Raw genomic sequence first — 144,179 nt, forward strand, 5'->3', positions numbered from 1 at the left:
CTGCCTAGACAGATGTAAGTATTATCCCCTCTATTTAAGCTACATGCTGACTATAGAGTCACCTTAGTAGGATTTCTGCATTCAGATTTTTGTGAGTAAAAGCTTGTTTGCACCAGTTTTTAAACATCTTATTTTATCTTGCTAACATTAAGAGCCAGAAGATGTAGTTTGTAGCCATGGAACAGAGAGTGGTTAACTAGTTTGAATTGAATCAGATCTGTACTTTTGAGTTAATTACTAGTAATTAACATAATATACATAAAAATGTTTGTCTTATCTTGCGAGAGCCAGGATTTTAAGTTAGAATTATATTTTTCATAAATTTATGTATTCATTGTACTTAACATTCCATTTATTAGCTAATTTTTATTATAGTAGTTTAAAAGACTATTATTTTAAAATAGCTTCTCTTTTAATTAAAACTATTTCACTTAGTTTTTGCAAAGATTGTAAGTGAACTTTTTTGCCTCTTGTAAAATTGTTACTCTTCTCTTTTTATTTTTAACTAAAAATGTATTGAGGTATAGCTGATATACAATATTGTTTCAATATTATGTTTATGTTGAACATAAAATTACTAGTCTTCTTGTTACACTTTTATAGACTAAATAACTGAAGTATTTAATTTTCTTTAAAAGTTTTAATTTCTAATGGAAAAGTACCTTATTTAATGTTCTCTTCTGGATTCTCTCATTCTGATTTATTATGGGAATTGACCTTTATATTCAATGAGTCACTGATAACCTGGTGAAGGTGGAGGAAGGAACCCATCTGGACTGAGATGAGGGAAGAATATGAAAAAGAGATGGTACCTGTAGATGATATTTCCATAAATTTTTCTGGAAAGCTGATAATTTCATATGCTCTTAAGCTTAGAATTTCATATGCTCATGGCAGAGGTTTGGTAGAGAAGGAGTTCCAAGAACAATTTAACTCAACAACAAAGGAGCCATTATCTATGTAAGGCATGTTGGATGCTCCATTCTTCAAAAGTACTAAATCTCAAATCTTAAGTGCTTGGCATGTAGACAATTCAGTGCGCAGATCACGATGAAATGGGGAAGATGGTAAGTTTACAAACACAGGAGGCACAGTACCAGGTGCCACTGTAGGAAAGAAAATGTAAGAAAAAGGAACGATGAATCACCTCTACTTGGATTAAGTAGGAAGGGCTTCATGGAGAAGGCATTTGAGGAAGTTACCGTTTGGGGGTCTGTAAGTTATGTCAAGTCTTCATAAGGAGGCCTGATTATGTCTCACAGTGATGTTTTCATGTGTGTGCATGCTTGTCTCCTACATTGGACAGGATATAGAGGGTGCTTGGGACAGAGCAATCAGTCAATATTTAGTCACTATGGCTGGGTGGCCACTAGTGGTAAAGAACCTGCCTGCCAATGGAGGAGATATAAGAGACACAGGTTCGATCCTTGTCGGGAAGATCCCCTGGAGAAGGAAACGGGAACCCACTCCAATATCCTTGCCTGGAAAATCCCATGGACAGTGTAGCCTGGCAGGCTACAGTCCATGGGGTCGCAAAGAGTTGGACACGACTGAAGTGACTTAGCACACACGCATGATAAATACGATAGTAAATGCTGTCTGGATGAGTGAGTAACGAGTGAATGCATGTATACATTAATAAGTGGCAGTGAGCTCCTCAAGGGTGGTGGGCCTTGAACCTCGGTCTCGCTGCGGGTACCCTTGTGCAATCCTGCCAATTTGCCAGGCGCTCTAATTTCTAGGAGCAGTCTCCACAGCCAGCGTGGCGGGGGCGGGGTTCCAAACCTCCGCCTGGGAGTGCCCACTCCGGGCGGTAGGGGGCGCCGGCGCGCGGCCGGGCGGGTCCCCCGGCACCACCCGCGCGAAGCCGAACCAGTGTCTACGCCATGCGCGCGCTGCTGCCACTGCTGCGCACCAGCTGGGCCTGGCCCGTGGGCGCCGCCGCCGCTGCCTCCGCCCGCCTGCTGGGGGGAGCCAGCGCAGGGCCCGGGCCGCGTCGGACCATGGCCCTGTACCGCACGGAGGAGCGCGGCCAGCCCCACTCTCCCGATTACCGCCTCTTTTTCAGTAAGTAGCTCGCGGGAGGCCCGCCGCGCGTCGCACCGGAGGTTGGGGATGGGAGCGTGGCCTCCATCCCTGCGTCCGGCGGGCACAGCGCGGTCGCCGCGCGGTCCAGGCCACGTTCCCTCACGCGGGGGCCCGCGCCGAGCTGCGGGAGCTGCCTGCGAAGGGAGCCGCCAGGTCCCCAGTTACGAAGCGCAGAGACGCAGGGCGACAGGCGGGGCCGCGCTGGGTCACCCTGAGCCGGGGCCGGCGTCACCTGCCCTGGCCCGCAGCCGTTAGCCCGGCCCCCGCCGGCGTTCGGGATTCAACTGTGGTGAACGGAGTTCCTGGGTCAGCCCGCCCTCCGGGTGGGCGTAACAAAGCTCCTCCCGGCTAGGGCCGCTGGCGATTGGAGAGGCAGGCGGGACTTCGGAGATGCTTGGTCCAGCCGTTCTTCTTTTATGGGGCGGGGCTCTGATGAAGGCTCTCTCAGCAGCCTGAATTTATACTTGCGAGTTTGCACCTTGAATGTGATCCACGATCAAGGACCTCGTTGGTTCCGAAGTAACCCCTTCTCCCCAAATTGAGCAAATCCAGAGGGCGAAGCGACCTAGGACCTTGACCGGGCCAGCTAAAATGGGAAAGACCCAGGTCTCCCTTAGTCTCATTTTTTTTTTTTTTTTTTTTGCACCTGTATGTTTCACTGTGCAGGTTAGCTAGGATGTGAAGCAGCGAGGTTGGTTGAGTTGCTGTCATCCCTCACTGATCTGAGAGCCCCAAGGGGAATAGTACCTTTTTTTGTTTTTTCTAAAGTCGGCTTTGCCTTGCTGCTGCTGCTGCTGCTGCTAAGTCGCTTCAGTCGTGTCCGACTCTGTGCGACCCCAGAGACAGCAGCCCACCAGGCTCCTCTGTCCCTGGGATTCTCCAGGCAAGAACACTGGAGTGGGTTGCCATTTCCTTCTCCAAAGCATGAAAGTGAAAAGTGAAAGTGAAGTCGCTCAGTCGTGTCCGACTCTTAGCGACCCCATGGACTGCAGCCTACCAGGCTCCTCTGTCCATGGGATTTTCCAGGCAAGAGTACTGGAGTGGGATGCCATCGCCTTCTCCGACTTGAGCCTAGGGTGGAGGCATATTTTATAGGAGAGAAGACTCAATTTGCATAGTTTTGTGGTTACTATCTTTGGGTTGGGAAGATCCCCTGGAGAAGGAAATGGCAACCCACTCCAGTGTTCTTACCTGGAGAATCCCATGGACAGAGGAGCCTGGTGAACTACAGTCTATGGAATCGCAAGGAGTCGGTCAGGACTGAGCAACTGAGCACACAGGCACGTGGTCATAAGGCAGCTGATACTAAAATTCCCGTTTTCTTTAAACTTTTCTCCATATTCTTTCCCATCCTTATTTGGTCAAGGCTAATGAAGTAGAGCAGAGAAGGCAATGGCACCCCACTCCAGTACTCTCACCTGGAAAATCCCATGGATGGAGGAGCCTGGTAGGCTGCAGTCCATGTGGTCGCATAGAGTTAGACACAACTGAGCGACTTCACTTTCACTTTTCACTATCATGCACTGGAGAAGGAACTGGCACCCCACTCCAGTTTTCTTGCCTGGAGAATCCCAGGGACGGGGGAGCCTGGTGGGCTGCCATCTCTGGGGTCACACAGAGTTGGACACGACTGAAGCAACTTAGCAGCAGCAGCAATGAAGTAGAGAGGAACCATTAACAGGAAGACCCAAATTTCTGATGGATTGTTGTAAAACGTTACAACAGGATGGTTTGAGGAATAGCTTTCCATAGTAACAGTGTTAACAGATTGGCAGATTTCAAAGTAGATAGAAGCTAACTCCTAAAATGGTGAAAGTATTTTAGATTTGTTATAAATAGAGTAATAAATTATGAAGTGTGTGCTGGACCTGGTAGATGTGGCACTGAGAAAATTTTAGTTATGGGCCCAAGAGTTTCATAATATCGATATAATTCGTTAAGGAAAATATAAAAACACTAAAAAATATTTTATTTGAATGTTGGCTGAGAAAAAAACAGCCTTGAGGATCCTGGAGCATGTGGTGTAGCCTGCTGAGCATGGACTTTGGAATGGAGAGTCCTAGGCCTTGATTCTGGCTCTACAATAACTCGCTGTATGCTGTTGGCAGGCCGTGGCGTCATCTCGTACATGGCCAGTGTCTGTAGCTGTGAAAGAAAGCAGTTGACCTACCAGTGCTCTTCAAGGCCCTCCTTAGTGCCAGTATTCCCTGGAGGGGATGACTAAGAGATACTCCTAACATTATCTATTAGGCATTTCTGAGGCTCTATTGACCTCTTGCTGTGGTGTGGTTTTTTTAGTTGCTTCGTGTTTCAGACTCATGACTTTTCTATAGCTGGAATGCCACAAAATATATTTTATATAAATATAAAATATATTTATATCTCATTCAATTGAAATAATTGACAGAAAAGAAGAAAAATGATTTTACTGAGGTTGATGGGCAAAAATTGGAAGGAAGTAGTTTGGAGGAGAGGCCAGGCAGTGAGATAGCCATCGAGATTGTTGGGTTGAACAATTCCTCAATTAGACGCCAGATGGCGTCCTTGACCCAGGACAGTTTATAGTTTGCTGGAAGGGGTAGGACAAAGTGAAATGAAGCCCCTTCAGTGTTAGGTGGTATGCGGGAAACAGTGAGCAATTTACTCTTTATAAAGATAAATAAATTGGATATTTGTACTCTGGCAGTATCCGTGAGCAGTAATATGGTGCAGTTCTCTCCCTTCAAAGAAGAGCATCAGTATACCGCTTTTTTTGAAAAATGTTGTTTAGTATTGTTTAGCAGTGAAATCATTTCCCACATTTCCAAATATTTCCCAAGCCTCTGTAATACTAGTGAAGTTGGGAGGTAGGCTTTTTTCAATTTCATTTCTGTAAATGGTTCTCTTTACCACCATTCAGAAGAATTAGAATAAATGATAGATGCAGTACTTGGTTTTTCCCTTTTAATTGGTGTTAAACCTTGTAGGAATAGTATTGAAGTGAGACAAGGTGATGGGGAAGAGCATCCTGGTGGTAATCATGAGGCCTCTTGGCCCTGTAATTTACTTTTTGTGGGGACTTGTGTGAGTAATTGAACCTCTCACTACATCATTTTATTGAACCATGGAAAGAGGAGATCGGAATCAGTCATTTTCCAAACTGCTTAGTTGAGCACAAGCATCCCATGGTGTGTTATTAGATTTTCTTTAAAGGAAGAGCTTCATGGTTTATTAAATTAGCAAACCACTTCCCATTTTATTACCATGGGGAGTCACCGTGTGCATATTAAAGTTCTTGGAAATTTTTATGTAACGTAACTTGTCCCAAACTTTTGAATCCCAAAGCCCCTGTTTCTCAGAACATTTGTTGACATTTTAGTAACTCTGGAGTTTCATAGAATTCTATTTGGGAAGCATTGAGTTCTAGATTAATAGTCAAAAGACTTGGGTTGTAGAGGGGCGGGATGGGGAGGGAGACGGGAGGGAGGTTCAAGGGGGAGGGGAAGTATGTATACCTATGGCCAGCTCATGTTGATTTATGGCAGAAACCATCACAATATTGTAAAGTAATTATCCTCTAATTAAAAATTTTGTAAAATGGAAAAAAAAATAGGTTGTAGGCTTGGCATCACTTGATTTCCTTTAGCTCAATTTCTCCATCTGTAAAATGGGAATGGCACTGATGATTTATAGAATTGCTTCCTTTAGCTCAATTTCTCCATCTGTAAAATGGGAATAACACTGATGATTTTATAGAATTGCTGTGGCAGCTAAACGATACCATATATGTAAAGATTATTAGTGTCTCCTGCTTGGTACACGGTTAATGTTTAAAAATACGTATTATTTCTTTTTCCCTTTTGACTTTAAGACACTAGACCAAAATTCTTGTTAGATTTTATAAAGGATGAGAACAGTGGGATATGGATAGAATTGGATATTTTGACTGTGTCCCAATTTATTAATTCCAAGTCTCAGGAGTTTTAATGGGTACTGATGACCTGTGATCTTTTGAATTAGTTGTGAAATCATAATGAAGTAAGACTTGTTCATATAGGACTAGAGACATAACATTGTATGCCAGTATTCATTTGGTAGTCTCCATGTGTTTCTTTTGTTCATAACTTATAATTCATTATTTTAAATTTTTTAAGTTTTCTGAAAGGATGAGGAGAAACTATGCTTTTCATAATTTGGATTTTTGTTACTGTGGGGTAGGTGACTGGTTCCAGAGAAGGCGATGGCACCCCACTCCAGCACTCTTGCCTGGAAAGTCCCGTGGATGGAGGAGCCTGGTAGGCTGCAGTCCATGGGGTCGCTAAGAATCGGACACGACTGAGCGACTTCACTTTCACTTTTCACTTTCATGCATTGGAGAAGGAAATGGCAACCCACTCCAGTGTTCTTGCCTGGAGAATCCCAGGGACGGGGGGAGCCTGGTGGGCTGCCATCTATGGGGTCTCACAGAGTCGGACACGACTGAAGCAACTTAGCAAGCAAGCAAGCAAGCAAGGTGACTGGTTCACTTAGAGAAATAATGCCATAGATAATTCCAGTTGCTTTTATTTAGCATGAGAATGAATCATGCAGGTTTTAAACAATGAATTTGTTTTATCATTTATAGTAAGCATATGTTTATGTTGAAATTATTAAATGTTTTCTTAACGTACATCATTTGAATAGTAGGAGCAATCTGCCATTGAATGTACCCCACATCTGGACTTAATAAAATTTACAATGAGTACTACACAAAAGGTGTGTTTTGATTCTTAAATATATGAGTTCTTATAACCTTTTTTTTTTTTAATTTTGCCTATATCATAGAACTTGAATTAACGTAATAGAACATAATGGTTATCGTGTGGATATAGAAACATTAATTGTATTTATTTGGTTTTGTCATTGCCACAGCTTCCAGTAAGAATGTCTATAAATGGTTTTAGTAATCATATGTGATAGTATGTTGGTACTTGGCCTACATGTAGCTATTTGATGTATATGATACATATAATCAGATACAGGTTTTGCAGTTCATTTGATTTTATCACTTGCTGATTTAAATGAACTTTCATTCTGAAACAACTTGCTATTCTAAGAGAAAAACATGTAGATAACTTACAAAGTGACAGAATGAAATCTCATTTCAGTCCAGTTGAAGGTAAAATTTTGACATTGTTTGGCAACATCTAATATATTTCCAGTGGTCATGTATGGATGTGAGAGTTGGACTGTGAAGAAAGCTGAGCGCCGAAGAATTGATGCTTTTGAACTGTGGCGTTGTAGAAGACTCTTGAGAGTCCCTTGGACTGCAAGGAGATCCAACCAGTCCATTTTAAAGGAGATCAGTCCTGAGTGTTCATTGGAAGGACTGATGTTGAAGCTGAAACTCCAATACTTTGGCCACCTCATGCGAAGAGTTGACTCATTGGAAAAGACTCTGATGCTGGGAGGGATTGGGGGCAGGAGGAGAAGGGGACGACAGAGGATGAGATGGCTGGATGGCATCACTGACTCGATGGACATGAGTCTGGGTGAACTCCGGGAGTTAGTGATGGACAGGGAGGCCTGGCGTGCTTCGATTCATGGGGTCGTAAAGAGTCGGACATGACTGAGCGACTGAACTGAACTGAATATATGTTGATGGGCCTGATAGAATTTGTTAGCTAATGCCTAGTAGGTATGTAGTCTGATTTTTGACAAAGTGAAATACCACAACAAGGTGGTGGGGGTGACTCCCATTGTTTTTCTCTCTCCTCATAAATATCCAAAAGTGATAGTAGGTGGATAAAAAAAGATAACCCTGAAACAACAAATAAGAAGGAGCCATTAAAGCTGGTGATTTCAGAATATTTATAAAGGAAGAAAAGCAGATGGAGGTGTGGTTATTGGTGAAGAGGCACAGAGGAAGTCCCAACTTAAGTCTGTGTGCTAAGGGTCTGTAGTTTCAGAGGAAGCTGAGCTGCTTTGCAGAACCTCAGGGTCTGAGGACATGTTGATATATGGGAGAGAGTGTGAGAGAGAGAGAGATGTGGAGCTTGACACAGGAGGAGCCGTGTAAGTTGTATTATGGAATGGCAGGCACATGGATGTTTACTATGCAGGCCTGGGGCTTAGGCCATGGACTGATTCCTTCCCCAGAGGTTGAAGGACGTGTTTGGAGATCGGTAGGACAGCCTGATGGCGTTGCTGTCCCTCTGACTCGGGGATGTGCCAGTGTCACAGCCAGCTGCTTAAGCGCACATCCTCACAGGAAGCTGGCCCTTCGCCAAGCCTCTCCCACACACATCGCCTTTCCTAGTCTTTTATTCTTAACTATAGACCAGCTTGTCAGGGATCACCTTCAGACAGGTTTTCCTCACTGCTACTGTTACCTACCAAACTGCTTTGTCGAAAGGTGACCTTCATGTGGCAAATTAATGATCAACTGAAAATTCTCCTCCCAGGTGAATTCTCAACAGTATTTTTACAGTCTAATCCTCTTTCTGCCTTGAATTTTTTTTTTTTCCCCTCCTGGGACAACACTTTCTTTTATCTTCTTTTGATAGCTTCTCCATCAGCAGTTTCCTTTGCTGGATTCTCTGATCTGAACTCTAACCTTTGAAATGGCCCAGGACTCAGTACTTTGCACATATATCTATCTTTTCTCTCTCTAGGGCAGGGGTTTGGCAAGCCCTTTCTGAAAAGGGCCAAATAGTAAATAGTTTAGGTTTTGCAAGACCGGTGGTCCCTCACAAACTCTGTGTTGTGGGGCAGAAGCAACCAGCGAGTAAAGGTATGGGTATGGCTATGTTCCAGCAAAAGGCTGTTTATAAAAGTGAGGACAGCCCTTGTGCTGTATTTGGCCTGTGGGCCAGAGTTTCTGTTGTTGCTTTTGATGTAGATGATCCCATCCATCGAGATATCCCTGCCTCCCAGATTTGTAATGTTGGCTCCCAGATTTGTAATGTTAGGCCTAGTCTCTTCTTGAGCTCAAGATTTACACATGCAGTAAATGTACTCTGTATTTCCACTGAAATGTCCCAGAAGTTAACCTAAAGTTAATGTGTAGAAAACAGAACTCCCTGTCCCTCACCCCTACCCAACTATTTCGGCCTTCACACTTATGACCAGTAACTTAGGAACCATTGTTGTGGCCAGTCTTACCCTGTATCTAGTTACTAGTCTGTCCTTTCAGTCCAGCTTTTGAAATGTATCCAGAAGACACTCATCTCTGCTGCCACCTGTGCTCCTGTATCCACGTCACGGACATCCTTCACTTGACCGATTGCAGGGGCCTCCTGGTTCTTCACCCTGCTCCACCACTGTCCCCTGAAGCCTGCTTTCCACCAGAAGTCATGACACATAAGTCTGATCATGCCAGGTCCTGCTCTTACTGTTGCAAGGTCCTGTGTGAGCTGATCCTGGGCTTCATCACTGAAGCCTTTGCTTACCTCTCTTCTTTCTGATCATTGTGCTCCAGTCTTCCTGGCCTCCGAGTGTCTCCAGATGCCCTGCGTTTTCTCGCCTCAGCACCTCTGTGCTTGCTCCTCGTGCAGTGTGCCTCCCTAGATGTCTGCTTGACCCTCTTCCTTGCTTCATTCCGCTTCCCTGGCATTTCCATATAAAATATTATCTCCTTCCGCCATTCTTTTCTTGCCCAATACCTGATCAAGTTAAAAGTATATTCATTGCTTCTATGCACCAACCCCTGACCAGAATATAAATTCCACAAAAGCAAGGACTTTGTATATCTAGTACCTAAAACAGTGCTCAGTATACTGTGTGTGTTCAGTAAGTATTTACTGAATGAATGATTTTAAGAAAACCATATAAACTAAATGGGAAAAAAGAAAAGAGAACCAGAATTTTTCAGAGTCACACAGGTATCCACTGAGATTTCAGCAAGTGATTGCACCCATTAAGAAGGAAAAGGAGGCTATGAAGAAAAGGCAGTCAAAGAACAAGAGCTTTTGGAGATTAAAATCTGATTAAGACACAAAAGTTGATAGAAGGGAAGTGGGTAAATTGGTGTTCTGTTATTTTAAGCCACCAAGTGTGTAGTAATTGTTAGGGCAGTCCTGGAAAGCTGATGCAGAGAAGTTAGAACATACGGTAAAGAAATCTACCAGAAAGTAGAACAAAATGTCAAAGAGACAGCGGCAGGGGGGATAAAAAAAAGGTAGAAGGGACATAGAGATTTACTCTAGGAAGTCTTAACATTTGGATACTATGAGTCCCAGAAGGAAACAACAGACAAAATGAAGAATTTTCAAAGGAATAGTGAAAGAGATCTAAGAATTTAAGTACCCAAGTGCTCTGAGTCCCTGACTGTTTACTGTGAAAACTCAGAAAACAGAGGCTTTTATAAAGAAGACCCTGAAAATCCCTGGGGTTGGGAGAAGGGGAAGGGGGGAGAACAGGCCACCTGCAGAGGACCAAGAACAAACTGGTATCTGACTACGAGCAGCCCTGAAAGCTCAGACTGGAGTAACGCTTCCAAAATTCTGAGATCGTTTTCCTTCTAGAATTTACCCTGGCAACCATTAATCCAGGGTGTAGGCTGAGTTAAGACACTTCAGGCATTTAAGGACTTTGGAGACTTACCTCCCCTGCGTCCTTTCTTACACTACACAAGTTAGGAATATGCTCTTGCAAAACAGGTAAAACAAACAAAGCTGAAAGCATGGAATCCAGAAAACAGATCTAAGTTGGAAATCAACAAAGCAGAGTCTCAAGATGCCAAGAAAGCATCCAATCCAGATTGCAACAGAAAGTATGATTTCCAAAGGGAGCTATTTGGTTAGAGAATTCCATAGTTTCTGTGGAAGCTGTGAGACATTTGAATAATTGATAGATACGATTATGACTGACTAAGGAAGAAAATTAGAAACACAACACAAAATAGAAGTTGAACAGAAACGGAAATTATCTGTAAGATTCTACTTGGCCAAAAATCAACATCTAGCAATGCTTCTTAAACTTGCCTGACTCGTATGCTTACTAATAATATAAATACCCAGATTTCTCTCCTTATGATTCTGATTAACTAGGTATGAGATCTGCTTAACAAGCAATCGAGGCTTTTCTGATCTTTAGGAAATACACTAACAGGGAAAGCATGGAAAACTCAATAGGATTATAGAACATTTTATCAGCTTTGAAGTGAAAAAATGTAAGTGCAGAAGATAAAAAATAAGGAAAAAGAATGAAGAAAGAGAAAAAGCCTTGTTAGTTGAGTCAAGAAATGCTGTTTATGTTTTGATGAAGCAAAGAGTAAAGCTGTAAAGTATTGGCCAGTAGAGAATTTAAAGGGATTAGGTTGCAGTCAGATGAACTAAACTTACCTTTCAGAGCTGAAATCAGTAGATAATATTCTAATATTGTAAATTAAAAACTATATGAATATATTACAGTATTTGAAAAAGTAAATTGGCAACAATTTGGTTATAGTTCTAAAGAAACAACCAGTCTGAGCTGCAGATAATGAAGTTCTAACCTAAGATTATCACTACTTTATTCTGAGCCTCTAAGAAAGGGCTGTTTCTGATGTGTGCTTCAGTTCTGTCTTGAAAAGGTGGCATGCGCTGCCACAGTGCTTGCTGTGTGTACCAAGTCTGTGCGTGGCTCAGAGGTATAATATGGATTACCCCATTCATTTTAGACCGGATCAGAGAGGAGGCAATGGCACCCCACTCCAGTACTCTTGCCTGGAAAATCCCATGGACGGAGGAGCCTGGTAGGCTGCAGTCCATGGGGTCGCTAGGAGTCGGACACAACTGAAGTGACTTAGCATGCATGCATGCATTGGAGAAGGAAATGGCAACCCACTCCAGTGTTCTTGCCTGGAGGATCCCAGGGATGGGGGAGCCTGCTGGGCTGCCATCTATGGGGTTGCACAGAGTCGGACACAACTGAAGTGACTTAGCAGCAGCAGCAGCAGCAGCAGGATAGATAGCACAGGTTTCTCTATCTATAAGTGGAGTGGTCCTATGAAATTATCCATCAGCTGAAATGTTTTAAAGAAGCAATACCTTAGGAGACCTCTTGCTAACGAATGCACAAGATAAATGGAGAGAAAGCACAGGTGCTCATGGACGTAGTTCAGAGCTCTGGCAACTTGCTGCTGAGATGCTGAGTGTAGTTCCCAGGAAAGGAGCTTGCCTGGCCACACTCACTGTTCAGGGCTGCTTGATGCCTCCATTAACAGCTGCTGAAAACACACTGAATGCTGCTTTCATTTTTTTTTTTTTTTTTTTTTGTAAAAGTTAAAATCCTCTTTGGATTTTTTGTTGTTGTTGTTGTTAGCAAAAACAGGCACTAATGTAGGTCTTTTATAAAAGTGAAGTGGCTTAAACCAAACTTTTGAAAAGCAGGGGATACCAGAACCTATCTTTAAACCCACCTTTAGAGAATCTTAATGTGTTTAAGAATCTTAATGCATTCCATGTTGCTTAGAACTCAACATTCAGAAAACTAAGGTCATGGGATCTGGTTGCATCACTTCATGGCAAATAGATGGGGAAACAATGCAAACAGTGAGAGACTTTATTTTCTTGGGCTCCAGAGTCATTGCAGATGGTGACTGCAGCCATGAAAGATGCTTGCTCCTTGGAAGAAAAGCAATGACCAACCTAGACAGCATATTAAAAAGCAGAGACATTAGTTTGCCAACAAAGGTCCATCTAGTCAAAGCTATGGTTTTTCCAGTAGTCATGTATAGATGTGAGAGTTGGACTTTAAAGAAAGCTGAGTGCAGAAGAATTGATGCCTTTGAATTTGGTGTTGGAGAAGACTCTTGGAGTCCCTTGGACTGCAAGGAGATCCAACCAGTCTATCCTAAAGGAAATCAGTCCTCAATGTTCATTGAAAGGGCTGATGCTGCAGCTGAAACTCCAATATTTGGCCACCTGATGCGAAGAACTGACTTGTTTGAAAGGACCCTGATGATTGAAAGATTGAAGGCGGGAGGAGAAAGGGACAACAGAGGATGAGATGATTGGATGGCATCACTGACTCGATGAACATGAGTTTGAGTAGACTTCAGGAGTTGGTGATGGACAGGGAAGCCTGGCGTTCTGCAGTCCATGGTGTCACAAGAGTTGGATACGACTGAGTGACTGAACTGAACTGAATGTGTTTAAGTGAAGCCTAATATAGTACTGACTTTAGAACACTTCTGATGGATTCTTATCCTTTCTTTGTATGTTAGGTCAGTGATTCGCTCTCGGATTGTGCCAAGAGGACTTCTTTGTCTCTCAGTTTGTAGGATGATGCTGATCCTGATAGTGTGTAGTGCGCACTAACTTAGCTGTAGGCATTGCTCACATTTTAGCACTTTTGTATTATGACATCTAATACATTGCTTTTTGCATACTAAATTGTATATTACTTAATTACAGGAAATTGAGAAAAGTGTCAGAGAAATCGAGTGACTTTATCAAACTCAGCAACTACAAGGCAGACTCTTGCCCTCTGTATTCATTGCTCCTGTACAAATTTATTAGTATTATGCCCATCAAAGCATTATAATTATCAGAGATCTAAGGCCTTATTTTATTTTCCCAGACGTTTTTCATTTTTTTCTTTATTATTATGTTTTTATTTAAACTATTTCATGACCCAAATGGCTTCTAGTAGGTTTGGTTATCTGAGTCAAACCATTCATTTACCTGTATATTCTTTCTGCCTTCCAAAATGGCAATTAGAACATTATTTTAATGTATGTATTGGCACTGCCTTAGTGTTTGAATATATTTAGACCCCATTTTGAAGTGATAGATGTCAAAGAACACTTCTCACAGATCTTTAGCTTTTAATGATCACAGTCTAGGCCTATTTGCCCTCATACTTGAGTAGCACATACTTCTCTTACTTCTTAATATTTGTTGAGACTTGTCCCCAGTTAACAAGAGCTTTAGGTAAACTTCACACCAAGTCAGTGTGCTAGAGGTATCATTTAGTCTTAATTCCAGGTAGCCCAGCTGTTCTTTCAAGTTTCCAGTACTTCATTAAGTTTAGTAACAAACTTTCCTGGTTTGTAGGACTTCCTGAATTCTTAGAGCTGCAGTGGTTGTTAATTTCCATCAGTGATAGGTTGCAAATGTAGCAACGTAGTAATGTGCTAAGAACCGCAGCTGGGTGATTGTTATTTGCAGTAAGTGCTCCTGTTTATACCTTAAAATGTACTATAGTTTTCTAAACTGCCTTCTTTTTTGCATGAACAGTTCTGAGCTTTAGTAGAAATACAGACTCTTTTAAACACCAGCACAGTGATGGTGCAGAACAGTCTGTCACTCCCCCAGATTTTCTCCCGGCTCCTCTTTTAAGTCAACTCCACCCTCTCCCCTCAACCTCTGGCAACCTCTGGTCTGGTTTTTAATCCCTATAGTTTTGCCTTTTCCAGAATGTTATCTTAGTGGAGTTGTTTGAATCTAGCTTCTTTCACTTAGCATAATTGCATTATAGATTTTTTTCATTTTCTTTTGTGTATCAGTAGTTCATTTTTTATTATGGACTAATGGCTGCTGCTGCTGCTGCTGGACTATTGAGTAAAATGCCATTGTGTGGGTTTAATAGTTTGTTTATCTGTTTACCAGTTGGATATTTGAGTTGCCTCCAGTTTTTGTGATTATTGAGTAAAGCCACTATAAACATACACTGAGAAGTTTTTGTTTGAGCATAAGTTTTCATTTTTCCTTATTTCTGGATCATACATTTATAAGAAACTGTCAAACTATTTTCCAAAGTTGCTGTACTGTGTTCAATTCCCCACCACTATGTTTTATTTTAATAGAAAATATGTAAATGTGACCCACTTAAGTAACTTTGTTATTTATAGAAAAGTAAATAATCTTGCAGCAAACTGATAGTTTTGTTTTCTGTTTTTTTTTTTTAATTTTTTTTATTGAAGGATAATTGCTTTATAGAATTTTGTTGTTTTCTGTCAAACCTCAACATGAATCAGCTATAGGTATTGTTTCCTGTTCTTTGTGTTGCTCATAGATGTCTTTAAAATCAGGCAGAGAATTTGAAATTTGAAGTGGTATGTGAAAGAGAAGTTTTTTTTTAAGGTGCATCCTTTTTAACTGATGGAAAAGAGCTTTATAGATCTTCAGTTCAGTTCAGGGAGAGTTTTATATCCTTTGCAACTTGTGTGCTTTTTCTTATCTTTATCATAGTTTGTGCATCGGGTCATACATAAGTCACTTTGTTGCTAGGGTGGGAGAGGGTAAATTATATTAGAAGCTTGTACAGAAAAATGAAATAATAATAGAGATATTTGCTCAGCACATATTAACTGAATGCCTACTAAGTGCTGGGAACTTTTCTGGGTTCTGAGGATCCAGTAGAGAGCCTAATAGAACAAACAGAAACACAACAACAAAAGGTCTTCTTTCTTCAGGAACTTTAGTGATAAGTGGTAAGGAAAACCCACATAGCATGAGACGAGGAAATGAAATTTTGGTGGAGTGTGGGCCATTGTTAAGTTGTATATTTCTAATTTTATTGGACAGAAGCCATTGTTTGTGTTTGTTCATTTGTTTAAATAAACTTTATTTTGGAATAATTTTAGATTGGACAAGGTTGCAGCAATTGTACAGAATTTCAGTATATATCTTACCATGTTCCCTAACATTAACATCTTTCATTACCACTGTGCATTTGTCAAAGCTAAGAAACCAACATTGATACATATTATTAACTAATTCCACATTTTATTTTGGTGTCACTGATTTTTCCATAATATCATTTTTCTGTCCCAAGATCCAGTTCAGGGTACCACATTCCTCTTAGACATTATATTTCCGTCAGTCAGTTCAGTCGCTCAGTCGTGTCCAACTCTTTGCGACCCCATGAATCGCAGCACGCCAGGCCTCCCTGTCCATCACCAACTCCCGGAGTTCACCCAGACCCACATCCATTGAGTCAGTGATGCCATCCAGCCATCTCATCCTCTGTCATCCCCTTCTCCTCCTGCCCCCAATCCCTCCCAGCATCAGAGTCTTTTCCAATGAGTCAAATCTTCGCATGAGGTGGCCAAAGTACTGAAGTTTCAGCTTTAGCATCATTCCTTCCAAAGAAATCCCAGGGCTGATCTCCTTCAGAATGGACTAGTTGGATCTCCTTGCAGTCCAAGGGACTCTCAAGAGTCTTCTCCAACACCACAGTTCAAAAGCATCAATTCTTCGGCACTCAGCCTTCTTCACAGTCCAACTCTCACATCCATACATGACCACTGGAAAAACCATAGCCTTGACTAGACGGACCTTTGTTGGAAAAGTAATGTCTCTGCTTTTGAATATGCTATCTAGGTTGGTTATAACTTTCCTTCCAAGGAGTAAGCGTCTTTTAATTTCATGGCTGCAGTCACCATCTGCAGTGATTTTGGAGCCCCCAAAAATAAAGTCTGACACTGTTTCCACTGTTTCCCCATCTATTTCCCATGAAGTGATGGGACCGAATGCCATAATCTTCGTTTTCTGAATGTTGAGCTTTAAGCCAACTTTTTCACTCTCCACTTTCACTTTCATCAAGAGGCTTTTGAGTTCCTCTTCACTTTCTGCCATAAGGGTGGTGTCATCTGCATATCTGAGGTTATTGATATTGCTCCCGGCAATCTTGATTCCAGCTTGTGTTTCTTCCAGTCCAGCGTTTCTCATGATGTACTCTGCAGAGAAGTTAAATAAGCAGGGTGACAATATACAGCCTTGCCGTACTCCTTTTCCTATTTGGAACCAGTCTGTTGTTCCATGTCCAGTTCTAACTGTTGCTTCCTGACCTCCATACAGGTTTCTCAAGAGGCAGATCAGGTGGTCTGGTATTCTCATCTCTTTCAGAATTTTCCACAGTTTGTTGTGATCCACACAGTCAAAGGCTTTGGCATAGTCAATAAAGCAGAAATAGATGTTTTTCTGGAACTCTCTTGCTTTTTCCATGATCCAGCGGATGTTGCTGACACCTTCTCAGTCATTCCTTTCATAAGTTTGTTTCTTGATGACCTTGAGACTTCTGAAGAGTATTGGTTAGGTATTTTGAGAATGTCCCTCAGTTTGGGTGTGTCCAATATCTTGTTGATAATGAGACTGGAATTATGGGTTTGGGGGAAGAACATGGCAGATGTGAAGTACCTTTATCCCAGTGTATCAGGGGATCCATGCTATGAACACGACTTGTCCACTGGTGATATTAACCTTGATCACTTGATTAAGGATACTGATCGTCAGGTTTCTCCATGGAAATGTTTTTCCCCTTCCACACTCTGTTCTTTGGAAGCAAGTCACTAAGTCTAGTCCACACTTGGGGAATAGGGTAAGCTTTATTTTTTTTGTTGGGGGAAACATCTATATATATTGTTTAGGATTTTTTCTGAAGGAAGATTAGTCTCTTCTGTCATTTTTATTTATTTATACAATCATTTATTTGTATTACTATGGATCATGTATATTTATTGTATACTTTGGATTATAATGCATTACAGGCATACCTCACTTTGTTGTACTTTGAAGATACTGAACGTTTTACAAATAGTTTTGTGGCAGCACTGTGTCGTGCAAGGCTGTCAGTGTCAGTTTCACAGAAGCATTTACTACTTGGCATCTCTGTGTCACGTTTTGATAGTTCTCGAAATATTTAAAACTTTCATTATTATAATATTTGCTATGGTGATGTGTGATTGATGATCTTTGGCGTTACCAGTACGATTCATTGAAGACTCAGATGATGGTTAGCTATTTTTTTTTTTTTTAGCAATAAAGTATTTTTTAAATGCATAAATTGCTTTTTTAGATATAATGCTATTGCACACTTAATAGACTAAATGTAGTGTAAACATAACTTTTATGTACATTAGGAAACCAAAAATTTGCGTGACTTTCCTCATTGCGATATTCGCCTTACTAACAGTGGTCTGGAACCAAGCCCGCAGTGTCTCCAAGGTTTGCCCGTAACTGTTATTTATTTTGTTGCTCAACTTGCTTTAGCTTTGGCCTTTGGGAGCTCTTTCAGGTTGGCTCCTTTCCCCTTTGACGTGCCTGTGAGTGAGTGATCGTCGCTCAGTCATGTCTGACTCTTTGTAGCCTGCCAGGCTCTTTTGTTCATGGAATTCTCCAGACAAGAATACTGGAGCGGGTTGCCATTTCCTTCTCCATTGACATACCCATAACTTTTTGTTTTTTTGAGCACTTGGTCACTTTCTGGTACTCCAGGATATTCCAAGCTCATCTTGTATTTTCATTGCCCTGGGCGTAGAATAAGCCCCTTCTTCAAGAAATCCTAGTTGTTCTCACTGGAGAATGGTACTTAGAAACCAAGATTTGGGTGTTCTGTATACTTGTTGCTACTGGAGTGTTAGCCAGTCCTCACTTTATTTATTAAAATATTTTTAAAGTCTAAATTTGAAAATTATACCAAAGAAGTAGCAGGCCAGAAGTAGTACATACCTTGACTTTGGAAATTACAAAGTGAAGATTTTCTATGGCTATGTTAAGCCCAGCTTTTGGAAATACACATTCCAATAAAAGTATGCATTCATATTTTATTTAAATAATATATACTTTTAAAGTTATTTTACATATATATTTCAGTATGCAATGAGGATAAAATAGTTTCAGTTATTGAAGTTTGTTTTTGTTTTAAGCTTACCTTAATATTAGCATCCTTATCACTGAGTGGAACAAATGACTTGTTTCTTTTATTTTGGTAGGACTTTTAATCCTTTGTTTCATGTGGGTTGTAGGTGGAAATGAGGAATTATGTTGTTAGGTTTTTCTTGGGAAAATTGACATCAGTTTTAACCCAGTTCACCTATTCATGAGCCTCTTTTCAAAAGTCAGATTTTTTTCATATTTGGAGTTTTAGTCTAATTTAGACTTTTTACTTTGGATATTTAAGCCACAGGGGTAAGTGAATGGTTTCAGCAGCCCAGATATAGTTGATTTGGTGTGCAGCAGTCCCCCTTATTTGTGGTTTTGCTTTTCATGATTAAGTGTTAAATTACTTGCCACTGTGTTCTGAGTAGCATGGTGAAGTCTGGTGCTGTCCTGCTCTGTCCCTCTCCTGGGCCTGAGCCATTCCTTTGTCCAGCCTTAGTAGGTAGATGTCTTGGTTGTCAGACCTTGTGTTCAGGTAACCCTTACTTAATAATGGCTCCAAAGCGTAATGATGCTGGCAATTTGAATATTCTCTTACTGTGCCTAACTTGTAAATTAAACTTTATCATATGTAGGTGTGTACAGAAAAACAAAACAAAACAAAACAAAAGCTATGTGGGGTTTGGTAGTGTCAACATTTTCAGGCAGCCACTGGGGTCTTGGAAGGCATCCCCCAAAGATAAGAGAGGGCTATCATTTTTCTCTTTGGTCATCAGACTGGAGCAAGTTTTAAAAGTTGAATTAAACCTTAAATTGGGAGTTAAAGTTAATTTTGAAAAAACATTATCAGCTTGTTCAAAATTTAAAAGTGGGTAAGAGTACAGTTGCTCTAAAGAAGAAGCTCGTTCACTGCTTTAATTCTGTGTTTTTGTTTGTTTTCCTTTGCAGAGAATGTAGCTGGTCACTACATTTCCCCCTTTCATGATATTCCTCTGAAGGTGGACTCTGAAGAGGTATTGTTTTAACTTGTTTGGGGCATGAAAATATCTACTTCTAGTATCACCATAAGATGCTTTTTGGAAGCATTTCAAAAAGAAATGTTTTGGCTGGCGGTAGAGAAGGGCAGAGGAGAATTAGCATCAGTTATCTTTGTAACAGGATTATAAGCCTTCTTCATGAATTAGAATTCGGATAAGAATGGGTTTCTTCCGGGAGGACTTGGGAAGAAAGAAGTGTTAGTAGTCTATGAGGCTTAGAATTTGGTAGCAAATAAAAATTTAAGGTTAAGAATTTGGAAGGTTAACAAGAGGCATATTTTTCATAAGAATAGTAGTGGTATTAGTAATAATAAGATAGTAACATTTGTGGATTATCTGCTGTTTGCTAGCCACCATGTCAACATATGCCATTTTATTTAATCCTTATAAATTGCTATTATCATCTCCAAGGACACTGGAGCTGAAGCGTCCTTGACTTGGATACTTTGTCTAAGGTCACATAGCTGGTGAGTGGCGGAACAAGGATTTGATTTAGCATTTCTGACCACAGAGTTCATGCTCTTTAACTACTCTACCAGATTGATGCTAGAAAGATACAGTTGGAAAAATGGTAGTCTTTGAATAGCTATTCTTTTAGAACCTAAAATTACTTGAGAGGTGGGAGGGTAGAAGGGACGTAAGTCAGGTTGGAGGGAAATCTGCTGAAGATGGAACTAGGAGGGACTCAGAATATTGGTGCATTCCTGGGGCTCTCCTGACTAGTTGGCGAGATGGCATCGTTGGTGGTGGATGTTAGTAGTCACCTCAATCTTGGCAGTTCTTTCAGTAAGATCCGAGAAGTTAACTGGCTTATTTCATTACCATGTTTTTCAGTGACCAGAACTACATTCCAGGATGAGATTCCGTGGGGCTGGTTAGTGGGGTTGGGTTTTCCAGAACTGTGGTGGGATCAGTGTGGAGCAGAGGCCAGGGAAAAGTGGGAAGCTGCTGCAGCTGCAAGTCTGGTTTGACCTTTCCAGTGTTACCTCAGGGGCCGACTGCCAGGTGTCACAGTCAGGTTATGGAACATGGGAATAGGATGTATGCTGCCTCCCGGGGCTTCACAGGGTTGGACTGTCCATAACAATGATAACGGGGGGGGGGCAATGAGAGCCGAGAGTTACCGAGTGCCCCTCGTGCTTAGCCAGGCACTGTGCTCAGAGCTTGACTTGCATTATTTCAGTATGTCCAGGGCTACTGTTACCATTTTTATTTTGCTAATGAGGTGAAGTGCCTTGCCCATGGTCACAAACATGGTCTGTTGTGGAGATGAGACTTGAACGTAGGACTGTAACTCCACAGACTGTCATTTTTTTTTTTTTTTAACATTTCTTCGGGTTTTATCTTAAATAATAGCAGGTGTGAAGTCAAGTAGACAGTAGGCAATGGTGACTTGATCCAGTAAGCAAAAGGAAAGGTATTTTATTCTAAACTATTATTTACAAACACATTTAAAACTATAATCATTTCCTATAACGTCTATAAAATTTTCCATAAATAATTATCCCAGAGACAGCCAAGGAAGAGGACGTTCAGCAGCATCCTCTACAAAGTCTGTATCTTAGCTGCTCTTGTGTAATCCTTCTAGCTCACTACTTCTGAGTAGTATTCAGCTACAGGACAAGGAGTCATGTAATCTGGAGAGAGAAAGGAACCGGTGAGAGAGCATAGAGAACTCTACAGTACTGTGTGTGTCTCTGAGTGTGTGTGTGTGTGTGTGTGTGTGTGTGTGTGTGTCCATGTCTTGTTTTGGCCAGTGAGCTGTCCAACCTAGGTATCTCACATCTCCCAACCACTCTCTTTGATTTTGGCTTAAAGAGGGTGCATTCATCTATTTATTTGTTAATTAATTTATTCATTCAGTAAACAGTTATTGCATGGTTACTATGAGTCAGACAGTATTTCGAGCACTAGAGTTGCAGTGGTGAAATAGGTGAATATAGTTCCCTCTCAGCCAGAGGAGACTAACAACCTGAAAATAAACAAGACAATCAAATACTGTAAGGTGCTAGAAAACTAGAGGAGAGTAGTGAAGAGTGACTGCTGGTGCTGCTTAGCGGGGAGTGGTGCACTGTGACAGTCTCTATACCTCATAGCAGTAGCAGTGATAACAATATTATATGGAGGAATTGTGTAGTAGGTCGGGGTGTAAGTGGAACAAAGAATGGGCTTCCTACATCCCGCTGAGTAATAATACTCTGCCTTAGGAGGATGGGTTTGGGGGAACATGAGATTTGGGCTTATGAAAAATTGATAACGGCAGAACAAAGTGAAACAGGTTGTGCGAATGAATTCTGGGCCTGTGGAGATTGGTACATACAGTGGCTGTGTAAATAGGCTTCCCTTGTTCCCAGACATAATGATTAGAGAACTCTTGCACCTTATACTTTGGGTGGTGGTATTTTAGGAAAAGAAATGATGTTTCAGGGCTGACTTGGAATAATTGTTTTTCTGTTTGTTTCCTTCATTAGCTGTTTCGGTGTGTAAAAGTTACATATAATGTGTGAGCATTTGTGAATGGTGTAATTTTTCTTCCCAACCCGCCGAATAATGCTCTTTTAATTTAAAAGTGCTTGATGGAGACTTGGTAATCACACCTTGGTGGAAATCACAGGCAGGCGGCGCAGCCGAGTACTTTCATGGCTTGTTAGTCACACTCCCTGGAGTTTCATTTCAACAATGAAATGACTGTTTTAAGCATGATTACTGGAAACTGCCAGTCTTTCCTTAAAGACTGAACTGAGCCTTTGCTTATTTTGTAAAAACTAGGAAAATATACTTGAAAGAGATTTAGCTTTTCTAATAATTTGTTTTATGAAGCGCTGAAAACTGCATGAGTTTTTGATGCTCATGCACTGGGGGTGTAAATGCTGAGAGAAAACTGCACTGGGTATTTGGTGGATTCTCTGTTGAATCAGGTTTCTGGAAACCTCTGGTGGAATGTTTATACGATAGGCATATTTTTATTGCTGTACGGTCAATACAGCTGTATTTGTTCATGAAATATTAGAGTCAAAAATAGCATCTTTTAAAAATTGAAGTGTAGTTCATTTACAGTGATTCAGGTATATAGCAAAGTGATTCAGTTTTATATTATATATATATATATATATATATATATATACACACACACACATATTCTTTTCAGGTTCTTTACCACTATAGGCTATTACAAGATATTGAATATAGTTCTGTGTGCTATACAGCAAGTAGGTCCTTGCTGTTTATCTATTTTATATCCAGTAGTGTGTATCTGTTAATCCCAAATTCCCAATTCATCCCTCCCTGCCTTCCCCTTTGTTAATCATGTTTGTTTTCTATGTGAGTCTATTAATATTTCTGTTTTTGTAAATAAGTTCTTCTGTATCATTTTTTAAGATTTCACATATAAATGATAGTTTATGATATTTGTCTTTGTCTGTCATACTTCACTTAGCATGTTAATCTCTATTTCTATCCATGTTGCTGCCAATGACATTATTTCGTTCTTTTTTATGACTGAGTAATATTCCATTATATGTATATAAAACATCTTCTTTATCCACTCATCCGTCAGTGAATATAGATTGCTTCCATGTCTTGGCTATTATAAATAGTGCTGCTATGAGCATTGGGGTCCAAGTATCTTTTCAAATTAGAGTTTTTGTCTTTCCAGAATATATGCCCAGGAATGGGATTGCTGGATCATTGGTAGCTCTTTCAAGGAATCTCCGTGTTGTTCACCAAAATAGCTACACCAGTTTCCATTCCCACCAGTAGTGTCAGAGGGATCCCTTTTCTCCACACCCTCTCCAGCATTTATTATTTGTAGGCTTTATTATGATGGCCATTCTGACCAGTGTGAGATGGTACCTCATTGTATTTTTGAATTGCATTTCTCTAATAACCATCTTTTCTTTTATAGGAAAATGGCATTCCTACAAAAAGAGCACGAAATGATGAATATGAGGTATATCTAAAGGTTTTTATTTGTGTGTATCACTTATATTGTCTTTTAAAGACCCTGATGGTAGTCTGCATTTGTAAAGTGATGCTGAATTATTTTCCGTCGCAGAACTTATGAATGCATCCTGATGTTTTTATTCTAGTCTCTCTTTAAGGCAGCTAGGGACAATATTATCATTTTACTGTATTCCCTTATGGTAAAATATATGTAACATGACATTTACCGTATTATTTATTGTACACTTTTTAAGTGTACAGTTCAGCAATATTAAATTCTGTACCATGTTATACAATCATCACCGCTATCCATCTCCAGAACTTTTTCATTTTTTCAAACTGAAACTCTGGACCCATTAAGCAATAGCTCTCCACCCCACGTCCATGCAGCCCCTGGTAACCACTGTGCTACTTTCTGTTTATAAATCTGACTATTCTAGGATCCAGGAATATATGCTATATTCCAACTATATGCTAAAATAAATACATTCTAAATCCATCTTTAAATATATGACTGTCAAACTTTTAATTGTTTTTGACTTAGGACCAGAACATTTAACTGATATCTGTCTTCCCATTTCTTTCTCTTGATTCCTTTTTATCTTGCTGATTCCAGGAAACATTTCCTGCCTCTTAGCCTTCTTTTTCCTTCCTAACCTTATTGCCCTCTAGTCTCGTCTGGCTGAAACTTTTGACCCCAGCCTTTGAATCTACTTCCAAGCATAGCTGTGGGGCTGTTTAATTCCTATCAGCTTTTCCTGCCCCCCATCTTGTATTTTACTAAACTGATGTTTGTCAGATGGTCCTAAACCATCTGCATTGGAACTGCTTAGGGCACTTGTTAATATTTCAGATTCCTGGTCCATTTCCATATCTACTAAATTCATGCGGACTGGGTAGTCTTCACATTTAAGTGTTCTGTGCTCAGTCACTCAGTTGTGTCCAGCTCTTTGTGACCCCTGGACTATAGCCCTCTAGGCTCCTCTGTCCATGGGATTTCTGAGGCAAAAATACTGGAGTGGGTTGCCATTTCTTTCTCCAGGGACTCTTTCAGACTTAGAAATCGAACCTTTGTCTCTTGTGTCTCCTGCATTGGCTAGTGGATTCTTTCCCAGTGTGCCCAAAACAAGTGTCCCAGGACATCCTGTACGCTCGGAAGTTTGAGAGTCATTGCTCTCCATAATGGATAAATAGACATCCAGGGGCTCAAGTCTTTATGGGTTCCTAGAGACTGTGAGTGTTAACCTGAAAACAGTTGTTTCAGTGGCAAAAATGTTTACTGCGTATATATAGTAGTAGTGATTAGTGAGTCAGTTGTGTCGGAATCTATATGACCCCATGGACTGTAGCCCGCCAGGCTCCTCTGTCCATGGGATTCTCCAGGCAAGAATACTGGAGTGGGTTGCCATGCCCTCCTCCAAGGGATCTTCCCAGATCGGACCCAGGTGTGCCGCATTGCAGGCAGATTCTTTACCATCTGAGCCACCAGGGAAACCAACTTAAACTTTAATTTTTAGAACATAGTTTGTGTGTTGGTGACTACCTGATTTTTGATTTGAGATTTTTTTTTTTTTAATTATTTTCTATTTCCCCCACCCCTCAGGCCGTGGCAACTACTTTCCTACTCTCTTTCTATGAATTTGGCTTTTTAAAACTTTTCAGATTCTACCTGGAAGTGGTGCATGCAGTATGTGTCTTTTTCTGTCTGACTTATTTCACTGAGCATAATACCTTCCAGGTTCACCCATCCTGTCACCAAGGGCAAGATGTTGTCCTTTCTCATGCTTGGATACTATTCTCTTGTATATATAAAAAATGTATTTGTCCATTTGTTGACAGGCACTGAGGTTGTTTCTGGGTCTTGGCTATTGTGAGTAATGCTATAACGGGCTTAGGAGTATAAGTATCTCCTCGGTATCCTGTTTTCCTTTTTTTTGGATATATATACAAAAGTGGGATTGCTGGGTTATGTGGTAGTTCTATGTTCAGTTTTTTGAGGAACCTCCATACTATGTTCCATTGCGGCTGCGCCAGTTTACATTTCTACCAACAGCGCACAAGGGTTCCTTTTCTCTGCATCCTCGCCAGGACTGTTATTTCTTATCTTTTTTCATGATAATCATTCTAATGGGCATGACCTGGTATCTTATTGTGAGTTCGATTTGCTTTCTTTCTCTTGATGATTAGTAATGTTGGCCATCTGTTTGTCTTCTTTGGAAAAGTATTTAAGACCTGTGCCCTTTTTTTTTTTTTTTGATGGATTGGTTTTTCACTATTAAATTACATGATTTCTTTATATATTTTGCTTATTAACCCTTTAACAGATATATGACTTGCAACTGTTTTCTTCCATTCCATAGGTTGCCTTTTCATTTTGTTGTTACCTTTGCTGCGCAGAGCTTTTTACTTGAGTATGTTCCCACTTGTTTATTTTTGCATTTGTTGCCTTAGCTTTAATGTCAAATCCAAGTTTATTTGATATTTTAAGGGTTAGAACAAGGATAGAAGGGTTATTTCCTTTCTTTTTACACCCCAAGAATATAGATAATGCAGTGTTAGAGAATCTGCCTGCCAATGCAGGAGACACAAGCGACAAGGGTTCCACTCCTGGGGTCGAGAAGATCCCCTGGAGAAGGAAATGGCAACCCACTCCAGTATTCTTGCCTGGGAATTCCCATGGACAGAGGAGCCTGGCAGGCTGCAGTCCATGGTGTTGCAGAGAGTCACACAGCACTGAGCACACACACATATAAAATCTACTGACTGCTTTTTCATCCTTTTTTTTTTCCCTGCAATAAAAATAGAAGGGAAAAAAATAGAAAAAAGAACTGAAGGAAGAGGTAAATGTCCCTAACCCAACATTCCGAATTTGAAACATGTCCCCTTGTGTCTTTGTGATTTTCTAATAAGTTTCAGCAGGCTACTTTTGGTTTGTAATTAACATTAATCTTAGAATAAACAGACTGACTTTGGCTTTAAAAAATTACAGGTCATGTGCATTTTAGCCCGAGAGAAGAAAAGCAGACTGGAAGTACACTCCTAGAGATCAGGAGCAAATGATGAGGAAGAGTGTAGTTTGCAGGCTTAAAATTCAAACCTGATCCATTGTTCTCCTGGCGTAATTCAAGTCTCTGTGAGAGGTTTTGGTGGGTGTCATTCTGTAAAAGGATTGGCACCAGCTTTGTCTTCTCTGTCACCTCTGAGTATTCATCTGCATGCATTTCTTCTCTTATAGCCAGACTTTCAGGGATGAATAAATTATGTGAACATCTGCCGTTTACTTAGGTTTTTCTTTTTAACAGCTACTTCAGACATATTTAAACAGGTGCTGGGGTACCTCATGAAAGAGCGTAGAAAATGAAACATAACGGCAGGCCTGTATATAAGGCTGCTAAGATAGATATGAGGCGTATTTCTCAGGAGCAGTTGTTGAGAGTGCATTCTCAACTTTGTTCTTTATCTCATTATGAGTGTGCAGTTTTGTCGTGGTAAACTTCAGTCTCATCTAGAAGAACTTAAAAACCATCATTATTTCTTTGGCTTGATTTATATTTAATTGTGTAAATGGCATTCTTTAAGTTAACAGCATTCCTGTTTCACTAAGAAAACCCCAGATATTGTTTAGCAGTGCTTTAAACCAGAGGTTCTCAACTCTGGCTGCATATTAAAATTGCTTAGAGAGCTTTTAGAAATAAGCAATGCCCTGGCTTCACCACAGAACCACTGAATTCAAATATGTAGGAGATGGGGGCTCTAGAAATCTCTTAAAAAAAAAAAAATCAATTCCAGCTCTCCAGGTGATTTTACTGTGTGGCATAGTTGAGAATAACTATATTTAATCACTGCTTCTCAAATGATCTGTGGTAAAAGATAGTTTTTTGGTTTATTTCTAATCTTTTGTGAACTGATATTGATACTTTAAAAAATTACAATCAAAATGAACTATTAGAAAAACTTAATTCAAGTTCCAAATACTTATTAATAGGTCTGACAGTCATAAAAATTACTTGGTCAAATTGTTATAAATGTTTCTAAAGGAGCCGGTAACAAGTTGGTAACAGTCAACTTGCAGCTTAGCCCTGGTCCATGACCACACTTGGATGAAGACTGTTTTAAACCGTTGCTTTGATAAGTTGTTAGTTACTGATATCAGAATGGGAAGCAAGCCAACTTTAAACATAGACCTTTTCTCTCTCTTTTTATAAAATAATTTTGTTTATTTTTGGCTGCGCTATGTCTTCTGTTGCTTGGGCCCTCTCTAGCTGCAGCGAGCAGGGGCTTCTCTAGCTGAGGTGCTCAGGCCTCTCATTGTGGTGGCTCCTTTTGTTGTGGAGCACAGGCTTTAGGGTGCATGGGCTTCAGTAGTTGCAGTTCCTGGGCTCCAGAGCACAGGCTCAGTAGTTGTGGCACACGGGCTCAGTAGTTGTGGGGCATGGGCTTATTTGCTCCTTGGTATATGAGATCTTCCCAGCCTAGGGATCAAATCCATGTCTCCTGCATTGGCAGGCAAATTCTTTACCACTGAACCACCAGGGAATCCCTAAGGCTTTTTCTTTGTAAGGCCATTACTGTAGAAAATTATTTTTAGTCACCACTGATCTAGAGTTTCCTTTGTTAAGTACGCTACAAGTTCAGAAATGGTAAAAAGAAGCAGTGGTTCTTTTGTAACTTTAGGGAATCTGAGATCATTAGATAATGTAAGCTAAGCTTTGTAACTCTTTGTAAGCTTTATAACTACCTATACTGATGGCCTCAATTTTACATTATGATAGAAATAACTTGGATTTAAATTTTTTTTTTATGATTTTCAAAATATTTTACTTCTTAATTGTCTGTGTATTTTCATTTAAAGCACATAATTGGTCTTCACAACTTTGTGTGGGATGAGGACAGAGATTATCACACTTACTTTGCAGACTGGAAAAGTGAGACACTCAGTGCTCACTTTTGTTTTAGTTGGAAAGTAATTGAAACACGTTTCTTGGCTCCATTCTGATTCTGTCCCTACCTTGCAAAGGTATTTCCAGAAATGTAGCAACTTCTAACACCGTGCAGTAGTGGTCAATAACATAATCAGGCTTAAATTCTGTTATACTTTAACCAACTTCTCTAATTTTTTAGTAGGAATTTAAGGCATAGGCAGACATATGATGCAGACTTTTTACATTTTTTGTAGGAAAAAAATAAAACATTCTCATGCAGGAGATAAGTGAAAAAATAAAAGATGACAACATTAAAAAAATGTTTTCTTTGTTGTTTTTTATATTGCAGAATGTGTTTAACATGGTTGTGGAAGTACCTCGGTGGACAAATGCTAAAATGGAGGTATGAAATATCCTATTAGCATCAAATGGAATAATTAATAATGATATAAAATTTTGTTTCAAGTTGTTTGTCATAGTATTTTGAATTTGGGATGGTTGACAAGTTTCTTTATAATGGACAATGGAAAATATTCTTGCAAACTTACTTTGAATCTATTTTCAAAAAAGAAAATATTATTCCAAGCTGAATTTACACTTTAAAGAGAATATATTCTTTTTTGCCTCTCTATTTTGTTATACACATATTTATTTAATTTTCCTTGACTCCTGTGTCTTTGAAAATAGCAAATACTTTTAAGGTTTTCTTAAATAGGTTCTGAGATGTATTTTGTTCATAGACACAATTGCAGCATATTTGGGACTGACAATTTTGATTCCTAAGGACTTAATTCTCCGAGGAGTTAAAGTGTTTTTCTGGCCAACTCTTGATTTCTGAGTACTTTCTAAGAGCATCTAGTATTCCCCTGGTTAGTTTTTACAATTAATCATTTTTTCTTGATTTTTCTTGATAGGTGTGAACCTATCAAGAACTTCCTTTTTGCTTTTCAGAATTTTATTGTTTCATCATCAGTTAAGTAAGGTCCCTATTTCTGAGTGAAATTTAATTTATGGTACTTTGTTTCGTTATCTAAGTTTTCTGCAATTGGATGTGAAGGTAGGTATTATTTTACATGTTTAAGTTAAGATAGTTTTATCAGTATATGTTTTGCAGATTCTATATTTGGAGAATTATTTCTCTAAATATAAAATAGTAGGTTTTTTGGTTAATATTTTAATAGGAAAAAGTAATTAGATTCTTCTTTTGCTCATCTTGCTTTTGGTACAATGTTTTATTGTTCTTGGCTACTCTCTACCTCACTTGGGTGTAGGATCAAGAACCTATGAGATCTTACCTAATTTAAGCAGTGTTTATTCATTCAAACATGGCTTCAGTTATTTTTTGTTTACTTTTGTAGGATAGTTTTTTTTTTTTTTTTTTGGCATGGCAATTTGAATATGTTTGATTGAAAGGTAACTTTGAAATGAAATCACTTAGTGAAAAATCTTTATTATAAGATTGATGGTAGAAAACCCAAGTAGTAACAAAAAGCAACTTGATTAATCCTTAGCTTCTTGCCATTTCAATAATATTTATTATTTGTGTTAAAAATAATGAGTTCATAAGTAATAGAGTGCCAAAATATATTATCTGACGTTTCCTTTCCAGTTTAATACAAAACAGTAAATTAGAAATAACAACCAGCTTAACTTATTTTTAAAGTTATCTTTGATCAATAAGTTGGAATACGAATATTTAGTCTGATAATGGCAGATTTAAAAATCCTGTTTGAATATAGGATTAACCATTTTATGTCCCACACCCCTTTTCTCCCACAACCTGCTTAGATTGCCACGAAGGAACCACTGAATCCCATTAAACAAGATGTAAAGGATGGCAAGCTTCGCTATGTGGCAAATATCTTTCCTCACAAGGGTTATATATGGAATTATGGTGCCCTCCCTCAGGTAACATTTTTGTTATAATGGTAAAACTTCTCTGTCTTCTGAAAAAATTGCCTTGTAAATCCTGTGAACTACTTGAATTTAAATTGAGGACATGTCAGTGAGAGATTTGTAAATTTAAAATTTTTTTAATGTGGAATTTTATTGTATCAATAAATTTTTTTTCAAACTGTATATATGTCTGTACTCAGATTCTCAGAGTTAGGTATTTAGAATACTCACATTTGGCATTTTGAACACATTTCTGTTTCTGAGCTTGGCTATTAAGAGTCAGTGGAAAATATTTTATCTCCTTTATCTGCAGTCATTTTTTTGGATATGACAAGTTATACTTGTATATACATTCATACATGACAGCATGAATTTTATTTTTTAAACTTTAACAGATGAACCTATTAAATTGTTACCTCTTTCAGAACTCATTGTGAATTGAATAAGGCAACTTAATTATATACTGTTAAGAATTTATGACTTTTCAGTAGGAAGCAATGAAAACAATGGCTAAGTGATGGTAAAGCAGCTTTCCGATTAGAGAGTAACACTTGCTATTTGCTTTTCTTCCTTTTTTCTCCTTTTTTGTTTTTTTTCTTATGTTTCCTCATTCCTAGGAAGTGGTAACTCCTTCCAGATAATTTAGTGAGTAACACTCAGAATATGCAGAATCAGAAGTCTAGGTTTGGAGACATAAAGAAGCATCTGCCTTTATGTTTATAAAAACCTTTAGAGCATCTGTCTATCTGGATATTTTTATATTTTAATTTTGTTTATTAATTTTAATATTTTGTGTGAAATTCCAAGATTCTATTTGGGAAATATCTGAGAAAAAGGGGTTCTTGTTTTATCTAACTCAAAAAAAAAAAAAAAAAACCAGCTGCCCATGTAGAATAAACAGTTGCAGGAAAAGAAAAAAGAAAATTGTTTTCTAAAGAGTCAGACTGCCTTTGATGGCAGTTAGACCACCCACATGGATACATTCTTGGTTAAAACAGGCGCTTCTAAAATGGTGTGCTAAGAATGAGGATGTTTGTTGAAACTAAGACCACAGGATTTCTGACTTCCCAGGTGCCTAAGTAGACATTCTGTTTGACCTGGCAGTGAAAGGGTGAGAACCTTTTTGTTAAGCTTAGGGGATACTGTCTGCAGAAGATGGAGAGATGAGGAGAGGGCCTAACAAGCCACTGAATTAAAGGAAGACAAAAATAGACCTTTGAAAAGTAGAGTAGTTGTTATTTAATTGATCAGTCGTGTCCAACTCTTTGCGACCCCACAGACTGTAGCCCTCCAGGCTCCTCTGTCCTTGGGATTCCCCAGGAAAGAATACTGGAGTGGATTGCCATTTCCTTCTTCAGGGGAAAAGTAGAGTAAGCAGAGGATAAACTAAAGTTCATCTGTTTATTTCATTAAACATTTATTAAGGATTTATGTGCTAGACTGTATTTAGGAGTTGGGTAGACACAGAAAAATGAGATATAAATATAAGATTAGTGCAGCATAAGTGATAAGAATGTTGATTTTAGAGCCAGCTTGCCACCTACTAGTAATGTGACTTGGGCAAGTTCTTTTGTTTTTCTGGACCTCATTTTCTTCATCTGTAACAGAGAGATGATAAGATACTGCATGTGGTCCTGTTGAGGTTAAATGAGTTATTGTATGTTCATGTTAGAATAATGCCTAATGGACAGTGATCACATTGTTGTTACCACTGGTACTTTTACTATTATCTGGTTGTTTTTTTTTTTTTTAAAGCATTTATAGTCTCCTGGAGGTGGGATGATCAACAACTAAATTAGTGGCTACAGTGGAGCATAATAGATTCTAATTAACTCATCTTTTGTAGTTTATCTATTTAAAGTTATGACGTATTTTTGTATTCCTCTGGATGTGTTTGAATGTTCAAGGTGCTCTTCCATGCTATTATATTAGTCTGTGAGGTGCAATAGTTCTTCAGCTAGAGCAGAAATTAGACTCTTAATCTTGGTTCTTAATGTCCCCTGCATTCACCACTGCCTACTGAAATTTCATACTCCACCTAGTATCCAAAAATACCATTTTTGTCCATATGAGAACCTTTTAATGCCTTCCTATTGCTGAAAGGATAAAATGAAACATTCCTAACATAGCTGCTCAACCCTTTCATGGTCTGGCCCTACTTAGCCAGCCTTACTCTGCAGCCTGTTTCCTCCTCACTTCCCTCCCACCACAGCAGCATCTTCAGTGTCTCAAGTTTCCCTTGTCATTTTCACACCAGCTCTTCCTTCACAGAGCTGTTCATTTCTTCAGGACCCATTTTTTGAGTAACTGATGTTTGCCAGACAATGTTCTAAGTACTGGAGGTAGAGCAGCGATATCAGTGACAAAAATTCGTATGGAACTTTTATTCTAAGAGACAGACAAAAAAAAAAGTAAGAACGTATAGTATGTCAGATGGTGGTAAGTGTGTTGGAGAATAATCAAATAGGAAATGGGTCTAGGGTGTGTGGGAATTGTTGCAGTTGGGAGGAAGACCTTAGCGTGGAGCTATTTTCTAACAGGAGACCAGGAGAAAGTGAGATGGTGGCATCTTAGAAAGTGAGTGCCATCCCAGGCCATTTAGAGGAACTCATCAAGAAACATGAGGTATAAAAGTCTAGAGGTGGAAGGAGGGCTCGTGTGTCTCAGAAAGGAGGCCACTGTGGATAGGATGGAAGTGAGGAAGAGGAAATAGACCTGTATTCTCTCTGCCATTTTTAACCAGAGATCTTTACTCTCTTTTTAAACCTAAACTGATGGTGGTGGTGGTGGTGGTGGTGTGTGTGTGAGAGAGTCCTCAGCAGAAAAATAGATTGCACAGAAGTTAACACCAAGCAAAAATAACTACATTGATTCATGTTTATATAAAGTTGAAATTAAGCCAGTTGTTTATGGACAAGGTAATGTACCCAACTGTCTGAGCAGTGAAGAACTCACCTGCCAATGCAGGAGATGCGAGTTTGATCCCTGGGTGGCAAAGAGCCCCTGGAGAAGGAAATGGAAACCCACTGTAGTATTCTTTCTGAAATTTCATGGAAATTTCATGGACAGAGGAGCCTGGTAGGCTGTCACAAAAGAGTCATACACAACTTAGTGACTAAATAACAACAAATGTACCCAGTATTTTTTTTGCATCCTTGTCAACATTAAGACAGAGTGAGCCTGTTAAATTGAAAGCCAGCCCCTGGCGCATTTATGTTTTTGATCTCATGTCCAGCTTCTCCTTCTGCTCCTCCTCCTGCTCCTAACCCCAACACTGACCTCCTCATGATTCCTCTGAGGCTCTAGGCGTACTCCTGCCTCAAGCTTTCACACTCACTGTGTCCCCGGCTCTGGATATATTTTCCCAATGTACACAACGCCCTCCTTCCTTCAGTGTTTGCTCATCAGTTGCCTCCTTCATGATGTCTGCCTCTAACATCCTTTACTGTTTTAACCCTGTGTACTCCCATCGTTCTTCCATACTTTTTTTTTTCCCCTTTTCCATTACACTGTCAACTTCTGACACGCTATATAATTTGTGGTGGTTTAGTCGCTAAGTCATGTCCGACTCTTGAGACCTCACGGACTGTATGTAACCTGCCAGGCTCCTCTGTCCATGGGATTCTCCAGGCAAGAATACTGGAGTGGGTTGCCATTTCCTTCTCCAATATATAATTTAGTTTTTAAGTTTATTGTAAATGTGTTCTAGTTAGAATGTAGTCTCATGAGGGCAGGGATTCTGTTTGTTTTGTTTGCTGTTGTCTTTCAACTGCCCTGGTTAGCGTCTGGCACCGAGTTAGGTTATCAGTAAATATTTGGGGGATAAGTGAATCCATGAATGCATGGTGTGTATTGCATATGGTTCGTAGGCATGTGTGGGTTTTGCTGTTCTCTTGTGATACATCTTGTAACAGTGGGGAATTTGTTCAGAGCAGTTACCAAGCCAACCATGCTTGGAAGAACACTGAAGCAGCAGAATACTGTTTAAGCAGAAGCCTCTCCATGTAGTCGTCAGTGCGCTCTTGTTGTTGCAAACCTTCATCTGCCTAGACTGTGTAACCCTACTGATAACTTCTCCTGCACTGGCGATGATGACTTCCTCAAAGTTTGAGTTTGGACTGGGCAAAATCATCTTTGTTTGTCTTCCCCTAATTGTTCATATTTCCCACATATTATTCAAGTGTTGTAACTTTCTGTGTAAATATTTAGAAGACTCATCTAAATAATGTCAAAGGACTAGAATCACTAAATTCAAAATTTCTTCAGTCTTACTGGTATATCATTGTGTTATTATTTGAACTTCATTATAATTTGGTTCCTTGACCCCAAGTTGCATTTAGTACTACTTCTTCGCTTTATAACCTGGAACCAGTGACTAAATGTAACCAGGCCTATTTGTTCATCTGTGTCACCCTGCCATCTACCCCACAAGGCTATTGTGGAATTCGAATGAGATGACCAAAAACAAGGTTAAGCCCTCAATGAGTGTTTGGTGGTATTATCTCAGTGATGACACTGTTGCCACTGATATTAGCTGCTACTAGTGAAATAGCTTTTGCTCCAAATTGAAGCTGGTGAAGTACCAGTAGAAGTTGAGCAGATCTTACTTGACTTGGAGATAGGAGTTCTGCTTGATCAGGAAGTAGTACTCAAGAAGTCTGTATACTCAGTTCTGTACCATTCAGTGATATTTTGGCAAGACTTAAGGACCAGAGCATGGTGATTACTGATGTATTGGTTAATATTTATAAGATTATAAAGTAATGATCTCAGGTACCTGCATGAGGATGAGTAGATTTGTTTTAGGTTAGATCAGTAATCTGTGTATATTGAGTTTTTTTTCATAGCTTTATAGCTATGCTTTGTATTAGTTTAACATTATTTGTATTCCTGAGAGATTTTTAAACTTCTTTAAAGCTTTTCATGAATCTATGCTAAAATTTTTCTGTGTACATAATATGTATACATATATACTACTACTGGGTATATATCTATAAGTCAGATTGCTAAGTTCTGAATTTATTTTACTAGATATTCCCAAATGGTTTACAAAAGAAGTTGTAACAATATGCACTCCTACCAGTAGTAGCGTTTCAGGCTTCTTACATAATTATGAGTATTTAATGTTATCAGATTTTTTAAGTTTTTGAAATAGTGACTCATTTTGGTTTTAATTTGTATTTCTCTGATCAGATTGGTTATCTTTTCATATATTTATAAGTCATTCATGTTTCCTCTAAGAATTACCTGTTCCTGACTTTGACCCATTTTGTATTGTTTTGCTTTCTCATACTTAGTTGTAGAAGTTATTTCTAAAGTCTGGATGCTCGCCCTTGTCAGTTTTGTGAAACAAATATTAAGAATAGGGATTTCATCTTCTGGATATTTCTTTGCTAGCTTGACTGCTTTTCAAGTTGTTTCTCTGCCTAGTTTTAAGCCTAGACACTTAAAACTCCACTAGAGAGTGTGATTAAAGTTTTAAATTTGTCAAGATTTCTTCTGGTGATTGCTTGAAATTATACTGTATTTTCAAGTTAAGTTAGAAATCGTTTAGTATGACTCTCTTTTTGTAGTAAAAAACCAAGCCCTGAAGATACAGAGCACTGAATGCGGAACTAGAAATAGAAAGAACCAATATGGTATTTTTTCTGGTGAGGGAGATCATGAAGAACTGGCCCTAAAATTGACAGTGTTGTTATAGGTTAAGAATTTTGCCTGTATGTATTTATTTCCTCAATAGAAAGAACTAAATTGATAGGTAAAAAATGTAATTGGAGTTTCTGAAGAGAATGAAGACAGTTTTTGTGTCAATACGAAGAAGGACTTTTGTAGAAAAATTAACTCTGAACACAGTGGGTTAAGTTATTTCATTAATTTGTGAGCTTCCTGGTTACTGGTAGTATTTATGCAGATTATGAAGGACCACTAACAATCATAGAATTCAGAGATAGGATGTATCTAGCAACTGTCTTATTGAAGACCTTCTTTTTATAGGTGAGGATACTGAGGTTGGAATGTTTTGGCCTAGGTAGTTTGTGGCTAAAATAGGACTAGAATCTAGGTATTGTCCTTCAGGCTAGAGTGACTTCTAGCTTATCACATTTGCTCCCTTCTGAGAATGAGAAGATACCCATTGCTCCTTACCTTGGACGAGGGGTGAGAAGATACCCCTCGTCCAAGGTAAGGAGCAATGGCTGCGCTTTGCTGGAGCAGCCTTGAAGAGATACCCCATGCCCAAGGTAAGAGAAACCTAAGTAAGACGGTAGGTGTTGCAAGAGGGCATCAGAGGGCAAACACAAATGAAACCATACTCACAGAAGACTAGTCAATCTAATCACACTAGGACCACAGCCTTGTCTAACTCAATGAAACTAAGCCATGCCCCTGGGGCAACCCAAGATGGGTGGATCATGGTGGAGAGATCTGACAGAATGTGGTCCACTGGAGAAGGGAATGGCAAACCACTTCAGTATTCTTGCCTTGAGAACCCCATGAACAGTATGAAAAGGCAAAATGATAGGATACTGAAAGAGAAACTCCCCAGGTCAGTAGGTGCCCAATATGCTACTGGAGATCAGTGGAGAAATAACTCCAGAAAGAATGAAGGGATGGAGCCAAAGCAAAAACAATACCCAGTTGTGGATGTGAACTGGTGATAGAAGCAAGGTCCGATGCTGTAAAGAGCAATATTGCATAGGAACCTGGAATGTCAGGTCCATGAATCAAGGCAAATTGGAAGTGGTCAAACAAGAGATGGCAAGAGTGAATGTTGACATTCTAGGAATCAGCGAACTGAAATGGACTGGAATGGATGAATTTAACTCAGATGACCATTATATCTACTACTGTGGGCAGGAATCCCTCAGAAGAAATGGAGTGGCCATCATGGTCAACAAAAGAGTCCGAAATGCAGTACAATCTCAAAAACGACAGAATGATCTCTGTTCGTTTCCAAGGCAAACTATTCAATATCACAGTAATCCAAGTCTATGCCCCAACCAGTAACCCTGAAGAAGCTGAAGTTGAACGGTTCTATGAAGACCTACAAGACCTTTTAGAACTAACACCCAGAAAAGATGTCCTTTTCATTATAGGGGACTGGAATGCAAAAGTAGGAAGTCAAGAAACACCTGGAGTAACAAGCAAATTTGGTCTTGGAATACGGAATGAAGCAGGGCAAAGACTAATAGAGTTTTGCCAAGAAAATGCACTGGTCATAACAAACACCCTCTTCCAACAACACAAGAGAAGACTATACATGGACATCACCAGATGGTCAACACTGAAATCAGATTGATTATATTCTTTGCAGCCAAAGATGGAGAAGCTCTATACAGTCAGCAAAAACAAGACCAGGAGCTGACTGTGGCTCAGACCATGAACTCCTTATTGCCAAATTCAGACTGAAATTGAAGAAAGTAGGGAAAACCACTAGACCATTCAGGTATGACCTAAATCAAATCCCTTATGATTATATAGTGGAAGTGAGAAATAGATTTAAGGGCCTAGATCTGATAGATAGAGTGCCTGATGAACTATGGAATGAGGTTCCTGACATTGTACAGGAGACAGGGATCAAGACCATTCCCATAGAAAAGAAATGCAAAAAATCAATATGGCTGTCTGGGAGGCCTTACAAATAGCTGTGAAAAGAAGAGAAGTGAAAAGCAAAGGAGAAAAGGAAAGATATAAACATCTGAATGCAGAGTTCCAAAGAATAGCAAGAAGAGATAAGAAAGCCTTCTTCAGTGATCAATGCAAAGAAATAGAGGAAAACAACAGAATGGGAAAGACTAGGGATCTCTTCAAGAAAATCATAGATACCAAAGAGACATTTCATGCAAAGATGAGTTCGATAAAGGACAGAAATGGTATGGACCTAACAGAAGCAGAAGATATTAAGAAGAGATGGCAAGAATACACAGAAGAACTGTACAAAAAAGATCTTCATGATCCAGATAATCACGATGGTGTGATCACTGACCTAGAGCCAGACATCCTGGAATGTGAAGTCAAGTGGGCCTTAGAAAGCATCACTACGAACAAAGCTAGTGGAGGTGATGGAATTCCAGTTGAGCTATTTCAAATCCTGAAAGATGATGCTGTGAAAGTGCTACACTCAGTATGCCAGCAAATTTGGAAAACTCAGCAGTGGCCACAGGACTGGAAAAGGTCAGTTTTCATTCCAATCCCAAAGAAAGGCAATGCCAAAGGATGCTCAAACTACTGCACAATTGTACTCATCTCAGACGCTAGTAAAGTGATGCTCAAAATTCTCCAAGCCAGGCTTCAGCAATACATGAACGGTGAACTTCCTGATGTTCAAGCTGGTTTTAGAAAAGGCAGAGGAACCAGAGATCAAATGGCCAACATCTGCTGGATCATGGAAAAAGCAAGAGAGTTCCAGAAAAACATCTACTTCTGCTTTATTGACTATGCCAAAGCCTTTGACTGTGTGGATCACAATAAACTGTGGAAAATTCTGAAAGAGATGGGAATACCAGACCACCTGATCTGCCTCTTGAGAAATTTGTATGCAGGTCAGGAAGCAACAGTTAGAACTGGACATGGAACAACAGACTGGTTCCAAATAGGAAAAGGAGTTCGTCAAGGCTGCATATTGTCACCCTGTTTATTTAACTTATATGCAGAGTACATCATGAGAAATGCTGGACTGGAAGAAGCACAAGCTGGAATCAAGATTGCGGGAGAAATATCAATAACCTCAGATATGCAGATGACTCTACCCTTATGGTAGAAAGTGAAGAGGAAGTCAAAAGCCTCTTGATGAAAGTGAAAGAGGAGAGTGAAAAAAGTTGGCTTAAAGCTCAACATTCAGAAAACGAAGATCATGGCGTCTGGTCCCATCACTTCATGGGAAATAGATGGGGAAACAGTGGAAACAGTGTCAGACTTTATTTTTCTGGGCTCCAAAATCACTACAGATGCTGACTGCACCCATGAAATTAAAAGACGCTTACTCCTTGGAAGGAAAGTTATGACCAACCTAGATAGCATATTCAAAAGCAGAGACGTAACTTTGCCAACAAAGGTTCATCTAGTCAAGGCTATGGTTTTTCCTGTGGTCATGTGTGGATGTGAGAGTTGGACTGTGAAGAAGGCTGAGCACTGAAGAATTGATGCTTTTGAACTGTGGTGTTGAGAAGACTCTTGAGAGTCCGTTGGACTGCAAGGAGATCCAACCAGTCCATTCTGAAGGAGATCAGCCCTGGGATTTCTTTGGAAGGAATGATGCTAAAGCTGAAACTCCAGTACTTTGGCCACCTCATGCGAAGAGTTGACTCATTGGAAAAGACTCTAATGCTGGGAGGGATTGGGGGCAGGAGGAGAAGGGTACGACAGAGGATGAGATGGCTGGATGGCATCACTGACTCGATGGACGTGAGTCTGAGTGAACTCCGGGAGTTGGTGATGGACAGGGAGGCCTGGTGTGCTGCGATTCATGGGGTTGCAAAGAGTCCCACACAACTGAGGGACTGAACTGAACTGAACTGATAGGGTTTAGCTCTAAGTAGCATTCCTTTTTAATTATCTCTGTAAAATTAGAGGAGCCAGGCTTAGATAATCTGAAATTCTAAATAAGATTCTTAAGATGATGTTTTCTGCCTATCTTATAAATATGAGAGGATTCATTTCAGGGAACTTCTACAATTCTATTCAGAATCAGCTAATTATGAGGGTTTAGAGGAAGGATGGTGCATAAGGGATCCTTAAACTTGATAATAAATTTCTGTTATGCTGTTCATTGGAGAAGGCAATGGCACCCCACTCCAGTACTCTTGCATGGAAAATCCCATGGACAGAGGAGCCTGGTGGGCTGCAGTCCATGGGATTGCTAGGAGTCGGACACGACTGAGCGACTTCACTTTCACTTTTCACTTTCATGCATTGGAGAAGGAAATGGCAACCCACTCCAGTGTTCTTGCCTGGAGAATCCCAGGGATGGGGGAGCCTGGTGGGCTGCCATCTCTGGGGTCGCACAGAGTCGGACATGACTGAAGCGACTTAGCAGCAGCAGCAGTAGCATGCTGTTCATTTATAAAAATGCCCATGTATATAGTTTGTAGGCAACAAGGTGTAATCTCTTCAGAAAACTAAAGAGTTGACATCTTTTCATGCTTTTGTCAAATTCTTGAGATTTGATGAAAAGGTGGAGGATCTTTTAAATGGAATGAAATGAGACAAAAATGAATTTTTCTTTTCTTTGGTAGATACTCTCTTGTTCTTTAGTTTATGAAGGGAAAACTGGGTTTGTTCTATTAGAAGTCATTTAAAGTATAGGAAGTTTATTTTCAAATCTGTAAAGCAAGACTCAATGCTCTTACCATGTCAAAGAAAGCAAAAATGGAGGCAGCAATTCAGACATTTTGAGAAACAAGGGCACAGACAGCAGGAACATCGGAAGTGAAGCTCCAAATAAAAGTGAGCATGAATTTAGACAATGACTAAACTTTTTTTTTTTTAAACTTATATTTGGCAAAACTAATACAATATTGTAAAGACAATGACTAAACTTGCAAGAAGAGTGTGTTTGGAAATACCACCCACTTTCAGATGTGATTATACAGACAAGTGAGAGACAGATGGGAGGAAATAGTATAAATCTGTTTTAATTATTATGATGCTTAAGAATGTATTGCCATGTTGGCATTGAGCCTATTTAATTTCTGAGAATTTTTTCCTTGGATTATGACTATCTGTAAAACTTCATGATGATGTGGAGAGATTATAGAGAGTATTAACCTATATTCCACCCCTACTTCTGTTTTTTAGACTTGGGAAGATCCCCATCGAAAAGATAAGAGCACAGACTGCTGTGGAGATAATGATCCTATTGATGTTTGTGAAATAGGCTCAAAGGTTTGTTTCATAGAGTGTTGTTCTAACATATGTTCTACTTTAGTCATGCCATAAAATTTCAGTTCTTTTCAGAAGGCACCAGTTCTTCAACTCTTCAAAGTTCTTGCCTGTTTATCCCTCTCATAAGTGAAGTCACTCGGTCATGTCCGACTCTTTGTGACCCCATGGACTGTAGCCTACCAGGCTCCTCAGTCCATGGAATTTTCTAAGCAAGAGTACTGGAGTGGATTGCCATTTCCTTCCCCAGGGTATCTTCCTGACCCAGGGATTGAACCCGGGTCTCCCCCATTGCAGGCAGACACTTTACTGTCTGAGCCACCAGTCCTTTTTTGTATCTTTACTTCCTTCTCTTAAACTGTGTGTTGGTAAACCCTAGCCCATGGCTAGTCAAATCCAGCTTGCCACCAGTTTTTATAAAGAACACAGCTCCGGCCTTTCATGTACATGTTGTCTGCACTGCTTTCGAAGCACCACTGCAGTTGAGGAGGTTGGAAGAGATGCTGCAGTCTCAAGTATTTGCTGTCTGTCCTCTTACAGAATGAGTTTGCTAAGTCCTGCTTCGTCGTCCTTGCCCATTATCCAGGCAGAATGTACAATGCTGATGAGAACTAGCTGGTGCTTTTTTTGTGTGCCTGCTTCCAGGTTACTGGGGACAAGCAAAACTTCCACTCTCATAGGTTACTACTACCTGCAGAATTCTGTGTGTCTTCGCTCACATTCTTTCTCCTGTTTTCTGCTGCCTTTATTGCCAGTATTTATTGTTCTCTGTTAAACTCCTTGTACTTGGTTCTCACTCTCAGCAGAGCATGTTGTCTTTAATTTTGTAGAGCTCCTAGAAACCCGCAGATAAGCATCCCTTTACTCTCCCCTTAGGCTCTCAAGCAGATGTGCCTGTAAATACTCCTCCTTCCCTTCCTTCTGTTACTGAGACCAGGACTTCCCCTGGGTTCTCAATCCTGTCCCTTCCTGCCATTTGAATGACACTGTTTTCTTGACTCTTCTCTGTTCTGTATTTACAACTGCCCTTTCTTTATTAAGGGCTTCCCTGATAGCTCAGCTGGTGAAGAATCCGCCTGTAATGTGGGAGACCTGAGTTCAATCCCTGGGTTGGGAAGAGCCCCTGCAGAAGGGAAAGGCTACCCACTCCAGTATTCTGGACTGGAGAATTCCAGGGACTGTATAGTCCATGGGGTCGCAAAGAGTCGGACACAACTGAGTGACTTTCACTTTCACTTTTCTTCATTGACTTCCTTCCATATTCCTTTTCATAAGAAGACCTGTAAAAAGAGCGAACACTCATCTCTATCTCCTCCTTCCCACTTAATCTTCAGTCAGTTTAAAATTGTTTTCATCCCCCCATTATTTCAATGAAACCACTCTTACAAAGATCATCGGTAGCTTTCTTTTAACCAAATCCAACCTGCCCATTTCATATGTTTTGTATGACTTGAATTTACCTTGGAATTTTATGCCTTTAACCTCATCTTCCTTCTTCTATCAGTCTCTTTGCTTGACATCAGTTGTATCAGAGTGACTTGGATATCCTCTAATTCCTCCTTGGTTTCTTTTGTAGGCTGCTTTTCTTCTGCCTGCTCCTTAAGCATTGCTTAGCTTGAGAATTGTGCCATTGTTCAGCTCTTTTTCTCGTGTGAGGACTCCCTTGGTGATCCAGTCCCAACCGTTTGTGGTTTTGCTCTCAAATTACTATCTCCAACTCAGACCCACATTCTCAGCTATCTGCATTTACACTTGACTGTCTCCCAGGCATCTCACACTTGTGTCCCAAACTGAATTCCTTGTTTCCTCCTCTCCATGTTACTCCTCTCAGTGAAGGACACCTGTCTTCCTTCCCTCCTTGCCTCCAGATTCTTGAGACAGAAACTGAGAAATCTTACAGATCATCCTTTGCTTCTCTTCATCTCATTAGTCTTGAGGTACTGACTCTGTGACCTAAATGGCCTTTAAATCTCTTTCTTTTGCATTATCACTGGAGCTAGCTTTGTCTAGTCCTCAATTATATTGCACTTGAATTATTCCTGCCACGGCCCAGTTTCCTTGCTGAGTCTTATTTTCCCCACCATCATTCATAGCAGACTGTTCTCCTGCTGTGTCCTTGTTTAGGCCTTGTCCCCTGCTTTCTGACTTTCTCTCCCGCCGCTCCTTGTTTGCACGCTGCCCTGTAGCTGTACTACCCTTTCAATTCCCGTTAAGGTGTCTGCCCTCACTCAATACAGGCCTTCATACAAACTGTTCCCTCTGCAGAATGGAACACTCTTCTTCCTTCACTTTGTCTTACTTCCCCCTTCTTTTCGCTGCACATCCCCCTGCTCATCCGTTGGATCTCAGCTGTAGTATCACTTCTCGGAAGTCTCCCGTTACCCGCCATAGACTAACATACTAGCTCTTTGGTCTGTGGTTCCGTGGTACTAACTGTCTGTGTTGTTTGCCTCATTGTCTCCTCTCAAATGGCTGTGAGCTCTCGGAAGAGAAGAGCCACCATTGCAGTGTTTAATTCAGTGTCTGGCACAGAGCATGTGCCTAATGAAAGACATGCCAAGTGTGGTCACTGCTTGAGCTGTATTCTTCTAGCTAAGATCAAATCAGTTATCTCTGGAAATTCATATTAGCACTTTCAGGAGTCCAGACTGTTGTTTTAGTAAGTAGTTGCCTCTGCTTCTTTGTTGCTTGTTTATGTGCTGTGATGCTTTGTTATTCTCTTCTTTCCTCTTTCTCCTCTTCTTCCTTATTCTCCTTTCTTTCTCCTGTTTCCTCCTCTTCATCCGCTTCTTAGATTTTCTGTGCCCTCTTTCGCTTTTTCTTCTTCTGTTTTTCCACTTCTTTTTTCCTTCCTTATACTCTTCTGTCCGCCCTCTCCCTCTGTCTTCTCTTCCTTCCCCCTGTCCCTTTCTGCTTTCCTGCAGGAGAGATCTGCATCCAATCTTGATTTCTAGTTTTATACCCAGATAAGGATGGACAGGGACTAGAGTTCATTGGTGTGTGTGTGATTCAATAGTTCCTCTGTCTCTCCAGCAGAAAAATGGCCAGATTGTTTGCTTTAGTTCAGATTAAGCTATAGTTAAGAAATTTTTTTGGACATTTTCTCTCCAGAGGGATAGTAAAGGATATATAAAATGCATAGATTAGAAGGAAGAATATAACTATTTTAACGAGTACCTCCTCTCTTCTATCTTATAATAGATGCTCTGTTATATTACTTTGGTCATTTCCCTGTGTCTTCTTTTGTAATAAGAAGAGTTGCTAAATTAAGTAACATTACCTTGATAGAAAGGTTATATAGTAGAAAACTCTTCTTCTTTTGTTGAAAATTTATTTTATTGAGATGTAGTTGATTTACAGTATTGTGTTAATTTCCTCTTGGAGCAAAGTGATTCAGTTTTATATATATGTGTGTACACACACACACACACACATTCTTTTTCATATTTTTTCCTCTATGGTTTGTCACAGGATATTGAATATAGTTCCCTGTGCTATATAGTGGCACCTTGTTGTTTATTCATTTATAGGATATATAATAATTTGCATCTGTTGATCCCAGAATTCCTCTGCAGGAGACTCGGCTTTGATCCCTGGGTAGGGAAGATCCCCTGGAGGAGGGCATGACAGCCTCCTCTAGTATTCTCGCCTGGAGAATCCTATGGACAGAGAAGACTAGTGGGCTATAGTCAATGGGATTGCAAAGAGCTTGACATAACTGAAGTGACTTAGCACGCATGCACACATAGGAGAAATTGTATGGTATTTGTCTTTCTCTTTCTGACTTAACTTTATTTAGTATGATCATCTCTATGTCCATCCATGTTATTGCAGATGGCATTATTTCATTCTTTTTATGGCTAAGTAATATTCCATTGTATATATGTGCCACATCTTCTTTATCCATTCATCCATCAGTGGGCATTTAGGTTTTCTATGTCTGGCTGTTGTGAATAATGCTGCTATGAATATAGGGGTGCATGTATTTTTTTTTTTAATTATAGTTCTGTCTGGATATATGCCCAGGATTGGGATTGCTGAATTATATGGCAATTCTATTTTCAGTTTTTTGCTAAACCTCCATAGTGGCTGCACCGATTTACATTCCTACCAACAGTGTAGGGGGTTTCCTAGAAAACTGTTACTCTGAAGGTATAATCCTTGGGGCCACTTGGCTTGTATAAGATGCAAGTTGTTAATTTAAATTCCTATGCAGATATTTAGTGAGTGAAAAGATTAAATGAAAATATCTTATTTTCACTGATGTAAAAATTTGACAGTGAACCTATAATTAATGAGATTGGTAACTGAAAATCATGCAAATCTATATACCTGGTAAATTGATTTATTATCTCTAATTTGTTATTGACTAAACAAAGGGATCTAAAAAGACTTGATGTACAGGCTTTTAAATAAACTTGTCAAAGTCATTAAATATCTAAAATAAAATTAAAGGTCTTAAATGTAAGTTATTTTTTTAAAGTGTACATAATTAATCTTGAAAGCATGCCTTTGTGTTTTACATAGAATGCTTGGTACATAATAGGTGTTTAGTTCCTTACCACTGAAAAATATGCTGACTGTTGTTGTTCAGTCACTAAGTTGTGTCTGCCTCTTTGCAAGCCCATTAGATGGCCGCATTCCAGGCTTCCCTGTCCTTCAGTATCTCCTGGAGTTTGCTCAAGTTCATGTCTATTGAGTTGGTGATGCTATCTAACCTTGTCATCCTCTGTGGCCCCCTTCTCCTTTTGCCTTCCATCTTTTCCAACATCAGGGTCTTTCCAGTGAGTCAGCTCTTTGTATCCAGTGGCCAAGGTATTGGAGCTTCAGCTTCAGCATCAGTCCTTCCGATGAATATTCAGGGTTGATTTCCTTTAGAATTGACTGGTTTGATCTCCTTGTAGTCCAATGTATATATTATTATATATAATATATGTAGTATTATATACTATATAATATATAGTATATACCATATGTGTTTATGCATATACATATGCATATAACCAGGGAATATAGAATTGTTGTACCTGGACTCATGATATATGGAAACTGTGAGATAATAAATTTACACTATTTAAGGCTTTAGATTTATAATAATTTGTTACACTGCAGTATATACCTAATACACAGGATAACAGGTTTTAAGCAGTTTTACTTTCCGTGGTTTTTCATATTGATTGGGTCCAGTTGAAGTTTTACCTCATTCTTCATATAAATCCACATAGACGTTTCACTGTGGGTCATTGTCATATTCTGTTGATTGCAGATTCCCAGGAGTTAGCAGTTGACAGGTGTGAGCAGATACGTGTAGAGCCCAGAGAGAACATTAACATCTGTAGAAGACCTCTTAGGAGAAGGCAATGGCACCCCACTCCAGTACTCTTGCCTGGAAAATCCCATGGACGGAGGAGCCTGGTGGGCTGCAGTCCATGGGGTCGCTAAGAGTCGGACACGACTGAGCGACTTCACTTTCACTTTTCACTTTCATGCATTGGAGAAGGAAATGACAACCCACTCCAGTGTTCTTGCCTGGAGAATCCCAGGGATGGGGGAGCCTGGTGGGCTGCCGTCTATGGGGTCGCACAGAGTCGGACACGACTGAAGTGACTTAGCAGCAGCAGCAGAAGAAGACCTCTTATGTTATGGTTCATGTGTCTTTTGTTTCCTTTGTTCTTTTTCTTTACATCAAAGAATATGCGATATGATTTCTACTTTACTGTTGAGAAACCAAGTCCTGAAGTACTTTGTGGCTTGTGTGAAGTAATTGACCTCAATCACCTCTAAGAATGGGGGAGCAATTCACTCCCGCATACTTGTGACTTAAAAATCCTATCTTTTGAAAGATTTTTGTATAATGGCTAGAACAGTCTATGATAACCCTAGTCTAGTTCTGTGTAAAATTTTGAGGCATACCTGTATTCTTGTTGCAGAATGTAAATTCATTTTGAAACAAGGTCAACTGTATGATTCCCAAGGAATTAGTAACAGTATCTGCTGTGTACATTAATTTCCTTGCAGAGTAGATGGAGAGTTTTATAATGGAACTGAGAAAATAGGTCTCATCTTATATCCAAAGCAATTTATTCCTTTAGTTAATGAGATGTGAAATAATATTTAGTAAACATGAATTACTTAATCACCATCTAAACAGTGGACCTTGGTTGAGACTGTGTGCCTGCTAAGTGGCTTCAGTCATGTCCAGGTCTTTGCAACCTCATGGACTGTAGCCCACCGGGCTTCTCTGTCCATGGGATTCTCCAGGCAAGAATACTGTAGTGGTTTGCCATTCCCTTCTCCAGGGGATCTTCGTGATCCAGGAATCGAACCCAGGTCTCCTGCACTGCAGGCAGATGCTTTACCCTCTGAGCCATCAGGGAGGACCTGGTGTTGAGGCTGTCCTCCTTTATCTTGCGCCTGGCTGTGCCTGGCTAGTTCTTAAAGCACCTGTGAGGAAGAGCATAGAAAAAAAGCCTCTTTTCACACCTTATTTGTAAATGGGCAAAGGGAAAGGAGCAGAGTCCTGGAAGTTGATACTAGACTTAGAATCACAGATACAGACATTTTTAAGGATAAGTTCTTTGAGAAGTATTATTCATTTGATGTCTAATGTTATGTGTGCTGCAAAATTTGTTGAATTGTGGGATCTTCATTAGAATTTTACCATTTGTCATTAAGCATCTTATCCTGAGTTTTTGTTTTGATTGAGAGAATTTTCTTTTCAGATTTTAAATGTGTTATATATAGCAAGACAGTGTTTTGTCTACTCCCCTTCTGTTGCTTGTGAAATCAAAGGGCATTTATCATTCTGATAAAACTTGATAATGCCCAGACATGCTTCCTGCTTGTCCTTATAACCATAAAAGTCTCAAAGTTATATTATATGAAATTTCAAAGTAAATTGATTTTTATGGATAAATATAAAACAATTTAAAATGTGCCTTTAAAAACTATATCAGTTCAGTTCAGTTCAGTTGCTCAGTCATGTCTGACTCTTTGCCACCCCATGAACCAAGGCACTCCAGGCCTTCCCTGTCCATCACCAACTCCTGGTATCCACCCAAATCCATGTCCATCGAGTCGGTGATGCCATCCAGCCATCTCATCCTGTCGTCCCCTTCTCCTCCTGACCCCAATCCCTCCCAGAATCAGGGTCTTCTCCAAAGAGTCAACTCTTCACATGAGGTGGCCAAAGTATTGGAGTTTCAGCTTTAGCATCAGTCCTTCCAATGAACACCCAGGACTGGTCTCCTTTAGGATGGACTGGTTGGATCTCCTTGCAGTCCAAGGGACTCTCAAGAGTCTTCTCCAACACCACAGTTCAAAAGCATCAATTCTTCGGTGCTCAGCTTTCTTTATAGTCCAACTCTCACATCCATTCATGACCACTGGAAAAACCATAGCCTTGACTAGATGGACCTTTGTTGACAAAGTAATGTCTCTGCTTTTTAATATGCAATCTAGGTTGGTCATAACTTTCCTTCCAAGGAGTAAATGTCTTTTAAGTTCATTGCTGCAGTCACCATCTGCAGTGATTTTGGAGCCCCAAAAAATAAAGTCTGACACTGTTTCCACTGTTTCCCCATCTATCTGCCATAAAGTGATGGGACTGGAATCCATGATCTTCATTTTCTGAATGTTGAGCTTTAAGCCAACTTTTTCACTCTCCTCTTTCAATTTCATAAGAGGCTCTTTAGTTCTTCACTTTCTGCCATAAGGGTGGTGTCATCTGCATATCTGAGGTTACGGATATTTCTCCCGGCGATCTTGATTCCAGCTTGTGCTTCCTCCAGCCCAGCGTTTCTCATGATGTGCTCTGCATATAAGTTAAACAAGCAGGGTGACAATATACAGCCTTGACATACTCCTTTTCCTATTTGGAACCAGTCTGTTGTTCCATGTCCAGTTCTAACTTTGCTTCCTGACCTGCATACAGGTTTCTCAAGAGGCAGGTCAGGTGATCTGGTATGCCTATCTCTTGCAGAATTTTCTGGTTTCCAGTAATTCTGATAGGCACCCCTGCCCCAGAGTCTACTCAGCTGTGGCACTATTGACAGTGTGGGTGGATGTTTCTGTTACAGGAGACTATCCTAAGCAGCATCCCTGGCCTCTTGTCACTAGATGCTAATAATACCCACCAAGTTGTGACAACCAAACGTGTCCCAGACATTGCCAAATGTCCTCTAGAGAGCAAAATTGCCTCTGGTTGAGAACCAGTGCTCTAGTTTATCACTGAGTTAGCCAGTGTAGTTACCTTTCCTTGATGGTTATGTGATAACTGAACATTTTTGTTTTATAAAGGACCTCCTGGCACGAGGTATGTAAGTCTCTCCAAGACGATTGCAAACCTCTAAGAAAGGAGGCGCTTTCTTTTTGTATACAACCCACTCCAGTGTTATTGCCTGGAGAATCCCAGGGACGGGGGAGCCTGGTGGGCTTCCATCTATGGGGTCGCACAGAGTTGGACACGACTGAAGCGACTTAGCAGCAGCAGCAGCAAACATGTGAGAATCTGGTCAATATAGTTGTGTATGTTCTCCTAAAAGTGGTATTTCAGTTTTGTTTACACAGTCACATTAATCTGTTGGTGGAGAAGGAAATGGCAGTCCACTCCAGCACTCTTGCCTGGAAAATCCCATGGATGGAAGAGCCTGATAGGCTACAGTCCATGGGGTCGCAAAGAGTTGGACAGGACTGAGCGGCTTCACTTCATTTCACTTAATCTGTTGGATAAACTGATTCAGCTTCATGCAGGTTATATGAAGATTTTAGATTCATTTTGCAAATGTTCGGGAAAAGATGTATTTGACTTTATGGTTTAAGATCTGCTTTTTTCTCTCAAATAATTTCAAGACACAACAGTGACTTTAATTTGCATACCTTGATTTCCAGTTGTAAAACTGCATTTTAAATCTTGAAGGAATTATTCTGAAGCATGTGTTCAGATTTCAGTTTACAGTGAAATTCTATAGCCAAATAAACCTTTAAAAATAAAAGGCTATAGAAGGAATGCATGCATATAAACTTGGTGTTGGCAACTTAAAGGAACCACTGAAATAACTTTCTTTAGCACAAGGAACATCTGCTTCAACATCATGCTATGTCTTGATTTCTCTTAAAATCTTTTAACACATTTTGTGAAATCTGCTCTGTCTGTATCTTTAACATATTCATAATTCTTTGATTGTCATTCATTATTCTAAGGCTGCATTCAGATGTGGTAAAAATTTACTTTTCATTAGTAACTGATAAATATAGCTTGCAAAAAAGGTACTGTTAAGCAGTTTCAAAGAATTCTCATGTCTCTTTTTACCCCCAAGCCGTGTAAGCCAGATTTATACTATAACATGATGTACGTGGCTTTATTTCCTGTTTAGTATGAGTTTCTGGGCCTGCTACATTAAATTTTAAGATCTATACATAATTTCAGTTTCTAAAAAGGGATTAAGATGTCTATTCTAAAAAGTATATCATAAAAAGCTTTATGATTGAGTTTATAATGATTTTAATTATTAAAGCTTTATTAAGTTTCAATCTGTAGTGCTTTTAATTTTTCATATGAATTTTTATAATATATGAGTAAACTTCTCCAAAGCCTTACAGATTCTGAATTTCTTTTCTCTTTAAAGGTTCTTTCTCGTGGAGAAGTTGTTCATGTGAAGATCCTTGGAGTTTTGGCTCTTATTGATCAGGGTGAAACAGATTGGAAATTAATTGCTATCAATGTGAATGATCCTGAAGCCTCAAAATTTCATGGTAAGTCTGTAACTCTCCAGAAACAGAAGTAGATCAGTGTGTCATTGGAATTCTTAGAATTTAAAAGGGGCTTGTGTAAAGCACAATGTATGTATTTGGGAGTTAAATTTATATGCTTTTTTCTAATTCTCTCTCCATGGACTATGAAGGGCAGTTCAGTATGATTGTGTCTGAGTTGTGCCATACTGCTGGGAGGAACAGGAGAAAGAAAAGGATGCAGACAAACATGGTAGTTCACACTAAGAAAGTACATTGGATGGCTTTCCTTCCCCCTCACCTCTGTCCCTCTCACCCTTCCTCCTTTCTTAAATCCCTATTTTGTTCATTTGAATAACAGGAGAAAATAAAGTGGGGGGGGGCGAGTGTTCATCAGGGACATGTTGGTTGTGTTAGTCACTCAGTCGTGTCTATTACCCCATGAACTATGGCTCAGCAGACTCCTCTGTCCATGGAATTCTCCAAGCAAGCATCGTGGAATGGGTTGCCATTTCCTTCCCAGGGGATCTTCCCAACGCAGGGATTGAACCCTGCTCTACCACATTGCAGGCAGATTCTTTACCATCTGAGTCACCAGGGAAGTGACTAGGGAAGCCATCAAGGACATAAACTGTTCTTATACCTAGTTTTTGTTTTCTCTTGTACAATTGAAGGGAAAGATAACTGCCCTCTAGCAAAATTTTGATGTCCTGGAAATTTAAATTCCCAAAATAGTTTGTGTGGTGAAGAGTTGACTTTCCTTGGAGTCAGACAGACTTCAGTTTTCATTCTGGCTGTGCTACTTCCTACCCAAGTGACTTTGGATAAATCATTTAATCTTTCTGAATATCAGTTTGCTCATCTATCAGTGGAGGTAATTATACCTACTTGTGAGGTTGTTCACAGTATAAGAGATGATTTACTTAAAGAATCTGGCTGTCACATCAAGTGTTGAATATATGGCCACTATTATTGTTCTTTCACCAATTTTTCCCCCTGTTTTTCTAACCTTTCTCCTTTTGGTTTCATCCTTATTCAGGATCCTGTTTTTTTCTAGGCCTCAATTCTTATCTAAACTGGAAAGTATACCATTTCTGAATTGACTGAAACTCATTAACACATTTTTTCTCCTAATTTATCTGCATTTAAAATCTTTTCTTGAACATGGAGCAAGAGAAATTTTATGCCATTCTTGCTTGCAATTGAGAAAGGAAGGGGTCTGATAGGGTAAACTACATATAACCTCAGGGCCAAAACTAAAACATGAAAAGTACAATTAAAATATGAGACTGAGCCCATATTAAACCATATATATTTCTTATCTAATTATTTTACCCTGAGTTTCTTTATTATCATATTTCTCATATATATATGTATATGTATGCATATATATGTGTGTATGTATATGCAACAAGAGTAAATAACCAGCTTAAGAGTTTTTTTTAATACATTAGCTTCTCCTCTAATGAGACCTGACAATATAATGATGAAACAGCCAGCAGAAACAAATCATTCAGCTAATTCACTTGTGATGTGGCACACTAAAGTCACAAAATGTGCTGACGAATGTCCCTTTAAACTGGAGAGGCTGAGAGTCTAAGGAAACTAGTCTTTACCCAATACTGTTGGAGATGTGATTTAACATCTTAAATTCCCTAACATAGGCAAACACTGGTTATTATTCTTAATTTAGAAGACTCTCAAAGGATTTAAATAATTTACCCAAGTTTGCACTTTTACTAAGTAGTAGAACCATGATTTGAACTCATTTTGGTCTGATTATAAAGTCTGCTATCCATGAAAGGAGAAATTAACAATAACACAATAATAGTGGGAGACTTTAATACCCCACTTACACCTTTGGATAGATCAACTAAACAGAAAATTAACAAGGAAACACAAACTTTAAATGATACAATAGACCAGTTAGACCTAATTGATATCTATAGGACATTTCATCCCAAAACAATGAATTTCACCTTTTTCTCAAGCGCACATGGAACCTTCTCCAGGATAGATCACATCCTGGGCCATAAAGCTAGCCTTGGTAAATTCAAAAAAATAGAAATCATTCCAAGCATTTTTTCTGACCACAATGCAGTAAGATTAGATCTCAATTACAGGAGAAAAACTATTAAAAATTCCAACATATGGAGGCTGAACAACACGCTGCTGAATAACCAACAAATCACAGAAGAAATCAAAAAAGAAATCAAAATTTGCATAGAAACGAATGAAAATGAAAACACAACAACCCAAAACCTGTGGGACACGGTAAAAGCAGTCCTAAGGGGAAAGTTCATAGCAATACAGGCACACCTCAAGAAACAAGAAAAAATTCAAATAAATAACCTAACTCTACACCTAAACCAACTAGAAAAGGAAGAAATGAAGAACCCCAGGGTTAGTAGAAGGAAAGAAATCTTAAAAATTAGAGCAGAAATAAATGCAAAAGAAACAAAAGAGACCATAGCAAAAATCAACAAAACCAAAAGCTGGTTCTTTGAAAGGATAAATAAAATTGACAAACCATTAGCCAGACTCATCAAGAAACAAAGGAGAAAAATCAAATCAACAAAATTAGAAACGAAAATGGAGACATCACAACAGACAACACAGAAATAAAAGGATCATAAGAGACTACTATCAACAATTATATGCCAATAAAATGGACAACGTGGAAGAAATGGACAAATTCTTAGAAAAGTACAACTTTCCAAAACTGGACCAGGAAGAAATAGAAAATCTTAACAGACCCATCACAAGCATGGAAATTGAAACTGTAATCAAAAATCTTCCAGCAAACAAAAGCCCGGTCCAGACGGCTTCACAGCTGAATTCTACCAAAAATTTAGAGAAGAGCTAACACCTATCCTGCTCAAACTCTTCCAGAAAATTGCAGAGGAAGGTAAACTTCCAAACTCATTCTATGAGGCCACCATCACCCTAATACCAAAACCTGACAAAGATGCCAAAAAAAGAAAACTACAGGCCAATATCACTGATGAACATAGATGCAAAAATCCTTAACAAAATTCTAGCAATCAGAATCCAACAACACATTAAAAGATCATACACCATGATCAAGTGGGCTTTATCCCAGGGATGCAAGGATTCTTCAATATCCATAAATCAATCAGTGTAATACACTACATTAACAAATTGAAAAATAAAAACCATATGATTATCTCAATAGATGCAGAGAAAGCCTTTGACAAAATTCAACATCCATTTATGATAAAAACTCTCCAGAAAGCAGGAATAGAAGGAACATACCTCAACATAATAAAAGCTATATATGACAAACCCACAGCAAACATTATCCTCAATGGTGAAAAATTGAAAGCATTTCCTCTAAAGTCAGGAACAAGACAAGGGTGCCCACTTTCACCATTACTATTCAACATAATTTTGGAAGTTTTGGCCACAGCAATCAGAGCAGAAAAAGAAATAAAAGGAATCCAAATTGGAAAAGAAGAAGTAAAACTCTGACTATTTGCAGATGACATGATCCTCTACATAGAAAACCCTAAAGATTCCACCAGAAAATTACTAGAACTAATCAATGATTATAGTAAAGTTGCAGGATATAAAATCAACACACAGAAATCCCTTGCATTCCTATACACTAATAATGAGAAAACAGAGAAATTAAGGAAACAATTCCATTCACCATTGCAACGGAAAGAATAAAATACTTAGGAATATATCTACCTAAAGAAACTAAAGACCTATATATAGAAAACTATAAAACACTGGTGAAAGAAATCAAAGAGGACACTAATAGATGGAGAAATATACCATGTTCATGGATTGGAAGAATCAATATAGTGAAAATGAGTATACTACCCAAAGCAATTTATAGATTCAATGCAATCCCTATCAAGCTACCAACAGTATTCTTCACAGAGCTAGAACAAATAATTTCACAATTTGTATGGAAATACAAAAAACCTCGAATAGCCAAAGCCATCTTGAGAAAGAAGAATGGAACTGGAGGAATCAACCTACCTGACTTCAGGCTCTACTACAAAGCCACAGTTATCAAGACAGTATGGTACTGGCACAAAGACAGAAATATTGATCAATGGAATAAAATAGAAAGCCCAGAGATAAATCCACGCACATATGGACACTTATCTTTGACAAAGGAGGCAAGAATATACAATGGATTAAAGACAATCTCTTTAACAAGTGGTGCTGGGAAATCTAGTCAACCACTTGTAAAAGAATGAAACTAGAACACTTTCTAACACCATACACAAAAATAAACTCAAAATGGATTAAAGATCTAAACGTAAGACCAGAAACTATAAAACTCCTAGAGGAGAACATAGGTAAAACACTCTCCGACATACATCACAGCAGGATCCTCTATGACCCACCTCCCAGAATATTGGAAATAAAAGCAAAAATAAACAAATGGGACCTAATTAACCTTAAAAGCTTCTGCGCATCAAAGGAAACTATTAGCAAGGTGAAAAAGACAGCCTTCAGAATGGGAGAAAATAATAGCAAATGAAGCAACCGACAAACAACTAATCTCAAAAATATACAAGCAACTCCTACAGCTCAACTCCAGAAAAATAAACGACCCAATCAAAAAATGGGCCAAAGAACTAAATAGACATTTCTCCAAAGAAGACATACAGATGGCTAACAAACACATGAAAAGATGCTCAACATCACTCATTATCAGAGAAATGCAAATCAAAACCACTATGAGGTACCATTTCACACCAGTCAGAATGGCTGCGATCCAAAAGTCTACAAATAATAAATGCTGGAGAGGGTGTGGAGAAAGGGAACCCTCTTACACTGTTGGTGGGAATGCAAACTAGTACAGCCACTATGGAGAACAGTGTGGAGATTCCTTAAAAAACTGGAAATAGAACTGCCTTATGATCCAGCAACCCCACTGCTGGGCATACACACTGAGGAAACCAGAAGGGAAAGAGACACGTGTACCCCAATGTTCATCGCAGCACTGTTTATAATAGCCAAGACATGGAAGCAACCTAGATGTCCATCAGCAGATGAATGGATAAGAAAGCCATGGTACATATACACAATGGAGTATTACTCAGCCATTAAAAAGAGTACATTTGAATCAGTTCTAATGAGGTGGATGAAACTGGAGCCTATTATACAGAGTGAGGTAAGCCAGAAGGAAAAACATAAATACAGTATACTAACGCATATATATGGAATTTAGAAAGATGGTAACAATAACCCGGTGTACGAGACAGCAAAAGAGACACTGATGTATAGAACAGTCTTATGGACTCTGTGGGAGAGGGAGAGGGTGGGAAAATTTGGGAGAATGGCAATGAAACATGTAAAATATCATGTATGAAACGAGTTGCCAGTCCAGGTTCGATGCACGATGCTGGATGCTTGGGGCTGGTGCACTGGGACGGCCCAGAGGGATGGTATGGGGAGGGAGGAGGGAGGAGGGTTCGGGATGGGGAACACATGTATACCTGTGGCGGATTCATTTTGATATTTGGCAAAACTAATACAATTATGTAAAGTTTAAAAATAAAATAAAATTAGAAAAAAAAAAAAAGTCTGCTATCTATCTACCATACTATACTGAGCAGTTCATGTTTGTGTAATTTTTACAGTATTTGTAACTAGCAGTTTTGAAACCAAATTACATAAGATAAGTATGTTACTCCTAGAGTTTCCTAAAGGTTAGAATGCAAATATTAATGGACAGAGATCATTCCTAACCTTACTTTTTTCTTCACTACTTAGCCTGCTGTGTTGTCTGTGTTTTCATTAGCAGCTCTAAAGAGGAGAATCGGAAGGGATGAGAACTGAGAGATGCTCGCTAACACAGGGGTTGAAAGCTTCCTAAATTTGTGAAGAAACTTTTACAAAATCAGATTATATGACTTGATCACAATATTTAATAGCTCTATCTTGTATCACAATAATTCATCTTCTAAAGATACATAACTTATAATTCAGGAGAAGTTTAAGTATTGTAAGTACATGGCTTATTTTATATAATGTTACAGGTTAAAAATAGAACCTTGGCAAGGGTGAGGGGACCTCAGAAATAAAGGAATCAGCTTCATGATTTTGAGATTAGGGGAAATGTCTCTTGTAACAACTCATGGTTTAAATGTAGCACCATAAGAATGTATGTTTGGATTCATATGATTAAATAAATACTAGCGAATAGATGTTAAAAGTTTGATGCTATTTTCTATCGACTGTAAATCTTTGAAAATAAATCAACAGTATTTAATCTTAAACCAGGTAACTTTTAAACATTTTATTATATGTCCCTTTCCTTCTAAAATCACAAACACATGATTTTAGATGACTTTTTTTTTAAATTATAAAAATAGTCATATATTTAGAAATAAAAGCTCAGAAGTATAAAAAAGATACATAAAATGAAAAGTAATGTTCCCTTTCCCACCCCCACCCCCAGTCTTACTTCTGGTATCTCCTTCCCCATATGTTTTTAGTTCTCGATTGGTAGCTTCTCTTCTGTAATCAATGTGCCTCATACCTCTGATTCTTTTCTTTCAAGTTGCTGCTTTGAAAGATTAGAAATTTAACATCTTATACATTTCTCAATTTTGTTACCACATTTCTTCTTCTGTTACTTAATAGCTCTAGGTATTACACTTCAAACTATATTTATTGCTTCATTAATTTTGAACAGTAACTCGTGGCTGCCCAGTGTAAAACCAGGACATTGAGGTTTCTACCCTTCTTTCCTTCTCTGCCCCTTGCCTCCCAGCTTCTCTCAGCTATACTATGAGTTCTCTAGTGTCAGCATTTATAATGTGTAGGTTCTGTTCTTTCACCATAGATGTTTATCATGTTTTGTCTCTTAAATCTGATAGTTGAAAACTACCAAATGGCATTTACAATATTATATGAGTGTCATTCACTTCGTTTATCATGCTGTTTATTGAATGACTGATCTTGGACAGGCCTGCTGCATAGCTGTCATCATGGGGTTTCTTTTCATTGCCTTTCTGGGTTATTGGTCCTATTCTTTCTTAGATTCTTTCATATTCTCTTTTTATTTTCATTTTTTGAATGGTGTACCTTTCCAAAAATTTTTACAGAAGATGCCTGGGAAAATTGAGCTCATACATGTCAGAGTCCAAACATGTCAGAAATAGTTTATTTTGTTTTGTTGGTCAACTTATACTTAAATACTCTTAAATTATCTAATGTAGTAAACTTAAGTATAAGTTACTGTATATGAGTTGAAATTTCTATCACAAAGGAGTATGATTTTTTAACAGTTTTAAACATTGTCATCTATACTTGGCATTTTTATTCAATATGAAGAAGGGTTAAAACCATGTAAGGAAGGGTAACTATCTGGAAATTTTTTTAAAAATCAGTAGTTTTCTGAAGATGTGTGCAATGTAGAAATGTGTAGAGAAATTTTTTTAATATTTCCTGTATATTTTAATTGTTACTTAGAAAGTAACAAAAAAATTGTTACTTAGAAATTGTTACTTAAAAAATAAGTCCCTGCTATTCATTTCTACTACCTTAAGAAAAGAAACTGTTTTTTACATGGTCAGTACCTATTTTTTCTTATTTGAAAACAAAGACAATTTATAGACAGTACACTTTATCTCTCTCTTTTTTTTCCATATTAATCTGAACACATTTATGTTTTTTGCAAGGAAGTTCTGGTGTTGTTTTATTTGTTAGGTAATAACTTCTTTGATCCTAATGAACATGTACAGACTTCAGTAGACTGTAATATCCTGTTTTAATGTGTATAGGTTTTTAAACTTTGACTTGACTGAACTAAAAGTGTCGTTGCATAAGAAAGCACATTTCAATTAGAAACTGGTTGCTAGCTATATTTGTTATTTTAACATTAATATTTAAATCTTCAAGTTTTGCCTCCTGAAATTGGAGTTCAGTTCAGTTCAGTTGCTCAGTCGTGTCCGACTCTTTGCAACCCCATGAATCGCAGCACGCCATGCCTCCCTGTCCATCACCAACTCCCGGAGTTCATTCAGACTCACATCCACCGAGTCAGTGATGCCATCCAGCCATCTCATCCTCTGTTGTCCCCTTCTCCTCCTGCCCCCAATCCCTCCCAGCATCAGAGTCTTTTCCAATGAGTCAACTCTTTGCATGAGGTGGCCAAAGTACTGGAATTTCAGCTTCAGCATCATTACTTCCAAAGAAATCCCAGGGCTGACCTCCTTCAGAATTGGAGTAGCCACTTTGAAAATCTAAAAAAAGTCTAAATAACACTTGCAAACAAATTCCTTATACTGTTTGGTAGAAAATTGGGCACTTTGACTGGGTCATTAACACTTGATGAGCACCAAGACTGTTTAATGCCCTGTAATTAGGTTCCAGCCCCTAATGCTCCTAATGGTACCTTAATTTGTAAGAGTTAATAAGACTCCTTATGTAGGGCAGCTAAGTTGTTAGTAGAGAATGCCTTGGCTGTTAGGGATAATAGTTCTTGGTTATGAAATAACCAAGTTCAGAGCTTTTTAAGAAGATTAAAATTGCAATCCTAGGGCATATGTCATTTCTTTGGTTAAAGCAAGCAGTTCCTATAATGTCAAGGTTCATATACTCACCAAACAGATGTTTGAACCTCTTCAGAACTGCCAATGATGCCTAAGGACCTCATGTCAGGTAAAGTAATGTCATGAGGAGATATTTTAAGCCTGGAGGCTATGTCAACTTGCAGAGTAATAAAAATTTATTTTCTTTGGTATAAAATGAAAACTGCTATCTATTGTCCTGTAATAAATACTGCCTGTGCAATGATGTTAAAGTTTTCAAAAATTGATAAGCAGCACAATTATATTAATGTAGATACATTCTGGGATGAATAAATCATATGAGTAATAAGGGATTATTTAAAAGAGGCAGTTGAGACTTTTTCAAAGGCCAGCATTACACTTGTCCTGAAATTATCAAAATTTATCTTTATTTCATATTTGTATAATTTCACCTTACATTTAAAGAAATTTGAAAGTCAAACTATGTAGTTTCTTTTCTTTTCTTTCAAAGAAAGAAAGTGTTAGTCACTCAGTTGTGTCCAACTCTTTGCGATCCCATGAACTGTAGCCTGCCAGGCTCCTCTGTCCATGGAGTTCTGCAGGCGAGAACACTGGAGTGGGTTGCCATTTCCTTCTCCTGGGGATCTTCCCAACCCAGGGATTGAATGGGTCTCCTGCATTGCAGGCAGATTCTTTACCTTCTGAGCCACCAGGGAAGCTCATTTTCTTTAAAGGCCAAATATATTTGACTTAAATTTTCATGTGTTAACTAAATACTTCTAGTGCCCCTTCAATTATTATTTTAAAAATAAGCCAAATTAACTGATATTTGATTTGCTTAATTCCTGAAAAACAAGCTAATCTTGTCATTTAGGGAAAAAATAGGGCACAACATAGTAATCTTAGGGGAAAATATTCATGTTAACCTCTGTAACCTGAAAGGATGGAGTTGCATTTGCTTTCCTGTACATGTACTTGGTGCAGACAGGGGCTGGCATGTCACCATTGTCATCCTCAAAGCTCTAACACTTCTGGAACAAATACTGTATGTCTGGTAACTATGCTGAATGCTTCTTTGCAATATCTGCTTAATGTTTGCCTAAGTTCAGTCAAGATGTGCTGGTGTCCCCTCTCTCTCTCTTTTTTTTTTTCAAATTAGGAAACTGAGAAATTGGTTGTTGGGGGCAGGGGTCAGTTGGTGACTTCTCTAAAGGCTTATGGGAGCCACTGGAATCCAGTTGCACTCCAGAGCCCATGCTCTTCACCACTGCATCACATCGCCCCTCATAAAAGTATCTGTGGCCTTGGTGTTCTGGGAGTGCTGACCACTTGCTCTTAAATAATTGAAACATCAGTGGGATAATTATGATTAGAAGTCCTAGTAAAAAAGATGGCTCTTTTGATCTTCATTCTTTTGATTTCATTAATAGGTATTGCTTAATAGGGCCTGGGTGGGTAGGGATGGAGTGTGGGAGGAAGTGGTTGAGGAATAGGAACAAATTGAGTAAAATGTACTGTAATTAAGAATAGAGTTAAAAAAAAAAGAATAGAATTAAATTACTGGGAATCTTTAGCCTTTTTTTTTGAACCTTGACCTCTCCCAGTGTTTTTTCAGGCTTCAGTTATAGTCCTATGATGTGAGGAGTAGAGGAGACCTTAATTCTAAAACCCTCCCTTGTATGTATTAGTTATCAGACCTTAGAAAGGTCACATAACCTCCTGACGCATTCTTCATCTCTAATGTTGTGGGGTTGATCCTCTAGTCAGTAAATGGTCCCTAGAGTTTTTCTTCTCTAAATTTTGGTTGTTTTAGGAATATTTCAATCCATTATTTTTAGCCTGTCGTAAGACATCAATAATCTTCAGAGTTAGTGCTTAATGAAACACTTATAGGATCATGAGATAGATTTCTTGGGGACATTGGCACGTTTTTAGGAACTTTAGGGACGCTTTAAGTGGTGGAGCTGAAACTTCAGTGAAGGGCTGGCTGACCCAAAGTCTAAGCTTTTAGCCACTGGATTATGTGCTTCCAATTAAAATTAGGTTAGAAAAACATTTGGATTACTACATACAAGGCACTCGGATGGTTTTCATTTTGTTGGTCATGTAAAATTTCTCATGAAATGACAATGAATATTTATATTTTGGGAAATAAATCTACCAAGTCTTTTCCAAGAGTTTCTTGATACAGTACAGATAGTCTTTTATGTAGAAATGCTGTGATTGGTTTTAACTTATTTTGAAGTGTATTAATTTCCATTTTTTCATGATGTTAGTATATATTTTTAGTACAGACATTGATAAGATATGTAGACCAGTGTGGAAAACGTGAGAACCTTTGAGAGATCCCGAGTAAGTATAACAAAACTGTTCTCTGAGCTGGAACCTCTGTTTTTGATGTGGAAAATACAGTGAGTATCACAGGAGGCAATTATTATTTCTTATGAATGTTTATAAAATGTCATTAGAAACATATGTTCTGCTTCCTGTGGACTTTGTTTAGAGGCCGGTCACGCACATGTTTGGGCCTGTGAAAGCAGCATCCTCCTCCTCCCCCTCCTCTTCCTCCTCCTCCTCCTCCTTTCTTTTTTACTCTCTTTGGGCAGAACTTCAAACATAAGCACATTATCTATTATCTTTATTTTTTTTAAGTAATGTAAGGAGATATGGCATTACATTTGAGTTACTGGCTTTTGTCTAAAAATAGAAACAAAAATCCTCATCTGATTATAATGCTTTCCTCACTTCATGTTGTCGTTTGTGAAAATAATGCTAGAGAAACAGCATTTTCATTTTCTTTTATCTTTTTCATGGAGGTACAGTTCTCCATATGGGGATGTGGGTGGGAAGTTAGAGGTGTGCATGATATATAGTTTGATAAATCTCCCTGAGTGATTTTATGGATTCTTTCTAGTTGAAAACCGTTCTGTTAATCTATCCTTCATTGCTGGCTAGATAATCCAGTCTTGGAACTAGAATAATTGATGACGGTTCTGATATATGTTCAGTTAGGAGATGAAATCACCTAACCAAATTTGATGATATTCGTCTCGCCACACATGTCCCTGGCCTCCATATTTTTCAGAAGTCTCCATACAGTTTTCCATAGTGACTGCACCAGTTTGCAATCCTCCCAGCAGTTTACAATGGCTCCCTTTTCTCTACACTCTCCCCAACATTTGTTACTCCTTGTCGTTTTGAGAATAGCCATTATAGCAGCTGTGAGGTGGAGTCTCATTGTAGCTTTGATCTGCACTTCCCTGATAGTGATGTTGAACATCTTTCCATATGCCTGTTGACCATCTGTATGTCTTTGGAAAAATGTCTGTTTAGATCTTCTGCCCATTTTTGAATTGGGGTTTTTTGTTGTTGTATTGTTATTGTAATGAGTTCTTGATATATTTTGGATGTTAGTCCATCATCAGATATACAACTAGCAAATATCTTCTCCCATTCAAAGGTAGGTTACCTTTTCATTTTAATAATGGTTTCCTTTGCTGCTCAAAAAAGCTGTTTAGGTTGATGTAGTCCCATTTGTTTATTTCTGCTTTTGTTAGGTTCCTTGCCTTTGGAATCAGATCCACAAAAATATTATTAAGGCTGATGTCAGTGAGGTTGCAGCCTGTGTTTTCTTCTGAGAAGTTTATGGTTTCAGATCTTTAATTGATTTTGAGTTAATTTTTGTATCTATTATATTTAGACCACTCTTTGTTTCACAGGTCGCTGAAACTCTCTTCATGTCTTTTCGGTCTTTCTTGCTTACTGTTCTCCAGACTGCATAATTTCCATTGTTCTGTCTTCTACTTGCCTGATTTTTCTGACATATCCAAGTTCTGCTATGAAATTCATCATTTTTCATTTCCGACTGTCCGTCATTTGTCTTCTTTTTTTGAAAGTTTCATAGTTTTTATTCCTCATCTGAGATTTCCACGTGTTCATGCATTGTGAACTTTCATATATTCCTGAAAATCCTGGAGTATATTCATAATAACTACTTTAAAATCCTTGTTTGTATTGGTTCTCTCAGGATTGACTGCTTTTTCTCTTGATTAACTCTAGCAGATATTCCAATACATACAATAAATCATATGATTATCCTGCTTTTACCTGACAGGTATTTTTGTTCCATATTGAGTCAGCAGGGTGCTTTTTTGTTTTTAAGTATTTTGAGTTTTCCTTTTTTATAGTTTATCTATCTTGCTGTGGGTTAACTTGAGTGAATTTGTTGAAACATGAATTCTTTGCCTGATCTTTGTCAGATGTTTCTATTTTTTGTAAAGCAAAATGCTTTGGAAAGTTGCTGCTGCTGCTAAGTCACTTCAGTCATGTCCAACTCTGTGTAACCCCATAGATGGCAGCCGACCAGGCTCCCCTGTCCCTGGGATTCTCCAGGCAAGAACACTGGAGTGGGTTGCCATTTCCTTCTCCAATGCAAGAAAGTGAAAAGTGAAAGTGAAGTCGCTCAGTTGTGTCCGACTCTTAGCGACCCCATGGACTGCGGCCTACCAGGCTCCTCCATCCATGGGATTTTCCAGGCAAGAGTACTGAAGTGGGTTGCCATTGCCTTCTCCAAATTAAGTAAGAAGTTAGTTACAAATTCATTTGAGGACTGGTCTTTACCATAAGGAAAAATAGTATGTTTATAGAAGAATTTTATGAATATGTTATTTTTAGTGCTTATTTATATTATTCATGTCTATGCCTAAGTGGAAAAAGTGAAAGTCACTCAGTCGTGTCTGACTCTTTGCGAGCCCATGGACTATACAGTCCATGGAATTCTCCGGGCCAGAATACTGAAATGTGTAGCCTTTCCCTTCTCCAGGGGATCTTCCCAACCCAGGGATTGAACCCGGGTTTCCCGTACTGCACGTGGATTCTTTACCAGCTGAGCCACAAGGGAAGCCCCTAAGTGGAGAAGGGAATGGCAAACTACTTCAGCTTCTTGCCTTGAGAACCCCATGAACAGTATGAAAAGGCAAAGAGATAGGACACTGAAAGATGAACCCTCAGATCAGTAGGTATCCAATATGCTACTGGAGAATAGCAGAGAAATCACTCCAGAAAGAATGAAGAGCCTGAGCCAAAGTGGAAACCATACCCAGTTGTGGATGTGTCTATTGGTGAAAGTCAAGTCTGATGCTGTAAAGAACAATTTGTATAGGAATCTGGAGTGCTAGGTCGTGAATCAAGGTAAATTGGAGGTGGTCAAACAGGAGATGGCAAGAGTGAACATCGACATTTTAGGATCAATGAACTTAAATGGGCTAATGTAATTCAGTTCAGTTCAGTCACTCAGTCACGTCTGACTCTTTGCAACCCCATGAATCGCAGCACGCCAGGCCTCCCTGTCCATCACCAACTCCCAGAGTTCACTCAGACTCATGTCCATCGAGTCGGTGATGCCATCCAGCCATCTCATCCTCTGTCATCCCCTTCTCCTCCCGCCCCCAATCCCTCCCAGGATCAGAGTCTTTTCCAATGAGTCAACTCTTCACATGAGGTGGCCAAAGTATTGGAGTTTCAGCTTCAACATCAGTCCTTCCAATGAACACCCAGGACTGATCTCCTTTAGGAAGGACTGGTTGGATCTCCTTGCAGTCCAAGGGACTCTCAAGAGTCTTCTCCAACGCCACAGTTCAAAAGCATCAATTTTTCTGCACTCAGCTTTCTTCACAGTCCAACTCTCACATCCATACATGGCCACTGGAAAAACCATAGCCTTGACTAGACGGACCTTTGTTGGCAAAGTAATGTGTCTGCTTTTGAATATGCTATCTAAGTTGGTCATAACTTTCCTTCCAAGGAGTAAGCGTCTTTTAATTTCATGGCTGCAGTCATCATCTGCAGTGATTTTGGAGCCCAAAAAAATAAAGTCTGACATTGTTTCCACTGTTTCCCCATGTATTTCCCATTAAGTGATGGGACCAGATGCCATAATCTTAGTTTTCTGAATGTTGAGCTTTAAGCCAACTTTTTCACTCTCCTCTTTCATTTTCATCAAGAGTCTTTTTAGTTCTTCTTCATTTTCTGCCGTAAGGGTGGTTTAATGATATATTTTTAGTTTTAAAATAAAAATTCCATTAGGGAGATTCCATATAATCTTTGTTAATTAAACTTTGAAATTTGGAAACAGCTTGTTTATAGCGTAAATCATGGCTGTACACTATTTGTCAGAACTTAAGACACCTATTACGAAAATTTTTAAAAACAGGGTAATACCTATTTAGGTGACTGCTTTTAGCTGTATTATAATTTGAATTGCTACTTAATGTTACAGACTAGTCCATTTTAGCTCTTTGATTCTTTAAATATTATGTAAGTCTGATTTTTGGGGCTTCCCTGGTGGCTCAGATGGTAAAGCGTCTGTCTGCAATGCAGGAGACCTGGGTTTGATCCCTGGGTTGGAAAGATCCCCTGGAGAAGGAAGTGGCAGCCCACTCCAGTATTCTTGCCTGGAAAATCCCATGGACGGCGGAGCCTGGTAGTCTACTGTCCATGGGGTCGCAAAGAGTCAAACACGACTAAGCGACTTCACTTCACTTCACTTCTGATTTTTACTGGGTTTTGTTATTTTTTGTTTTTTATTTCATTAGTGATTCATCTCAGTTCTGCTTTCTAAAATTAATCCAAAACTGACCATTTGTCATCACCTTCCTACAGTTACAATTATCAAAGCCCTCCCTCCTCATATTTCACCTGCATGTACACTCAGTAGCCTCATGTTGGATTTCCTGCTTCCCCTTCTTCCTCTGCACAGTCTTTTCCCTAAAAGACAATTAGAATTCTTCCTGAAAATACATACTCCTCTGCCCAGAATCCTGTACGGTGTCTCATCCCAAAGTCAGGTCCATAGTGTGACCCCTGAAGTCCTACGTTACTGCTTCTTTAATCTCATCTCCTGACACTCTCAACTCTGCTCTAAATCAGGGCTTTCTTACCGTCTTCCTCAAGCATTCAGTGCACACTCATACCTTAGAATATTGGTACCTAGTCTTCCTCCCAGGACTCCTTTTCTGGATGTTTGAATGAGTCACTCCCACACTTCATCTAAGAATTTACTAAAATACTTTTTGTTAGAAGCTGTCCTTGACCTCTCATATCTAAAATCCTCTCCCCACCTCATTTGCAGAGTGACTGACACATAATTGTAGATTTTTACGTCTTTGTTTCATCTTTAACTTACCCAGGCCTATTTTGACAGCAGATGTTTTTTAACAGTCTCTTTTATTGATTTCCTTCAAAAACATTCACAGTAATTTTATAGAAACAAAATCTCATTTTTGTACTGATAAAGTCACTGACATATAACATTTTATTAAATTTCATAATTATAACACTAGACATCGTTGGCATAAATATTTGGAAATAAATACACCTGATGCTTGGCAAAGCTAAAATTTAACTCGTGGGAGCAAAGTGCAGGCCTCATTCTAGGGTTGTCTGCTAGACTCAGCAGACTGACTACTGGCAACATCAGGCAGAATATGCTACAGAAGTAGAGAGTCTTTGTTAATCGTCCAGGGAATTGATTGAGTAGATCTCAATTAAAAGAGTTTGATTTGTAGTTAAAAAGAGAACCGAAATAAGCTTAGCTTGATTATATAAAGGAGCACTTCTAGAGTATTTTTTTATTTTTGGATTAGTTCATCTTGAAAATAAATTATATAATTATTTATAGTAGAAACTTTCATATAAAATTAATTCCAAGAGTGGAAGTAGATGACCACCAGAGAATTGCTGCTTTTCTTACAATGAACATATATTTTAAAAATTTATGAAAATGGCTAATAGATGGTTGTGCAACACTGTGGATGTACTTAATGCCACTGAAACAAACACTTAAAAATGGTAAATTTTATGTTATGGATATTTTACCATAATAAAACCAAAATAAAAATACATCTATACTTAAAAATAATATAAATAAACCTGTGACATATTATTAATGTGCAATATAGAAGAAAAGCTAGGATTCATGGAATTAGAAGACTTGTATTTGTATAATACTAGTTCTACCATGAATGAGTTGAAAGCATTTTACCCAGATTTTACATTTTCTTAGCTGTAGTTTCTTACATTTAGTACAAATTTACTTACTCTTCACAACTCTCAGGAGTTTTATGAGGAACAAATGAGGTTATTTATATAAAAATCTTTAAAGAACTGTAAATCAGTTTATAGTCTTAGGTGGAATTTTTCATATTTTTGGAAGAGTAATTCATTGAACTGACTTAGTATTGTATGTAAAGTCTTGGCTGGAAGCATTTGCTATTGAGATTTTAAAATGTTTAAATTACTTATTTTAAATGTTTTGGTTTTTTTGAAAATGCAGCTGTTTTTGATCCAGGGTATAATTAATTGAGAATGGAAAAGTTTGACTTATATTTTGAGAGTTCTACTTCTTATTGGCATTATTAAATGTTCAGGTTTTTTGTTATTGATGTCATTTCTTAACAGATCCCCTTTATAACTTCTGAAGGGAAAACCTTGCAAACTGAGGTGCATACTAAATAACTTAGCTTTTCCTTTCTTATTTGAAGTCAGTGTGTTAAAAAGCAGTTATTAAAAAAAAGGTTTATGCAGTGGGACAAAAAGTGGCAGATTGGGCAAGGTATAATGATACCATAAATCAGATTTGTGTGTGTGTGTGTGTGTGTGTGTATGTCAGTCGCTCAGTCATGTCTGGCTCTTTGCAACCCCATGGACTGTAGCCCACCAGGCTCCTTTGTCCGTGGGATTCTCCAGACAAGAGTAAGTAATAGAAAATTATTCATTTTGGACATTGATTAAAGTGCATTTCTGGTTGCTCACCTTCCATAGTCTAAAAGATATTTTTTTCCTGCCAGTAAGAAAACAGTGATTTGGAGGAGTTCAGTTAATTTACAGAGAATTTTTTTGTTTTTTGCAAAAATAGAGATAGAATGTAGGAAAATGGTCAATACAAACTCACTTTGGCAGGAACTTTTTTGCAAGATAAAGGGAAAAAATCAGAATTTAATTAGGCGAAATCTATTGAATGTGCTATTGGGGCCGTAACAAAGAGCTCTGTGACCTGGTATACAGTGTACAGTGCTAAAATAATGTGATCTTAATCTTTGGAATTCACTGTTTTAAACATCTTCTGTCAATTAATATGTACTCATTCTGATTAATAGAGCTGATGTAGTCTGTGTTCAGTTTCAAGGGATTCTTTTTCCTCTTAGTTAGTTGTAGCATTTCTGCAGTTTGCTCCAGAATTATTATTTTAGATAATGTGGCCCATTGGCATATTTTAAAATTTTAAATGTGAGTGCCTTTAGGCAGCATACTCAGTCGTTTGCCATAGTCTCTGCCATTCCTATGGTTTCTGCCTTACTACACTTATTTCACTTATGTGAAAACCTGGCCTTTAGAGACATGTCACTCTTGCTCAATTTTTACATAAAGGCACGGGCAAGCATAAAAAGGAAAAGGATAATTTCTGTCTGTTCAACTCATACCTTTTCCCGTCATGCCTAGTGAGTGGGGATTCCCACAAGGCTTGGATGAGCAGATCTGAAACTGAGTGATCGTTAAATTATCCCTATGCATGGTGTCATCTCCTGGTTTATTTATAGCTTTCTAATTTTTCAAGTGCTATTAGTGTGTCATTTGCCATAACATATTGTGAATAAAGGACTATGCTAAATTTCTGTTAAGCCACAGTCTACTGGAGGTAAAGACTTCCAGTTTTATCTAGATATTTCTCATACTTTTTTTCCTAAGATATGCAAGAATTTTTATGCTGTTCTTTTTTTGTTAAACAGAGCAAAATAAATTAGTGGAATATAAAGATAAGAGCTGATGAGCATGCCACTAATGGAGAAAAAGGGGTATTTTCTAAGAATTGGTTTTTTCCCCCATCCCATCTACCTTTGATGTCAATCAAAACATACCATTGGCCATTCAGTGCAATATGCTTGCTGTGCACATACACCAGTTGCTTCATGTACAATAAAGGAATGGGGAAGGGGAAAATGAAAGAATAGAGAAACTATATTGTAGTAGTCAGAATGTGGTGGAACCAAATTTTAGTTTTCTAGTTGAAAATGTCTTCTTGATCTGGAGGAACAGAATTCTGAAGTGAAGTGTGAAAATGAAAGTCACTTGCTCAGTCCTGTCTGACTCTTTGTGAACCCATGGACTACACAGTCCATGGAATTCTCCAGGCACGAATACTGGAGTGGGTTGCCTTTCCCTTCTCCAGGAGATATTCCCAACCCAGGGATCGAACCCAGGGCTCCCACACTGCAGGCAGAATTCTTTACCAGCTGAACCACCAGGGAAGCCCATGAATACTGGAGTGGGTAGTCTATCCCTTCTCTAGAGGATCTTCCTGACCCAGGAATAGAACCGGGGTCTCTTGCATTGCAGGCAGATTCTTTACCAGCTAAGCTACCAGGAGTAAAATTTAAAGTTCCCTTTTTAGTTGACACCTCCTGTCTGCTGCTGAAATACATTAATGGTATCTGCATCTTCTAACTGTGCAGGTGTGTCTGTCTCCTTGATTGGATGCGCATCAAATTGAGATCTGATCTGTCTCCTTGACAAACCCTGTTGTTCACAATAGGCTTTCATTAGTTTACTAAGTGGTGTATGCCTCTTAATTTTAAACTACACCGCAGAACCAACCTGCCCCACCAATTTCAAATTAATATGATCGTTGTTCTCAGTCTTGACTCATGCTTGGGGTTTTTCGTCTGCCATGGCAAGCACCGGGAGCATCTTCAGCCCAGCCTCACAGGAGAGGTACCAGGTCCGCACAGAACAAGCACACAAGCAGCACTAGGAACTGCAGAAGGAGGCGGCAGCACTGGAGGAGGGAGAGGGCTTATGCCTCTCAGGCTTTTTGAACTGATACCTTTGGAAATGATACATTTCTTGGGGGCCTCTTTTGCGGGAGGAGGTCTATTACTAATGCAGTAATATTTCCAATTATATTAATATTTAAATGAATGTCCTCAAAATGGAATGGTTAAGGTGTTTACATGGTATTAGAACTTGAAGATAAACCCTATAAACCATTATTAATTTGAAATGAAAAACTCTGAACCATTCATGTATCATTCTATTTAAAATTGCCCTGACCACATTCTCTGTCTTTCTTACTCTGATTTATTTTTCTTTATCAGACTTTTCACCCCTTAAATTTTGTATTTGTGTCTCATCTCTTACTTCTGTGTACTCTTGTAGGCAGGGACTTGTTTCTGATTACTGTTCTGTTTCGTGGCTTACAACAGTGTCTGATGTATAATGAGAAACTTCCTAAATATTTGATGTAGGAGTCCATGCAACCCTCTCATGCAGCTGCCGTGTTTTCTATTATGGGCATGCCCTCCCCGGTCTACCTTCAGTGTCCTTTAGCTTAGTACATACGGAATACAGATCCTGATGTTGTAACTCTTCCTACTCTAAACCCCGCATTGTCTTCAGAATGACAGCTGTCCTAAGTATATCTCACTTTAATGCAATTTGCTGTTTATCTGCCTATGCATTTTTGGTTTTGCTTTTAATTAAAACTTTGATCTCCTTGAGGAAAAGATCTTTGTTGCCTTCACCAACTTATCCCCTATACCTAACATGGTATCTGAAGGTGCTCAAGAAATGTTTGTACAATAAAGGTGTAGCAGTTTACATATGAAAAAAATGGAACTTCAGAGGTGATATGATACATGTTGGTGATTCTGCAGCAGAATCGGACTAACTCCCTCAGTCCAATGCTCTAGCACTTAAAGGAGTGGATTTCTATTTTTAATGAAAAGTATTTTTGTTTCTTCACTTGCAGATATTGAGGATGTTAAGAAGTACAAACCTGGTTACTTAGAAGCTACCCTTAATTGGTTTAGATTTTATAAGATACCAGAAGGAAAACCGGAAAACCAGTTTGCTTTTAATGGAGAATTCAAGAACAAGGTGAAGTTGATCATCTTTATTTTAAAATGTGCCTGTGATACTTGTACTACATTTCTTTCACTTTGGGGGATTTCTTATGTGAATATTTGTGGATAGTATGATAATAGAAGGACTGTTTACTGACTTTCATGTTTAAGGACATTATTTTTATTTTTTAAAAAGTTTTAGGAGCTCTAAGTAAATTAGTAAGACTGATAAATACCTGTATCCATCCATTTCTCTATCAATATATCCTTCATCTCAGAAAACAAAAGATTTCCATGATCAGTCTAACTCTATAAATTGTAAATGAATAAAAATCTTTCATTTTACTGTTCTGGAGAGGAGGGAGTTACTTACCATTAATGCAAATCCAAAGGGGCTTCCCTCCTAAGTGTTCATTCTATCATGACTGAATTCAGCTACTTAACAGTTAAGAAAGTAAAAATTATCTTACTGTCACAGGGTTTTTATATTAGAAAACTAAAAAGTTACCAAAAAGTGGCTCTAATATGACACAAATGGAGAAAATGGACCTGAATTAAAGTCTAAAACTATTAGACTACTTCTTTTATTTATTTATTTTTACTACTTTTAAACATTATTTCCACTATATAAGTTTCACATTATAATCCAGCCTTTAAGTGAAAGTGTGAAAGTGAAGTCTCTCAGTCGTGTCCAACTCTTAGCGACCCCATGGACTGCAGCCCACCAGGCTCCTCCATCCATGGGATTTTCCAGGCAAGGGTACTGGAGTGGGATGCAATCACCTTTAACTGGGTACTAATAAATACAGTGTGTTTTGTAAGTAAAGTAAGCTATGGTCATCAAAACTTCAAAATTACAGTATTTTGTTATACAAGAGCTTATTGCTGAACGCAGTATTTTTAAAAGGTATATTAACCCTTAAGATCTTGAGGGCTTTGTCTCAGTTCAGTTCAGTTCAGTTCAGTCGCTCAGTTGTGTCCGACTCTTTGCGATCCCATGAATCGCAGCACACCAGGCCTCCCTGTCCGTCACCAACTCCCGGAGTTCACTGAGACTCACGTCCATCGAGTCAGTGATGCCATCCAGCCATCTCATTCTCTGTCGTCCCCTTCTCCTCCTGCCCCCAATCCCTCCCAGCATCAGAGTCTTTTCCAATGAGTCAACTCTTCGCATGAGGTGGCCAAAGTACTGGAGTTTCAGCTTCAGCATCATTCCTTCCAAAGAAATCCCAGGGCTGATCTCCTTCAGAATGGACTGGTTGGATCTCCTTGCAGTCCAAGGGACTCTCAAGAGTCTTCTCCAACACCACAGTTCAAAAGCATCAATTCTTCGGCTCTCAGTCTAGGATTTATTAAATATGGATATAAAACTACTAGGCTGTGATCTCTCACATAAAAATAAAATACTAAAAATTTATAAAATAAATTATTTTTTTCTTTTTCCTGTAAAATGTGTGTTGTATTTTATGTTTGAAACAATACACATTTCAAACCTATGTGTACCTTTGTGGCTCCTTATTGCCTTGGGGTTGGACTGCTAAGTCATTCCATGAATTTATAAAAGAATGAGGTAGTTTGAGAATTTGGGGGGTTTGATTTCAAAAAACATTAATTTTTTTCTAAATGAAGACTGGGTCATTTATGCATCCCTTCAGAAAATAATCATTTTATGCATTGCTTTTTATCACTGCTGTTTAATATATTGAGCCTAACCCAGGAAAATTGAATTATATCTCTTCAACATGGTTGAACGGAGAAGGCAATGGCACCCCACTCCAGTACTCTTGCCTGGAAAATCCCATGGATGGAGGAGCCTGGTAGGCTGCAGTCCATGGGGTCGCTAGGAGTCGGACACGACTGAGCGACTTCACTTTCACTTTTCACTTTCATGCATTGGAGAAGGAAATGGCAACCCACTCCAATGTTCTTGCCTGGAGAATCCCAGGGGTGGGGGAGCCTGATGGTCTGCCGTCTATGGGGTCCCACAGAGTCGGACACGACTGAAGCAACTTAGCAGCAGCAGCAGCAGCAGCAACATGGTTGAAAAGATGACTCTAGGCTGTAATCTAGATTTTTTTTTTTCATGCTGACTGCTTAAAGCAAGTACTGGAATCTGTTTTAATAATCAAAATTATCTGAATAATATAGTTAAAAATCTTTCCATGTATTTTCTAAATAATAAATTGACTTTTTGTCACATACCTTAGGAGTCTCTCCTGCACCACCTCACCAAGCATTAAGCCGTCTCCTTCATCTCAGGCAACAGCAGACCTGAGGGAAAGTTTTCTTCTCAGAAATATATTTGCATCATTTTCTTCACATCATAATGTGTTTAGTTGTCACTGAAAAAGAGAGGAGCGAGTATGATTTAGTTAATACATAAGGACTCTGCTTAAGGAAATTTAGCAACATTTTGGGGGAAAAAATAAAAATGTTCTTCTTTGAAAAAATTAAGCAAGGTTTCCTTAAATGGTCTTACTAGATATGTGTCTGTTGTTGAGTTTTCATTTTTAGACACTATATGAATTCATGCTAAGAAAAAGATTTTTAAAATGTTGAGGTTTATTACCTTCAGACAGTGGATAGCCTAAAAGGATTATTCAGTTAAACTCCTTGCAGCATTTTTGATGATGAAATTATTAAGTTTGTGCTTATGTACAATCCAGATAGTAGGCTAATCGATTTACATGCAAGTCTTATTTATTCTTTCAGCAACGCTATGATTTAAATCAGGGATTGACAACTTTTTCTTTTTCTGTAAGAACAGATGTGTTCTCTGTCACAGCTACTCAGCTCTTCCAGTGCAGTCAGGGGCTGTGCACAGATGCATGGATGGACATGGCTGTGCTCAGTAAAGCTTTATTTACAAAAGCATGTGGCAGGCTGGATTTGACCCAAAGGCCCAAGTGCGCCAGCTCCTGATTTAGTTAATTTTCATTACATTCCATCGTAAAGAAGAAGAAATTAAAACAATGAGTTTGAATAATCTGCACAAAGTCACACAGCTGGTAAATAAGGATATGAGAACTTACACTTAGGTTTGCCTGACTTTAGAGCTCATGTTCTTAATAATTAACTGTCATCCTATGACTAGTTCCAAGTTATTAATAGTATAATGATGTGATTGCTATGTCTGTTTTTGGTTTTTAACAGGCTTTTGCTCTTGAAGTCATTAAATCTGCTCACGAATGCTGGAGAGCCTTGCTCATGGACAAGTGTGATGGTGGGGCCATAAATTGGTAAGAATTTGTCTTTTCTATGTAGTGTTAATTTTTATTATTAATTGCTACTAAAGAGCCATATAATACTACTCAGATCTTTTGTTTGTTTCTTTTAAACAGAATTGCAATTTTTTTTTTTTTTTTTTCACTTAAAAAGTGTTTAAAGAGCACCTATTTGGAAAGCATTGCCAAGTACTGGGCACTGTGAAATTAGAAATTGACATGATCACTTTTCTCAAGGGATTTATAGTTTAGTAGGGAATATTGTCAAGTAAACAAGCATTTACTCACAATGAATTGTGATATATGCAAAGGTAGAGCAAAAAACAGTGATTTTTCAACATGCAGACATATGATTATTTAATGTATGTTATATGTACCACATCATTTCTTGGTAAGAGTAAAAAAAGCCTCTTATCCAACATGATCTGGGTCACCAGATAATTATTAAGGGGAATCAAACAAACATAAGATGTATAATTCAAACATTTTATTTTAGTTTAAAACATTTAAATGTATGTTTATTTATCAATCTGTGGATATAAGGCTAAGACTTTTTCTGTAGGGATTCCATGTAGACTATATAATAGAATAATATAATAGACTATATAATGGAGAATGAAGATCAGATCCTGCAATCTTTATACTCCTTATACTTAAAAACCTTTGTACATTCTTAGGATTCTTTTTATCTAACTTTTTACACTTGTCTTGGTGATGGTTTAGTTGCTAAGTTGTGTTTGACTCTTGCGACCCCATGGACTGTAGCCCACCAGGCTCCTCTATCCATGGGATTTTCCAAACAAGAATACTGGAGTGGATTGCCATTTCCTCCTCCAGGGGATCTTCCCAACCCAGGAATCGAATCCAGGTCTCCTACATTTCAGGCAGATTCTTTACTGACTGAGCTATGAGGGAAGCCCTTATAGCTGGGTTGTCTTACCCACACCTAATTTAACACCCAAGTTTTTATAGTAGCTCAGTGGTAAAGAACCACCTGGCAATGCACGAGATGTGAGTTCAGTCTCTGTGTCAGGAAGATCCCCTGGAGAAGGAAATGACAACCCACTCCAGTATTCTTGCCCGGAAAAATCCCATGGACAGAGGAGCCTGGTGGGCTACAGTCCATGGGGTCACAAAGAGTTGGACACGACCTAGTGACTGATCACCGACAGCAGAGCCTTGACAGTGTTTGCAGCCTCAGTAGTTTTAGAGCCTACTTGGTGTCCATAGAAATAATTCTGTTTCCACATTCCCTTCATCAGGGAGTATCATATAGCTTAAATCATGAAGTTATAATAACAAAGGCAACTGACATAAAAGATTTGAACATGAAAACAACTGACTCTTGGTAAGCCTAACTAACAAGCAAAAATACAGTCTTTCTGGCAAGCAGAAACCTACCCAAGTTCATTGTCCTCTTTGAATCAGAAAATGGGAAGCCATTTATTCTTTCAGTAAGTACTGATTGAGGGGCTCCTGCCAGGTACTGTGCTGGAGTACAGTGAATCTACTCCTTGTGCTCTTGGAGCCCAAAGTCTGGGAATCAAGAGGGAAATCATTAAAAAAAAAAAAAGGAAATCATTAGACCAAAGTAATATGGGATAAAGAATTAGTCAGTCTCAGGGAATGTTTAATTCAAGTTCAGAGGCTTACCTTGTAAATGCTTGGGCATTATAGCTTCAGATTCTATTGCTCTCTTTTTAAAAAATTTTAATTATAGATGATTTACAATATTGCATTAGTTTCTGCTCTACATCAGAATATATCAGTTGTATGTATATATCCTTCCTTTTTTAGATTCTTTTCCCTTTTAGGTCATTACAGAGTACTGAGAAGAGTTCTGTATGTTTTACAATAGGTCCTTAATTAGTTGTCTATTTTATATATAGTAATGTGTCTACGTCAATACCAGTCTCCCAGTTTATACCTCCCTCCCCTCAACTCCTCCTTTCCCTGCTGGTAACCAGAAGTTTTTTTTCTACATCTGTGACTGTTTCTGTTTTGTAAATAAGTTTTATTCTATCATTTTTTAAATTCCATATATAAGGAATATCATATGATATTTTTTCTTGTCTGACACTCCACTCAGTATGACAGTCTCTACTGGTCCATCCATAATATGACAAATGGCATTATTTCATTTTTTCTGTGGCTGAGTAATATTCCATTGTATATATGTACCATGTCTCTACCCATTCCTCTGGTGATGGATATTTAGGCTGCTTCCGTGTCATCAGATTCAGTTTCTAGCATGACACTGTGGGCTTCATCTTCTTCCATTTTTATTTTGTAGAACTCTTTTTTTTCAGCGTAGTTTTAAAAGTTAATTGTTTCTAACATAAATATTGCAGTTTATTAACAAGAAAACTGGGTATAAATTAAATGTCATCTAGCCATTGCTATCCTAGTAACTAATAGGCTGAATTCTTCTTTCTGGGCAGATATCCTAAGTCATTTATTAATCTGATGGGCTCCCAGGTGGCGCTTGTGGTAAAGAATCTGCCTGCCAATGCAGGGGATACAAGAGACATGAGTTTAATCCCTGGGTTGGGAAGATCCCCTGAAGGAGGAAATGGCAATCCACTCCAATATTCTTGTCTGGAGAATCCCATGGACAGAGGAGCCTGGTGGCCTACAGTCCGTGGGTTTGCTAAGAGTCGAATACGACTGAGCACAGAGACACACACATACACGCACATCCTCTAAAAAGAGGGGCTTCTGATTGTTCAAACACGCACGTGTGCATGCACACACACACATTCTAAAAAGAGGGGTTTCTGATTGTTCAAAGAGGTATTTGCCTGCTGCACTCAATATGCCAGCAAATTTGGAAAACTCAGCAGTGGCCACAGGACTGGAAAAGGTCAGTTTTCATTTCAATCCCAAAGAAAGGCAATGCCAAAGAATGCTCAAACTGCCGCACAGTTGCACTCATCTCACACGCTAGTAAAGTCATGCTCAAAATTCTCCAAGCCAGGCTTCAGCAGTACGTGAACCGTGAACTTCCTGATGTTCAAGCTGGTTTTAGAAAAGGCAGAGGAACCAGAGATCAAATTGCCAACATCCGCTGGATCATCGAAAAAGCAAGAGAGTTCCAGAAAAACATCTATTTCTGCTTTATTGACTATGCCAAAGCCTTTGACTGTGTGGATCACAATAAACTGTGGAAAATTCTGAAAGAGATGGGAATACCAGACCACCTGATCTGCCTCTTGAGAAATTTGTATGCAGGTCAGGAAGCAACAGTTAGAACTAGACATGGAACAACAGACTGGTTCCAAATAGGAAAAGGAGTTCGTCAAGGCTGTATATTGTCACCCTGCTTATTTAACTTCTATGCAGAGTACATCATGAGAAACACTGGACTGGAAGAAGCACAAGCTGGAATTGAGATTGCCGGGAGCAATATCAATAACCTCAGATATGCAGATGACACACCCTTATGGCAGAAAGTGAAGAAGAACTCAAAAGCCTCTTGATGAAAGTGAAAGTGGAGAGTGAAAAAGTTGGCTTAAAGCTCAACATTCAGAAAACAAAGATCATGGCATCCGGTCCCATCACTTCATGGGAAATAGATGGGGAAACAGTGGAAACAGTGGCTGACTTTATTTTTCTGGGCTCCAAAATTGTGACTGCAGCCGTGAAATCAAAAGACGCTTACTCCTTGGAAGGAAAGTTATGACCAACCTAGACAGCATATTAAAACACAGAGACATTACTTTGTCAACAAAGGTCCATCTAGTCAAGGCGATGGTTTTTCCAGCGGTCATGTATGGACGTGAGAGTTGGACTGTGAAGAAAGCTGAGCACCGAAGAATTGATGCTTTTGAACTGTGGTGTTGGAGAAGACTCTTGAGAGTCCCTTGGACTGCAAGGAGATCCAACCAGTCCTTCCTAAAGGAGATCAGTCCTGGGTGTTCATTGGAAGGACTGATGTTGAAGCTGAAACTCCAATACTTTGACCACCTGATGTAAAGACCTGACTCATTTGAAAAGACCCTGATGCTGGGAAAGATTGAGGGCAGGAGAAGGGGACGACAGAGGATGAGATGGCTGGATGGCATCACCGACTCGATGGACATGGGTTTGTGTGGACTCTGGGAGTTGGTGATGGACAGGGAGGCCTGGCGTGCCACAGTTCATGGAGTCGCAGAGTCAGACACAACTGAGCGACTGAACTGAACTCAGTTCCTTACAGTGTACTGTGTTGCTGCTGCTGCTGCTAAGTCGCTTCAATCGTGCCCGACTCTGTGTGACCCCATAGACGGCAGCCCACCAGGCTCCCCTGTCCCTGGGATTCTCCAGGCAAGAACACTGGAGTGGCTTGCCATTTCCTTCTCCAGTGCATTAAAGTGAAAAGTGAAAGTGAAGTTGCTCAGTCGTCTCCAACTCTTCATGACCCCATGGACTGCAGCCCACCAGGGTCCTCCACCCATGGGATTTTCCAGGCAAGAGTACTGGAGTGGGGTCCCATTGCCTTCGATTACCAAACCTTCCCACCTTCCTTTTTTACCTGTTCTCTCCATGTAAATAGGTTTAAGTCTGAACTGAAGGCAGTGTTTATCACAGTAGTTCTCTCACACAGTGTATATAGTACAGCGCAGTTACCTAGGGAAACCATCAGAAAGCTCAAGTTTGTTGTCCTCTTCTTTAAATCTGATGAATTAGGATCTTTGAGGAGAAGGATCTAAGTATCAGTATGTTTTAGAAGCTCTCTGGCTTCTGATGAGCCATTTGCTTAAAAACTATAAATCTAAATTTTTCAGAGAACAGACAATTGGTCCCTCTTGCCACGCAGCCTCATTTCCCATCACTTTTTGCCTTTTATTTCATGTTCCAGTAACTTAGAACCACCTGTCACTCCTCACAACTCTGTGCTTTTATTGATCTCTGGGACATTTCTCATTTTGTCTCCTTTGCCATGATTTTCTTCTCACTTCTTAAACTGGCTGGCTTACTCATCTGTTAAGACTTTATTTTGACTTCGCTTTCTCTGGGAAACTTTGCCTCATCCTAGCCTTGTGCTCACTAAGGTGCCATTATACCTAGCTAAAGTGCTATTCCTTGCCCTGCTGTATAGTCTTATCACTGCATTTATTCATTAACTGCTTGTTTTATGAATTTGTCTCCTCTGGAGTATAATTTCCTCAAACGTAGATGAATGAATAAAGATGCCGTATTCTTCTTTATATTCTTCATAAATATTCATATTTATATTCTACATGCCTGGCATGTAATAGCCACTCAGTAAATACATGTTGGAGTGATTGTTGGATAATATTTTAAAGTAAAAAAATATGTGTTGTGTTTTAAGTCCAGTAGTAACTCTTCTGTTTCTAGGAGCCCTGCATTTACTAAATTACTTAATTCTCTTTTTCCAAATAAGTTTTATTGTTGTTGTTTTTATTCTTTTTCCCCACTGCTTACTGTTTACTCTGGAAGCTGCATAGTTTTTTTAGCAGGGATAATTAAGTTATTGCTGTTTTTACTGAAAGCAACTTGAAATTCTCTGGAGGAAAAATACAGTTTTTGTCATTTGGTTTTATTACTCTTCAACTCTTCTCAGATTCTCTTTAATCACGATTTATATATCTACTTTATTCTTAAGAAATCAGGACTGAACTCTTCATTTCACCAGTTTGTTTTATGTCACTGATCATTATTCTGATCCAGATTTTTCAAGTTTTGACTGATTCTCAGCTGCCCTTCTAATTATAAAACTGCTTTAATTTCTTTACTCATAATTGTTTTATATTGTAGCTACTCTGTTTAACATCATCTTTACAAGACATACCATTAGATTTATCTTTGAAAAATACAGATGTGATCGTCACTTTTGTGCTTAAAATCTTCTTGCGACTCTCTTCAATTATAGGATCTAATCCAGCTCTTCTCTGTATTAAACATTGTGTCTAAACCGACTTTTCCAGCCTCATGTTCTTTTCCTCCTCTTTCATTGTCTTTCCTCCATGAATGCCTGCTCAGTCGTCACAAAAAGCAGTTGAGATGCTACTTCTGCAAAGTGGTTTCATTTGTTATGTGCATGATTAACTGTACCCTCACTGTGTTCTCATATCGCTGCTTTCCACACATCTAGGTAGAACTTGGAGTCCGTTTTATTACTTTTTTTATGGTCTAAATTGAGTTTGTATTTTAGCCCAAGTGATAGGACTTGGCACATAGTAGGTAGTTTGAACATGCTTACTGAATGAAAAAATTATATAAATATTTATATGACATTTTCAATATATGTATATATGTTTTTTCATATATATGTATATATATTGTTTCAAATTATTTAAGTCTTGAAGCTATTTCTACCTTTCCAGAGAAAGATATATTTAGTCCATATATAACTCCAGTTCTTTTAGCTTTATGTAGATTTACATCAATGCTAGTTTTCTTCAATGAACTCTGGAGGTTATGGTCCCAAATCATCATCGTCATTCGTATCTCTTTAAATCTTCTCTCTCTGTTGTCCTTGACTGTTTTGCTTTAGAAAGAAAAACCTTGACCAATCTGAATCTTGGACCCTGTCCTTGGGGATGAGTGTGGGCCTTTGTCTGATTTGATTGTCTTGAAGAAAATAATTTTCTCTTCACTAAAATTCCATATTGTTGGTCCTGTAAATTTCATCTTTTAGATATTTTTTATTATTTGCAGGTAATTTTCTCTTTCTGTTTCTTTTTATTTAATCACTAATTTTCCTTATTATGTATCTGTTAATTTTTTTATTATTTGTAAGTGAAATTTGGTTTGTTGTGCACAGAAATTTTGATGTTGTTGATCTTTTGGGCTAGTATGTCTGCTTGTTTTGGTCAGCAAATGATGTAGTCAGCAAAGGCTATACAATGATTATAAATTTAGAGCAAAATATTGAATGTCTTACTATTAAAAGGAAAGCAGCACATTCTTCCTTGTGATGATGATGATAATTTTTGGCTGCACTACATAGCATGTGGGATCTTAGTTTCTCAGCCAGCAGTCAAACCTGTGGCCCTTGCATAAGAAGCCTGTAGTCTTAACCACTGGACTGCCAAGGACGTTCCCCTGCGTCTTTATTTTTAATCTCATTTATAGTAAGCACCATCAGTTTAGTCATCTTTCCTTGAAGGGATTGTACTGCTTTTCCTCCCGTAGGGCATAGACATAGCTAGAAAGAACCCTGAATATTTTAATGTCCAGGGAGGTTCCATGGTTCAGTATTGTGTCCCCAGCATTTAAAAATGTCCTAAATATGTTGGTATAAGAATAATTTTTTGAATCAATCAATAAATATGAATCAGTATAAATTTTTATATAAGGGCCAGTTCAGAGGAAATAAAAATATTTCTTGATAACTTGCCTTTTATCATACCTTCAAACATCCAAAGTAAATCCTGAGGAAAGCATATCGCAACCCAGGTTTTATTCTTCATTAACTAGAAGGTTATTAGTGAGGAAGGTGGCACTATTTGTAGCAATAAAATGCTATTATTATTGTTGTTGTTATTGTTGTGGTTACTATTGCAGCAAAGTTACAAGGGGCTTTGTTACTTCTTATCTCTCCTCTTTTGTGTGTTATATATTATGCAAGAGTCTCCTAAGTCCATTTGTATATACCTTCCATTTCATGCCTAAAACAGCCATGCTAATAATTTGTCCAGGGTGAAAAATGGCAAAGCCTATTGACTTTCCTCAGTTTTACTGGTTACTTGTCGAGATATTTTATTGGGGATATTTTTTAACTTACTCGGTTTTTAAAATTTACAGTACTGGCTTGAATATTTTTTCTTGCCTAACATTTCTGTTGATGGCTTTGCTTTGTTGTGGGAGTAGAAGTTTACTTTAGAAATAGGTTATCAGGTTTAACAGATAAAAATATAGGATACCCACTCAAATCTAAATTTCAGACTTTAAATGTCTCATGTAATACTTGGGGCATATTTATACAAAAAATAATTTGCTGTTTATCTGAATTTCAGACTTAACTGGATTTTCTGTATTTTATCTGACAGCCATTTTTACAGAAGACTCCCTTTTCTCTCATCATCGTTTTCCCAGAATCCCCACTGAATGTTTCCCTTTGGTGTAGTTATAATGTTAATAACCTTGTGGTGGTGTTGTTCAGTTGCTAAGTCGTGCCCGACTCTTTGTGACCCCATGAACTGCAGCATGCCAGGCTTCTCTGTCCTTCACTGTCTCCCTGAATTTGCTCAGACTCATGTCCATTGAGTCAGTGATGCCATCCAACCATCTCATCCTCTGTCACCTCCTTCTCCTCTTGCCCTCAGTCTTTCCCAGCATCAGGGTCTTTTCCCATGAATCAGCTCTTCACATCAGGTGGCCAAAGTACTGGAGCTTCAGCATCAGTTTTTCCAGTGAATATTCATTATTTATTTCCTTTAGAATTGACTGATTTGATCTCCTTGCTGTCTAAGGAACTCTCAAGAGTCTTCCCCAGTACAACAGTTCAAAAGCATCAATTCTTTGGTGATCAGCCTTCTTTATGGTCCAACTCTCCCACCTGCACATGACTACTGGAAAAACCATAGCTTTGACTAGACAGACCTTTGTCGGCAAAGTGGTATCTCTGCTTTTTAATATACTGTCTAGGTTTGTCACAGCTATTCTTCCAAGGAGTAAGCATCTTTTAATTTTGTGGCTGCAGTCACTGTCTGCATTGATTTTGGAGCCCAAGAAAATGACACTGTTTCCACATTTTACCCATCTGTTTGCCATGAAGTGAATAGGACTGGATGCATGTGTATATACGTAAGACCTTATGTATAGCATATTCATTATACACCATGCTTTCTTCAGAGGAGTAGCACTTAAGACTTTGCAGTGTCTGTTTTTTTGCCTTGTTCCTTTTAAATTTAGATTTTCTTTAGAGAAATATCTCACTTATAAGACCTTACCTTTTTCAGTTTTTAGCTTACTTAAACAAGGGCTGTGGAGAAGAGAGTAGTTTATTCTTAAAGATGATAATGCCAGCTTTCATCAAACATCAACATTCATGCAAGGAATGAAAACAAATTCCACACTGAGTCTGAGTACAAAGCAAAATGACCACTTTCATAATCACTGTGTATCCAGTATCTGATTATAGACATATGTAGTTTAAAAGATAAATAGCTAGACAGATCTTTTTATCATATATGTCCCAGAATATTTCATAAAGCCATTGCCAAAATAAATTTGATAATGTGTATGCCTAAGATCTACTTGGGGAGCCTGTGTATGTATGTGTGTGTGTGTTTCATCTATTAATTATCTCCCTTAGGGATCTGCTAATCATTTATTTCTTCAATTTTGAAAAAATTAATTTGGTTTTAACTCCCTTCTCTACTACCTTTTTCTGGATCCACTTTAATCTGATTTCTTTGATGAAATTTTTTTAAAAATCAGACTTAAAAAGTTTGACGGGAGTAATGCCTATGCTTTCATCTGGGAAGTAAGGAAGACGTGGTGGGCGGCATACTTGTGGAGAGAGTAGGCTGGTCTGCACTGTGTTTGAAGGCTCTGGCCTCACAGAACCTTCTCTGACCGTGGGAGGAGCTGCTGTCCGTGCCTTGCTGCACTTGCGTACCTGCACAGAAGCTCAGTCTTGGTGTCATGTGGCTTCCTTTCACCACTCTGAGCTCAGCCTTTCATACCTGTCTGAGCCTCTACAGTGTTTACCACCTCACTTAAAGGAAAATTCTTCCTTATGATCCTCGATCTGTGGGTCAAATTTGTTTCTCTTTTCTTCAGTAACGGTGAAGGGTAGTGGAATGCCTTTTACATATACCAGAGTAGTATTTACATTTGTATACTATCATTTGGTTTTTTTTTCAAGTTCTGAAGAGTGCAGTGCTGTGGAACACTCTCTAACTTTGCCTGAAGGAATGTACAAGACTCTCATTTGTCCTAATTTATATTCACGCAGGTTCTTTTTTAGGGTATCTTAATCACATTCCTACAGTGCTGTAGCATTCTACATTAGAAGATCCCTTGTCTCCTTTTGAGGTGGGATTAGAGGGGTGAGAGAGAGAGTGTGTGTGTTACCAAGTGAGATCTGGAGACTCTGTAACTATTGGCTGGGATCATACACTTAAATGTAAAGTGTTTGAGAGTTGGTTTTATTTTTGGTAATTGCTCCTTTTTTATCCTGTCTAACAGTTATATTCTCTTTTCCTCTCCAGCACAAATGTGCAGGTATGTGATAGCCCTTTCCATTGCTCTCAAGAGGAAGCAAGATCATTAGTTGAATCGGTAAGCAACAGATGTCCAAAGCCTCCTTTATTCTAGTAAATGTCATGGGGAAGTCTAACAGAAATTCTGAAAAATCTATCAGTGAAATGTATCATATCTTTTGGGGAGGATAACATTAAAAACTAACATTAAAATTATTTTGTATCCAAGGAATTTAGATTTCAAACTTGTTACTGTTGTTCTGTTTTCTGAAGTACATTAACCATGTAACTAATTTCATCTGATACTATTTTTCACCAGTTTATTATTTTTTAAACCCATTAGTGCTCCTCTGCACTAACCTGTCCTCACAAGATGTCTACTCAGTGTCTAAATTGTGACTGGCTGCTGGCATGGGTGCATTTTGTCTCAAGAAAAAAAAAAGTTTCTTTTCCTTTTTTTTTCCATTTAGTTTGGTTACCTCACAAACTTTCCTTCTCTAAGGAGAATATCTTCAGATTTTTACAGGTCTTAGTGATAATGCTGCCTTGAGGCAACTGAATTTATTAGTAAAGTAATACTTGACTTGGAGACCACTAAATAAGAAAATTCAAATTCAGATAATCAAGTAATATTGCTGTGTAAAGCATGTTCAGGAGTGATCTTAGGCTAGAAATCCCATCTATAAATTAAAGGTTTCTGGGGTTTTTTCCTTAAACTAATTATCAGATAGAAAACTAGTGAGTTTAGCTCTTTACTTCAGGACCAACAAAAATGTTTACTCACAATGGCTGCTTTGAATTGTTTTTCACTAATTAATCAGCTGTTTAATTATTGCCTACTATGTGTGGTTAGATTCTAGGTACTGGAGATGCAGTATTACAGAGAAGATACAAAAACCTGTCCTCGTATAGCTAACATTCTAGTTGCAGTGATGGATAATAAATACTCAAGTGAAATATAAAGTGTTTCTGAATGTGATAAATGCAGTGATGAAAAATGAGCCAGGGAAGAGGGGATACAGTACCTGGAGTCGGGGGTGGGGCGGGCACTGTAGTGCCTGGGAAGCAGTGGGGGATAGCCGCATGAACCGAGAACTGACCTGAATCTAGATTTGTAGATGGTCAGGGACTATGCCATGTGACTGTCTGAACAAAGAGCATTCCACACCGCAGACCGAAGGCCATGAGGCAAGTGGGTGCTTGATGTGTTCACGAAACACCCAAGAAACCACAGTGACTGGTGGAGTAGGGGAGTCTAGGGGAGAAAGGAGGAGCTGAGATAAAAAATGTTTGGTCTAGGGTGAAAATGGAGGCAAATTATTATGAAAGACCTTGTGGAAAACACCCTGTAAAGATTATTTTAAGAATTTCATTTCTTATTCTGAATAAGATGGAACCATTGAAAGGTTTTGAGCAAAGGTATGATATAATGATATGATCTGACTTAGATTTTAACAAGATCACTCCGGCTGTGTTGGCAAGAATAGGCTCCAGGGAGGCAAGAAAGGTTCAGGAGAGCCCTGATAATCATGCACGCTACGATGTCAGTTTATTTTCTCCAAGTTTTCAGCTTTGTATCTGTGTCAATTACATTCTGAACTTAGTTCTCATTTATTATTCTTTAAGAAAAAAATAGAGGAAAACAAGTTAATAACTTTTTATCTTTATTCATGTAGTCTCCCCTTAATCTCAGATTAAGACCATTCCACTTTATGGGACTTCACTGGTGGTCCAGTGGCTAAGACTCCACACTCCCAATGCAGGAGACCGGAGTTTGATCCCTGGTCAGGAAACTAGATCCCACGTGCAGCTAAAAAAAAAAAAAGGACTATTCCTTTTTAGTTTCAAATTTATAAATGATAGGTATAACAGACTTGTTTTGAAGTTAGCTGCAAGATGAAAGTTTCTGTCTTACATCTTAAAAAAAAAAAAAAAATTCCTAACATTTTAGTAGGGAAAGTCCTCTTAAAATAATTGGAGAACATGGATATGATCTAGGTAGTTAGATATGGGGGACAAGATTAGAATTCAGAAACATTAACATCCAGATTTAATTATATGGTTTGGTAGCTTTGCTCTGTTTCATAATGATGAAGAAGGTACTATGCTGATTTTTCACTGAGAAAGCTGTAGTAGAAAATAAAAATGCAGAGAAAGCAGTCCTTCATCAGCTCTAGTGAAAATTACTGTATATGGGATTTCACCACTAAAAATTTGTAAGTCAAAGACTTGCTCTTGTAGCAGCCTCATTAGTGATTTTGGAGCTCAGATTAGGTAACATTTAGTCAAGAGGATTTTATCAGCTTGTAATAATGAAATTTTTTGTAGTCAGAGCATTTTGACTTGGCATTTTATCTCTTCCCTGGTAGCTCAGCTGGTAAAGAATCCGCCTGCAATGCAGGAGACCCCAGTTTGATTCCTGGGTTGGAAAGATGCCCTGGAAAAGGGATAGGGTACCCACTCCAGTATTCTTGGGCTTCCATGGTGGCTCAGCTGGTAAAGAATCCACCTCAGCTGGTAAAGAATCCGCCTTCAATGCGGATTTGATCCGCATTGATGGGATCTTCAATGGGTTTGATCCCTGGGTTGGGAAGACCCCCTGGAGAAGGGAATGGCTACCCGCTCCAGTATTCTGACCTGGAGAATTCCATGGACTGTGTATAGTCCATGGGGTCGTAGAGTCAGACATGACTGAGCAACTTTCACTTTGTATCTTCAAAACCACATTGAGATGTTTGAATCAGCATTGCTTAGGTATAGATTCCCATATCTCTCTATTGCTATATACTGAATGTTGCACTGACTTCAAAGGACTGTCGACTTTTATTTGTCCTTTGCTTGCTCAGAATAACTTAAGACATCACAGTCATCCATCAAATTTGATCATATTCATACCACATCAATCCTGGGCCTATATGAAAACAAACTATAACCCCAAGGTTTATTAGTGGGCTTAGAATAAGCGAACTCATTCTTACAGGTTAATCAACTTAGGTAATATTATCTTAAGATAGATTTGAAGATGTTAAATGAGTCTGATCAGATCAGATCAGATCAGTTGCTCAGTCGTGTCCAACTCTTTGCGACCCCATGAATCGCAGCACGCCAGGCCTCCCTGTCCATCACCAACTCCTGGAGTTCACTCAGACTCACGTCCATCAAGTCAATGATGCCATCCAGCCATCTCATCCTCTGTCGTCCCCTTCTCCTCTTGCCCCCAATCTCTCCCAGCATCAGAATCTTTTCCAATGAGTCAACTCTTCACATGAGGTGGCCAAAGTACTGGAGTTTCAGCTTTAGCATCATTCCTTCCAAAGAAATCCCAGGGCTGATCTCCTTAGGCCACAAAAAGAGTTGGAAAAAAAATGCTAAGGAGTTGAGGTAATGCAAACCATGTTCTCTGTCAGTAGTATAACACAGTTACCAATCAGTTAAAAAATATTAAAAGAAAAAATCCAAAATCCTTGTTGTTTGGAAACTAAAAACACTACTATATGTCATGCCAAAAAAATGAATTGTAACAAATTATAAAATATTTAAAATGAATAACTAAATCACTCTGTGTCAAAACTTGCATGATGCTGCAAAAACAGTTTTTTTAAATATACAGCAGAAATAAAGAAAGAAAGTTGAGAGGCTAAATGTTCAACTCAAGAATTTCTGTTTTTTTCCTGTCTTTTCACATTATCGGAAAGAAAGTTATATAGGGTAGAGCAAATATTTAATGAAATAGAAAACAAGGAGATATGGAAAGGATCTGTTAAAACAGCAGCTGGGTTTTCGTCATATAGAGCTGACAACATGGACAGACTTAATTCCCTGGTGGCTCAGTCGGTCAGGAGTCCGCCTGCAGTGCAGGAGACCCGGGTTCAATCCCTGGGTGGGGAAGAGCCCCCAGAGAAGGAAATGGCAACCCATTCCAGTATTCTTACCTGGAGAATCTCATGGACAGAGGAGCCTGGGGGGCTACAGTCCACTGAGTCACAAGAGTCGAACACAACTTAGCGACTAAACCACCATTATAGGAAGGACTGTGAAAGAGAGAAGACATAAATAACAATATCCAAAATTAAAACAAAGACATTACAGACATAGGAGGTTTATAGGTGATCAGAAAGGAATACTCCAAGTTGCTTTTGGCAATACCTTTCTAAACATAGATGAATTGCCAGTCTTGTTTAAAATATAAATAACTACGTTAAATCAAGAACAGACAACCCAAATAGACTTATCAACAGTTCAAGAGAATACTTAGTTATGAAAATGACAGTATCTCCCATGTTAATTAAAGAAGTCAATCTGTTTTTATAAGAATTCCAATAGGATTTTCACTGAACTTGGTAAGATAATCCTAAAGTTTATATGAAATATTAAAGGGGCAGGGATAACCTAAAGAAGACTGATAAATTTAAACAAAGTTTTTTTAATGTGTAAACAATTAAAGATACCACAGAATAAGTTAAAAGATATGCCACTGATTGGGAGATCTTTGCATGATGTGACAAAAGGATTAACAATTTATTCAAATCAACAGGAAGAAAATAACCCAGTAGGGGGGAAATGGGCAAGCAGTATGAACGGGCAACTCACAAGAGGGGGTATTTACGTTACCAGAAAACATGTGAAATTTTGCTCTATTTCTGCAGTGATCAGTGAAATCAAACTTAAGACACAGTGCAATTTCATGGTTATCAGATTGGCCAGCATTTTTAAGTGTTTTTAAACATGTGGAAAGGAGACCTCTCATACTAGTTGATGCGCTTGTGGGAATATAAATTAGTATAACTACCTTGAAAAGCAGTTAAGTAATTTCTAGTATGGTTGAAGGTGCTTATAACCCACTACTCTGAAGTTACCTTTCTAGATATACATTCTATAGAGACACTAATACCTGTCTTTTTATAATCAGACATGGGCAAGTTGGAAACTGAACAAATGCCTGTCAATAGAAAACTGGGTAGATAAACTGTAGTATACTTATACAGTGGAATACTATACCATAGGTAAAATGTGTGAAATAAAACTATGTAACTCCACATGGATAAAATCTGAAAGTGTAGTGTTGGGTGAAAAAAATGTTTGCAACATTGTGTGTATTGTTGAAATAAATTTTAAAACACTCCAAGTAGCACGATAGATTTTTAGTGAATATAAACAGACATGTTTTTCACATTTTTAAAACATAAATAAGAACAATAAATACTGGTTTCAGCCAGTGTTCCTCCTAGTGGTTAGGAGAAGTTACTTCTGAGAAGGAATAAAAATAAATAAGGTTTTTATTTTTGATGAATAGGGAGAAAAAGAGACTTCAGTTATAAAGTTTCTGAAATAACAAAATGTTAACTCTAAAAAAAATCCAGAGAATAGATATTTGTTATAATGGTCTTTACATTTTCTGTGTTTTTGTAGTATTTAATAATTAATAGAATTTGAATGCCCAGAAAAAAAAATAATGAAACCAAAACTTTATTCTTTGTGAAGACCAGCAAAATTGATAACCTTTTAGCCAGAATGATCAGGAAAGAAAAGAGAAGACAAATCTTTAATGTCAGGAATGAGACAAGTGACATCACTACTGATTTGGGAGATAATAGGAGAACAGTCAAATGGCACCCCACTCCAGTACTCTTGCCTGGAAAATCCCATGGACGGAGGAGCCTGGTGCAGGGCAGTCCATGGCGTCGCTAGGAGTCAGACACGACTGAGCGACTTCACTTTCACCTTTCACTTTCATGCATTGGAGAAGGAAATGGCAACCCACTCCAGTGTTCTTGCCTGGAGAATCCCAGGGACAGAGGAGCCTGGTGGTCTGCCATCTATGGGGTCGCACAGAGTCGGACACGACTGAAGTGACTTAGCAGCAGCAGCAGCAGCAGGAGAACAGTAGAGAAATATTAGAAAAACTTTGCATCAGTTAATTTCAGAATTTGGATGAAACTGGACAGATTCCTTGAAATACATAAAATACCAAAGCTAACTGAAGAAGAAATAGGTGTAAACAAATTAAATCTGTACTTAAAATATCTTTCTGTAAACACAACTCTGGGCCTTGACTCCTGCTACTTTTATTCAGCATTTACCAAAGGTTCTAGCCAGTACAGTAAGGCATTAAAAAGAAGGAAAGGCATACAGGTTGTAAAGGGAGATGCATGAATGTCTATATTGAATATTCAATAAAATGAACCTAAAAGCTATTATAATAAGTGATTTTAGCAAGGTTGCAGGATACAGGCTCAGTATACAGTAAACAGTTGTGTTTTTATGTATTAGCAACAAAAATTAGAAACTAAAAATAAATACATTATTTATAATGGCTTCAAAAATGTGAAACACTTTAGAATAAATCTGGAAAAAAAATATATGAAGGTCCTGAACCCTGAAAACTATCACATATAGCCCATAGATGTAGAACTAAATAAATGGGAAAATATTTCATGTTCATGATTTGGAAGACTCAATATTGTTATGATGTCAATTCTTTAATTGATCTGCAGGTTTAATGCAGTATCAATCAGATTTCAATACACTTTTTTTGTAGAAATCAGCAAACCCATGTATGTAAATACTAAGGACCTAGAATTAGACTCAATAACTTTGTGAGAACAAGGTTAGAATACTAATTCTACCTGACTTACAGTCATTTTACACAACTACAGTAATGAAAAGAGTGTAGTAATGGTGTAAAACTACAGAAGAGATCACTGAAAACAAGTCCACAGATAGACCTACATATATGTAGAAAACTGATTTTTGAAGTAATAATCTTTTCAACAAATAGTTCGTGAACAGTTGATTATTCCATATGGGGGAAAAAAACACACTTTAATCCATATATTGCACTATGTATTATAATTCTCTAAAGTGTATCCTAGGACAAAATTTAAAACAGAAAACTAAACCAATTTTGACCTTGGGTTAGTTAGGCAAGATTTCTTAGATATAACACTAACTTCAGTTCAATTCAGTTCAGTTGCTCAGTCGTGTCTGACTCTTTGCAACCCCATGAACCGCAGCATGCCAGGCCTCCCTGTCCATCACCAACTCCTGGAGTCCACCCAAACCCACGTCCATTGAGTCGATTATGCCATCCAAGTATCTGACCCTCTGTCGTGCCCTTCTCCTCCTGCCCTCAATCTTTCCCAGCATCAGGGTCTTTTCAAATGAGTCAGTTCTGTGCATGAGGTAGCCAAAGTGTTGAAGTTTCAGCTTCAGCATCAGTCTTTCCAGTGAATATTCAGGGTTGATTTCCTTTAGAATGGACTGGTTGGATCTCCTTGCACTCCAAGTACAATCTGTTTTGTTTAAATGTTAAGTTGAACTTCATAAAAATTAATTTTTTTTCTGTAAATGACAGTCTTAGGAGAATGAAAATAAGCTACGTGCTGCAAGAAAATGTTTGAAAGTTGTATGCCTGATAAAGGGACTTGTATCTAGAACTTAAAGAATCCTCATAATTGAATAATAAGAAAACAAAACATCACCCTCCCACCACAAAAACTGCAAAACATACGAATGGCTACTTTGCCAAAGAAGGTATGCTGAAAACAGGAGATGATGCTCAACTTTACCAGTCATTGGGAGGATGTGTATCTGCAAACCAAAAACCAAACTGGAGATCCCACACCCTGCTTGTTGGGATGCAAAATGGTAAAACTACTTTGGGAAACAGTTTGGCATTTTCTTAGAAAGTTAAACATATACCTACCATATGATCTAGCCACTTCACTCTTAATTAGATATTTCCCCAATAGAAATGGAAGTCTTTGTTCATACAGAGACTTATTTATGGTGGCTTTATTTGTAATAGACAAAAATTGGAAACAAACCATATTTCTATCAATAGAAATAAATTGTGGTATATTCGTATGAGGAAATACTCAGCCATAAAAAGAAATGAATTACTGATACATGCTATGACATGGCTGAATTAAAGAAAAATTATATGGAATAGAAAAAGGCAGATATACATGTATTATACCGTTTATAATTTTAGAATTTGCAGACACTAATGTATACTGACACAGAACAGGTGATTGGTTGGAGGGATTACAATCACTTACAGGGATGGAAGGGACTTGGGATTGATAGTGACTATGATTATTATCTTAATAGTGTTAATGGTTTCATGAGTATGTGTGTGTGTGTACATGTCAAAACTTATCAAACCGTACACTATAAATGTGTGCAGTTTATCCCATGTTAGTTTTGGTTCAGCAAAACTTCAAGGAAAAAAAAAATTGTTTTCTGGAATCAGATTGTCTGCATCCAAATCCCAACTCCTATTCACAGTTGGAAACAAATTGCTTAACTTATTTATGCCTTGGTTTCCTTATTTATAAAATAAGGAACTAATAATAGTATCTTCCTTGTACTGAGGGCTGTTGTGGAGAACTGAACTAGGTAGTCCAGGTAAAATGGAGAGCAGCTAGAAAGTATTAATTGAATATTGGGGTTTATTGTCCCTATTGTATGAATAGTATTGTTGAACTAATTTGACCACGGAGAGAAGCCCCTTCTTGAATATTTTTGAGTATTCCAGCCTCTTCACTACTTCCGGTGATGAAGAGAGCACTTCTTCATGAGGTATCCCACTCCATTAATGCATGAGCAGTGGAAGAGTCGACCTAGTTTACAGTATTGTATGAAAAGTAGTCTTTTTTCAGAGACTTAGCAGAAAGGATTAGGAGAAAGAGTGAGTTAATGTGCACAACATAACAACTCAGTGTAGTACTTAACCATTTATCCTGTCTGGGAATTTCTTGCCCTAAAATTCTCCCACACACTTCTTTCTGTTCAAGTACTTTCCTTGTATTCTGCTCTCTCTGGAAATGGACACCCTCTGGGCAGCATGCAAAGTTGGGAGAAGTTTGAATTAGGTTATTTGGTAAGAACTTAGTATGCGCTGATTATAGTTACTTTACTGGAAGGAAAAAAACCCAAAGTTTAAACTTTGTGAGATTCTGCACACAATCTCAGCGCACATAGGACTGAGAGAACCAGACCCACTGCAGTGGGATCCTGGCCTAGCCTCAGACCCTACGCAGCCCGGTGGCCACAGAGATTTAAAGCTGTTAGAGTCTGCAATTCAGGCCAAAGAGAATCAGTAACCATACTCCTGCCTAGCTGCAGGGACCCAGTCCTGTGATACTGTGGACCTTTAGATCACAGCAGTGATGGAAAACTTCCCAAAAGGGGAAAGACGTCTAACACTGGGAGGATAGAACACCTCCCAGGGAAGTCTTGGCTGTCTCAGTCTGACTTGTTTTCACCTTCGCCTGACCAGACTTCCACTGTAAGCTGTTTCCGGAGTGCAAATCTGGAGCACAGCAAGCTAGGAGATGACAGTGCTGATGTGCATGGAGACATGGAGAGGAGTGCATTGAAGGAAAAAAGTGAGGGGAAATTTCAAGTTTAATTAAAAGTATTATTCTGACTACCTTGGGTAGATCTTATTTATTCAGTGAATCAGTATGTCCACAGTGCTGTGTGAAATTTTGGATGGTCATTTTATATTTGAGGTAAAGACTTCTTAGCTGAATTGTAAAGAGCAGTGCATTCAGGAGACCAGGGCCTTAGAAGGAGTTCCAATGGCATTTAACGCCATCAATATATACTCCAGCCGTCTCTCATCACTAAAGTTTACCAGCAGTCTTATAAATTGCATGTTTGTATTTACATACTAAATCAAGGATGAATCCAGATGAAGGACTTTATAAATCCATCATCAAGTGTCTCATGTGAGTGTGAGTCTTTTTTAAAAAAAAATTCACATCAAAGCCATATTTAGGTTTTTCTTGAAGTCCACAACAAAGATAATCGATAGACCAGGTAGTTTAGAAGTGTGTATTTTGGGGTTCTGTGGCCTAACAGGAAATTACCAGTGAGTGAATATTGTTAAATAGTTTCAAATATGAGGAGTGATAACCAGCAGAATAATGTTGCAGTTCATTAGAGTTGTTGGATAGGACTTTTAGCTGCGTGCTTCTCAGATGATCTCCTTTGGGCATGCCCTTCATCTCTGCTTAGAGCTACTGAGGATGGCAGCCACAGTTTCCTTGCACATCTCAGAACAAGATGACCATCCTTGGCGTCTGGTTATTGAAATCAAGCCAACTCAGAACTAAGTTCTGAAGTCAGTCTGACTGGGAGGTTCTCTTACCTGGACTGCTTGGACTGCCTCTGCAAGAGACCTTCCCTCTGTGGGCACTCACTTTACATCTCTATCAAAGAGGACTGTGTTTCCCTTTAGAGGGGAGACTTTTTGTGGGTGTGATTTTTCTAATGAGGTCACACCACAATATTCATGCCATACAGATCTCTCTTACTTGTGATTCTGAAAATAAGCATCTTTGTGGCAGTTCACTATTAAAAAAACTTTAAGGTATTTTCTTGATAAATCCAGATCCGATTCTAGTCACCTTATATCTCCTTCTTCATTTTCCTTTTTTGCTTAAAAGCTTCACTGCATTACCACTCAAAGATCAACAAAGAAGGTGAAAGTAAAATAGAATTTTAGCCAATTGTATATGTTCATGAAAGGAAGAGAACATTTATTAAACTTAGACAAACTTAAAATACTCTTACATTTTGTTTATGGATAAATAAGAACTGGTCATGTTTTATTGACTCATAAATCAGAAAAGAAATTGTGAAAACAAAGTGAATGTACTTCCAGTTACCAAATAGGTGAATCATGGGATGAAGTGTACAACAAGGGGAATATGGTCAGTATCATTGTAATATCTTTGTGTGATGAAAAATGGTAACTAGATTAATCGTGGTGACTATTTTGTAATGTATAGAAATACCAAATCACTATATTGTGTGCCAGGAACTAACATAGTGTGGTAGGTCATTCATCACTCATAGAAAAAGAGATCAGATTTGTGGTTGCCAGAGGTGGAAAGTGAGAGGAGGAAGAATTAAATGAAGGCAGCAAAAGGTACAAACCTCCAGTTAGAAGTAAGTACTAGAGATACAATGTAACGCATGATAAATATAGTTAATAGTGCTATATGTTATATGTGAAAGTTGTTAAGAGGGTAAATCCTGGAACTCCCCTGGTAGTTCAGTGATTAAGACGTCTTCCATTGCAGGGTGTATGGGTTTGATCCCTGGTTGGGGGGCTAAGATCCCACATGCCTCATGGCCAAAGGGAACAAAACCAAAAAATAGAAGCAATATTGTATTAAATTCAATAAAGACTGTAAAAATGGTCTGTATAAAAAAATCTTTTAAAAAAGTAAATCCTGAGAAAAAATTATTTAATTTTGTATCTATATGATAATGATGGATGTTCACTAAACATATTGTGGTAATCATTTCATGATGTAGATTAAATCATTATACTGTACACCTTAAACTTATACAATGCTGCATCTCAGTTATATCTCAATAAAACTGTAAGAAGAAAAACATGAATATAGAGTAATTGCTTTATGAACCATGGAAACAAAATGCCAGGAGAGAATACCCAAGGTAATGTCATTCAACTGAAACCCTACTGCACTTGAATGAAAAACCAGAAGCTTTTTTCTTTTTAATTTTGAATCCTTCTAATAGAGTAAAAGAATATCAATTCTCATATCATGTAGTAAAGCAAGATTTTATGTTGGTTGAGTGTATCATGTTTATTAATTTGAACAAATGTAACCTACAGGTGAAAATGCTTTCACAAGGATCCAGTCGGACTATCTGAAGGAGTAAAAAGCAGTTGTATTAAAGTTATATTAATTTAACATGAAGTTTATACATGAATAGGGACAGAGGCCAGAGTAAGCCTTCTTTGGTTGATTAAAAGAGTAATATTTCGGTAATGAAAACACTAGATTTGTCTGAAAGAAATTAAAGAAATGATTATTCGTGAGAAATATTTTTGGAGCCGGAAAGGAGAGGAGATCACATGTTTAGAATGGGTGCATATTGTGGCTCAGTTGGTAAAGAATCTGCCTGCAATGCGGGAGACCTGGGTTCAATCCCTGGGTTGGGAAGGTCCCCTGGAGAAGGGAAAAGCTACCCAATCCAGTGTTCTGGCCTGGAGAATTCCATGGACTGTATAGTCCATAGGGTCGCAAGGAGTTGGACATGACTAAGCAGCTTTCACTCACTCACTCATAAAGCCATTCATTTTCCTGGAGAATTTATCTTCGATGAGTAGAGGGTGCCCACATTCATCCCCTATAGAGAAATTAGGAGAAGGAAGTAACTGAAAATCCTCCCTTTATTTCTTACAAGGAAAATGTAGTGATGGTGACTCCTGGGAGTGAGGGTTGGGATTAGGTCACTTTACAGTGTAGCTCTGTGCATTTTTGTTGTTGTTGCTGTTCTTCCATTTTCTGTAAGTGTTATGTTTAAGAATCAATTTAATGTTGCTCTCCCTTTTGGCATATATTAATATTATTATAGAAAAATGTGAAAAAACTTTATTCCCAGACTTTCATAGTTATTGTCTCTGAGTGTTATGGTTCGTTTTCTTTGACAAAATGGGGCTTTATACATTCTGAATATATTCTACCAACCAAGAAATTTATTTTAAGAATAAATAAATAAAAAGTTCTTAGAATTATCTTTTAAATGTAATGATAAATGTTTTAGTTAGAATAGTTTGTTCATTTCTTTTCTGTAATGCTTTTTAAGTTGAGTACTCAGGTGTGTGGTACATGGTTCCTTTGGTACATTTGCCACTGACCTCAAATATCAGCCTCTTTCCCCCCGAGGCTGAGCAGATTGAGAGAATTAGAACTTGATGATTAAACTTGAAATCTGAAAAGTGTGTTATAAAATCAGAGTGGTGGTTATTCCTCAGGGAGAAGAGCCTATGATTGGGGAAGTGCCTGGCATGTTCCATTTCTTGACTTGGGTGATGGTTACATAGATTTTATTCTAATATTTTGGAGCTTTCTGCATTCTTTTCTGTGAGTAATAGATCTCCCAATAAAGTTTGAGAAAAAAAAAAAAACAAACTTTAAAAATGTATTCATAATTAGGAAAAAATCTTATATCTCAGAAAAACTTTTCTTTCAATCTTGTCTACCACAGATTATATCTATTCTAAGAATCTTGGCACAGTCATCAAAATAGAAAAATTAATTTAAATACTCTAGCACTCATGCACATGTGTGCTTGACAAAGAAGCACACACACTATTTAGCTGTCTAAATAGCTAAATTTAGCTGTGTGTGCTTCTTTGCACATGTGCATGCACGTCTATGAACGTGTGTGTCGGATTTTTATTCTAAAGCCCCAGCCAGGGAAGCAACTGAAAGAAAATGTCTCTTCATATTCTCAGTAGTTCCCATGGGTTAATGAGAGAAAATAATTTTAAAAATGCTTTTTATCTTATTTGACTCTTAAGCCTATGGTTTGTTTATTTAAAAGAATAGGCAATAATAATAAAAAGGTAAAGAGGAGTATTCACTTTTCTTAGGTTAGAGAACCATTGTGTGTAAACTTTTTTCTATAATTTTATGTTTTGTTTTTTTTTTTAATTCTGAGTATAGTTTGCACATCTAAACATTTGTTATAACAGAGACTCTGTTCTTGTCTTTCAGGTTTCATTTTCATTGAATAAAGGAAGTAATGAAGAAGGTATGGTATATGTTGGTTCTTAAGGAGCTAGATATGTAAATTTATTTGTTTACAGTAGTGGAGACCAAAAACAATACAATAGATTAAAAATGATATAAACTAAGTAAAGTACATTTTAAAATAGTTATTAAAACTTTCAGATGAAATCAGTTATTTTCTAATTTCAGACAATACATGTTTATTACTTTTAGTCTGGAAAGTAGTTTGTGCAGTGACTTTGTTGGTGAAGTTATCCAGCTAGTTCGGATAAATTTTAAGACTTCTAATGTCCGCGTTGGTGAAATTTTATTTATTATCTATCATTATTTTAATGAACCACTCATTTTATATTCTTACTATTTGTTTACTTGGCTGCATCGGGTCTTGGTTGCGGCACGCGGGGTTTTGCTGTGATGCGTGGGCAGCGGGTGGGCTTGGTTGCCCTGCAGCGTGTGGGATCTTAGCTCCCCTGGTCCCGACCAGGGATAGAACCTGTGTCCCCTGCACTGGGAAGGCGGATACTTAACCACTGAACCACCAGGGAAGTCCCCACTCATTTTAACTGAAGATGTTAAAATCAAAATTTAAAGTAGAATTAAAAATAGAATTTTTAAATTACCGTTATTTAAAGCTGTTGTGAGAAAGAAAAATGTTCCGTAGTAAAAATTTCAAAATATGTATGTATCATCTGTCTTTTAAAATATTGCAAGGTTTTTTGTCTTTTTGTTTTAATATAAAATATTAAAATACTCAACTTGCAAGTTTGGAGGAAAAAATTAGAACTATTTACTGTGGGTCCAAGTTCTAAGATGTCTAGAAAGGAGCAAATCTATAGATAATAATTTCATGGGGAGGCAAGCTCTATTCCGTATAGGGGGAAGTAACATTGTTTCTTTGCAATACTATCCCATCTGGGCTATTTGACAGGCAGTCACATTTTACAGTACAGGGTTTGCCTAGACCTTTCATGCTGTAGCTAGGATACTTAACCTCAGTATTAATCAGTAAAGACTAAAGAACCCAGCAAGATGTATAAAATAAAGTGGGAGTCTCTAGAATATCAGACCTGAGCCAAATGAGAGAACTTAGAACAAGAGTTTAAAGGTGAGTGACTTTAAGTATAGAAATGTGTCACCCTAAGTTCTGATTGTTTTTATCTGTCTGAATACTTCTGGAAAGTCTAAATTTAATTTGTCTTCTCCTTTCTTCCCTCCTCCCTCCCTCTTCACCCCTTCCCTAACACCCTGCTTCCCCATTTTAAATACAGATCAAGTATGGCACTTCCTTGGCAAGTGATTAGAACATCTGAAGACCTGCCATCAGGATTCCAGTCTCTAAGAACGCCAAGATTCAACCTCCCCCAAGTGCTAGAAACAGGCAGAATTTGCTAATTAACTTCCTGTTGAAACTTCTTTTTTTTTCTTCAAGCTTTTTGCAATATGCAATGTGTAAATAAACATTGACATTTTTGAATTAGTCGCCTTTGAATATTTATTGATATGAAAAGATTTTGTTGAATTTCATAGCAGAAGTTTAGAGGCACTGAGTTTTTTTTTAATTAGTTTATTTTAATTGGAGGCTAATTACTTTACAATACTGTGGTGGTTTTGCCATACATCACCGTGAATCTGCCTCGGGTGTACAGGTGTCCCCCCTCCTGAACCCCTCTCCCACTGCGTTGTCCCAGTGCACCAGCTTTGAGTGCCCTGCTTCATGCATCAAACTTGCACTGGTCATCTGTTTGACCTATGGTAATATACATGTTTCAATGCTATTCTCTCATATCATCCCGCCTTTGTCTTCTCCCACATCATCCAAAAGTCTGTTCTTTACATCTGTGTCTCTTTTGCTGTCTTGCATATAGGGTCATTGTTACCATCTTTCTAAATTCCATATTGGTGTTTTTCTTTCTGACTTACTTCACTCTGTATATAATAGGCTGTAGTTTCATCCACCTCATTAGAACTGACTCAAATGCCTTCTTTTTTATAGCTGAGTAATATTCCATTGTGTATATATATGTACCACAATGTCCTTATCCATTCGTCTGCTGATAGACATCTATGTTGCTTCCATGTCCCAGCTATTATAAACAGAGAAACACTGAGTTTTGGCCAATCCTAATTTATATACATGAAGGAACCCAATGGTTTTATTAGCTTTTATTTATAAGGGTTAATGTAAAAAGGATAAATGTAGTAAACTAATAAGATTTTTGTAGATACAATGGTTCTCATTTTTATACAGTGTTATGTCTTTTTGAGTCCACCGCTGATAGAGACTTATTTAGCCAACCGCTGTCCTCTTAGTCCTGTGTAAATGTGTTTACATTTTTTTAAGACTCTTTCCTATAATTACTTTGTAAATTCTAAACTCTGATTCTCATTGAGTCCTATCAGATTTACTTCTCATCTCTATGGTGATGACTCCCAAGTCTACATAAGAAACTCAGGTCTTTGTCCTGGCGTCTATTGGACATCTCTTTCAATGCCTTTGATTCCTCTTGTACGAAACTAAACTCATCCTCCCTTGTTCTTGAATTAACATTCTCCTAGTCACCCACGCAGGACCTTGATACCATATTGAATGGGCTTTCCTGGTGGCTCAGATGGTGAAGAATCTAAAGAATCTGCCTGCAGTGCCAGAGACCTGAGTTTGATCCCTGGTTTGGGAAGACCCCCTGGAAAAGGGAATGGCAACCCACTTCAGTATTCTTGCCTGGAGAATTCCATGGACAGAGGAGTCCAACGGCTACAGTGCATGGGGTCACAGAGAGTCGAACACAGCTGAGCAGCTAACACCTTCACACTTTCACTTTTCTCCTTTCTTTACTCAAGAAGACCATCTAAATGTTTCTTTATCCTCTTTTATTACTTTACACCCTTAACATACCCATTACCCCTTCATTTCACTTGGACCATTATAACAGCCATCTAGCTCTTCACCTCCAGACCCAGTGCCCTGCCTCATTCCCCTTGTTCCAGCCCAATTTCATGCCCTCTTGTCTCTTAACCAAGTTGTTGTCCTGCCCCTGGCTTTTCTTCCTCCAGATCATTTTCCACATTCCCAAAAAGTATTTTCCTAAAGCATAGATACTGCCTTAATGTTAGACTTTTCTCAAAATGCCTTTAGTGGCCTTTTGCATTCTTGAGAATAAAAATCCAGAGCACTATCTTTCAGCTACATCATGTTACTCCTCTCCAAGCACATCTTGTACTTTTCACACTCCCAGTACTGTGCTTCTATTGCCAGTTCTGTTTTTATATTTTTCTCCTCTTTCTTTCTATTATCACTATGAACACATGGCATTTACATTATATGTTTTATGGTTTACATGGCACCACTACGATAATAGGTAGCTTTTCTTGAGCATCTGCTGTATGTTGTGCATGCATATGCCCTATAAGGTAGAGACTGCCCACTTCACATTGTGGCTCCGAGAAGTTCAATGACTTGACCGAGGTTGCACAGCTAGTAAGTTTCAGAGCCAGAAGTAGAATTCATGCATGGCTCTGAATGCTATGGCTTTTCCATCCTGCTGTGCATGCTGCTTGCCACCTACAGCCACCTTGTGATATGGGCAAAACCCAGAGCATGCCTGTTTTATAGATGAGTTTAAGTGATTAGCCCAAGTGAAATAGTTCACTTGAGATGTCTTTGGAAATGTGTAAACCTCTGATGGACATCAAAGAATGTAAAGCGAGAATCTATTGTTTTTAATTTTGTATGGTATAACAACTTGATTTAAGTTGAGGAAATAATAATACATACAGAGAGATACAGGGAACAACCATTGATACAGTCCCTTGAACAGCATGAGTTTGAATTGTGTGGATCCAGTTTTATGCACCCTTTTTAAGTAGTAAATACTACATGATCTGCTCTGATACTTAGTTTAATCCATGGGTGTGAACTGCAGATACAGAGGAACCACATATACAGAGAGCGAACTGTAAGTTAAATACAAATTTTCAATTGTGAAGAGGGTCTGTGCTAAAGAATAAGCTGAATTATCAAAGAATAGATTATTGGCTTGTAACATGTAGCATATTAATCTCCTAAGAGTTGGAGAAGAAGCCATGTCTGGTGGGCCTCTTGTAGAGTAACTCACACCTTGCATTCAGCTCCCCTTCTGGTGGTCAGTGGTACTTAGATGCTACTTGGTCAGTGAGTCTTGCTCACCACAGTACAGTTAATCACAGTTGCCTTCATAGTATAGGATTTTATGTAGTTATAATCTTAAATACATCATTTTGAATTTTATCTTTTCTTATAAGAATCTACATTGCCACATAGTCATTGTTATTACAGTGACAATTACATTTCAGTGAACATCTGTTTCATGCTGTTTGAGAGTATCTTCCAGACATATCTGGTTTTTGCCAGCCCATTCTCAAGGAACTAACTTTAACCTGAATAGATTTTACACTATATACTTATAAAGGAAAACTCCTGCAGGGATATGAAGGGGTAGAAAAAGAATGATTCATTTTTAAAAGTGCCTAAAACAAATTAGGAAACCCAAACCGACCCATGGATGGGATTTTAGGTAACACCCACAGCCAGTTCCATGGATATGAAAAAAATCAAGGGATGAACTGTCCAAGATTTATTTTTCTCAAACTACCTATTATTGCAAATATCTGAAACTTTTTATGAGCTTTTTTTTTCACTTATAGACTGAATCATTTTATATATGATACATTTCGTATTGCTCCATTATTCTGCAGAGGAAACTCACTGAATTTCATAGAATCCAGTCCTCCATCAAGGACTACATGCATTTTTAGCACTTTGTTTGCTCACCAATAGCAGCATTTGATGATTTGCTTCTGTGAATAAATCACTGCCTTGTCATAGGTACAGATGTCTTTTGTGACTGCTGATTTATTTTTATTACTTATTGTTGCCATCTTATTATACGGTGGATCACGTCTTTAAATTCTTGGGTCAGGTATGCTCTTTTCAGCCTCCTTACTATATTCTGTCCAAGGTGTATATTGGTGTTTGCCACTGGGGTCTGTGAAACACTTGCTCTGAAATCACTTAGAATACTTCTTAAAGTACAGATTTCTGACTTTCCCTAAAATCTGTTAAGTCAGAATTTCTGGGGGTGAGGCCATAACCTTGTTTTCCGTACCCCCATCAGTCTTCTAAAATTTTAAGCTTATTGGTTTAGATGATACAGGGATAGATCACACTGGGAATTTCTTCATGTTAATGTTCTGTTTGAGGTTATCTTCACCCTAAAAAAGAGCAGAAGGAAAACTAGGTGTCTGCCTTCATAGTAGACTCATGTATAATATTATCACAACCTCCTGTTAGGAAAAAAATGAAAGGGAATAAAAGTTATATGAAGTTTAGTATTAAATACTAAATATAGTAATATTTAATATTAGTATTAAATATATGAAAATATTTTCCATTTCAAATCAGAAAAATCTATAAGTTTTTAAGATTTATAAGTTACCAAAGTTACTAGTTCCTTATTGCCAAATTCAGACTTAAATTGAAGAAAGTAGGGAAAACCACTAGACCATTCATGTATGACCTAAATCAAATCCCTTATGATTATACAGTGGAAGTGAGAAATAAATTTAAGGGACTAGTTCTGATAGATAGAGTGCCTGATGAACTATGGACGGAGGTTCATGACATGGTACAGGAGACAGGGATCAAGACCATCCCCGTGGAAAAGAAATGCAAAAAAGCAAAATGGCTGTCTGAGGAGGCCTTACAAATATCTGTGAAAAGAAGAGAAGCGAAAAGCAAAGGAGAAGAGGAAAGATATAAGCATCTGAATGCAGAGTTCCAAAGAATAGCAAGAAGAGGTAAGAAAGCCTTCCTCAGCAACCAATGCAAAGAAATAGAGGAAAACAACAGAATGGGAAAGACTAGAGATCTCTTCAAGAAAATTAGAGATACCAAGGGAACATTTCATGCAAAGATGGGCTCGATAAAGGACAGAAAATGTAGGGACCTAACAGAAGCAGTAGATATTAAGAAGAGATGGCAAGAATAAACAGAAGAACTGTACAAAAAAAGATCTTCACGACCAAGATAATCATGATGGTGTGATCACTAACCTAGAGCCAGACATCTGGAATGTGAAGTCAAGGGGGCCTTACAAAGCATCACTACAAACAAAGCTAGTGGAGGTGATGGAATTCCAGTTGAGCTATTTCTAATCCTGCAAGATGATGCTGTGAAAGTTCTGCCCTCAATATGCCAGCAAATTTGGGAAACTCAGCAGTGGCCACAGGACCGGAAAAGGTCAGTTTTCATTCCAATCCCAAAGAAAGGCAATCCCAAAGAATGCTCAAACTACTGCACAGTTGCACTCATCTCACACGCTGGTAAAGTAATTCTCAAAATTCTCCAAGCCAGGCTTCAGCAATACGTGAACCATGAACTTCCTGATGTTCAAGCTGGTTTTAGAAAAGACAGAGGAACCAGAGATCCAGTTGCCAACATCTGCTGGATCATCGAAAAAGCAAGAGAGTTCCAGAAAAATATCTATTTCTGCTTTATTGACTATGCCAAAGCCTTTGACTGTGTGGAGCACAATAAACTGTGGAAAATTCTTCAAGAGATGGGAATACCAAACCACCTGACCTGCCTCTTGAGAAACCTGTATGCAGGTCAGGAAGCAACAGTTAAAACTGGACATGGAACAACAAACTGGTTCCAAATAGGAAAAGGAGTATTTCAAGGCTGTATATTGTCACCCTGCTTATTTAACTTCTATGCAGAGTACATCATGAGAAACACTGGGCTGGAAGAAGCACAAGCTGGAATAAAAATTGCTGGGAGAAATATCAATAAACTCAGATATGCAGATGACACCACCCTTATGCCAGAAAGTGAAGAGGAACTAAAAAGCCTCTTGATGAGAGTGAAAGAGGAGAGTGAAAAAGTTGGCTTAAAGCTCAACATTCAGAAAATGAAGATCATGGCATCTGGTCCCATCATTTCATGGGAAACATGAATAAAATAAAAATAAAAATAAAGTGTCAGACTTTATTTTTGGGAGCTCCAAAATCACTGTAGATGGTGACTGCAGCCATGAAATTAAAAGACACTTACTCCTTGGAAGGAAAGTTATGACCAACCTAGATAGCATATTGAAAAGCAGGGACATTACTTTGCCAACAAAGGTCCATCTAGTCAAGGCTATGGTTTTTCCAGTGGTCATGTATGGATGTGAGAGTTGGACTGTGAAGAAAGCTGAGCACCGAAGAATTGATGCTTTTGAACTGTGGTGCTGGAGAAGACTCTTGAGAGTCCCTTGGACTGCAAGGAGATCCAACCAGTCCATTCTAAAAGGAATGATGCTAAAGCTGAAACTCCAATACTTTGGCCACCTCATGCGAAGAGTTGACTCATTGGAAAAGACTGATCCTGGGAGGGATTGGGGGCAGGAGGAGAAGGGGATGACAGAGGATGAGATGGCTGGATGGCATCACTGACTTGATGGACTTGAGTCTCAGTGAATTCCGGGAGTTGGTGATGGACAGGGAGGCCTGGCGTGCTGCGATTCATGAGGTCGCAAAGAGTCGGACACGACTGAGCGACTGAACTGAACTGAAGGTTACTAGAGTCCATAATAATTGGCCCACAGCCCCACACCTGGCTTCTGGCTTCCTAAGACACAGTGAGAGTGAAGCAGCTTCCTGATGCTACAGCCTGTAGGAGTCAGCAAAGAGTTGGCTCTGCTCTGATGGGAGGAGAGAAAACAGTGGTGGGAGCAGGAGACAGGAGAGCTCCACGAAACATGCGAGTCCTCATCAGTCAGGGGCCAGGGTTTCTGTGGCCGAGCTGACATTTACCCTATTTGTTGGAAACAAACTCCACTTCTCAGGTTATTCCCCACCTTAAAAGGAGCCAGGAGCCCAGTGCAGCCAGGACAGAAGGCATAAGCTGTTCTTTCCTTCAGTCAAAAAATATTGAGCTCTCTCTTGTCAGGTCCAAAGCGCAGCTGTCCTTTTCCTGAGCACCAAGACTCTCCAGGTGTCCTCATAGCCCGCGAGGGAAGCCGCCAGTGCTTCCTCTTCTCTATTCAGAATCCCTGACACAGAAAGGGCTCTGTCCTCTTTTTAAAGTACCTGGTTTGAATGGGTCCAATCAATGCAGAAAGATTCAGGAATTTGATGACATCTGTCCAGAATGCATCCCATTACTGTGATTTTGATTAGCCAACCCTCTGTTTTCAGACGTGCTTCCTCCTTTTTGCTATTTTAAACTTCACTCATTCAACAGTTATTTATTGACTCTGTATGTGTAAGGGCCATGTACTAGCCCAAGTTTTTAGGATATATCAGTGCAAAACTGACAAAAATCCCTGCCCTTGTGGATCTTGTATTCTGTGTGGGAAAGAAACAGCATAAATATTGTAAGTAATTCTATAGTATATAGAAGAGAATGAGGGAAGGGAGAATCAGAAATCCAGCTTTTATTCAGGGCTGCTGCTGCTGCTAAGTCGTGTCAGTCATATCTGACTCTGTGCGACCCCATAGATGGCAGCCCAACAGGCTTCTCTGTCCCTGGGATTCTCCAGGCAAGAATACGGGAGTGGGTTGCCATTTCCTTCTCCATTGCATGAAAGTGAAAAGTGAAAGTGAAGTTGCTCAGTCGTGTCCAACTCTTAGCAACCCCATGGACTGTAGCCTGCCAGGCTCCTCGGTCCATGGGATTCTCCAGGCAAGAGTACTGGAGTGGGGTGCCATTTATTCAGGGCTAGGAATGTGAATTAGAGTTTTGAACTGAGGAAGTCAAAGACAGGCATCTTAGGAAGATGAAAGCCAGGAAAAGGGTTGAGAAGCAAAATCGGGGTGGGTCTCTGCGGGAACAGAACTGAGGCAAAGGAGACCCTCAGGACAAAGGCCCTAAGGTAGGAGTGTGACCAACTTGGAGGGACAGCAAGGAGGCTGTGTGGCTGGAGGGGAGAGTGAGTGCAGAGTGACAGAAGAGGCAGCAGGGAGGGCCTTGCATGGCCTTGTCAGCCAACACGAGACTTGGCCTCTGGTTATGAATAAGGAGCCACAGGAGAATCCTGAGTGGAGGACTGGGTTGCTGCCACTGCTAAGTTGAAAACAGATTGTGCTGGGTGGTGGAGAGGGTCGAGGGTTCATGTAGCACAAGGATGGAAACAGGAAGACCCCTTATGAGATTTCTACAGTAGTCCAGTCAATTGCCAGGTTTTCCTTCTTTGAGCTCATTTTCTTAGTATAAATTCTATTAGATGGCATCATAGAATAAGGAACATTTTTTGCAAAAATATATTCTCATGAAAGTTTTTCCACTTACATTGCCAGCAGCTGTATTTGAGATTTTTAGTTTCTTCTTTACTATCCTTTCTAGGATAGGATATTTTGTTGTTGTTGCTACTATGATAGTTTTATATAAATAAATACATATCAGTTCAGTTCAGTTCAGTTGCTCAGTTGTGTCCGACTCTTTGCAACCCCATGAATCGCAGCACGCCAGGCCTCCTTGTCCATCACCTACTCCCAGAGTTTACTCGAACTCGTGCATCGAGTCGGTGATGCCATCTAGCCATCTTATCCTCTGTCGTCCCCTTCTCCTCCTGCCCCCATCCCTCCCAGCATCAGGGTCTTTTCCAATGAGTCAGCTCTTCGCATGAGGTGGCCAAAGTACTGGAGTTTCAGCTTTAGCATCAGTCCTTCCAATGAACACCCAGGACTGATCTCCTTTAGAATGGACTGGTTGGATCTCCTTGCAGTCCAAGGGACTCTCAAGAGTCTTCTCCAACACCACAGTTCAAAAGCATCAATTCTTCAGCGCTCAGCTTTCTTCACAGTCCAACTCTCACATCCATACATGGCCACTGGAAAAACCATAGCCTTGACTAGACGAACTTTTGTTGGCAAAGTAATGTCTCTGCTTTTGAATATGCTATCTAGGTTGGTCATAACTTTCCTTCCAAGGAGTAAGCGTCTTTTAATTTCATGGCTGCAGTTACCATCTGCAGTGATTTTGGAGCCCAAAAAAATAAAGTCTGACACTGTTTCCTCATCTATTTCCCATGAAGTGATGGAACAAGAGCCCAGAAAAATAGTCTGACACTGTTTCCACTGTTTCCCCATCTATTTGCCATAAAGTGATGGGACCAGATGCCATGATCTTCATTTTCTGAATGTTGAGCTTTAAGCCAACTTTTTCACTCTCCTCTTTCACTTTCATCAAGAGACTTTTTAGTTCCTCTTCACTTTCTGCCATAAGGGTGGTGTCATCTGCATATCTGAGATTATTGATATTTCTCCCGGCAATCTTGATTCCAGCTTGTGCTTCTTCCAGCTCAGCGTTTCTCATGATGTACTCTGCATAGAAGTTAAATAAGCAGGGTGACAATATACAGCCTTGATGTACTCCTTTTCCTATTTGGAACCAGTCTGTTGTTCCATGTCCAGTTCTAACTGTTGCTTCCTGACCTACATATAGGTTTCTCAAGAGGCAGGCCAGGTGGTCTGGTATTCCCATCTCTTGAAGAATTTTCCACAGTTTATTGTGATCCACAGAGTCAAAGCCTTTGGCATAGTCATATATATATATATATATATATATATATAGTATTTAATTACTTTTTCCCTACATTTTTACTGTAGTGTCTTTTGTGAATGTTGTCTTTTTTTTACTTTCCCTGTTTATTTACTGGATCTTAATGTTTTTAACAATTTGTATAATATCCATATTTTCAGATGCAAAATTTGGATCCTGAAGGCTGGATTCATGTGTAAATAGATTTACTCCCATTCAGAAGTCTAAACCTGGGCCCTGAAAATATTTATCCTGAGCTAATGTGGAATGCATGGGTTAGTTGTACTAATTTTCCTGGTTTGAGGCAGGACTAGCTGTAGGACTATCCTTATTATGCTCCCTTATTACTGCTTTTTGTTCTCTGTTAAAAGTAAAAAATGAGGGGAGGAATGGAGAGTAAAAATGGAAAGTTAAATTTTTTAAAGGTAATACCTTAAATGAAAAACAGATAAAATAGTACAACCAGTACAGTTTTAAAAGAAACATTGGAAGAAGGACAAACAATGAGTTTACCCAATTAAAACAGCTAAAACTGGATGGCAGGTGTCCATCTGTGGCCCTCCACCAGAAGAATTTGGCAGTTGGCAAGGTCGGGGATTACTATCCTAAAGCATGGGTTCTCCCCACTTGGGGAGTAGAACATGAAGACTAGGATTCAGGCCAGAATCTCATGGGTTGGTCTCATTGCTGTGAACAAGTAGGCCAAAACAGCTCAGCCCACATGAAATCTGTAAGTAGCCTTTGCTGTCCTTCCCTGTCTAAGCCAACAGCAAGATGGACAAAGCCCCGTGTTCAGGGCCCTTCCTGTGCCGGAAATGCCTCTAGGCGAGTGAATGGTGCGGGCAAATGTGGAGCAGAACCCGGGATGTTAACGCCAAGACTAATGCCCTTTCCCCTATATCTCCTTTCTTCTTGAGCTCTTTCTTATCCTCCAAGTTCAGCTCAGATGTTGCTTTTCCTGTGAAACCTTTCCCACTCTTGACATTGCAATCAATCATTTTCTCCTCAGGAAGAAGAGTATAGCACTATTGATTCATTCCTCCATTACAGGATTTCAGTCAGTCTGGCTTATATTAATATTAGAATCGCTCATACTGCCTCTGTTGCTGGATTATACTCACCAAGAGCGGAGACTGTGTCATGACAATTTTAGCATTTTTTTCATACATTAACAATTCATTTTGGTTGTATTAAACTGAAACAGCATCCTGTGAGGAAGACAGATACTCTGTGTCTCTCTCTCTTTTTTTTTTTTTTTTGTCTTTTACTTATTACATTAACTGAAGTTTAGAGGTTCCTGGAAATCATCTGAACTTGGTGTCCTATTATTGCATAGAAAGCTTTTTGAGGGTGTCTTTCTGCTCTATTCCAAAGCCAGGTAGGATTTTTGACATGTAAGAATCTGTTCCTTTTAGGGATCTCTGAAAGAGGAGATTTAACATATCTAGCCTACATACCAGTGCTTTTGTTGTTGTTGTTGTTACTTTATATTGGAGTATATTTGATTTACAATGTTGTGTTAGTTTCTTTTGTACAATGTAATGAATCAGCTATGCATATATCCACTCGTTTTTAGATTTTCCCACATAGACCATTACAGAGTCTTCAGTTGCTTGTGGTATACAGTAGGTCCTTATTATCTATTTTATGTATAGTAATGTGTATATGTCAATCCCAGTCTCCCAGTTTATCCCTCCTGCCCCCCTACATACCAGTGCTTTTAATTTCACTTTATTTTTAATGTGTATGAACCTGATCAACTATACTCAGAAAACTCCTCATAAATCTTAAGGCATAAACTTAAGTATTAAATTTTATTTTTTTCTTCAAGCCGAATAATTCTTGCTTCCTAAAATTCTATTCACCAGTGATATTTTTCTCGAAAATCCTTCTATTTTATTGGGGTTTTCTGTTTGCTTGCTATAGAGTCCTCAAGTGAAAACAGTAAGCATCTCTCTAGTGTTTAAAAAAAAAAATCACTTTTATGCATTCTATATACTTTTTTACTACAGCCTAGAATATTTTGTGCTTTCTGAAACAATGATTAGCATTATTCATCTTCATGTTCCCAAGTGAATCTAAATGATATAGAGAAAGTAAGATTTTCTGGGCATGATCTTATCTATTATTAGTATTTAAGGCATCTTGAGAGTTCTTACATGAGACTCTCTAATGCCCCAGGGGAATAAGTTCAACTTACATAAAGACAGTACCTTAATTGTGAAAATGCAAAGGCTGATCATCACATGTTTACTGCTGCTTTTTTTTTTTTTAATGGAGTATGAGGCAAAAATAAACATGGAATACATCAAAATAAAAATAGGCTCAGGGCTCAAAGGCCAAAATTCTTGTCCCAGAGTGGCTTCTTACATGATTTTTGGTTTAATTATTGATAATAATTTTCATATTTGAAACTTGACTTTCTGAGCTTAAAAGCAGATGTAATGTATTTTTATTTTCAGATTAGGAATACCATAAGAATATCATAAGAAGCACTGTGATGGAAAACCTAAATAATCTCGAAAGAGTGGTAGAACAAATAAGATTAATATGCAGAGAGAAAGGAGAAAAAGGAATACAGATCTAATATAAATAGTTCAGTGAATCTAATATAAATACTTCAGTGGATAACTTCTTATTAAAAAAAAAAACAAAAAACTTAAAACTCCACTTAACTCTAAACTACTGTATTTCAGAGACTATTTTCTCACAGAAAAGTTAGCTGTTCCTACTTTTCCCACAATATCAGATTTCCCTCTTCTGATTTCTCCTTTTCTTTCATTTTTGAAAACAATTTAAAATTCAATTTATTCATGAATACTTTAGAAGTTCTTGGTAGGCTTTCAAACCATAATTTGATTTTTACCAACATCCATCCCAGCCTCAATTCTTCTGCCCCTCAAAACAAGTCTTATAAATGTAATTTACAGTAGTGTTAATATTATCTGTAGTATAATATACCTAACTGCTTATGAATAGATATTCTGTAATTCAGAAATGTGCCGAAAGCACAATAGCTATAGACTATAGGCTGCTTTTGTGAATCTGACGAAAGATTTAGAATACAGAATATTTTGAACTGGAAAAAGTCTTGCCTGTGAGTTGAGATAAGGTGGGCCCAGAGAGGTTACTTGCTAAAGCCGCCCGGCCATGGAGAAGGGAAGACGGACCTGAGACTAGATCTTCTGAAGCCGCTCCTGTTGTGGTTTTGCTTCTGGTTTTTGTCATGCTTTTCTGTGTACTTTGCAGACTTTATTTTTTTTTTTATTCAATTTTAATTTAAAAAAAATTATACATGTGTTCCCCATCCTGAACCCTCCTCCCTCCTCCCTCCCCATACCATCCCTCTGGGTCGTCCCAGTGCACCAGCCCCAAGCATCCAGCATCGTGCATTGAACCTGGACTGGCATCTCGTTTCATACATGATATTTCACATGTTTCAGTGCCATTCTTTCAAATCTTCCCACCCTCTCCCTCTCCCACAGAGTCCATAAGCCTGTTCTATACATCAGTGTCTCTTTTGCTGTCTCATATACAGGGTTATCGTTACCATCTTTCTAAATTCCATATATATGCGTTAGTATACTGTATTGGTGTTTGTCCTTCTGGCTTACTTCACTCTGTATAATAGGCTCCAGTTTCATCCACCTCATTAGAACTGATTCAAATGTATTCTTTTTAATGGCTGAGTAATACTCCATTGTGTATATGTACCACAGCTTTCTTATCCATTCATCTGCTGATGGACATCTAGGTTGTTTCCATGTCCTGGCTATTTAAACAGTGCTGCGATGAACATTGGGGTACACGTGTCTCTTTCCCTTCTGGTTTCCTCAGTGTGTATGCCCAGCAGTGGGATTGCTGGATCATAAGGCAGTTCTATTTCCAGTTTTTTAAGGAATCTCCACACTGTTCTCCATAGTGGCTGTACTAGTTTGCATTCCCACCAACAGTGTAAGAGGGTTCCCTTTTCTCCACACCCTCTCCAGCATTTATTATTTGTAGATTTTTGGATCGCAGCCATTCTGACTGGTGTGAAATGGTATCTCATAGTGGTTTTGATTTGCATTTCTCTGATAATGAGTGATGTTGAGCATCTTTTCATGTGTTTGTTAGCCATCTGTATGTCTTCTTTGGAGAAATGTCTATTTAGATCTTTGGCCCATTTTTTGATTGGGTCATTTATTTTTCTAGAGTTGAGCTGTAGGAGTTGCTTGTATATTTTTGAGATTAGTTGTTTGTCGGTTGCTTCATTTGCTATTATTTTCTCCCATTCTGAAGGCTGTCTTTTCACCTTGCTAATAGTTTCCTTTGATGTACAGAAGCTTTTAAGTTTAATTAGGTCCCATTTGTTTATTTTTGCTTTTATTTCCAATATTCTGGGAGGAGGGTCATAGAGGATCCTGCTGTGATGTATGTCAGAGAGTGTTTTGCCTATGTTCTCCTCTAGGAGTTTTATAGTTTCTGGTCTTACATTGAGATCTTTAATCCATTTTGAGTTTATTTTTGTATATGGTGTTAGAAAGTGTTCTAGTTTCATTCTTTTACAAGTGGTTGACCAGATTTCCCAGCACCACTTGTTAAAGAGATTGTCTTTAATCCATTGTATATTCTTGCCTCCTTTGTCAAAGATAAGGTGTCCATATGTGCGTGGATTTATCTCTGGGCTTTCTATTTTGTTCCATTGATCTATATTTCTGTCTTTGTGCCAGTACCATACTGTCTTGATAACTGTGGCTTTGTAGTAGAGCCTGAAGTCAGGTAGGTTGATTCCTCCAGTTCCATTTTTCTTTCTCAAGATGGCTTTGGCTATTCGAGGTTTTTGTATTTCCATACAAATTGTGAAATTATTTGTTCTAGCTCTGTGAAGAATACTGTTGGTAGCTTGATAGGGATTGCATTGAATCTATAAATTGCTTTGGGTAGTATACTCATTTTCACTATATTTATTCTTCCAATCCATGAACATGGTATATTTCTCCATCTATTAGTGTCCTCTTTGATTTCTTTCACCAGTGTTTTATAGTTTTCCATATATAGGTCTTTAGTTTCTTTAGGTAGATATATTCCTAAGTATTTTATTCTTTTTCGTTTGCAATGGTGAATGGAATTGTTTCCTTAATTTCTCTTTCTGTTTTCTCATTATTAGTGTATAGGAATGCAAGGGATTTCTGTGTGTTGATTTTATATCCTGCAACTTTACTATAATCATTGACTAGTTCTAGTAATTTTCTGGTGGAGTCTTTAGGGTTTTCTATGTAGAGGATCATGTCATTTGCAAATAGTGAGAGTTTTACTTCTTCTTTCCAATTTGGATTCCTTTTATTTCTTTTTCTGCTCTGATTGCTGTGGCCAAAACTTCCAAAACTATGTTGAATAGTAATGGTGAAAGTGGGCACCCTTGTCTTGTTCCTGACTTTAGAGGAAATGCTTTCTATTTTTCACCATTGAGGATAATGTTTGCTGTGGGTTTGTCATATATAGCTTTTATTATGTTGAGGTATGTTCCTTCTATTCCTGCTTTCTGGAGAGTTTTTATCATAAATGGGTGTTGAATTTTGTCAAAGGCTTTCTCTGCATCTATTGAGATAATCATGTGGTTTTTGTTTTTCAATTTGTTAATGTGGTGTATTACATTGATTGATTTGCGGATATTGAAGAATCCTTGCATCCCTGGGATAAAGCCCACTTGGTCATGGTGTATGATCTTTTTAATGTGTTGTTGGATTCTGATTGCTAGAATTTTGTTTAGGATTTTTGCATCTATGTTCATCAGTGATATTGGCCTGTAGTTTTCTTTTTTTGTGGGATCTTTGTCAGGTTTTGGTATTAGGGTGATGGTGGCCTCATAGAATGAGTTTGGAAGTTTACCTTCCTCTGCAATTTTCTGGAAGAGTTTGAGCAGGATAGGTGTTAGCTCTTCTCTAAATTTTTGGTAGAATTCAGCTGTGAAGCCGTCTGGACCGGGGCTTTTGTTTGCTGGAAGATTTTTGATTACAGTTTCAATTTCTGTGCTTGTGATGGGTCTGTTAAGGTTTTCTATTTCTTCCTGGTCGAGTTTTTAGAGTTGAAAGGTAATCGTTGACCCTTTCCTGTGGTATGCATTGAAAAATAATGTGTGACTATGGAAATGAAAATATTGTCAACTGAAAAAAAAAGCACAATGAGAGAGTTGTGAGTTAAGTTTTACTGGACGCCAAATGAGGACTGTATCCCAGGAGACAGCATCTCAAATATCTCTGAGAAACTCCTCCAGAGGGACGGGGAAAGTCAACATTATATATGCTCTTAGTGGAGGCGGGTACGTGCAGTCAGGCACACAGTAGAGCCTTGCTGATAATCACAAGGAGCAAATGTCACAAGTGATGCTTTCAGTGTGTTTCTGGATATGAGGGGATACAAGGGTTTGGCTCAAGAAATCTCCTGCTGGACTCAACAGAGTTAGAAAGTGAACTGTGATTGCCGGAGTTGGGGGAGTCGGGCAGGGTGAGAAGGGGTAGTTAGGTAATTTGGGGTGAACACGTACATACTGCTAGATTTAAAATGGATAACCAACAGAGATCTATTGTATAGCATATGGAACTCTGCTCAGTGTTACGTGCCAGCCTGGATGGGAGAGGGGTTTGGGAGAGAATGGATACACGTATGTGTCTGGCTCAGTCCCTTCGCTATTCACCTGAAACTATCCCAACATCGTTCATTGGCTATACCCCAACACAAAATAAAAAGTTCAAAAAATATAAAAAATAAAACCTGGTTGCTGTTTGAGTTGAAAGCTAAAAGAAAAAAGAAATCATCTCCTGAAAATACCTATCTGAAGACCTATTCTGCCATTTTTCCCCCCCAGAGCACAGAAGGTCTCATTCTTTTTTTATTTTAATTTTATTATTATTTTTAATACCAAAAACATTTTGTATTGGGGTATAGCCAACTAACAATGTGATAGTTTCAGGTGAACAGTAAAGGAACTCAGCCAAACATATACATGTTTCCATTCTTCCCCAAGCCCCTCTCCCATCCAGGCTGGCACATAACATTGAGCAGAGTTCCATGTGCTATATACAATAGGTTTTTGCTGGTCATCCATTTTAAATATAGCAGTGTGTACATGACCTTCCCAAAGTCCTGAACTATCCCTTCCCCCAGCAACCATGAGTTTGTTTTCTAAGTCTGTGAGTCTCTGTTTTGTACATTCATTTGTATCATTTCTTTTTAGATTCCACATATAAGGGATGTCATATATTTCTCCTTCTTTGCCTGGCTTACTTCACTCAGTATGACACTCTAGGTCCATCCATGTTGCGGCAAATGGCCTTGTTTCCAAATGCCTCATTCTTGATCTCCATCCTGAACTCCTTTCATCAGGTGTTGAAGGTCAGCAGCTGCAGCGGCTCACGATTTAATCCTTATAGAGGTCGATGGCAAGTGCAATTTGTAATTGGCAGTATACATCAATTTGTACTTCTGTAGTGTAAATTTTTTCCCAATTAATAGCTCTTAAAAATGTTTGTGCTTATAATACAAAACAGTATTCTTTATATGGAGATTTCTTTTTTGTAATTGAACTTTTTGGTAGGCTCTCAAACCATAGTTTGATTTTTTTCCACTGCCCAGTCTGATAATATTTCTTGTAACGTGGCTTAACATTTTAAATTGAAAAATAGTACTTCTGATTGACTTATAGCAACTTTACCTGGGTGGGGGGCAAAATTATGTCTAATTTTTGTATGCACATCTGACAATATGCTTTTTGTTCATCTTTGATGTGTTTCCCTCTTGTGACTCCCAGCATCCTGTGCTGGGAACAGGAGAAAGATGAATGAAAATCTGTGGCTGTTCTCCCCTTAATGCTTGCATTAGACAGTGAAAGTGTGGATCAGTCTTAAGTTTTTCATGATGTGTTACTATGTTGAGCAAGTGGGAGGAACACAAACCACCATGCTATTAAAAATACATCTTTTTGCTCACATCTGTTTGGGTAGCTGTTTTCCCATGGTATAAAACAAAAAGTGCAACAAATTGGGTTTGCCACTCCTTAGTGCTTTTTTCCAATGTGCATTGAATGAAAGATTTAAAACAGAGATGGAATTCCAAAGAAAACAGGTGGTGTGAGAGCTGGACTTGATGTTGGCCAGATCCTCTGTGGCACAGATTCACTCTCTCTAAGCAACTGTCTGTCCCATGAAAGCTTTTAGCAACTGATTACAAGGAACATGACATATGATGAGTGTTGAGAGTTGACCTCATGGTTGGACACTTTGGGAGGACTGTGAGAAAGGATTATTTGCTGATACCTACATGTACATGAAAAATTATCCACTTTATAATGTAATTTTGAGTTAGATTAGTGCTTATTTCTTTGGAAAAGGAGATACATTTTATACTCAGATGGCATTTGGCTTTCTACCTTTGTTTCTCCCCTAGGAGGGATGATCTAACTGGCAAACATGATTATACTTGACTATGCATGCCCATCTGTGAGTATGGTTAGGGTGATGCCTTTTGAAGAAAAAAGGGTAAAACAATGAGTCTTTGTTTATTTTCTTCACAAACTGAAATATGGCAAATGCTTTACATAGGACATAAATCTTCGATGACAGGATCAGTCTAAAAATTATGTTCCCAAGAAAATAGTTCACAGAAACAATTCTCTTTCTGTAATTTGTGAAAATAGGAGTACAACAACTTCACATACAAAGAAATAAGGTTATCATCAGGTGGTGGGTGCCACTTTGGCTTTTTACTGTCACCGAGAATATGGTCATTAACACCAAAATTGTGACAGTCTCATAAGAAGAGATAATTACTTTATTACAATTGATAATTAATAGACTATCTGGCAACCTGCTTTGCATTTCACTTGGGATTAATTAGTTAATTTCAGATCATAAAGAGACTTTCCCCTACTATTCTCATTAATCTTATGAACTAATATGTTATATTTTTACATTTTGAAATTCATTTATTAATTTTTTCAGTTCTAGTATTTGCTTTTTTCAATTTTTATTTTATATTGGAGTCATGAAAAGCATAGGAGATACAAAGGAATGCATGATTTAAAGGGAACATAAACTAATATACTTAACTGCCTAAAAAATACCAACTATGGAGAACTGTAGAGATTTTAACCTACAACTGTCAAGGAACATAATCCTGGAAGTGCCAATAGTTTGGGTTTCTCAGGCTTGAAATTCTCCAGGCCAGAATACTGGAGTGGGTAGCTGTTCTCTTCTCCAGGGTATCTTCGCAACCCAGGGATCAAACCCAGGTCTCCCACATTGCAGGCGGATTCTTTACCAGCTGAGCCACAAGGGAAGCCCAAGAATACTGGAGTGGGTAGCCTATCCCATTTTCAGCAGATCTTCATGAGCCGGGAATTAAACTGCAGTCTCCTGCATTGCAGGTGGATTCTTTACCAACTGAGCTATCAGGGAAGCCCTGTCAGGGATAAGTGAGGAATTTGAGGTGGCAGCATGTGACAATATTGAACCCATTTTTCTGTTCCCAGGTAAAAGGTTAAGTCTGGAGGTGACCGGAGCTACTGTGTTCTAATGACCACTTAGTCATAGTTGGTCAATCCTAGGTGAGCACCTTACTCTTTCCCTTGACTGGACCCACAGTCAAAATTGATTCATTCAAGACCCAAGCCTAAGCTGAGCCAATCCAGATCCTTTCTTAGAGACTTGGAATTGAGATCCAGACACTGGAGCCTAGTCTCTGTGGTCTCTGTGATGAAAGAGATGTAAATTCGGTTTGCACAAAAGAAAATGAAACAGACACAAAAAGAAAACAAAACAGGCAAAAGAAGAAAAGGTCACATCTTTTGAGTCCCTATTCTCAGGGCTTCCTAAGGCACAGCTTCATTCTTGCCTGGGATCCTTCAATATCTTTTACCCTTTTATACTGATTCACTTTAGGTTTCTATTACTTGCTGCTGCTGCTGCTAAGTAGCTTCAGTCGTGTCTGACTCTGTGCGGACCCCATAGACGGCAGCCCACCTAATCCTAAGAAGCCACATGCAGATGATAATTGCAGGTATTTGGAGTGAATGAACCCCCTAAGGAAACAGGAAGAAGCCATGCAGGGAGCAGTAAAGGTGCAGTAGCAAGAGCAAAGCTGACATAGTTGTGGGTGCGGCGGAGCCAGGGCAGGGATGGAGGGGAAGGTGGACAAAAAAGCCAAATGCCACAGAGCGGTCAAGGAGAATAAGAGAGGAGGGAAGTCCATTTGCCTTAGTTTTTCATTTTAATTAAGGTTTTTAATTAAAATTCAAGTTTTTCAAGTTACCACGGGTGGGTAACTTTAAAGCTGTCTGTCATTCTCGACAGATTATTGTTGTTGTTTTGTCTCTAAGTCACGTCTGACTCTCTTTGTGACCCCGTGGACTGTGGCCCGCCAGGCTCCTCTGTCCATAGGATTTCCCAGGCAAGAATACTGGAGTGAGTTGCCATTCCTCCTCCAGGGGATCTTCCCAACCCAGGCATTGAACCTGAGTTTCCTGCGTTGGTAGGCAGGTTCTTTACCACTGAGCCACCAGGGAAGCCCTCTCAACAGATTACCTGTAACAAAACCTCTAGGTTAAAACTATTTTGAGGCTCAGCAAATACTATTTCCTTCTTTAGAAGCTTCCCTAGCACACATGTTGAATATATACATATTTAATTTAGAATTGTTGGGAAAATGGATTGACTGCATTACCTCTATGTTGGTTATGGTTTAAAATGATCTGATCTTTAACAAGGTTACTGATTATGGCTGAGTTACTCAGTCTTAGTCTTACAGAGAGTGACATCATTGTGGCCACTATAACAGGCAGGAGAAGACAGGGTATTTCAGGCAGCTTCAGGAGGAATAGAATGGAGACCATCACAAAACAGAGCAGCTCCTGATGAGAAGTACTTGTGATCTGGAAGAACGATGGTGACCAGAGACAGGCTTTTCTGAGAATCAAGAAAGACCCAGAATAGGCCCACTGAGTATATCAGAGCTTTTGGCATCTGAGTAACACAGTAGCAGAGTGTCTACTTTTTTCAACATTGAAACTTGACTTAGAAAGAAGAGTGAATCCCCTTATAAAGGTAAGGCTGAGTAAAGGTCAGCATAAACACATACAATACCTGAGAAACATACGATACCTCTCTTTTAACTCCTTTTGCTTTTTGTGTTACTGCATGGTTCCATGTCTTTGTGTTTGACAAGGAAATTGATTTGTTTTGAAGTGTGTGTGGGTGTTAGGATAATTAGTAGGTTTTTGCTTGCCCAGATTTACATTCCTACAGGCCTAAATCACTGCCTTTTCCACTAGCCAAAAAAGACACACAAGCCTTCTAGAATCACTGAGTGATGGTCTAGAGGAAAAAAAATTCAAAGATCTCCACTAATAGTTCCAGAGGTGTCTCAGGTGCCTTTGAGACTTAGCCCTGGTCAGAAGGGAGAAAATGCAATCTTGGATTTCCCTATCACGCATCTGGGACCTATTAGCACCGAAGACAGAGGCACACGACCTTTAAGTGCTCGTGAAAGATACGAGTTACTGTCGGAACTGCATGTCTCCTACTGACTGGCATCACTCTCAGGACAAAAGACCTCGTTGCCTTGATCCCGAGCTTCTTTATCTCTTGCTTTGGGTCCCTAAATTAGGTATGAAGAAAACTCCCAACATCTTCTGCCAAAGAAGTAATGGGTGTGTATTTACCCACTTCCAGGCAGATGCAAAGCTGGTCCTATCCTGGCATTGGCCCTCCTGTTATCATCTGGGTTTTTGATTGCATATGGCCTATGCTTGTCAACACTCGTGCTAAGGATGTGACCATGAGCTTGTCACCTAAAAAGCTAAGTAGTTACCAGATTGAGAATTGTTTAAAGAAGTAACTGGAAGCACTGAAAGTTTTTAGCATCTGACATAGGTGAACTTCCTGATGTTGAAGCTGGTTTTAGAAAAGGCAGAGGAACCAGAGGTCAAATTGCCAACATCCGCTTGGTCATGGAAAAAGCAAGAGAGTTCCAGAAAAACATCTATTTCTGCTTTATTGACTATGTCAAAGCCTTTGACTGTGTGGATCACAATAAATGTGGAAAATCCTGAAAGAGATGGGAATACCAGACCACCTGACCTGCCTCTTGAGAAATCTGTGTGCAGGTCAGGAAGCAACAGTTAGAACTGGACGTGGAACAACACACTGGTTCCAAATAGGAAAAGGAGTACATCAAGGCTGTATATTGTCACCCTGCTTATTTAACTTCTATGCAGAGTACATCATGAGAAATGCTGGGCTGGAAGAAGCACAAGCTGGAATCAAGATTGCTAGGAGAAATATCAATAACCTCAGATATGCAGATGACACCACCCTTATGGCAGAAAGTGAAGAGGAACTCAAAAGCCTCTTGATGAAAGTGAAAGTGGAGAGTGAAAAAGTTGGCTTAAAGCTCAATATTCAGAAAATGAAGATCATGGCATCTGGTCTCATCACTTCATGGGAAATAGATGGGGAAACAGTGGAAACAGTGTCAGACTTTCTTTCCTGGGGCTCCAAAATCACTGCAGATGGTGATTGCAGCCATGAAATTAAAAGACACTTACTCCTTGGAAGGAAAGTTATGACCAACCTAGATAGCATATTGAAAAGCAGAGACATTACTTTGTCAACAAAGATCCGTCTAGTCAAGGCTATGGTTTTTCCTGTGGTCATGTATGGATGTGAGAGTTGGACTGTGAAGAAGGCTGAGCACCGAAGAATTGATGCTTTTGAACTGCAGTGGTGTTGGAGAAGACTCTTGAGAGTCCCTTGGACTGCAAGGAGATCCAACCAGTCCATTCTGAAGGAGATCAGCCCTGGGATTTCTTTGGAAGGAATGATGCTAAAGCTGAAACTGCAGTACTTTGGCCACCTCATGCGAAGAGTTGACTCATTGGAAAAGACTCTAATGCTTGGAGGGGTTGGGGGCAGGAGGAGAAGGGGCTGACAGAAGATGAGATGGCTGGATGGCATCACTGACTCGATGGACGTGAGTCTGAGTGAACTCCGGGAATTGGTGATGGACAGGGAGGCCTGGTGTGCTGCGATTCATGGGGTCGAAAAGAGTCGGACACAACTGAGCAACTGAACTGAACTGAACTGATAGGTGATGTGGCCTCTCAAATGATAATTTAAAAAATTAGCAGTGGAGAAAAGTGCTTCCTGACTAGTTAGCTGAAGGGAAACTCAATACAAAGTAGCATCTGTTATGAGTACAACTAGGTAAAAAGTATACACGTGTCCAAACAGAGCTTATTTCTTTGTATATTTTTTATGTAGACAAACTGAGGGCAGTAATGTATTAGAGTGGTGGGAATCTGGATGATTCTTTTAAAATTCTTGTTGAAGTTATAATACTTGGAGTGTAATGAATTTAAAGTAACGAAAAGTAACGGATTTGTAGCAAGTGATGGTTTTTCGCTTGAACGACAATAAAAACACCTTGAACAACAATAAAAACATCTTAGCCTAACCCATGCACATAATCACTGAATCAGAGTGGCCAGAGTCCAGATTCTTGTGAGCTGAGTAGTTATATGGGGTGATAGAGAGGGAGGCCTCCCGTCCCAGGAAGGGAGCTCAGAAAGGGTAATAAGATCATTTAAGTGTGCTTTCATTCTCCATAAAGGAAGGCCTATAGCTCAGCTCTAAAGCTGGGCTGTCCAGAAGTTACACCAGTCACTCTGAGTTCATGGCTAGTTAAGAAAAAAAAAAAATGTCAATTTCTTCTGGGAAACAGTCCATGAAGCTAAACAATAAGGATGGTCTAGTGATGATAAATTGTGCATAGAAAATTGACCAGAGGAAAATAGAATTTTTTCTTGAGAGGAGATGCATCTAGCTTACTGGAGATCTATGTGTACTGCAAAAGCAATTAGAATTAGAGTCCTTGAGAGACGGCCAACTCAGCTAGAAAGCAGGAAGTTTCACTTCCCTCAACTTAACGATGGAGATGAAAGTACAGAAACTCTATGCCTGTCTGCCTCCAGTGAGCATTTGTTTTTGCATATTAAACTTAAGAATACATGGTAATAACCCCTGAAATCACAGAGGCTCTAGCTTAGTAGATTCAAATAACTTTAATGATACACAATGTATGTTGAAATGTTTAGATCTAAATTTAATCTGTGGTGAAAGCACAAACTTGGGGTTGAATTCCACTTTTTACTATCTGCTTGATCTTGAGCAATGTCTTGCTTAGACTCTCTGAGTCACAACAAAATGAGAATAAGAATACTCTCTTAGAGACCATTGTGTTGTATTGAATGAAACTTGCTCAAGGTAATTTAAGAAGAAAGGAGAAATGATTGTAAGGATTCAGACTGTCTCTTGAACCTCCAAGAACAGGAAGTGTGGCAGACCTCATAAGCAAGTGAATCCAGGAACTGAAATATAGCCAGGCACCAATGTGACTTCTGAGTCAGTCAGTCTCTTCTAAGGCCAAGCAATCTCCATCTGCCTCATTTCTCATTCTCCCCAAAGACTTGCAGACGGATCCAACATGGCCTCTCCATCAGACACTTATCAGTTCTGATGTTCAACAGAGACTAACCTGGTTTGTCTATATCCAACTGAGAATTCCTAACAACATGAATTTGATTGGCACAGTCTACCTGTTGTCAAATGTTTGGCTCTGGTCAAGTCCACCGTGAGTGGTGGATCAGGATTTTGTCATATGAAAGCCAACCCCTCCCTGAAATATGATGATAAGCAGGTGAGAGTAAAGAGAAAATGATAGGCATCTCTAGAAATGAAACTTGACTTCCTAGGGACAGTATGAGGGTCAAATGAAATACCGTATGTGAAGGATACAGAGCAGCTCCTGACAAGCAGCTCTATAAATGGAGTCTGAAGTAAACACAGCTGATCAGCAAGGGCCATAAAATCTCTTCCACCGAATCTTTGAAGTCATATTTTGCCGTGCCTGCCATTAAAGAAGGAAGCTCACGGAATCATTAATTATGTGAAATCCATGAGAATTTTCTTTTGTGGCCAATATGAGAAGAAGCTGCCTGGGCAGCTGATTTTATTGTGATCAGATTCTTCCAAGCCGGTGAATGGTCATGTCTCCGTTCCCATCTCTGTGGTCTCATTTGCGTTTCCTACGAATGTTTACTGAAAGTGGATGGTAACTTGAAAAGCTACCTGGCAAAATGATTAAGTTACTTGGATACTCTCCATGAGTTTATGTAAAAGACATGTGGCCACTAAATTTTTTTTTTTGTTAAATTGCTTTCTCCTCCTGTGTTGGTTTTGATGAGATTAGAGAGCATCAGAGGCAAGACACTGGGCCCAAATGAAAGATCCTGCTTTAACATTGAAATGGTATTTACCTTTCACAGGCACCTCTTGTCTGATTCTGGAAAATAGCCTCCACACAGAAAGAAGCAGTCAGTCCCCCAAATAGCCAAGCTCAGCTGAAACACAAGCTCCTCCCTGAAATGTGTTATTTCATTCCTGCTTAAATCAGGTTGTCTATTTTTAGAATTTAAATATCCCCTTTAATTAAAGAAACATTAGGAAATGAGGATGAATGTGCTTTTTCTTCTGCACCTGCAGCAGTCCTGTTGTCCAGAGGTGGTGCTATTTATAAAAGAAAAAATATCCCAATAAACTTGAGTTCTGTACTTGATATTGTATACTAGAGAAATTTTTGAAAAATTCAAAAACCCAAATGCACTGAATAGTTCCTCTTTCAGATGATTCGAATTTATTGTACCAATTTAAAGCAATGTCGTTCCTTGCTACACTGTCAGGTTTTAAAAAACCAAAAATTATAAGTAAATACACACAGAAAGTTAAGTTTTCTCTGAAGATTTTTTAACGATTCCATACTTTAGGAAAACACTATCTAATACATTACCTTCTTTTCTTACTTGCAGCTTTCAGACTTTACCTTTCAGGGCTAAATTCTGCTTTGGTCTAAGGTCAGTATTTATTTCAGAAGGAAGGGCATCAGTGCGGTTATCAGGAAATGTCTCAAAAACCATGATGTGCACAAGCTATGAGATGCACATCTTGCGCATATCTGTGAAGTGGCTATAGCTACCTCTGGTTTTAGGCTGAAGGCTTTGGGGAAGAAGTCCAGTCATCACCTGGCTTAGGATCACATAAGAAACCTGCATTTTTCCTCAATGGATCCAATCCACTTTGGTGCAAATTTCCTAAAGTTGCCCCCAGATAGCCTTCATAAGAGGGCTTCCCTGGTGGTTCAGACAGTGAAGTAATCTGCCTGCAAGGTGGGAGACTCAGGTTCGATCCCTGGGTCAGGAAGATCCCCTGGAGAAGGGAATGGCAACCCACTCCAGTATTCTTGCCTGGAGAATCCCATGGACAGAGGAACTTGATGGGCTATATAGTCCATGGGGTCAAAAGAGTCAGACATGACTGAGGGACTTTCACAACCTTCATAAGAAGGACTTGATCCCTCCACTGCTGGGGAGTAGAGATGATATGGTTCTGGATACATCATATCAGTCCTGACATGTCCTGGATTGCATGAACGTTGTGGAAGATGTCAGAGGGACCCTGGTTATTAAATGGATGGTACTGGATAGAGATAAAGTGAACGTACCAGACCTTAATCCTGATGCTGTAGGACACTGCTCTGGGCCTATCATAAGGGCCCTACCCTCTTATCAACTCAAAGTTCTTTCCTGAGTCTGACCTGTTATATCCAGCAGCCTTTTTATATCTCCATCTGGAAAATGTACAAATCCTCACCATGTCCAAAAATTGAACATATGGTTTTTCCTTCCAAAACCTTGCATATTTCATTGGTGAATGGGTTCCAGCCTCCATCCTCTTGCCTCAGCCAGAAATCAAGGTGCTGCTCTTCACAATTCCTCTTGCATTTGCCTCCATATCCATTTCACTTAGTCAAGTCAATTCTGCATCCCAGTAAATCTTTGACTTTGTGGTTTGCAGCCCTCTTGGGTTCCTTTTAAAGTCCATCCCTTATAATATTTTCTTCTTTCAATGGAAGTGATGATTAGTTTCCTAAAAGTGGGCCATTTAAAAAAAAATACAAATGAATTTTCCATAAGAAAAACAGCAGCATTAGAGGTATACGTTCAAGTGGATAGAATAGTTATGCTGGAGTAATGTGAGCTTAAAAAAAAAAAAAAAAGAATATATAAAATGTTTTTCCATGAAAAAAAAAAAGTTAATGATGATGACCAAATAAGCCACTGATTTAAACTCATGCTTCCTCAAGTGCTAATGTGCTCACAAATCATCTGGTTGTTGTTGCTCAGTTGCTATGTCATGTCCGACTCTTTGTGACCCCAAGGACTGCAGTGTACCAGGCTTCCCTGTCCTTCACTATCTCTTGGAGTTTGCGCAAACTTATCCATTGAGTCAGTGATGCCATCCAACCATCTCATCCTCTGTTGTCCTCTTCTCTTCCTGTCCTCAGTCTTTCCCAGTGTCATGGTCTTTTCCAATTAGCCAGCTCTTTGCATCAGGAGGCCAAAGTATTGGAGCTTCTGCTTTAGTATTAGTCCTTCCAATGAATTTTCAGGGTTGATTTCCTTTAGGACGGACTGGTTTGATCTCCTTGCAGTCCAAAGGACTTTCAAGAGTCTTCTCCAGCACCGTGATTTGAAAGCATCAATTATTCAGTGCTCAGCCTTCCTTATGGTCTAACTCTCACATCTCTACATGACTACTGGAAAAGCCATAACTATGACTATGGGCCTTTCTCAACAAAGTGATGTGTGCTTTTTAATATGTTGTGTCATTTTGTCATAGCTTTTCTTCCAAGGAGCAAGCATCTTAATTTCATGGCTGCAGTCACTCTCTGCAGTGATTTTGGAGCCCAAGAAAATAAAGCCTGTCACTGTTTGCACTTTTTCCCCACCTATTTGCCATGAAGTGATGGGACGGGATGCCATAATCTTCATTTTTTGAATTTTGAGTTTTAGCTTTTTCACTCTCCTCTTTCATGCTCCTCAAGAGACTCTAGTTCCTCTTCATTTTCTTCCATTAGAGTAGTATCTTCTGCTTATCTGAGGTTGTTGGTATTTCTCCCAGCAATCTTGATTACTGCTTGTGATTCATCCAGCCTGACATTTCACATGATGTACTCTGCATATAGGTTAAATAAGCAAGGTGACAATGTACAGCTTTGACATACTCCTTTCCCAATTTTGAACCAGTCAGTTGTCCCATGCCTGGTTCTAACTGTTGTTTCTTGGCCCGCATACAGGTTTCTCAGGAGATAGGTAAAATGCTCTGGTATTCCCATTTCTTTAAGAATTTTCCACAGTTTGTTGTGATCCACACAGTCAAAGGCTTTAGTGTAGTTAATGGAGCAGAAGTAGATTTTTTTTTTTTAATTCCCTTGCTGTTTCTATGATCCAACGGATGTCTTTTCTAAATCCAGCTGGTACATCTGAAAGTCCTCAGTTCATATACCGTGGAACCCTAGCTTGAAGGATTTTGAGCATGACCTTGCTTGATGTGAAATGAGCACAAATCACCTGGTGATCTTGTTGAAATGCAGATTCTGATCCAGTTGGTGTGGGGTAGGGACTGAGATTCTGTATCTCTTAGAGTCTCCAAAGTGATGCTGATGGTGCTGATTAGAAAACTGTACTTTCAGTAACAAGACCTTAACTGTGCTACTCTCACTTATGTTCATTTGCATCTCAAGGAATTCTTGCTCGTATCGTCTGTCTCCCTGAGGGACGTTTCAGACTTGGCTCTTCCATGTTAACAGCAGTGCGCTGCTGCTTTTCCTCTGGCGAAGCAGCTCCTCGGGGAAGTGACCCTTTCAGTTTATTTCACTGTGGGTGATAACCTCTGTGTGTAGAGTAGGTGTAGAATCTGCAGTTTGCATGAACCACAGTGACATTAAATGACATTTGGCAGACACATAAACTCTTAAAAGATTAAAAACTAAGAAACAAAAACAGCACACCATAAATACATGTGTTTACAGAACATGGACCTCAAAACACCTCAGCAGCAACTGAGAAATCACCGCATGTCATCCTTAACCACTCTCAACATGAGAACTGGTGTTGCCAACAAAAGTCTCCAAAAATGTTGTAGGGCAATATAAACCATGGTATCCCCAAAATAATGCACGAGTACTTTCCCTGAAACAATTCTGAATTTTTTCATCACTTTTTTTTCTGAAAATAAAAGGAGATACTTTGAGTGGCAAATTTTAATATTTTCTTAAGACAAAATTTTTCTATTTCCTTATGCAAATAAAATCATGCTATATATTCAACTCTCTTCACTTAACAATTGGGCATCCTTATTTACTAGTGCACTATATTGTTTTTAACATAAGCTATTTGATGCCTCTGTATCAAAATCCTTATTTTTGTATATTTGTACGCATCCTGAAATTTCATTTAAAATCTATCTGACCTGAGGTAGAGGTTCATATCCATTAACTGAAAGAAAAAAAAGTAGTTGCATGACTTAAATTACACTGTGTTGCTAAATACTTTCTAAATGCTTCCTCTGTCCCAGATACTGTACCAACTGCTTTACAAGTGTTATTTCATTATATCCTGAGGCAAAATTTAATGTAAGGTATTGTAAAGCTAATGTGCAGAAGTGAAGTGAAAGGAATGCTTGTGGACATTCCAGTTTGAGTGCAAAAACTACTCCAATGGAAGAGAAAGATTTAATAAAATAATTAGAAGTCATTATGGTGTTTTGTCGAGCACAGCACAGGAAACTTGAAACAAATTTTCGGGGAGAAACTCAAGAACTTCTATAGACACCACCATATTCATTCTCTGGGAGTTTGCAGGGATAATTCCCTTGTGAATGGCAATGACCTGCTGGAGCAGATCTTTTGAATTCGTCTTCTTCTCTCTGTCCCCTCTGGTGCTCACCTAGTTCAAACCTTGGTGATAGCTCATCTGGGCTATTGCAGTAGTCTCCTATTTGGTCTCACTGCCTCCAATCTAGCTGCTCCTCCAACCCCAACCCATCTCATTTTCCACACTGGCAACAGAATCACCTTTGTAAAATGCATACCTAACTCGGTCATTCCTCTCCAAATCCTTCAGTGAGCCTCCATCAAGGACAGGGTGAAGTCTCAGCAGCCTTTTTGGTATACAAGTTCCCCCACAGCCTGGCCTCTCTTCTTGCCTCACTCCATCTACCTCCAGAAATACCATGTTACATTTGCTGCTGCTGCTAAGTCACTTCAGTCTGTGCAACCCCATAGGCAAGAACACTGGAGTGGGTTGCCATTTCCTTCTCCAATGCATGAAAGTGAAAAGTGAAAGTGAAGTCGCTCAGTCGTGTCTGACTCTTAGTGACCCCATGGACTGTAGCCCACCAGGCTCCTCATCCATGGGATTTTCCAGGCGAGAGTACTGGAGTGGGGTGCCGTTGGCTCTCCAAATACATGAGGCTACTTCATCCTTTGGGTCATTGCCTACACCACCACTTTAGCCTGGAATCACTGGGACTATCTCTCTTACTCTCAGAAACCGACACAGACTTCCAGTGTGTATGGGATTGAGGCCCCTTCATTTCCTCTCCCTCCTCTATGTGTTACTATGTTACTCCCTCCTCTATGTGTTACTATGTTACTATGTTACATACTATGTGTATGTGTTATGTTACTGCCATACCCAGCATGTGTCTCAGGAAATGTGTCTTCCGCTACTAGAGGAAGGGGTTGAAGTTTGTAATTGAAGACAATTTCTTATTCATCTCTGTTAGGGATAACTATTTAGCATGAGGTCTAACAGGGCTCACTAATTTCTTTTTTACATAAATTCCAGTATATGACTTTTTCTTCTGTGCACTTAGAAGGTATAAACTTATTTTTGGTTGTTATTGCCTATTACCAGCTGCTCTATGGTTTCCTCTGCTAAGTGTTTCACCACTTTAAATACCAGCAGTGCCATATTAATAATGTGTTCAGTTTTACCGAAACTTCATCTGTATCAGTTTATTGTTTTAATACTATTTCAAAAATAATGTAGTAGGCTTATGTGTGTGACAAATGGTGCTGCAGATTGTTTTTAGATATATTTCTTCAGTTTTTCTAAGCTGCTTACTTTGAAAAGAGAAAAGAAAAATCTGGAAGTATGAGAGGCGGGGGCCCCCAGGGTCTGCTGGGATGGAAACCAGGGACTCCAGGACATCTCTCTTCACTCTCCCCAACTTCCATTGTACCAACTTATTTTAACTAATATTCCAACCCTATGCACGCACATCCTTCATTAGGATAAACAATTGAGGCAAAAACTCTTCTCTACTTTCTCCTGTCTCAAGCAGCTTCTCAGTGTTTTCTCTTGTTCATGAATGATTTCTGATGCTAAGCCTTTTTAGTTTGTTTAATTGAAGCTTTTTCAGTAATATCTAAGTCCTCTGGGTCTGTTTTCCTCATTTGTCATCTACTTTTGGGGTAGGAAATATGTCTGAGTGACATAAGCTCACTCACACACGCTGAAAACGCACCTTTTAAGAAGCGAATTGAGGTGGGAGTCTTTATGAGCAGAGCCTCTCGCTGCTTATTTCCACGTGAATCCTGCGATGGTCATAAAGCCTTCAGGAGGCGGTGGGAAGGGAGGCGCGCCGGGAAGGGGCAAAGGAAGCGTGTGCCAGCTATTCCAGTCCTCATCATACTTTGTGTGTGGACAGCACATCACATTTGGCTGGAGCTGAAAAGCAAAATCCTATATTTAATGAGCCAATAAAATGCCTGGAGCACCAGTGGGCTTGGGGGGGCTTGACTTTCCACTAAGCTAAAAGCCGGTAATTGAGCCTGTGTGCCAGCTGAGACCTGGAGATTTCTGCTGAAAGAGCCACGGCTTTCACGATTTTTTTCTTCTTTCCCTCTCAAATGCAGCCAGCTTCTGATGAGGACTCCGATTCTCCCGGGAGTCAACTGCTATCACCTAAATTATTTTGATTAACCCTTAACTCTGAGAGTCTCCATTTACTGACATGCTGCATTAATGGCCATGCTTCTGTGTAAATGCCTGAGTAGGGGGAGTGATAAACCAGGTCTGTTACCAGGGGATGAGGTTGATCTGCCTATTTTTTTTTTTTTAAGCTTGAAATAGAACTATAACTGTGTCTGCCTCAGGAATGCACAAGGGAGAGGAAAAGGGTAGCACCAAAGACCATTTTGTATCATTTTAAGCAACCTCCCACCCGCTTCAAATGGCAAGTTTAGCTGTGAGATTGCTTTAGGGGGAATGTTTTTTAAAACATTGAATGGACTCCACTCCTCGATCATGTCTTTCAACAATTTTCATTGTGTATCAGGCCCCTCATTCCCATAGTCCTCACTATGTATGCCTGAGTTAGAGTGGATTCTGCTGAGAGTTTCACAGGAATGCTTTCTTGAGCTTTTGAGGCTGGTGGTAGAGAGTGGTTTGAGGCATTTAAGAAACTTAAAATACAACAGAACAAACATTATTGTCTTAGTCCATTTAGGCTGCTGTAACAGAATACCACAGGCTGGGTGGCTTATAAACAATAGACATTTATTTCCGAGTTCTGGAGTCTTGCGAAGTCAAAGATCAAGGCGCCTACAGATTCAGTGACTGTTGAGAGCTTTATCCCTTGTTTATAGGTGACAATCTTCTTAATGTATGCATAATGTCTCTTTTATAAGGGCACTAATCCCATTCAAGAGGGCTCCAACCTCCTGACCTAATCACATCCCAAAGGCCCTGCCTCCCAAACCCATTACGTTGGACATTAGAAACTAATATATGAATATAAGGGGACAAAAACCTCCAGTACTCTAGCAATTATGATAGATTAATTCAACTAGTCTCTAGCCATTGTGAAAAACTAGTTCAACTACATTTGTAGACATAAAAGGCTAGGAATGTGATAACTTTTGAATTTGATCCAGAACCTGGATCCTATGGTGTGTGATATGATAAAAGAAATCAATTATATGACCAGAACCTGGATCCTATGGTGTGTGATATGATAAAAGAAATCAATTATATGACCAAAGTCCCCTGAGACTTTGGTTGAGTTTTTCAAAGTGTATAAAGTGAAATTCAGGGAAACATTCTCTAATGATTCGTCTGTCAAGTTTAATATATAGCTGTAATTTGTTGTTGTTGTTATTTAGTCACTAAGTTGTGTCCAATTCTTGTGACCCCTATGGGCTATAGCTCGCCAGGCTCCTCTGTCCTTGAGACTTCCCAGGCAAGAATACTAGAGTAGGTTGCCATTTCATTCCCCAGGGGTCTTCCAAATCCAGGGATTGAACCTGTGGCTCCTGCATTGACAGGCAGATTCTTTACCATGAGCCATGTGGGTAGCTGTGTTTGCAGGTAACTGTGATTGCACACCCCGGAATTTCATGGACAGCAAGTATTGGTCACCTGATGCAAAGAGTCAACTCACTGGGAAAAACCCTGATGCTGGGAAAGATTGAGGGCAGGAGAAGGGAGTGACAGAGGATGCTGCTGCTACTGCTGCTGCTGCTAAGTCTCTTTCAGTTCAGTTCAGTTGCTCAGTCGTGTCCGACTCTTTGCGACCCCATGAATTGCAGCACGCCAGGCCTCCCTGTCCATCACCAACTCCCTGAGTTCACTCAGACTCATGTCCATCGACTCAGTGATGCCATCCAGCCATCTCATCCTCTGTTGTCCCCTTCTCCTCCTGTCCTCAATCCCTCCCAGCATCAGAGTTTTTTCCAATGAGTCAACTCTTCGCATGAGGTGGCCAAAGTACTGCAGTTTCAGCTTTAGCATCATTCCTTCCAAAGAAATCCCAGGGCTGATCTCCTTTAGAATGGACTGGTTGGATCTCCTTGCAGTCCAAGGGACTCTCAAGAGTCTTCTCCAACACCACAGTTCAAAAGCATTCATTCTTCGGCGCTCAGCCTTCTTCACAGTCCAACTCTCACATCCATACATGACCACAGGAAAGACCATAACCTTGACTAGATGGACCTTTGTTGGCAAAGTAATGTCTCTGCTTTTCAATATGCTGTCTAGGTTGGTCATAACTTTCCTTCCAAGGAGTAAGTGTCTTTTAATTTCATGGCTGCAGTCACCATCTACAGTGATTTTGGAGCCCCAAAAAAGAAAGTCTGACACTGTTTCCACTGTTTCCCCATCTATTTCCCATGAAGTGATGGGACGAGATGCCATGATCTTCGTTTTCTGAATGTTGAGCTTTAAGCCAACTTTTTCATTCTCCACTTTCACTTTCATCAAGAGGCTTTTGAGTTCCTCTTCACTTTCTGCCATAAGGGTGGTGTCATCTGCATATCTGAGGTTGTTGATATTTCTCCTGGCAATCTTGATTCCAGCTTGTGCTTCTTCCAGCCCAGCATTTCTCATGATGTACTGTGCATAGAAGTTAAATAAGCAGGGTGACAATATATAGCCTTGACGTACTCCTTTTCCTATTTGGAACCAGTCTGTTATTCCTTGTCCAGTTCTAACTGTTGCTTCCTGACCTGCATACAGATTTCTCAAGAGGCAGGTCAGGTGGTCTGGTATTCCCATCTCTTGAAGAATTTTCCACAGTTTATTGTGATCCACACAGTCAAAGGCTTTGGCATAGTCAATAAAGCAGAAATAGATGTTTTTCTGGAACTCTCTTGCTTTTTCCATGATCCAGCAGATGTTGGCAATTTGATCTCTGGTTCCTCTGCCTTTTCTAAAACCAGCTTGAACTTCAGGAAGTTCATAGTTCACATATGGCTGAAGCCTGGCTTGGAGAATTTTGAGCATTACTTTACTAGTGTATGAGATGAGTGCAATTGTGTGGTAGTTTGAGCATTCTTTGGCATTGCCTTTCTTTGGGATTGGAATGAAAACTGACCTTTTCCAGTCCTGTGGCCACTGCTGAGTTTTCCAAATGTGCTGGCATATTGGTGCAGCACTTTCACAGCATCATCTTGCAGGATTTGGAATAGCTCAACTGGAATTCCATCACCTCCACAAGCTTTTAGTCATGTCCAACTCTCTGCGACCCCATAGACAGCAGCCCACCAGGCTCCCCTGTCCCTGGGATTCTTCAGGCAAGAACACTGGACTGGGTTGCCATCCTTCTCCAATGTAGGAAAGTGAAAAGTGAAAGTGAAGTCACTCAGTAGTGCCCAACTGGTAGTGACCCCATGCACTGCAGCCCACCAGGCTCCTCCGTCCATGGGATTTTCCAGGCAAGAGTACTGGAGTGGGACAGAGGATTAGATGGTTAGATAGCATCACTGACTCAATGGACCAGAGTTTGAGCAAAGTCCAGGAGATAGTGAAGGACAGGAAAATCTGGTATGCTGCAGTCCATGGGGTTGCAAAGAGTCGGACATGACTAAACCACTGAACCAAAGTGTATTATATGACAGGCTAGAGCATTTATTAATAATATAGTTATATAAGATAAAAGGGTTTGTTTAGCATATTTTAGTGAGGAAATAATTCTCCTCCAACCTATATTTTCCAACTGTATTTACACACATAGTTCTTCCCTGTAGCTCAAAAGATAAAGAAACTGCCTGTAATGCAGGGGACCCGGGTTTGATCCCTGGGTCAGGAAGATCCTCTGCAGAAGTGAATGGAAACCCACTCCAGTATTCTGGCCTGGAGAATCCCACGGACAGAGGAGCCTGGCGGGCTGCAGTCCGTGGGGTCACAGGGTCGGACAGGACTGAGCGACTCACACTCCTGCTACTAGGTACACACAATTCGGCCAGTTGAGAAACTCAGAAACTCATCCTCTGGAGCCAGCTCCTATCTTCTCTCCTTCTCCTCTCCCTACTACCCCACTTCCCTGCACCAATCTCATTTCACTTGAGAGTTAGAGCTGAGACTTCAGAAGAAGTCAAAAGAAATGAAAAAACTGCAAATCAAGGAGGCAGATAATTAGTAAGAGATGAGTGAGGCCTGCAACATACTTCTTAGATCCCCCTAACCATCCAAAGTTGAAGGGTTTCCAAGTTCCTGTATGGAATTCCTCAGTTGTTCGAAATTCCACATTATCCTCTGTAATTGAGAACTTTTCCCCTCAAACTAGATTCTTTTTCATGAAGATACATTCAAAAAACTGAAATAAAAATTTCATTTGTATCCATTAAAAATGAAGTGGACACATATATATGTAAAACAGAATCACTTTGCTATACATCTAAAATTAACACAACATTGTGAATCAACTATATTTCAACTTTAAGAAGTTAAAATAAATTGCCTTATCAACATTGAAGATAACTGGAATCAGTAATAGCTGATGTAGTTAATGTAGTCACTGTATTAACATTATAAAAAATTTATTAAAATAAGTTCCTTCTAGAGATTCACTTTAAAACTGAGAACTGGTTTACTTGACTTTAAGTTTTGAAATCAAACCATGTACTTTAACCCTAATACTTGTCACGGTTGTTCTTGAACATAGGTGTGCATGAATTAGAATCAACAGACAGGCTTGTTAAAACACAGATTGCTGGGCCCCATTCTGAGTTCCTGATTCAGCAAACCGTGGGCTGAGGCCAGAGAATTTTTGAATTTCAAAAAGTTCCAAGGTATAAAGGAGAATTCTAAAGCTGTCTCACCCAATCCCATGCTCTCCTTACTCAATCAAATTTCAGACTAGGAACCCCTGTGAAGGGATTTTGCTGAGGGAATTCAGGTGTTACTAATCAACTGACTGCAGGTTGTCCTGGAGTTTCTGAGTGGGTCCAGTGTAATCACGTGAGCCCTTAAAAGTGGAAGGCGAGGTCAGCGCAGAGAAACCTTCCCCATGCCCTTGCTAGTTTCAAAGATGGAGGAGGAGGCTATAAGGCAAGGTTGAGGTCGGCTTCTAGAAACAGAAAGCCCCAGACAGCTCAAGAAACAGGAGCCTTAGTCCGACAAGGAACTGAACTGATTGAAAAGTGAAAAGTTAGTCGCACAGGCGGAACGACTCTTCGATCCCATGGACTGTAGCCCGCCAAGTCCTCTGTCCTTGGAATTCCCGGAGACAAGACTACTGGAGTTGGTTGCCATTTCTTTCTCCATACAACCTGAATAACTCTGAAAGTGGATTCATCCTTAGAGCTTCTAGAAGAAGTGCGGCCCTGATGACAGCTTGATTCTGGCTTCACGAAGACTCCAAGCAGAGAACCAGCTGAGCCACGCCGGGTCCAGGTATCTGACATACAGATAACACTTTGTGTTATTTATTTTTTAAACATTTATTTACTTCTTTGGCTGCACTGGGTCTTAGTTGTGGCATGTGGAATTTTTCCTTTTTCTTTTTTTTTTTAGTTGTGGCCTGCGAGATCTTTATTTGGCATGAAACCCTTAGTTCCAGCATGTGGGGTCTGGTTCCCTGACCAGGGATGGAACCGGGGCCCCCTGCATGGGGAGTGGGAAGTCCTGACTGGACCACCAGGAAAGTCCCTCATTTGTGTTATTTTAATTATTAACTTTGTGGTGCTTGTTAAGAGGCAATTGAAATCTAATACACGTGGTAATACTGGTGCTGCTGGTCCCAGGAACACAATTTGAGAATCATTGTTTTCCGCTGTGTAGGTCTTCTCTTATTACCAGTTTAGAGACATCTGAAAAACTGAAATCACTTACTTTGTTTTTCTTACTTCAGAGAATGGATTCAAAGGGGAAGGCTGCTATTTTATTGTTTAAACTGAAAATAACTTTTAAAATGTTTAGGAGAGTACTTAGCCCTTGCTGAGTGTTTATAGAGAGTAGCTATAATAATAACTATTATTAGTGGGTAGCATTTATTAAAATCTCCATGCCAGGCACTGTGCTAATTATTTACTATGAATTTACCAGGTTTATCCTTATTAACTCTGAGGTAGATGTTATCATTGTTCTCATTTATCAATGTGCAATCTAAGGCTAGGAGGAAACTTGCCCAGAATCAGGCAGTCAGTAAAAACTGGGGGTGATGTATGAACCCAGACGGTATGACTCTAGAACCTAAACTCTTCATTGCTGTTGAGCTCTTTTGTGTTATTTCACATCTGCTTATGCATCTAGTTTGCCACTTGAGTTAAGCATCCCTACGTAGTTTTACAAAATAATAAAACCTAAGCTGTATGCTTTTGTCTTTATTAAACTTGGCTAACTAGCATAGCGAAGTATATCTATATCATTTATCCAGTCAGTATGTATTAAACACATATGCGAAACACTGGATTGGGATTGAGTTTACAAACTTACAAGTGATTTCTATCCCTGTTGACCTTACAATGTTAAGATCAGCACCCCTGGGGGTACTTAGAGAAACACTATAGCATCATTCCTAGTAAAACCAGAAATAATACAATAATGCTGTCGTCAATATTATTTGGCATGATCCATGCAGTGCAGCTAGCCTTGCCAAATTTAGCAAATAAAAATGTAGGATGCCCAGTTACACATGAATTTCAGGAAAAAAAATTTTTTTTTAGTATTGGTATTTTTAAAATACTGCATGGAAAATACTTAAAGAGTTACCTGTTCCTTAAATTAATAACAATGTTTTTGATCTCTTATTTTATCTGGCTACCTTAAACAGCTTTGGTGCCAAAAACCACAAACAAGACTGATGTCCAGAGGTTTATTGCCTATGTTTTCTTCTAGGAGTTTTGTGGATTTAGGTCTTATGTTGAAGTTTTAACCCCTTCTCAGTTGATTTTTGTATATGGTGTAAGTTAGTAGTACAGTTTCATTCTTTTGCTTGTGGCTGTCCAGTTTTCCTAGCACCATTTTTTGAGAAGGGGCTTCCCCGGGGACTCAGCAGGTGAAGAATCCACCTGCAATGCAAGGAGATGCAGGAGACTTGGGTTCAATCTCTGGGGCAGGAAGATCCTGTGTAAGAGGGCATGGTAGCCCATTCCAGTATTTTGCCTGAGAAACCCAAGGACAGAGGATCCTGGTGGGCTACAATCCAGAGGATCACGAAGAGTGGGACATGAGTGAAGTGACACACACAGCCTTTCCCCATTGTATATTCTTAGTTCTTTTGTTGTAAATTTATTGACCATATATGTGGGTTTGTTTCTGGGATTTCTATTTTTTTCTATTGATCTACATATCTGTCTGTATGCCAATACCACAGTTTCGATTACTCTTAAGTTTGTAACATACATTGAAATCAGGCAATGTAATGCCTGCAGCTTTATCCTCTTTCTCAAGATTGCCTTGACTCTTTGAGTCTTTTGTGGTTTCATGCACATTTAACGGTTATTTATTCTATTTCTGTGAAAAATTCCATTGGAATTTTGATACGGACTGATAATATTATTAATTATTATTCCAATAATTAATAATATTAACAAAATATGTTAATATTACATATATATTAATTTTTGTATTCTGCAAGTTTATTGAATTTATATATTAGTACCAACAGTTTCTTGGTGGAGTCTTCTTGAGGACTTCCCTGGTGGCTCAGACAGTAAAGAAAGAAAGTAAAGAAAGACAGTAAAGAAAGTAAATGCCTACAATGTGGGAGACCCGGGTTCAATCCCTGGGTCGAGAAGATCCCCTGGAGAAGAAATGGCAACCCACTCCAGTACTATTGCCTGGAAAATCCCATGGACAGAGGAGCCTGGCAGGCTACAGTCCGTGGGGCCGCAAAGAGTTGGACACGACTGAGCGACTTCACTTCACTTCACCAACAGTTTCTTGGTGGAGTTTTTAGGTATTCCTACATGTAGTATCTTGTCATCTTCAAGTAATGACAATTTTACTTCTTGTTTCCAATTTGGGTACCTTTTATCTATTTTTCTTGCTCTAATAAAATAATCAACATTAAAAAGATCAAAGTTACCAAAAAATATGAGATAACATGAAGGGAAAATGTAAGGGGAATGAAAATTTGTGAAGAAAAGGTACAGCCATGTGTAATATGTTCAGATGTCATTTCTCCCTGAATAGTGTATTTAATGCAATCATAGATAAAATACTAGTGGCATGAGGGGTGAAAAGTGAGATGAGGGAGTTTGAAAAATGAATCTAAATTTTTCTGAAGAGGTAAAAGTGTATAAATAGCTTAATTCTGCAAAAGAAAAAGGGGGTGGGGGTTGAAAGGGACAGAGGTATAGACAAATATTTTTGCAAGAGAGCTGGTTTGATAAACAGTCTCCTAAATGGAATTAAGCCCAGGAACTGTTTGTGTAACTCCTATGATGAAAGAGGGATGTAAGTGCCAAGTATAAAAGGTTTGTGGAAGAGCACTGTGAAGCCCCACCATGTACAGGGCAGTGTCACTGGGCTCTCTGCCCCCTGCCACTGACATTCTGGGGTGTGGGCAGAGGAAGCCACGTTGAGGTTTGAAGCATTTGCCTGAGCTTTGTGCAGCCACCTCGTTTTAGCAAATTGGGTAAAGAAATCAGAAAGTGTGTGTATGTGAGTGTGCATGTGTGTATGTGAGTGTGCGTGTGTGTCATACTCTTCCTGCTAATCTGTGGTCCACCTGTCTTTCCGCAAAGGCACAAGTTAATATTAACTTATTTTGAAGCCAAGACAAAAACCCATAATGCAAAAAGATTTTTAGATTGGATTACAAAAATTACAACAAACACTTAGATATTATAAAATAGTATCTTTGAACCTAACAAAATGTCAGTACTCTTTTTTTTTTTTTTTGGTGGTGGGAGCAAGTAATTTTTATTTTTTTGTAAATACACCACAGAATCATGCAATGATGCCAGCACTGGATGCAGTCCTGTTTCACATTCCTTTAACTGGCCCCATGATGGCAGAGCCTTCCATCTTGCTTTTATCTGCACTATCTTCAAAATAAAGAAACACACCATCTTTCCTGCAGTATGATTTTTGTTGTCGAATTGCCACTGCTGGAGGTACCTTCTTTCTGAGCTCAGGTCTGCATTTCTTGACCGTGGCCATCACCATGTCACCCACACCAGCAGCAGGAAGTCTATTCTGTCATCCCTTGATCCCCTTCACAGAGATGATACACAGACTTTTGGCTCCTGTGTTGTCAGCACAGTTGATCATGGATGGCTTCAACTGGAAGACCCAAAGAAATCTGGAATTTTGCACCAAAGGATGACCCACCACATCCTCACTTTGACGTGCTGAATGTTGGAAAAGGGGCAAAAAGGAAAATGCGAATATTCTTAATATACAAGTAATGCTTTCAATTTTATACAAAAAAAAAAAAAAGACACATAATAGAAAATGGGTATTTACCCCCCAAAAAGCCATAGTAAAGATCAATAAACCTACAAAAATTACAAATAGTTTTTAAGTTTCTATGTTTTAAAACCTCTGAGCCTGATGAGGTTTGAGGTGGATAATTGGCAAAAGGTAATGAACACTATCCTAAGTAGTGGAGGAAATGTGTCACGAGTTGGGGAGCATCTGAGATTCTACCTTACTGGCAAAACCAACAAGCTAGGCTGTCACAGTTCTCGGATGCCCAGGTCAGAGACAAAAGACATGATTACTCACAGCAATAACAGTATCTAGAACAGCAGCATCTTTACTGCCAATTCTCTAAGCCTTATTTCCTACAGAGTGACTCTTACCTGGAATTCATCCCAGGGAGATTATTGGAAAAGAGTGCAAATGTACATGCACAGACATATACCTGTCTTTTCATCGCAGCATTTTTAATAGGCTCACAAAAGTTGGAAACTATAAATATGTGATTGTTTAAGTGATAGTACATCCATAAAAGGGAATATTAGATAAACCATAAAATGATCATATAGGTTTATGTTTAGTAGTGTGAATTTAAATATCCTTAAAGCTTTTATGGGGGATTTTATGGATGGAATTGTCTCCCCCAGAATTCCTGTGTTAAAACCCAACTCCCAATGTGACTGTCTGGTGACAGAGCTCACTGCTGCTGCTGGGAAGTCGCTTCAGTCGTGTCTGACTCTGTGCGACCCCATAGACAGCAGCCTGCAGGCTCCTCCGTCCACAGGATTCTCCAGGCAGGAACACTGGAGTGGGTTGCCATTTCCTTCTCCACAGAGCCCTCAAGGAGGTAATTAAAGTTTAATGAGGTGATTAGGGTGGGACCCCTAACCTGACACCTAACTCTTGGTGTTCTTATAAGAGACACCACAATGCTCTCTTTGCATGCACAGAGGAGAGGCCATGTGAGGACATAGCTAGAAGGCAGCTGTCTGCAAGCCAGGAAGACTACTCTTACCAGTACCTGTCCTGCTCTCCTTGATCTTGGGCTTCTACTAGCCTCCATAATGGTGAGAATATAAATTTCTGTTGTTTAAATTACCCTGTCTGTGGTATTTTGTTATAGCAACCTAGCAGGTTTGAGGAGACATTTAACCTTCTTACTTTTTCTCTTCTATGTTGTTTAACTTTCTACAGTAAATGTGTTATCTTTTATATTCAAGGAAAAAAAGTTTTTATTTTGGGGAAAAGGAGTGCCTTTTGATGCTGACCTCAGCATAACTCCATTTTTCTTTAATTATCTGGCTTGTCACCTTCCAGCCACTTATATGATTGTAGGGCACATGATCGTTGCCTTTCAAGTAATGATTTCACTGATACTCATCTCAGCATATACTTGACTTATTTTAGATTTTGTAAGAAGTGGCTTCTGATGATGAGCGGTTGGAGGCTTAGGAGACAGGGCTAATTCATTTTGAATGTGAACTTGAACAGGTAGAAAGCTATCCAATAGAAGAGTGAACATTTTTTGCATAATCTCTTCACTCCTTAGAGTAATGCTGTCCTATTTTAGGTGGTTCTTTCATGGTTTCCCCTTATTGACAGTTTTGATTTACATGTTTTATTGATAAGATAAATTTTTTTATTTTTTAAATCTTTATTTTATATTGGAGTATGGTTGATTAGCAATATTGTGTTAGTTTCAGATGTATAACAAAGTGATTCAGTTATATTACTGCAAATACATATATCTATTCTTTATCAAATTTTTTTCCCATTTCAGTTATGAAAGAGTATTGAGCAGAGTTCCCTGTGCTATGCAGTAGATCCTTGTTGGCTGTCTATTTGAAATATAGCAGTATGTATATGTCAATCCCAAACTCCTATCCCTCACCTCCATCCTTTCCCCCACTAACCATAAGTTCATTCTCTAAGTCTCATTTTATAAATAAATTCATTTGTATCATTCTTTGTAGATTCTGCATATAAGTAGTATCATATATTTGTCTTCCTCTTAACTTTTATCACTTAGTATGATCATCTCCAGATCCACCCATGATCCTGCAAATGGCATTATTTCGTTCTTTTTAATGACTGAGTAATATTCCATTGTCCATAAGTACCACATCTTTCTCCATGCATCTGTTGGTGGACATTTCGTTTACTTCCATGTCTTGGGGGTGCTTGTGTCCTTTCAAACCATGTTTTTCTCTGGATATATGCCAGGAGTGGGATTGCTGGATCATATGGTAGCTCTATTTTTAGTTTTTTAAGGAACCTCCATATTGTTCTCTATAGTGGTTATACCAATTTACAATCTCACCAACTGCATAGGAGAATTCCCTTTTTTCCATGCCCTCTCCAGCATTTATTTTTTGTAGACATTTTGATGGTGGCCACTCTGACTGTTGTGAGGTAATATCTCATTGTAGTTTTGATTTGCATTTTTCTAATAATTAGTGATGTTGAACATCTTTCCATGTGCTGCTTGGCCACCTGTTTGTCTTCTTTGGAACAATGTCTATTTAGGTCTTCTGCCTATTTTTTGATTGAGGCTTTTTTTTTAATATATTGAGCTGTATGAGCTGTTTGTAAATTTTGGAGATTAATTCCTATTGGTTGCATTGTTTGCAGACATTTTCTCCAATTCTTTGGGTTGTCTTTTTGTTTTGTTTATAACCTCACCCAATTAGACATCTCCAAGTACTCAACACTGCTTAGTGGTGGGGATACAAAGACATAGTAATGAGGGAAATGTTTTTGAAAGTCTTTTCCACAGGAAGAAAAGAACAGAGAGTTACAGAACTTGACAACTAGGAAGGCTCTTGGAGGTCATCTGTTTGAACTTTTCATCATTATATGGATGAAAACCTAAGGAATACAATTTCACACCTAATGGACGGCAGAGCTGGGATTGGTACCTGTGCCTTCAGTCTCTTAGTCTAGTTCTTTTTCCTGGACATATTGGGATACGGAGGATGTTAATCAAGTAAGGCACAAGTGAGATAAGATGGAGAAACATCAAGGGGGAAAATGTAAGAGGTGTACAGGGCAGGAAGAAATGAAACAAGCAGGCTGTCCTGATAAGAAAAAGTGAAAGAGGACATCCCAAGCCCCCGGAGAGTAGTGGGCTCATGCAGATAAGAGTGGTTCACCAGCAGACTGTGGTTGTTGCAAAGGAAATGACACAGGTTTTTATGTATCAGTAGGTGGAAGTAGGAGAGAAAAATATAAAACTAGTATTTCTTAAAACTTGATAATATTTCATCTTGTTTTCTTCAGACTGTCTGAGCCCAAAATTTCTTCTAATGTCACTTATCTTAATATGACCTATGACAGTATGAATTGGTAAATTTTTGAGAAGTCATGCCATCTTTGTGGGATTTCCAAAGGTTGAGAAAATGAACTGAATAATATTGTTTAAAAAAAAATTCTTTTTCTCAAAAGCTTTGTTGAGATCACAGGAATAGACTGAATAGCTCCAGATAGCAAAATTAACTATGACAGTGTTATCCAAAGGACCTTAGATACAGACACAAATACGTGATTTCTATGGTCTAGAAGCTACACAACATCAAACTGCCTGGAAATGGTGATTGTTGTTGTTTGGTCGCTCAGTCATGTCCGACTCTGTACTACCCCATGGACTGTAACCTGCCAGGCTCCTTTGTCCATGGGATTCTGCAGGCAGAAATACTGGAGAGGGTTGCCATTTCCTTCTCCAGGGAAATGGTGGAGGGTTGGAAATATGACTGAAGACTTCTGTATGTTCCCTAGTGCATTAAAAATGGAAGTACCCGTTATGCTAAGAAATGCCTGTTCTTACCTCTCTCTTGTATAATATTTTATTTCTTAATCAGTAAGCTATTTGACCTTACACGTGAATTGGCAGCCTTAGCTGCCAAAAATATAGCTCTATTTTTTTTAAGTTTATTGCTTATGAGGAATAAAAACCCATGAAAGCTAGAGAAGAATGTGAACTTTTAAGAATAGCAAATGACATGCAGCAAGGTAATACAGAAACTAGAACTGGAAATTCAAGAAATAAGATACTTCCTCTGAGACTTAATTTCTGTGATTAGCCACATTTATTTCTGCAAGTTCTTTTTATACCTGCTTCTGAACATCTCTTC

The 144,179-nt window shown here is 38.9% G+C and overlaps 1 protein-coding gene and 1 pseudogene across 2 annotated transcripts; one reads left to right on the forward strand and one right to left on the reverse strand.

Annotated features, from left to right (window-relative positions):
* Positions 1 to 1,850: 1,850 nt before the first annotated feature.
* Positions 1,851 to 99,881, forward strand: PPA2 (inorganic pyrophosphatase 2). Of its 2 annotated transcripts, XM_070372059.1 has the most exons (12): positions 1,851 to 2,067; positions 19,584 to 19,648; positions 23,577 to 23,621; positions 28,886 to 28,939; positions 30,325 to 30,444; positions 41,227 to 41,313; positions 50,937 to 51,063; positions 71,368 to 71,495; positions 74,615 to 74,700; positions 84,852 to 84,921; positions 98,393 to 98,429; positions 99,676 to 99,881. In XM_070372059.1, the coding sequence occupies exons 1-12, from the start codon at positions 1,887 to 1,889 to the stop codon at positions 99,702 to 99,704; spliced, it is 1,029 nt and encodes a 342-aa protein (XP_070228160.1). In that variant the 5' UTR covers positions 1,851 to 1,886; the 3' UTR covers positions 99,705 to 99,881. The 2 variants fall into 2 exon arrangements, with proteins under 2 accessions (XP_070228160.1, XP_070228161.1); XM_070372060.1 differs by lacking the exon at positions 23,577 to 23,621.
* On the reverse strand, positions 69,740 to 70,289 carry LOC102283822 (small ubiquitin-related modifier 2 pseudogene; annotated as a pseudogene).
* Positions 99,882 to 144,179: the final 44,298 nt, after the last annotated feature.

This window comes from Bos mutus, chromosome 6 (genome assembly GCF_027580195.1).
Source record: "Bos mutus isolate GX-2022 chromosome 6, NWIPB_WYAK_1.1, whole genome shotgun sequence".
In the NCBI taxonomy this organism is placed as follows: Eukaryota; Metazoa; Chordata; class Mammalia; order Artiodactyla; family Bovidae; genus Bos; species Bos mutus.

Coding starts and splice junctions, on each gene's coding strand:
- PPA2 (XM_070372059.1), top strand. CDS start 1,887: ATGCGCGCGCTGCTGCCACTGCTGCGCACCAGCTGGGCCTGGCCCGTG. Junction 51,064..71,367: donor TGAAGCCTCAAAATTTCATG/GTAAGTCTGTAA, acceptor CTTCACTTGCAG/ATATTGAGGATGTTAAGAAG. Junction 71,496..74,614: donor ATGGAGAATTCAAGAACAAG/GTGAAGTTGATC, acceptor GGTTTTTAACAG/GCTTTTGCTCTTGAAGTCAT.